The 144,179-nt window shown below is 38.3% G+C and overlaps 1 pseudogene; it reads right to left on the bottom strand.

Moving 5' to 3' along the window:
- Positions 1-99,088: 99,088 nt before the first annotated feature.
- Positions 99,089-138,505, bottom strand: LOC127121337 (UDP-glycosyltransferase 89A2-like; annotated as a pseudogene).
- Positions 138,506-144,179: the final 5,674 nt, after the last annotated feature.

Genomic DNA, 144,179 nt, shown 5'->3' with positions numbered 1-144,179 from the left:
TTTGTATACTTTTCATTGGTCAATATAACTCATTCAAATGTCTTTTTGTGGTTTCAATGGCCACTTTCTTGATCAAGTCTTTCATAACCCTTAGCTATTAGGTTTGAGTTATCCTTGAGGTAGATGTAATACTCACCTATATCCTTAGTGATGGACAATGAGTCTTCCATGCTTATTATAGGTTTAACCCCTCACTAGCATGTTGAAGTTATCCTCACATGGTGGATTTGTGGTTTTAGGTTGAGTTTTCTCCCTTGGATAACAAAAGACCTTAAGGCTTTTGGACCAATCAATTCACCAACTCATTTTGAGATTTTTACCCCGAACTACGATGTTTTGATCCTAATGTTTTTTAAGATGGTACGTAGGCAATGGGTTTATCCATCCAAACATAAAATGTAAGTAACTTGTATATTCTCTTCTCATCTCTTCAATCATGTTTACACAAATAAACTTTCACAAAATACCAACCTTACAACAAGTGTGAAAAGGGTTTCCTAGGAGTACCTAGGATGTTTTGGGTGCTTAAAACCTTCCCATTGCATAACCAACCCCCTTACCCAGATCTCTGACATTTTTACTAGTTTTTGATTTGATAAAACTTTTAGGTTTTTGTTCAATTTCTAACCATTCCTTTGGATAAATAGAAGTGCGGTGGCGACTCGACTTGTATGGTTTACCTTGGATTTAGTCAATATCTCTAATGGTAACGAATACCCTGCTACACAGAGCACTTGAGGCATTGGCTATCTAAATAATATTCATGTGAAATTCATGAATGCTCTTATCCTCCTTCATTATTAAGTTCTCAATTTGGTGGTAAGAAGTTGAAGTCTTGACATCTTCACCTTAGAGGCTCCTTCATGAGCAGTCTTCAAGATCTCCCAAGCATCTTTAGCAACAATACATTTATTTATCAGTCTGAAGATGTTCTTATCCACTCCATTAAATAGTGAATTCAATGCTTTGGAGTTTTCATGAGCTAATTTATCATCTTCATCATCTCAGTCTTCCTCATCCTTCAACACATTAGTAATCTTACCATCTTTATCTCTAGCCGTTGGTGGATCCCATCCCTTGACCATAGATTTCCAAGCCTTGTTGTCCATGGATTTAATAAAGGCCACCATACAAGTTTTCCAGTAGTCATAGTTGGTTCCATCAAGAATGGGTGGTATGTTCACAAATCCTCCTTCCTTGTCCATTGTACCAGAAAGCATCTTCCCTGAATCTCACCCAGACACAGAGCAAGATGTCTGCTCTGATACCAATTGAAATTCTGGTATGCAAATATCAGATGTCCTAAGAGATGTCGAGACACTGATATCTAATCAAATCACAATGACAATATAACATACAATTAAGAGTATAGAAAATAACAGAACATACAGGGTTGTTAACCCAGCTCGGTGTATAACAACACCTGCATTTGGGGGCTACCAAACCAAGGAGGAAATCCACTATGTAGTATCAGTTTGTAGACCTTAAGCAAATTATCTCCAGTTTACAATCTACTCCCTAATCACTACCCGTGTTTAACTTCTACCTAAGACACACTTCTACCTAAGACACACTTATGTATGATACCCTTCTCACTTCCCTTTCAATCACAATAGTGGTGAAACAATACAATATTGAAAGATTCAGAAGTTACACTTCAAAGGCACATAATCACTCAATGCTTAAAAGCTTAAGAGTGATTGATAGAACTTACAACTCAAGAAAAATAGTCCTACTCTTATATCAAGATGATTTTAGAGAGGCTCACGATTAACATGAACACACAAACCCTAACACCTCAGTAAAACAATATTTTATTCGTCCCCACATTAGGTTTTTTGCATTCTATTTATAACCATAGTCTGGACTGGATTTGAGCTTCAAAAACCCAGCAAGGCAGCTGCAGAATATTCTGCATAGAATTAGGTCTTCAATCAAGAGTTTCCTAAAATCTCTCAACATTTAGAAAAACACAATAACTTTAAATTCAAATAGAATCTCTGATTCCCATAATATTCAGTAATCTATTAATCAACTAACTGTTACCAAGAGTAGACCTGTATCACACAAGATGTCGGATCCACATGTTAGGACATCTTGTTCAACATGTTGTTGCTAAGTTAGTTTTACCAAAATTACTGTCAATCACGAATACAGAGAATTAACAAGAAAGAATGGAAATTAAAATGCAAAAAAGAAAAATATTTTTATAGTTTTTGAAAAGATTTCCATTTTCTGAAAAGAAAAATAATAAATGAACAAAAAGAAATGAACAAAATGCCTTTTATTTATAATAATGATATTTGAAAATAAAAGAGACCCTACAATACGATTCATTAGCCTTGGGTAGAGTTAAGGATTTGAAAACATAGGAAAACATAATTACTTTGACATGGGAAAAATTTATGGGATCTCAATTTCCTCCAAATTAGTCAAAGTTGTTTCGCATGCTATACCAAATTTGGCATTTCTTCCTCCATGGTGTTATCTTCAATGGAACTGACTCGATCTCTATGTACGTAACATATGATGAGGAACACCTCTTTGATTCTTCGTATGAGGTCCTTTTCAGGGACCATGGCTCCTCTCTTGGCGGGAGGCATGTTCCTAAAACCAAAACAATATTTCTTCTCGTTGATATCAATGACTTATCCCCAACCTTCAGGGTTTCCACTTTTGATTACTGATTTTGCACTCTTCAAAGAGGCAAAAGATGAACTGGCCTTCTCAATAAAGTCCTTTGTTTCCATAAATGTAGGATTGGCTATCTCAAGAGCCTGGAAAGAAGTTTCCAAGGCATCCCCATCAACCTCAATGTATCTGAAAGAGGGAAGTTGACTGACGATGAAATCATCTTTGTCTGAGATGATTATGAGATTGTTGTCGATGACAAACTTCATTTTCTGGTGCAGTAGAAGTCATTACCCCAACGAAATGTATCCATGGGCTTCCCAAAAGACAACTATAAGTAGGATTAATATCCATGACTTGAAAAGAGGTCATAAATACATGTGGGCCAATTTGGATCGATATCTCTACCTGTCCAATTACTGTCCTCCGGAATCCATCAAATGCTTTCTCCACTAGTGCACTGGGTCTCATAGTTGTCCTTTGATAAGAAAATTTAGCAAGTTCCCTTTTTGGAATGACATTGAGTGAAGACCCAGTGTCAACTAGTACTCCTGCTAGAGCATCCTCTTTGCATTTTATTTACACATGTAAGGCGCGATTGTGACTTTGTCCATCCTTATCCAACTCTTCACTATTGAAGCATAAAATGTCGCAAGATGTGATATTGGTGACTGCTCCATCGAATTTTCCAACTGTTATATCTTGAGTGACATGGGCTTGAGCAAGCACCTTTAGTAGAGTCTCCCTATGAGATTGGGAGTTCAATAGTAAGGACAAGATGGATATCTTTGATGGCGTTTGATGCAACTGGTCGACTATTTTGTAGTCGCTCTTCTTGATTATCTTTAAAATTTCAACAGTTTCATCATTTCGTACCACTTATGATTCCTTAGAAGGAACTGCAAATGTAGCTTCCTCCGTCGGTGCTTGAGAGGTCACATTGAATTTGGGAGTATAATTCCGACCATTGTGGGTCATTCTACCCGTTCCCCGCGATGTTTGTGACATTAACATCAACAACTTCCAAGCTTTTCTAACGTTCAACTTCTTCAAGATCCTTATCCACAACTGTTATGTCATACATCCAAGGCATAACCTTGGTGATCTCATATGGAAAAGGGACAGGCATATAGACAACCACGGGTGATGGATGGCTAGTTGATTGGATAATATCCCTTTTGTGATATGTTATTTCAACAGGCTCTAGAAAATGGAAACAAGGTTCAATTAGTGAAACTTCCTCATTCTTCGAAAGGCCACTGACTTCCATAACACCTTGATCTATCAAGTCTTGAATATCAGCTCATACCATCTTACATCCTGTAGCGGGAAATTCATGATCATCAAGCTATTGATAAGCTAGAGATCAAATAACAAGAGTCGCCACCGCGCTTTTATTGTTTCCAATGGAAAAGGGAAAAAGTACGAACAAAACCCAAAAAGTAAGAAGTTTTCAAATAAAAACTAATAAAAGTAAGAGATCACAGGTAAGGGGGTTGGTTACACAGAGGGAAGGTGTTAGCACCCAAAGAGTCCTAGGTACTCCAAGGGAGCCTTTTTTGTGTGCATATGTATTTTGTACAAAGTGATGTTTACAAATAAATAGAATGGGGGGATGAGAAAAGAATTTATTAATTCTATTTTTTTGAGTTTGACAAGACCTTCGGTCTTGTGCCTACGTACCAACATAAAAATGAGGGATCAAAACCTCGTAGTTCGTGATACAAATTTCAAAGTGGATGCATTGAGTTTAACAAAATTTAAATTTGAAAGGCACAAAGGTCTAAAATGGTTTGAATGAGTTAGTTCTTTTTGGCTTTTTAAAAGTTTAAGTCAAGTATAGTTAAGTTTATTTACAAGTTTGATTTAAGAAAAGAAGTTTGAAAATACAATGGCATAAGGCCAAAGTTTCTATCTTTTTTGCAAAAGTGGTCAAAGTTTAGAACAAAAGTAGTTCACACAAAGAAAATTTAAAAAAATGGAGGGAGAGATTTTAATATTAAAGAAATAGGGAGAAGATGAAGAGACTATCCTATGCATAAAATTAAAAGTTTAGAGTTGAAAAGATCTGACCAAACGGGTATCAATCCAGTAGACAAGAATATCAATAGAAACCCAGAATTCCCTTGGACTTTTATAATCAAGCGATATACAAATGCACAATTATATTATCTTGAAGATCAAGACATCAAATAAAGATGGCCTCATCCAAGCTTATCCATTCCATGATCTTCTTCTAAAATAAACCATGTAACAAATGAATTCCACAAGTCACAGGTTCAAAATAACATCTTCACAATGATCATGTTGCAGATGAACTTAGAGAGATCTTGAATGATGTATAAGATGAATTTCAAATTGCAAGCGCTTGGTTCTTCAACAAATTGGCATTGGCCAAGTTCATTAGCACAGGAAGGTTGCCTAGATTCTAAGTCCATTTGTCCAAGATCAAGCCAACAGTCCACTCAAAAGTTTTTTAGGGTTTTTGTTATTATTATGTACATTAATGGTCAAAGACCACACAAACAAGCAAAGTATACACAAATAAAATATATCACATAATATGGTCCAAATGGACAAAGTGAGAATTGCATTAACATAAACAATTAGAATGATATGAACAATGGCAAATGAAATAAAGTGCTAAAAGTAAATTGCATTAAAGTAAAAGCTTGAAATTAAAAGTTAGTAGTTAATAGGTTAAGAGTTAGTATTGTTTTGCTTTTGCTTTTCATTTCAAGACATTCTTTGGAGAACACTCAACCCACTTATTACAAGCATGGATCCTTGAACCAAAACATCTTCCAAAGGAAGGAAAGAAGGCCAAGTTTCCATACAATACCATGAAAGAGGGGAGACTTACAATCTCACTAACTAGAATGCTTATGCCTTTATGTCACAAATTTAGCGCTATGTTAAGCAATCATAATTGGACTTATGTAGAAGTCACAACTATTTGAGACCGGGCAATAGAATTTTGGTGTTAATGCATGTTAGAGACATAGTATAATGGACTATGCTCATGAAACATACCACACTCAAAAATAATATGCAAAAGATGTGGCATAATCTCATCCATACTCATGTCAATTTTTCAATTAACTAGCATTAGGACTTTGAGATATCATAGGCCAAATGGAGTGAATGAATGAAGAAAGGGAATAAGATGAAGTGGGAGGGGGATGAATGAAATCACAAATTGGTCAAAGGAGGACTTTTACCAAATTAATATCATTCATTCATTTTGGGAGATGGAATGTACATTCCATCAATCCCCTAAATCCAATGATATTAATTTGACGAAGTCAAATCAACCTTGACTAAGGCCCAACAACAAGAGTCAAACTTAAACAAAGTCATCACAATTGGTCAACAAATTTATTTGGCATTTATTCAATTAAAAATAATAAAATAGTGCATTTAAATTAAATATGGCTTGTCCAATTCCTAAAATCTCATCAAAACACCAAAGAAATGCCCATGAGATTTATCATAGGTCAAACAAGGTCAAAGGACCTTGGAAAAAAAATCATAATTTTTGGACATTTAAAAATATTTTTAAACAATTAAAAACAAATGAAAAATTAATTAATTCATGAAAAATATTAATAATGATCCAAAAAATAATTTTAATTCAGAATATGAAAGAGGAAAATTTTTGAATTTTTTTGGTGAAAGTCTCATATTTTTTGGATCAATATTGAATTTAATATGAATTATTGAAAGTAATGCAATTAAAATAAAAATTCAGAAAATCAAAAATACGTGGACCATTTGATCTCCCTCATTAATTGAGGTGGCAGATCAGATGGTCCCTAGCGCGCGTTCCATGTGGTCATTAGTCAACTGCGCTGCACATGTGGTAATTAAAACCAACGTCTAAGATTAAAACAAAATGAATGGATTATGTGGTTCAGAGACTTGCCAACGCATCGTCGGAGCCTGAGCTCAGGTGGTCCTCACCGGACTGGTCCATCATCAACCATCACCAAAATAAAAAACAAGGACGTGATCTTAAAGTAAAAATGGCACTGAGCTCGAATCTGGCCTCAATTCACTCTAATTCCATCTATATTGAGAGATACATGGAGTTTAAATTTGAGGTACATGAACTGAGTTACTTTGATTTGGCCTTAAAGCAACTCAATCATCTTGCCTACATTGGTAGGATTTTAGACAACCAAAGAATCAATAGAATTGAGCAAGAATTTAAGAGAATCGAAGAGTTCAAAATTTCTGGAAAATACCTTCAATGGAGGTCTCGATTAAACTGGTCTTGATCTTGCGCTTGCTTGGTCTCACTCCACTTGCTTGCAGAAGAAGGATTAGATGCTTGAAAGGCTATGGATTCCTGGAGATTTGAATTTTAAAACAATGGAAATTCAACCTCAAATTCAAGAGAATTTCTCAGGCTTATCCTTTGCAAAGTGAGGGTTTGAGATGGGGGATCAAAGTTGGTGCGAATGTGTCTTCATTTCTGAGCAATTGAAGCTCTATTTATAGCCAAAACAGTTGATAATTGCACACTTCAAATCACTTTCCAATTTTGGCAAATGGTGATGCAAGGGTGCATGGGCACGCAGAGGCCCATGAAATCATTACTTGAGGTCCACAAATGAATGTTGGATGGTCTGAATTAAGCTTGGATTGCAAGGCAAGTGTGCATTGATGTTTGAAGTTTGATCCTTGCCAAGTGATATCACCATGTTCATCCCATGTGCAGCCTATGCCTTCCTTGTCAAAAATGTATGAATTTGAGTTCTTTGGAAATGTGAGATCAAGAGGAACAACTTTAATGTTAAACACTTTTTCATTTGGAGCTTGGAACTTTGAGAAATTTGAGGTGGAAGTTTGGAAAATTTTGACATATCAAAATTTTGCTAAGTGTCAAGCCATATGTCTCAATATTCCACCTTGCTTAACATTTTATATGAGCTTCAAATGAGAAAAGTGTATTCATAAAAGTTGTATCTCTCTCAAAGAAATTCAAAATGGTCACCAATTTCATGTCATTTGGATTTTAAATGATAGAGTTATGCATTTTGGAAGTTTGGAAAAATCACTTGATCAATGGTATAGGTCAAAAGTGGCCTATAATGTAACCTCATATCACATGCTCAAAAAAGTTGAATTAGCTCCCACTCCAGACATCAAAGTTGAAGTAGACACATTTAATTTGATTGTGCAACTTGGAAATATTTCATCTCATAAAAATTAAGCAAGTTATGGCCTTGGGAAGTTGAGTTTCAAATTAGGGTTTAGACAAAATGACCTATAATGCTTCAACATAGAAAATGATTTTCAAAGCAAAACTAGCTCTAGGTTTCAACATGAAAGTTGTTTGTAATGTCATTTAGAGTAAGTTTTCTCTTGGGATAATTTTCATATGGTGAAAATTGTAGGATATAGGGTCTAGGGAGACCCAGTTTTGATCAGATGAATCCATCTGGCCAACCACTATCAACCAACTTTCTAACTTCCAATTCTCTTGACTTTTTTGGCTCATGGTAGACCATATATGAATAATATGATGAATTTTGAAGTTTCCCTTGAGAAATTTGATCAATTGGTGAGATAGATTGTTGGAGAAGTTACTCAATATACCCAGTCAAACTAGGGTTTCCAAGGCAAATCACCCTTAAACTCTTGAAGAAAACTTGATCAATATAATATTTAGATAACATTGGGACTCATATATGAAGTTAATAACCATTCTTGAATCAATTCTTGGTTGTGCTCTTTGTTCATGAGGGTCTCAAACCCTAGATGTGAACTTGATGAATCAATGAGATCATGCCCTTCCTACGAAAGAGTTAGACAAATGCAAAGACATATTTTTGGTATTTTGGTTAGTGAAATGATAAAATACAAGTATGATATAATCACAAAGTGCTTGGTGATCTCTCCCAAAACAAACACAATGAAAGAGGGGTAAGGAGGATGCCAAGACATGATCCCAATGTTAATGCTTATGATGGAATTGTATGAGGGATCTTAGGGTCAAAATTGGGGTCTTACACATCCTCTTGGATGAATGGCACATTGTTCATAATTATCATAGCAAGCACTAATTAGGATAGCTTCCACCAATCTTGCATGGAATCCTAGCAAAGGAGTTTTGATATCTTCAACATTTTTTATCACACAAACATCAGATATTTCTTCAATGGCATTAACAACACCATATAGGGGCAAATGGTTATTCTTTATGTTGGGCCCCACATCTATGAATGATAGAATCTTTATTCTTACCAACTCCTGAACCTTTCTCTTTAATGAAACATATATTTCTAGATCATGCCCGGGAGCTTCCTCATGGAAAGGGCAGTGAGCATTTGAATTGAACCATTGAGGTAGGGGATCAGGTGGAGGACCCACAGGTCTTGGAACCACTAGCCTTTTTTGTATCAAAGAATGTTATAGCTCGTTATACTTCATAGGAATTGGATCAAAGATGACCTTATTCCTTTATCCCCTATTTTGATTGGGAGGATTTTATGGACGTGGAGATTGAGCTCTCGACTGTTGATAAGCTGGTGCCATGGGAGCTTGTTGATATGTAGGCATAACCTAGGCATGCTGATATATTGGCATTTGTTGAACATACTGATAGACAGGTGCTTTTTGGTTGAATGTTGGTGTAAAGGTTGTCATGTATGGTTGTTTGACATACTGCACTGGATAAGTTGGTTGTTGGGAAAATTATTGTTATTGCTTCCTCCATGAGCGATTTCTTCCTCGAGCGGCCAACACAATGTTTGTTTCACCTTCTTTTTTCTTTTGAATACCTCTGCACAATTTCTTGTCATTGTTATTGTTAGAGGTTCCAACAGCTGTCATCATCCTGCCATTCTTCATCCCATGTTTAACCTTTATACCCATGGCGACTAGGTCATAAAAGTTCACTGATATGCTACTCACCATTCTTTCATAAAACATAAGTTGCACAGTGTCCATGAACTAATTCGTCAAATCCTTCTCAGCAATAGGTGGTTCAACTTGTGAGGCCACCTCTCACCACCATTGCCAATATTCATTTAAAGACTCGTTGTCTTTCTGAGACATGCTCAGTAACTTCCTCCTATCCGGGGCCATATCCATGTTATATTTGTAGTGCTTGACGAAAGCATCAGACAAGTCTTGAAAGCACCGGATGTGGCTTTGGTCAAGGCTTAGGTACCATTTAGAGGAGGCTCCCTTTAAGCTATCTTGAAAACAATGTATCATAAGTTTGTCATCCTCGATGTGTGCTGCCATTTTTCGATAGTACATAATGAGATTGCTTTGGGGGCATGAGTGACCCTCGGACTTATCGAAATCAGGGGTCTTGAATTTCACAGGGATCACAAGACCGGATACCAAGCACATTTCTCTGGAAGCAACACCAAAGACTTTGACGCCTTCCATAGCTCTCAATCTTTTCTTAATGACCTAATAACTTTCCTTTATGCCTTTAATATCCTCATGCCTTTCGTCCTCTTCATCAGAAGATTCAGGATAACGGTATATTTGATGATGATCTTCAAAATATGGTTGTACGTGTGCATGGACGATTGGCAGAACGACTGTATGAACCACGGGATGAGCCTTGTTGGCGATTGGTAAAGGTACCATTTGTTGGTTGAACAACATAACTCCCTAGGCTCTTTCAAATGGGGAGTGAAGTCGGGAGGTAAACCATAAGGAGGCCATTTGGTAGGCAAAGTTCTTGCAGGTTAGGGCTCAAAGGTAGGACTGGATATCTCTAAGATGGCTGTCACTTGAGGAGTGTCCAACTTGGCCTTTATGACTTGAAGCATTTCCATGATATGACCTACATTCCCTTTGAGGTCATCAAGTTCAGAAATCACCCTTGCTAATTCTTGTTCTTGACTAGCCATCCTTTGATGAGTGATGGCTCGAGTATTGTGGTGGTGTTGAGGACTCAGGGTGGAACTAAAGGAAGAAAACAGAATGAGTTTTTTATTCAAAGAATGTAAGAATGCATCTATGGATGTGTGTTTTATGAATTTTTTATGTTTGTTTTGTTTTACTTTTAGGGATTCTTATAAACTTGCAGTTGTTAGCATGCACTTTGAAAGTAATATGAACAGAACATGAGACAAATTCATAAGTTGATATAAAAGAGTCAACACCCATTCATTCAAATTAAGCAAAAGTTCTAAGTACAATAAGTGAGTACAATGGATTGAGTCAATACAAGAATCTGAATTAGCATAACAAAAGTACAAAGCAACAATCAAATGGTCTTCTTAGTTACTTGCTCTTTAAGGTATTTCAGCTCGTCTTTGAATCTTCATAGCATTCTCTCACAAAGCAAGACAAGGTGACGCACTTAAGGATAAGTATTATTCTCATCCATGTCCTCTAAAGTGTTATCCGGTCTCCATGGCATATCTATGGCTAAACTATTGCAAAACTCCATGAGGCTAGCAAAATTTGCATGGTATATAGTAATAGTTGGTTGCAAAAGGTTGATGGTGCTCTCATATGTGTCTAATAGCTCATTCAAATGTTACATCTCATTTAGCCAACCCATGCTTTGGCTCTTCAAAGACTCATATTATGCTTTCCAATGACGTGCTAGCTCCTTGTTAGTTTCAAGTTCATCACACTTCTCTCTCCAGGCCCTAGGACTAACTTAAGAGGCTCTTCATGCTTGATCCTTGAGGTGATGCTTGTGTTCCACTTCTACTTCAAAGTTTTAGAGAAGTTCTTCGAGATTTCAATTTTGATTCTCAAGTCTCTCTCTTACTTCCTTCTTCTATTGGGTTGCAAGTGTACACCAATGCTTCCACTCTTTCCCATCTCTCTTATATTTATCCAACTAATCATGGAGTGATCCTAATCCACTATCAGATTACTATAGGAATTCTTGGACTCTTTCTTTAAGATCCTGCTAAACCTTGTTCTTTTTTTGGCTTTTAGCCAACATTTCCTTCCTTTGGTCACTTTTTCTCTTGAGAACCATATTTTCCCTGGTTGCCTCGTTAAGGTTTGATTGAAGTTCTTCCTTTTGTTTTTCAAGTCTAGCCAATGTGGCTCTAAGCTCTTCCACTTCTTTAAGAGAGACGGGTACTGGTTCTGGGGAAATAGGCCTCGGAGGAATCTCTATGGAGAAAGGGAGTTTCATAATTTTGACTCTCTCCAGAACCCATTATTGGTAAGGTATTCCATACGTGTCATAAATCTTCCTTAGTTATATCCCTTTGGTGTGAACTTTCTCCCAAGATCGGATGATTTTATGGAGTAGGGTTGGATCACTAGTTCTATATCATTCAAAATCATCTCCTCCAATTCCTTATCATCGGGTTTCCCATGCATAGGGTATCTAAACTATCATAAAGCCAACATAGGGTTGTAACTTAGACAACCTTTAGATCCTATTAGAGGTAAGTTTGGGAAGCTACCACAACTGATGGTGATTTCTTTAATATTCAGTTTATTTCGGTAACAAGTGATATCCTTGCTAGATAAAGAAACCAAAGTTATGGCCCAAGCCTTATTAGTTATCTCATTGATATGGGCATTGGGTTTGAACATGTGTGAGACAAACCAAGTATAGAGTAATGGGAGAGAGCATGTCAACATGACATTCTTCTTCTCTTGGCGAGCATGCAAAGTGTGAAAGGTATCTGCTAAAAGCGGAGGGACTAGACTTTCTTTTTCTTTCCAAATGGCCCAAAAGATGTCGATGGAAACTGAATTTATAAAGCCTTCAAAGTTTGGGAACAATACTAACCCATATATGAGGAGAGCTAGTACATTTGCCAATGCGTCCCAATGTCATGCCCCAAATAACTTTTCAGCTTCTCCTTCCAGGTAAGCCTTCCAAAAACCGGAGAAGTTCTCCCTTTTCTTCCAATTATCCATTACACTAGAGATAGGAATTTGGAGTGCAAGAGCTAGTTCTTCTACTTTAGGTATTTGGCCAATTTTTGTGTATGGTGTCTTACCTTCATAAAGAATCCCAAGAGCCCTTCAAATTCCTCCAAGGTCAGAGTTAATTGAAAATCTTGGAATAGGAAACTTTGGAGTGTAGGATCATAAAATTGGGCTAAGGCAGTGATAGATGGTATTTGAACCTTAACTTTGGAGTTAATTAGAAGCCTTAGTATATTGATGGTGTCTGGAATCTTAGCCTTGAGTTGTAATACTTTCCTTCTACCTTAACTCATTGCAAGCTTTGATTGCTAACAACTGTGCGTACAAAGATTTTCTGAAAACAAAATTTGCATGAGTGTCATGATGTTTATACAAATGAACAGGAAGGCATGGTATTTGGGCATGTGATATCATAAGTAACTCATAACTCCCTACTTGGTAGGCTTTATAACATATAGTTCTAGGTCGGCTACCCATAAACCCACTCACAAGATAGTTTATATGTTGATGGATAAGGTTCCCAAAGTCACGGACCTTAATCGTATCAATGTCATGCAACATGCTAGCCACTTTATGACAAGAGTGACAAAAAGGTCTATTCTGAGCGGGATTTTTATGTTAGGCGCACAAGGAGTGGTCCTTAGAGTCAAAGACCCTTCAAGAATCAACTTTATGTGACGGGTTAGCCATCTTATAACGATATCTAGGAAAAGTTCTACTCTATGGGGAGTCTTCATGTTATACGCTCAAGGAGTGGTCCTTGGATACTAACACTACACAACATCCAATATAAATTATATGTTCTCTCTTCTTTTTCCAAAGCTAGGGTGTAGATATTTACTCATGACATAATTTCGAGATCCCAAGACAGTATGGTAATGAGCATATATAAAAGATAAAGCGCAAAGAAAACAAATAGTTAAACAAGCATAAAGAAAGCAATTAGAAAAGGAAACATTCATCGCAAAGGTAACTAAATTAGACTTGACTCTCTCTTGCTTGGAGCATGTTTCCCCAGTAGAGTCTCCAACTATCGTACCTCAAAAAATATAATCCTTTGTGAAACGCATCACTCGCTCGTGGAAAATGTGTTCGAACAGAGTCTCCTTTATACTTTATTTATTCCAGTGAAGGAATAGGATAATATTGATAAAACCTTTAAAAAAGAAAATGGTCGTCGCAACCAAATTCGGGTTCAGGAGTCAATTAGGTAAGGGGAATATATTAGCACCCCTCACGTCTATTATACTCAATGGGAACCTTTTAGTTAAACTTGCGATTGAATGTTAACTTATATTAATTATTTTCTTCGAGTTATCACAAAGGAAAAGAGAAAAAGAAAGGGGTCGCAAAAAAGGTTTTGATTAATGTGTCTGACAAGATTATGGGTCTTGCTTCTACGTATCTCCGGGTGTGATGCAGAACTCAAGGTTACATAATTATGGGTATAAAAATGTTTGTTTGTTGGTTGATTTTAGCTAAAGATGTTTTGTCTCAATCGAACAAAAAACATGACTTACCCAAAACAGGTGAGGAGCGGATGTTTTCATCACATTTAATGGATTTCTATATATTAACATTCACGGAACGTCACTTATCTCAACTCACATGATTATGAACGAAGCACTGTCTTGCATCATCTTGAGATTAAATATCTTTCTATTAAAAGGATTTGATTTGTTGAAGGTTTTATAAGTGAATGACGAACGCTCAATGAGAACGAGACATAAGCACCAAGATCAATCATTCGAGGTTCTACCAAAATGCTAGACTCTAATGGTCCTTTCTCATTCAAAGTATTTAAGAAAAATGGTTTGATGGACAATGAGCGCTCAATAATAACAAGACATATGTCTTGGAATCAATTGTTCAAGGGGTTGATCAGAGTGTTCAAGGGGTCCATCAGAGTGTTAAACTCCAACAGTCCTTTTCTGTCCTGGTCTAGTAAGTGTTTTAGGAACGAAATAAAGAATGACGACTAACCCAAGACGTGTGCCTCGAGACCAATCAGTCGAGGGTTCCATCGGAATGCTAGACTCCAACAGTCCTCTTCTTTCGCGTTTGTTTAAGAAAAAGGATTTAATATTACGTTTGATTTAGGAAAAGTCACTCGATGTTGATCGAAGTTTGATTTGGATGGATGAGACATGATTTGAGAATGGTGACATTTTGAAAACTAACTTGATGTTTGTCAAGTTTTGTTCTTGTTTGAAAGGTTAATTTTATATTTTGTTTTTGTCTATTATTTAATTAATTATTTTATCTAGCTAACGGAAAATAAAAACAATAAAGATAATTAAACAATTACAAACAAAAGATGAGGGATACACTTGACAATTAGAGAATATGATAAAATACAATAAAGAAAATAATAATAATAAATATAAAAGTTAGAAATTAAATAACCAAACATAAATGAATAGTAATCAAAATTAAAAAAAAAAAAATTTCAACATAAAGGTAAAAAAATATTACTATTTTTAAAGGAGAAATTATTATTATCACTTTTTTGAATTTTTTAGTCATTATTAGGATTTTTTATTTTTCTATTTATTTTGATTTTTTTTTAAACTAAATTAGTTTGATAAAAGATAAAAACAAGAAGAAAAAAAATCTAGTTAAATAAAAAAAGAAACTCTAAAAAAAGAAAATAAAAAATAAAAATATATTTTTCTATAAAAAAAACCTTTAGAGAAAGTTATTATTTTTATTACTATAACTTTTATTATTAAACAAAACAAACAAAATGAACAAGCAAAAAAAGAAAAATAAATAAATAAAATGGGCTTGGCTGGGGTTGAGGCGCCCCATGTGAGGTGTGAAAAAAAATGGGCCATGGGCTTATAGTCAAGGCCCACTCGGCCTCCTTCTAAAAAGAACTAAAGAGATGCACCAAAACCCCTAGCTTTAAATGGAGCAGCAACCCCTCTCCTTATTTCTAATAAACAACTAATTAATTTTTCTAATGATGATTTAATGAACTTTTGAAACAAGGAAAGAAGTAACAATGTTGGCTATCTCCAAGTCAACTCGATCACTCTCTCCTCAACAATTGACATCAATTAACGTTCTTAATAATAAAATCAAAATTAACGGGAAGGAGAAAAAAACTCAAAAGAAACTCAGACTTTCTCTCATACCATCCGAACACTTTCCATCTCTCTTTCATCTCTCTTTCTCACCTTCTATCTCGTTCATGTTCACTCAAAGCAAAGGAAAAAAACTTCTCACCAAAATCCAAACTAAATGAAACATGTTAAACCATCCCAAATCTCAATCGAGTCATCAAGCAAAAAAAACTACAAACCAACATTTACACAAACATGGAAACGAAAAAAGAAAAAAAACATTCATAACCCTAAGCCATGAAAACCTCTCGCTATTTCTACACGGATAGTAATTAAGGATGCAAAAAATAATGGAAGTTTCAGTCTTACAACAATATGTGAGCAAAAAGAAAAAAATAAGAAGTGAAGGATTCGAAAGCTACCTCAATCCAAGTGACACTTGCTTTGGCAAAAATGTCACGGTATGCTCTGTTTTCCTTCCTTCTTTTTTGTGTTCTGATGTCTTTTTCTGTTGTTCTCTTCTTAACAAGGCTTACTTATGAGTTGTTGTGTTGTGGTATATTACTAGGATTTTTTGTCAAAGGTATCAATATATGAAATGGTGACTATGGTTTTTTCAATGTCCTCATTCTCTTGTGAACACTGTACATTTTATAGTGGGAATTAGGGTGGGATTTTCGAATAAGATCAAGAGAGGCTAGTATTGTGCTGAGTTGTTAAATTAGTGGAATTGGGAGTGGAGTAGTGGGAGGCAGGACTGGGTTTCATCATTTCAAATCTACCTCCTAATTGATCATGGGTTATTTAAGGTACTTTGGATTGATGCATAAGTTTGTCCTAAGTATTAAGTATTGATTGATGTAATAGACCACTCTCTTAGCCTTTGTGCTTAATCCATCCTCTTTTCTTTTTTGTGTGGCATAGCTTTAGTAGAATGATTTAGATATCGTTTCTCTATCATGTATTAACACAAATATTATTATCGATCGGCCTCAGATAGTTGTGACTTCTACATAAGTCCAATTACAATTGCTTAAGATATCACTAAATTTGTCCTGAATCAGAAAATAAGTCATTTTCACAAGTGAGATTGTAAGTCTCCTACTCCCCATGATATTGTATGAAAAATATTGTTTCCTTTTCACCTAAGAGAGCTAGTGGTATACTTGTTGATTTTATCTCAGTTGGATCCCTTCTCATGGTGATGTAGAGGTCTATATTTTCATACTTATGGGTGAATAGTTTAGTGTTCTCCCAAAAATAATAAATTGTCTTTCTATTTTTTTATTACTAACACAACTTACTAACATATTATTGTATTAAATTTACTTTAATGTCATTTATCTAATGCTCTTTATTTTTTTTCCATTTATTTCTTGTTATTCACTTTATGCTTTTATTTTAGCATCTCATATCACATTGTTTGTGCTTATGCTACTGGCTCTTTGTCCACTTGGACCTTTGTCCATTTGGACTTCTTTTCCTTTTAAACACATTAATAAAGGAAAAAAACCTAAAAAATTGGTTCTCTTAATTCATGGACTTAAGGTTACTATCATTGGAATTGTTCTAGAGTTATGGACTTAGCACTACGATTTAGACCCTTGCTTTGGAAGTTTGTGATTTGAGACCTTGGGATTCATCTGATACCTTTGACTTTGAGCTTACTTTAGCGACTTGGCTTGGTTACTTTGGTTTCATCTGACACATGGATTATTCTTTACTTATTTGGCTTACTTGAGGTTTAATCCAAATGAGGGAATTCTTGTTTGACTCATGTCATACAACTTACTATGTCTTGGTTAGATCTTTCCTCCCTAGCTTTTACTTTATATGCTAGGATAGTCTCTTCATCTCCCCCCCTCCTTCTTTAATTTTTAAAATCTTATCTTTTTTTTTTCAAAAACCTTCTTGTTTTCAAACTTGAACCACTTTCTCAATAAACCTTGACTTTTGTTAAGTGATTTTCTTAATATATGTTATAGCGGTAAATTCATGACCATCAAGCTATGGATAAACTTGACATCAGTAAAACCAGAGTCGCCACCGCGCTTTTATTGTTTTGAAAGGAAAAGGGAAAAGTACAAACAAAACCCAAAGATAAGAAGTTTTCAAATCAAAACTAATAAAATGCCAGAGATTACAATTAAGGGGGGTTGGTTACACAGAGGGAAGGTGTTAGCACCCAAAGTGTCCTAGGTACTCCTAGGGAGCCTTTTTTGTGTGCATATGTTTTTGGTATAAATGATATATGATAAAATATAGAGTGTGAGGATGAGAAAAGAATTCATTAATTATATTTTTGTGTTTGACAAGACCTTCAATCTTATTCCTACGTACCAACATAGAAATGAGGGATCAAAACCCCACAGTTCATGATAAAAATTTCAAAGAAGTTGATGAATTGATTTTAACAAAACGCTTAAGTGGAAGGGAATAAAAAGTCAAGATTTGAATGGGGTTGTTAGTTATTTTTCTCTTTTTGAAATTTAAGTCAATATAGTTAAGTTTATTTACAAGTTTGATTTAAGAAAAAGTTTTAAAATTCAAGGCACGCGGCCAAAGTTTCTAATCCTTAAAACAGGTCTAAGTTAAAACATAAACAAAGAAAGTTTTTGAAAAGAGAGAGAGATTTTGAAACTAAATAAGTGGGAGGAGATTAAGAGACTACCCTATGCAAAAATTAAAAGTTAAGAGTTGAAATATCTGACCAATAGGAAGCAATCCAACAGACAAGAATGTCATATAGAAACCCATTTTCCTTTGGACTTTAATAAGCAATAAGCAATAAGAAATATCCAAACATCATGTGAAGATCAAGGCATCAAATAAAGATAGCCATAATATCCAAGCAAGCATTCCAATAGCTAGCAGTCTTCCATGTCTTCCAATGTAGTAGATGAAATATTCCTTGATCAACTCAGAACAAAACATCAGACATAGACAAGAATAACAATTATGCACAGAGACAGAGTATCAGATGAATCAAATAGATCCAAGGTCTTGCATCAGATGAAGGCACAGTCAAAGATAGCTTAGTCTCAGATGTTGGCATTGGCCAAGTCCTTTAGCACAAGGAATGTTGCCTAGTTTTAAATCCAAAAATTCAGATCAAATCCGAACAGTCCACCAAATGTTTTTCAGGGGTTTTGTTGTTATTAGGTATTTTAGGGTCCTAAGGCCATAAACATAACAAAAGGCAAACAAAAAAATATATACAATCACAAGATATTGCTCAAATGAACAAAGTGAAAAGGACTTGAAACATAAACAAGTTGCATGAAATATAAATGGCAATGAATGATAAAGGTACTTGAAATTTAAAGTGCATAAAGTAAATGACTTGAAAGTAAAGCAACATTAATAAGAGTTAGTCAATGGTTAGTCAAATGTTAGTTATGATTTTTAATTGATCAAGTCATTCTTTGGAGAACACTCAACCATTCATTCATAAGTATGAATCCTTAAACGAAGACATCTTCCATGAGAAGGGCTCCAACTTGGATCATTCAACAAGTATGCCATTAGCTCTCATAAAAGGAAAAAAATGCCAAGTTTCCACACAATGCCATGAAGAATGGGAGACTTACAATCTCACTTACTAGAATGTTATACTTTCTTGATCAAATTTAGCTCTATGTTAAGCAACCGTAATTGGACTTATGTAGAAGTCACAACTATCTGAGTCCGGGAAACAAAAATATAGGTGTTAATGTATGTTAGAGATTTGGTACAAAGAACCAAACTCCTAAAACATGCCACACACTAAAAGAAAAAAGGGAGGGACCTATCTCAGTCAGACTTGTGTTGATTCATCTGACACAAGGTCATTGATGAATCCGTTAGCATTTAGACATTAGAGAAATCATTGGTGAAATGAGGAAATGGGGAATAATAGGAATGAATATGGAGAGGGAAAGGGAAATAGATACACAAATTGATCATGAGAGGAATTTCATTTGATCAATACCATCCATTCATTTTGGGAAATGAAATGTACATTTCATCAATCCCCTAAATCCAATGGTTTTGATCAAACAAAAGTCAAATCAACCATGACCAATGCCCAAATAGAAAGTCAAACATCACAGATCATAAAAATGGCTCAATATAATTTTAAAACATTTAATCAATTAAAAATCAAATTAAAAGTGAATTAAAATGCATTTTAATTTAGTCAAAACCTCAAATCCCTTCAAAATACCAAATAAATGGCCAAGGGATTTATCCTAGGTCAAACAAGATCAAAGGACCTTAGACATAAAATTTCAAGATTTTTGGAAAGTCAGAAGTATTTTAGAACAATTTAAAATATACATAAAAACATTTAATTCATGAAAAATATCAAAATTAATCCAAAAAATAATTTTAATTCAAAATATGAAATAGAAAAATATTTAAAGATTTTTGGTGAAAGTCCCATATTTTTTGGATTAAAAAATGAAATTTCTATGAATTAAACAAAATAGAAGTAGTTAAAAGAAAATCAAAAAATACAAAAAAAAAACAAGGGCCATCAGATCTCCCTCATTAATTGAGGTGGCAGATTTGATGGCCAAGTGTGTGTTATCCACGATGCACATCAGTCAACGCGCCACACACATGGTAATCTGAACCAAAGGCTATGATTAAAACGTTTGAAACAAATCAAAAGGTTGGGAAGATGCCAACGTACCATTGGAGCCCTAACTCTGGTCTTCTTCTCCGGTGGACCTCACCAGATTGGTCCACCACCAACCTTCACTAAAATAAAAAAGTGTGGACATCAATTCGAAGGAAAAATTCTCGGGAGCTCAAATCTTGCCTCAATTTCACCCAATTCCAAGTATATTGAAAGATACGTGGACTTGAAGTTTGAGGTGCATGATCTGAGTTGCTTCGATTTGACCTCAAAGTAACTCAATCTTGTTGCCTACATTAGTAGGTCTTAAGACAACCAATAATCAATCAAAATAGTTGATAAATGAGGGAGAATCGAAGAAGAGAAGTTTGAGAAAAATCACCTTCGGGTAGCTTCAATTTGGCTTGATCTTGCTTCCAATTTGCCTTGGCTCGACTCTAGGTGCTTGTAGGAAGTAAAATGGATCAATGAAAGGCTTAGATTCTTGGAGTGTCAATCTCAAAAGAGAAGGAGAATTGAAACTCAATTTCAAGTGAAATCTTCAAGTTTATCCTTTAATGGAGGTTAGGGAGGCAATGGTTCAAAGCTTGGGCAAGAGGGGATCCTCATTTTGATCATAATGGTCATGTGTTTATAGGGTTTTGCATTGCTTTTCACATACTTAAAAATTTGTCCTAAAATAGTAACATTGATGCATGGATGCGTAGGCATTGATTTGGGCCCAAACCATGATGAAATGTCACTCTAATTTATGCACAATGAGAACTGAAATCATCACATGTAAGCATGCAAAAGGAAATGATCACTTGAATCCAAAACTTGCCAAAACAAACCCAACAAAGAAACCATGCACAAGTCCCTCAATTCTTGTCCAAATGAAGTGATCTTGGCTTTTTGTAAATGTGAAACCAATGGGAACAACTTTGATGTTTAACACTTTTTCATTTGGAGCTTGGATAATGATGCATTTTGAGGTGGAAGTTGGAGAAATCAAACATAGTTGAAAAATTTTTGCTATGAGTTCCAAATGAAAAATTTTTGCTATGAGTTCCAAATGAAAAATTTTTCTTCCACTTCTTCCACCTTGAATAATGTTTGCTATGAGTTCCAAATGAAAAATTTTTCTTCACCAAAGTTGTATCTCTTTCATACCTCTTTAATTTGGTCAAAAATTTGACATAATTTCTATTTGACATGAGGGAGTTATGCATTTTAGAAGTTGAGGAAAATTGTTTGTTCAATGATGAAAGCCCAAAATGACCTATAATGTTTCCTCTTGGCACATGCCCTTGCAAGTTGAATTTGAAATTTATCAAAGTATAAAAGTTGGAGAAGACATATTGAAGTTTATCATGAAACTTGTATGGCCTTCATCTCATAAACATTGAGCAAGTTATGGTCCTTGGAAGTTGACCGCCTAACTAGGTCACAGACAAAATGACCTTCTTTCACCATTGAAATTCTAGTTATCAGACTTTGGATGTCACACAGGTTGTTATGACATCCAATTCTGCACAGACAGGGATTATGCAGAACTTAATTATAAGTGCAGTAAATAACACAAGTAATTGTTCACCCAGTTCAGTCCAACATGACCTACATCTGGGGGCTACCAAGCCAGGGAGGAAATCCACTATTAGTAGTATCAATTCAAAGCTAAACTCACCCGTTTACAACTTATCACTTAATCCCTACCCAATGCAATTTCAATCTTAATCTAAGATCAGAGTTCCTACTCACTCCCCCTCAATCACCTCAGTGATATTAAAAACACTTTGAAGTCACACTTCAAAAACAACTCTTGGTTATGCTTCACAGCTTAAACCAAGATACACAGCACTCACGCTTAAAAGCTTTGAGTGACACAACACTTACAACTCAATGAACACCCTATGCCAAAGCAATCATCTATTTGATAATGACTTGGCTTACAAGATACGTCTAATCCTAGACTCACAAAAATACAGCAGTGAAGTAAGATGGACACACTAAATCTTCACGCCTCAAAATCCCTGAAACTGAATGGAGGAATGCCTTCCTTTTTATATTGCAGCACCTGGGCTTTTGCACCTGTATTTTCCTGAATTTTAGGTCACATACGTTCCCTCAAATTCAATATTTAGGTTGCTAACAAATAGGCTATTTGTTAGGTTCATTGAATGTAGCTTGGTTGTTGATTTCCTGGATTTTCTCTGAGCTGTTGACTTCCTAAAGAATAGCCTGAGAAAGCTGTAACAGAAAACTGAACAACCTACAATTTAGCATATGCTGTCAGGCATGAATGTCACGACATTCAGCTTGACATCAAGGTCCATATGCTGAGTCTGTTTTCCCAGAAAACAGACTGTACAAATCTGCTGACCTGTACATGATCAATATGACCATACTACAGTACCAGCTTACATTAGTAAATGTCAAAGTGTCCAACTTAACATTTACACAATTGGCCTTAAGTTAGTTCTGCTATTCTCTTGAATAACAAACTAAGTAAAGTGCTGAAGTATAGCAGAACACCACTCTGCCCAATCTTCAGTAGCTGCTGTCAATGATGAATGTCACAACATCCAGTTTGACATTCAATCAGTAGGCCTTATGCCAGGTCTGGTTCTTCCTTGATAACCAGACTGCAAGTGAATACTAAGTTCTAACAGAGCTTCTGTTCCTTAGTATCTGTTGACAGGTATGAATGTCACAGCATTCAATAATCCTGTGTTAGCTAGTCCTGCAATAACTACAATGTAGTTACATATACATGTCATGACATCAGTCAAGACATTTGTGTTTTACCATACAATGCAGCCAATTAAACACCTACAAACTCCCCCTTTGGCAAATTTTTGGCTAAAACACTTTGATCCCCATAACAGAGTTCATGGCAGCGGAATAAAACTAGCTAATACACTCAGAGTGGCAGCACACTCACACACATGGAAGTTAAATAAAACTTCACATAGCAGCACACATATATTCGAAGTTGCACCTAAACTTCAATATCAGCTGCAAGGGGGGAATGGAAGTTAAATAAAAACTTCACACACATATCAGCAAACACACAGAGGCATACAACAGTGTGCACACAGAAGTTAACTACACACTTCAACACACAGCAGCTGTAGTAGGGAAAACTTCAATCTGTTATGAAAGGGTACCTGTTTTAATACTAAAGTTTAACAATGTAAACTTCTGTTGTCCTGGGGTATCACTTGTCACTCCCCCTTTTTGTCAAAAATGTTGCCAAAGCAACACTTTAATATACAGACCCACAAAAGAAATATGAATTACACACATAACAGAAAAAAAACAGCAACAAAGGAATTAATCCTCTGCCTCATCATCAGCCTCCTCATCAGCCTCCTTTTCAGAGCTGGCCTCTTCCTCCCCCTCAGCCATTTGCCCTTCAGCTCCATCCGTGTCCTCAGCAGTAGACTCCAGCTGCAAGATGAGCTGTTCCAGTGCATTCTTTCTAGCTCCCAGCTCTTTGCAGGTCTCCTTGAGAACTGCAATGACATCAGCTTTGTCTGGTTGGTGGCTAGTTTTGGAAGTCTCTCCCGATGTCACGACTATGTCCGGGACATGCTTGCCCAGGAACAGCTTGTAGCTGAAAGCCAATGGACTTTCCCTTCTCCTCACAAAGTCATTCTCTGTCAGGATGTGTGGAAATTGATTCAGCACAACTCCACATATTAGAGAGGGGAAGGCAATGGGACCCTTTACACTGAAGCTCCCAGCATGCTTCATTGTCTGATAAAATATGTAGGCACCATAGTCCATCTTAGCTTTGGTTCCCACTGCATAGATGAACTTCCCTAATGCCATAGACACAGTTGACTTGTGGTTAGTGGGTACCCAGTTGGCTGATCCAACTTTGTGCAGCATTGCATACTTGACACTTAGTTGACTGGCTACTAGCTTCCCTTTGAGAGGCCATTTTCGGACTTGCTTTGCTGTAATGACTTGACAGATTGTATTGTCAGTCACTTCAAGCTCAGGTTGCTCTTCATCCGCTCTTCCCAGATACTGATTTATTACAGAGGGGGAAAAAGTCACACATTTGCCGCGCACATAGACCTTTCGAAATTCCTTGGATGTCCCATCGGCACACTCCTCTGACAGATTTACAATAAACTCCTTCACCAAGGTCTCATAGCACTTAGGAAGTTGTGACACTGTTCTCATCAGCCCTGCCTCCTTGATGAGATCCACAATCTCTTTACAGTCCATGGCATTCTGTGCCAGTTCTCTTTCCAATGCCAGCCTCTTGTGGTACACATACTTCCACCTGTTAACACTGGAGGCAAAGTGGAAGGACACATTGTCAATGGGAACTTCTGGGACACTGGTTGCCAACCTACTGGAAGTGGGCTTCTTCCTGGACATGGATGTTGTGACATCACATGGGGCATCAGATTCAGATTCCGCCACCACAGCTTTGGTTTTCACCTTCTTAGGCACCTCTTTGCTCCAAGCTTTTGTAGGTCCATAGCTTTTCCTCTTGTGTGTGCTTTCTGACTCTGGTTGCTTGTGAGGGTTTGGTGCACCAACTTCCTTAGAGGGGGACTTCAACTCCACGGCCTTTTTCTCCCTTCTGGTCCTGACTCTCTTGGCTATCCTAGGAACAACTGTAGCCAGAAGATCATTGTCTGAGAGTTCTTCCACGTTAATCGTCTCAGCCCTAGACTTGTCCTCAACATTTTGAGTAACCTTGGCCTTCTCACTTCTCACCTTGCCTGAGGGTTTTTCAACCTTTGATCCCTCATGAGCATTTGGTTGCTCAACATTGTCAGTGACATTTTTGCTCAACACAACAGCTTTCTCTTGACATGCAGCAATGTCAGGAATGATTGTGTTCAAGGGAACAGAAACCCCAGGAACATCTCGATTGCCAGATAGTATCTGAGTGACGATAGTTGCAATGGAGTTATGTACATACCTTGACCCTTCCCTTGTGTGTTCATCAAGAGCGATTTCTGATGAAAACCCAGTGACCGTTTCCTTAGGTCTTCTTGCATGGGACGAAGTTGCTGCGTCCACAACTGGTTCCTCCCGGGTAGGGTGGTGAGACTCGGTGCTGTGAGAATCAGACATGGTGGTGTACGAGGAGGTGTCGGATTGACGAGCCATGCTGAAAATTGGAGAGGGAAGATGAATCGTTTCTTTGGACGAGGGTTTGCACGAGTGGAGAATGAAACGACTGAATGTGAAACGCTTTGTGCAGGAGAAAGGTCTATTAGATTTTGACCACTCAGCGCTCACCAGATGTCTAATAATTTGACTTATTAAACAGTAGCTAACTAACTCCATTAGTTGCTATAACTTTTCAGATGCACACCTTCCCTTTTTGTCCTCACTGTACAATGTCATGACATTCTGTGTGACATTGTACTCTGTCTGCATCAGGTTAGACGTCAATAACATGCACCTCTGTCTATCCCTCGCTGTCATATCAGTTATATGATGGCCAAAGGTATCCAAGGGCTCATTACTTTTGAGCAGACACTTTCCATAGTATGTCCTTTTATCTAAGGACAGATATGAGGCTCTTCTCATAGTTCCCTTGGAAATGCTCTTCTTCACTCCTTTTACCTGAGGTGCATCAAGTTTTCCATGTCCCACCTTCCCTTCCTGATCTCCCTTGGTCAAAGGACACTTGGGGGGGTTGATAGAGTCTTTAGATTTCCATAGATAGCAATTATCTTTGGATCTATCTCCTCTCATCACTTCTTGATTGACCCCATTCAACACCACACATCCTCCCTTGGTAAATTCCACCTTATATCCTTGGTCACACAGCTGGCTTATGCTTATGAGGTTCACAGTTAGTCCTTTTACTAACAATACCTCACTCAATTTTGGAGCTTCTGGACAGTCCAGCTTCCCAACACCCATGACTTCTCTTTTAGTTCCATCACCTAATGTCACAGACTTGGTGTGAGAGGGATGTAGATTCACCACTAGGTAGTTCATCCCAGTCATATGCCTTGAGCAGCCACTATCAAGGTACCAATCTTGTTTGGTATGTCCTCTTGAAGAAGTGTGAGCAAGGTTAGCAACACACTGTTGATTCTCAGGAGAGAAGTGCATCTTAGATGCCAGCTGCTTAGGATTGACCTGAGGTGTCTGCTTAGCCGCCCATGTTGGTTTCTTAATGGGAGCATTATGAGTAGACACCTTTTTCTTGGGCCTACCTTGAGGGGTCTGGTTTGGGTAACCATGCAGCCTGTAGCAGAATGGTTTTATGTGACCGAATCTACCACAGTAATGACATTTCCATCTCTTGAATTTCTTCTTCTGATGGTTGTTCATTCTGGTTCCTCGATGTTGTGACTTTGAATGAGACATCCCTTTGGACTTCTGAACTTTAGCCTTTGGGCGTTTGCGTTCAGTTGAGGATCTTTTCCCAAAGCCTAGACCAGATGTGTTTCCAGACTTCTGTCCTGTCTTCAGGATTTCTTCCAAGATGTCAGATCCCTTATTCAACATTTTGATGGATTTGGTCATTTGGTCTAGCTTAGAGATTAACAACGAAATCTCACTCTTCAGACCCTCTATGACTTTCAGCTGCTCTAGTTTCTCAGCTTCTAGTTCTTTGATGAGTTTCTTATGCTTTTCTCCTTGGATGCAAACTTCTGCACTTTTAACACATAATTCTTTATATGAAACAGCAAGCTCATCCAATGTGAGTTCATCTCCACTTGAGTTATCCTCTGAGGCACAAACACTAGTCAGAGCATTGACTTGTTTGGCCGATTCTCCTTCAGATTCACTCTCAGAGCCTTCTTCTGACCAGGTGACAGATAACCCTCTCCTTTGCCTCATGAGAAGGGTAGGGCAGTCAGCCTTACTATGACCACATCCTTCACATCCATGGCACTGGATTCCCTTGCCTTGGTTGGCCTTTTCTTTATGAGTTGATCGTTTCTTTATGTCAGATGGGATGTTCGTAACATTAGATTTACCCTGTTGATCAACTTTCTTTATGAGCTTGTTGAACTGTCTCCCAAGCATGGCTAAGGCTTCTGATATACTTTCATCACCTCCAGTATATCCTTCTCCTATAAGGACTATGCTTTTCTTCTTCTCAGCATACTCACCTAAGCCCATTTCAAAGGTTTGGAGAGAACCAATGAGCTCATCTACCTTCATATTGCTGATGTCCTGAGCCTCCTCTATGGCAGTGACCTTCATAGCAAACCTCTTAGGCAAGGACCTGAGAATCTTTCTTACGAGTTTCTCTTCAGTCATTTTCTCACCTAGTCCACCAGAGGTGTTTGCAATTTCAAGAATATTCATGTGAAAGTCATGAATAGTCTCATCCTCTTTCATCCTCAGATTTTCAAACTTGGTTGTCAACATCTGAAGTTTTGACATCTTCACCTTGGAAGTACCTTCATGAGTTACCTTGAGGGTATCCCAAACTTCCTTAGCTAGTTCACAATGGTGCACCAGCCTGAAGATGTTCTTAGTGATTCCATTGAACAGTGCATTCAAGGCTTTGGAATTTCCAAGAGCTAATGCCTCTTGTTCCTTGTCCCAATCTTCTTCAGGAATCTGCACACTGGCTCCATCTTCACCTGTCCTCATTGGATGTTCCCATCCTTTGTTGACAGCTCTCCAGACTTTGCTGTCTAGAGACCTTAAGAAGGCTATCATACGAGGCTTCCAGTCATCATAATTAGAGCCATCCAACATGGGTGGTCTATTTGAGTGTCCTAAATCCTTGTCCATGGTACTAGAAAGTAACTTCCCTAGATCTCACCCAGAACTTCACAGGCAGGGTGCCTGCTCTGATGCCAATTGAAATTCTAGTTATCAGACTTTGGATGTCACACAGGTTGTTATGACATCCAATTCTGCACAGACAGGGATTATGCAGAACTTAATTATAAGTGCAGTAAATAACACAAGTAATTGTTCACCCAGTTCAGTCCAACATGACCTACATCTGGGGGCTACCAAGCCAGGGAGGAAATCCACTATTAGTAGTATCAATTCAAAGCTAAACTCACCTGTTTACAACTTATCACTTAATCCCTACCCAATGCAATTTCAATCTTAATCTAAGATCAGAGTTCCTACTCACTCCCCCTCAATCACCTCAGTGATATTAAAAACACTTTGAAGTCACACTTCAAAAACAACTCTTGGTTATGCTTCACAGCTTAAACCAAGATACACAGCACTCACGCTTAAAAGCTTTGAGTGACACAACACTTACAACTCAATGAACACCCTATGCCAAAGCAATCATCTATTTGATAATGACTTGGCTTACAAGATACGTCTAATCCTAGACTCACAAAAATACAGCAGTGAAGTAAGATGGACACACTAAATCTTCACGCCTCAAAATCCCTGAAACTGAATGGAGGAATGCCTTCCTTTTTATATTGCAGCACCTGGGCTTTTGCACCTGTATTTTCCTGAATTTTAGGTCACATACGTTCCCTCAAATTCAATATTTAGGTTGCTAACAAATAGGCTATTTGTTAGGTTCATTGAATGTAGCTTGGTTGTTGATTTCCTGGATTTTCTCTGAGCTGTTGACTTCCTAAAGAATAGCCTGAGAAAGCTGTAACAGAAAACTGAACAACCTACAATTTAGCATATGCTGTCAGGCATGAATGTCACGACATTCAGCTTGACATCAAGGTCCATATGCTGAGTCTGTTTTCCCAGAAAACAGACTGTACAAATCTGCTGACCTATACATGATCAATATGACCATACTACAGTACCAGCTTACATTAGTAAATGTCAAAGTGTCCAACTTAACATTTACACAATTGGCCTTAAGTTAGTTCTGCTATTCTCTTGAATAACAAACTAAGTAAAGTGCTGAAGTATAGCAGAACACCACTCTGCCCAATCTTCAGTAGCTGTTGTCAATGATGAATGTCACAACATCCAGTTTGACATTCAATCAGTAGGCCTTATGCCAGGTCTGGTTCTTCCTTGATAACCAGACTGCAAGTGAATACTAAGTTCTAACAGAGCTTCTGTTCCTTAGTATCTGTTGACAGGTATGAATGTCACAGCATTCAATAATCCTGTGTTAGCTAGTCCTGCAATAACTACAATGTAGTTACATATACATGTCATGACATCAGTCAAGACATTTGTGTTTTACCATACAATGCAGCCAATTAAACACCTACAACCATAAAAAATGACTTTCCAAGCAAAACTAGCATTTGATGTAAAAATGAAAATTGTTTGGAATGTCATAAATAGTAAATCTTATATTGTAATAATTTTTATATGACAAAAATTGTAGGAGATAGGGTCTAGGGAACCCCAGTTTTGACCAATTGACTTTCTCTAGTAAACCTCTTTGAACCAACTTGCAAACTTGAAGTTACATTGATCTTTGGGACTCATGGAGGATCATATATGCATAATATGATTTATAATGAAGTATTCCTTTATATATTTTACCAATTTTTGAAGAAAATTGTTGAGGAAGTCACACAAGATACCTAGATAAATTAGGGCTTTCAAGGCAAACAAGTTTCAAACTCTTGATGAATTCTTGATCAAAATGATAAATTAGGGTCATGGGGATCTATATATGATGTTTAGAAGCAATATGGACCAATGTTGGATTGATATCTTGTCATGAGGGTCTCAAACCCTAGTTGTGAGCTTGATAGGGCACATGTGGATGCACACACTACATACAAAAGAATCAAAGCTATACATGGACATATTTTTGGTATTTTGGTTAGTAAACAAAAATAAAGTATGATACTATCAAATGTGCTTGGTGATCTCTCCCAATGCAAACCCAATGAATGAGGGGTAAGGAGGATGCCAAGGTGTGATCCCCAAGCCAATGCAAATGATGAGATAACATGAGGGATCTTAGGGTCAAAGTTGGGGTCTTACAAATGCTAATACATCTTAAGCATATTCAAACCATTTTCAAAATACTTAAAAAATACATAAATCATTCAAAATGTTTTGTGCCCTTTGTGCATTTTTTCTTTTAAAACTTTTTCTCAAAGCTTATACATGAGTCATTTCCATATTTGAGATGTAACTCTCCTATCCCCATAGTATTGATGATAATTATTTTCCACCTAAGAGAGCTAGTGGAATACTTGTTGATCTTTATCCAAGTTGGAGCCCTTATCTGTGATGATGCAAAGTTCCCATACTTGTGGGTGGCTAGTTGAGTGTTCTCCTTAAAATGACAAAATGTCTTTTTATTAAAAATGAATCAAAACAAACATCTATGTTATTTTTACCATGAACTACGAGGTTTTGATCCTCCATTTCACTTTGTGGGTACGTAGGCACGATGCTCTGGAAGTCTTGGCAAACACAAAAATTATAAAAAAAACATTTCTCTTATCATCTCCCCAATCTTTTGCAAACAACACTGTTTTAAGCCAAAATGCACAGATTCTCAAAGAGGTTCCTATAGAGTACTATAGATGTTTAGGGTGCTAGTATCTTCCCTTTGCATAACCAACCCCCAAACCCTTATCTATGTTTTTATTAGTTTTGTTTTAAAACTTCTTTGGGTTTTATTTGTTCTTTTTCCCTTTCATTTGGACATAACAAAAGCGCAGTGGCGAATCTTTCTTTGTGAGTTAAGTTAATCAATAACTTAATCTAAAAATGTTTACCGCTACACAAAAGTGGCAACTCTGCTAGGGAGTAGTCCTTAGTGGGTTTAGCCTATCTTTGTTTATCTGTGTATATTATGTTTGATGCTGTTTGTTATTATTTGTTCTGTCTGGGTGCTTTGTGATCTTTGTGTGGGGAGATAAGTCCTATACCCAGACTTGAGTGCTCTTATGATAGGAGAGTGGTATAGTCTTGTTTGGATAACGTGGAGTTAATCCTTAATGAGCTAACTTGAGATCCCCCGCTCAATGGAGGCCCCTTTGGGGTTACTGATGTCTTATGAATAGTCATAATTGGCATTACTTTTTCTGAGTTGGGAGCCCGAGGACCTGAGGACCTTAGAACCCTTAACCCATCTTGGCCTTCTAGGATGTAGTGTGGTGGCTATTCAGGTGTAGACTTTAATTAGTTATTACACAATACTACACTCAGACGAGTTTCTCTTGAGAATATTATTGGTTATTGAGTAGTCTTTTAAGCCAGTAATATCCAAAAGACGGAATTATGACTCTGGGAACTTTTTTAGAACCTTGTTCTACGGGTGATTATACCCTTAGTACATACCTTGTGGGTTGGTTCTTACCCTTGGCTCCATGCTCGTGACTTCGAACCTTTGGACCTTGTTTGTGTTCCTTGTGCGATCTTATTTATGGTTGTTGCATCATGCATTCATTGCATTCATGAGCATTTTTCTCTGCTTTCAAGGAACTTAGATATTCTTTTTGAAAACATCACAGATATTTTGACCATGGATGTTGGAAGAAGGAAAACTCAGAAATACAGTTTCAGACATCTTGATCTTAAGGAATTGAGAAAGCTAACTTCTTTTGTGGATGATCCTAAGGATTTCAGAGACCGTTTTGAAATACTTTTGTATGTTCTATCTATTGATGTTGAAGATGGTCTTCTTGTACTCTAGTTCAGTTCTACAATCCCGTCAACCGGTGCTTCACTTTCCCTGATTATCAATTGTTTCCTACCATGGAGGAGTATGCTTATATTTCGGGTATACTAGTTTGTGATAGGGTTCCTTTTTGTGGTTTGGAAGGGATTCTAGAGTCTCAAGTTATTGCTGGAGCTATTCACCTGAAGAAATCTAACATAGATGATAATCTCACTGTCAAAGGAGGTATTAGAGGGTTGACTTCAAAATTTCTGATTGAGAGAGCCTCTTCTTTTGCTAATGTTGATAGCATGGTGGCCTTTGAAGCTATTCTTGCCTTACCCATCTATGGTTTGGTCTTGTTTCCCAACATTGACAATTTTATTGATGTTAATGCTATTAGGATCTTTTTGGTTGAAAATCATGTTCCAACTTTGCTTGGTGAGACCTATTTCTCCATTCATCATAGGACTTCTAAGGGAAACATAATTATTGTCTGTCGTGCACAGTCTCCTATCTTCAAAGAAAACAAAGGGTTGTTTAAGGTGGTATCAAAGACTTATGTCTCTCACCAATGATGCCATCACTTGGTATTCTTCTATTTACGATAATGTCAAGATTATTAATAGTTGTGGGGAGTTCTCTAATGCGCCTCTTCTTGGTACACAAGTAGGAATCAACTACAATCCGGCTTTGGCAAGACGTCAACTTGGGTTTGCTATGAAGGACAAACCTAATAACACTTTGTTAGAAGGTTTATTTTTCCAAGAAGGGAAAGACACTCGAGGATTGAAGGCTAGGATGGTGTATGCTTGGCACAATATTCATAGGAAAGGAAAAAGTGAGCTTGGATTGAAGAATTGTGTAGCTTTGGAGCCTTACACTAGTTGGGTGAAGAGGAGAGAAAAGGGATTTAAGATGCCTTACACTTATGAGAGTCATATGTCTTTAGTAGTGGACAAACCATCCAGTATTCATATTAAACACATGGAGGAGTTGAGAGAAGCTTTTGATAGGATGAAGCAAGAGAATGATGCTTGGGAAGACAAGTTTCACGCTTAAAACCTTGAGAAGATATAATTGAAAAAAGAACTGAAGGAAAAGGATGACTTAATAGAGTTGCTTAAGCAACGTGCTATGAAGAGGTCAAGGAACCAAAAGGATTTATTTTCCTCTAACATTTCATCATCTTCTCATCTTCCTACTTCCAGTGTTTGGAAAGGCATTGTAGATCAGCTCGTGATAGAGAAGGATGCAATGAAGAGAATTTATGAAAGGGAGATCAAAAGTCTTTGCAAGAAGTATCAGCTTGGAGTTAGCTCATCATCAGATATGATTCCATAGACCTAAGATCTTCCCTCTTATGTTTTAGGATTGTTGAGATTGTATTTCAGATTGTAATCCTTCCCATTATTAATAAAATGAGATTTTTAGTATTTCAAAATGTGTTATTTCCTTTATGATGTTTGTAGTTTTCTTTATATCTTGAAGTTCCTTGAAAACTTTGCATTAACATTGGCATATTAAGCATCATGTTGCATCTTAGTCTTGCTTTGTGTGAGTTTACCAGGTATCTTGTTTCTTCCTTTTCTTGGTCTTCGTTTAGACAAGTTTTCTCACTAATACAACACTCGTGTTAATCAACAAAAGAAGATGGATCGGTTCAAGCAAAAGAATCTTGAACTCCATGAGGAAATGACTACTTTGATGGATAGTATGAAAAGGATCTCTACTATGATGGAAGCTCTGGTGGCTGCTTAAAATCATGCTCCTCCTCCTCAGACTCTGCTTCAAAGGATGTGATTTCTAAAATCACTATTACGGCCCTTTCTGTGACTCCGATCAGTGCTCCGCAACACCAAATTCCCATGGTTTCCGTTGGGGTATGCCTCCTAAATTTGTGCCAGAAGGATATCAACCAGCTATTGAAGATCTCGTTGCTCAACATGTTATCTCTGTACCACCTCCCATGGTCCATGCTACTTCTTATATGGAAGAATCTGTTTTCCATGCTGATCAGAGTTAAAGTGTTGGTGTCAATGAAAGGATAAATGAATTTCAAGATCAGTTTCAAGCAATGGAATAGGAGATTAAAGCTCTGATGGGAAAAGATTTGTTTGGAAAGAACACTCATGATCTTTGCTTAGTTCCTAATGTAAAGATCCCGCATAAGTTCAAAGTGCTAGATTTTGAGAAATATAAGGGCAACTCTTGTCCTTTGAGTCACTTGGTGATGTATGCTCGCAAGCTGTCAACTCAAATTGATAACCATCAACTGTTGATTAATTACTTTTAGGATAGTTTGACAGGTGATGCTTTTAAGTGGTACATGGGACTTGATAGCACCCAGATCCGTACTTTCAACGATCTAGGAGAAGATTTTGTTCTTCAATACAAGTATAATGTTGACATGGCGCTGGACTGAGATTAACTTCGTGCTATGTCCCAAAAGGATAAGGAAACTTTCAAATAGTATGCGCAAAGATGGCACGAGTCGCGCAAGTCAGTCCTCCATTAGAAGAGAAAGAGATGATAAAGTTTATCTTGAAGACTTTGAGTTTCTTTTACTATGAAGGAATGATTGCAAGTGCTCCCAGTGATTTTACCGAGATGGTTAACATGGGGATGAGACTAGAAGGGGGCGTCTATGAGGGACGATTGGTGAAAGAGAGTGTTTCATCTGGAAGTTCCAAGAAATATGGGAATGGTTTGTCCAAAAAGAAGGAACATGATGCTATGTTATTTCGCAAGAAAAACATAGGAGATCTCCGAGAAGCAATCAATGTCATTAGCATGTGGCGTCAGTTACCCCGGTTATTAATCCTACTCTAGTTGTTCAAGTAGCACTAAATTACCAACCACGTTTTCAACAACGTACCCATCAACAGAATCATCAACAGAAACATGTCCAAAGACAAGCACAATTTGATCCAATTACGATGTCTTATGCGGAATTATATCCTACTTTGATACAAAATAATTTGGTACAGACTAGGACTCCACCAACTATTCCAAAGGCACTTCCATGGTGGTATAAATCTGATCATCATTGTGCATCCCATCAAGGTGCACCCGATCATGACATTGAAAATTGTCTTACTTTGAAAGCTGAGGTGAAAATACTAGTGCAAAGAGGTATTTTGTCTTTTGAAGACTCTGGTTCTAATGTGCAAGCCAATCCATTGCCTAAACATGGTGGTGCAACTGTGGATATGGTTGAGGGATGTCCTATAAAGTACGGTGTCTGATGTCAATCTGATTAGAAGATCCTTGGTTGAGATGCAGGCAACTTTGTGTGAGCTGAGTTATTACGAGCATGATCATGTTTCTTGTCGTATATGTTCAAGAAACCCTCGAGGGTGCGTTGTGGTAAAGAGAGATTTATAACAGATGCTAGATAAAAATCTTATTTAGATTACCAGAGATATGGATGAAGATGAGCATGGTGTGAATGTCATAGTTCCCCATTTCAATATCCCCTAACCAGTTATGATTTCCTACAATAGTCAAAAGTATGTCGTTTCTCCTTTAGTTATTTATCTGGCGAGTGCTACACCTTATGAATTTGATAGATATATTCCTTACATATACAATACTACAATGTTGGAAGATGGAAACGAAGTCCTCATCCCTTCCCTTTCTTCTATTGTGAATATTGCTGATGTAAGCGGTGTAACCCGAAGTGGCCGAGTATTTTCTTATGTTCCCCCTAAAATAATTGAAGATACTTCGGTGGTTAAGCAAGTTTAGGTGGAAAATCTTGTTGTGCAGTTGGCCAGTCCAGCGATGTAAGCCAGATATCTGATCATGATGGAGTACTAAAGTTGATTAAGAGAAGCGAATATAATGTGGTTAATCAACTATTGCATACCCCATCCAAAATATTTGTCTTATCTTTGGTGATGGATTCGGAAGTGTCATACCCCAATTTTGTCCGGGCATTTTAAAAAATTTCATGCATTCGATTTTATTTTCAGTTTGCATCAGCAGTATAGCATGACATGAATTTCATCATAAATCATACTTAAAATGTTAACCAAAATAAATTCTCGAACATACATACAGACCGGTTGAATAATTTCTCAAGCAAATGCAAAATCAATGGGTAAAACGTTTCAAAATCAAGCTTGCAGACGTCAGTATTATTGATCTATAGTTTGTGTAGTTTAATCTGGTGTGCTCGTTTTATTTTTTCGACGACTTTTCAGTTGCATTTTGATCTGTCTGAGCCTTTTAACCGGTCAGAATTTATTTCAAAATTAAATCAAACGCTGTATTTTTCCGAGAGGTTTATTTCGCGCTGATCATTTTAATACATTCAGTTTATTTTATCGAGCATATTCGCGCCCAATTTTTATTCATTATTATTTTATTTTTAATTTTTTTTATTAAAGACTATCATTTGAATCTATTAGAATTCAATAATAAATTAGTTTAAATTTATTAAAGATAATAGATTTTATTTTAATTACTAACATTCAAAATAACAATGGGATAAGAGTGTGCAACCACTCCATGCTTGACAGCTCATAAATCTCTCTCACTAGTTGGCGTGGAATAACGAATAAGAAGAAGAAATAATATCTTCTCATTGCCAACCACTGATGGCCACACGTCCTTCCATGGCTCTCCCTCCCACTTAAACACCAATATGCTGAAAAGAAAAGGAGGGGGGATGAAAACAACACTTCGACTCACCTTGCTCTCACTGGATTTGGATAGAAAAAAACAAAATACTCTCTTTGTACGTGGCTGAAGAGAGATCCTTTCCTCTTCCTCCAAAAGTTAGAAAACCTCTTCTTCATAAGGCTGCTCTTCTTCCTTTCAACCGCCGTAAATACCACTCCATAAACCTCATTTTCTAGCGACACTGCCATCCTCTTCATATTCATCAAACCCCATTCAACTCTCTTTCGTTGTACTCCCTCCAAACAAAAACTATGTAAACACTATCAGAACACAACCGGCATCACCTCTCTATCCTTCATCGTAAACCGCTTTACCGCGACGACAACCTCCAACCTCCATCTCTGCCGCGATTCCTCGTCGAATCTACCATCACCGAACACTTCTCAAAACTCAACCCATACATCCTTCAAGCTTGACTTCAGATTCATTCCCCTCTCACTCACCAATCAACTTCGTCGGACCCTTAATAGAATCACCACCTCTGTTCGCGCTCCACCCTCCATTTTGACGACGAAGCTTTCGATAACTTGATTCCTTCATCGATTTCATACGCGCCACAACTTCAGATCCTGATATCACCATACCTATCTATTTGTTCCCCTTCAAGTGAAGAAAAGAAGACACTTCGTACCACAACCTCCAAACGCCATCTCACGGTGCACCACATCGGTCGATTTCGAGAGATAAAGAAAGTCGGCATCAATATCAAATTGATTTGGTTGGTAAAACTATATTTAAACTTGTTTATTGTAATGAGTGCACTATTATGGCATATTCTCGATTCAAATTTGTTGCATTTTTGTCATATTTTTGCTTATATTCTTAACTGTTAGAAACTAGTATCCATGTAAATATTATTGAATCAATGCTGTTGTAATTTGGTGTTTGGATTTAGTGTAGACATCACATTGTGGAAGCATTTTAGTTTGAAAATTTGGTTTCACAGAGTAGAGTCTGTAGTTAACTTTATGTGTCGATTTCGGTTATGCCGTGTTGGTGCATAGTTGAATTCCTATGCACAAGTATACCAAACAAACAGAGCATCAAACCTTTTATGCACGTTAACAATATAACGGCATTGCGATAACGATTTACTTGTCATAATTATATTATATTGATGGTTAATTCAGTGTATGAGTTTATATGATTTCGTTTAGATCCAGCGATGTTGTTGCTTGTTTCCTTCTCCGTTATTGTCAGTTTAAATCTATGTCTACGAGTTGACATTGCTATTTTGTTTGGTATGTAAACCTTGTGATGTTTTGCATTTTGGGAAATATTTATGCATGGTTACTGTTAGTCTCTGATCATACTTTATTTGGTTTTGGACTGTGATATACATTGTAACTAAATCATGCACGCTATACTGTTTCGTCCCGAAAACAAAACGCATCACATGAGGTTTTTTGTCTACAGTAGAAAATGTTACAAGTTACATGTTGTTTTATAAGTTACAATGTAGTAATGGCTTCAATGCAAGTTAATTGTTTATTTTAAAATATATGCGAATCCTATGGCTGAAGTGATCAACATAAATAATTTTGTTAGTTTTTCAATTACTAATTGCTTATATATATTTTATCGTTATTTGAGATTTGTAACATGCTAAGAGCAATATTGTAATTAAATTGGATGCTACTATTGTATTTCATTGCATTTTGAATTGGATTAAATCCTCGAATTCAACCATTCGATGTCGTTATGCCACTAAATTCTTGATACGTCGATATGATATTTTCGCCGCGTTATGATTCTTGCATATGACATTCCACTCATGTTGTCATTATGCACAAACTGATTTGAGCATATTGTGACAAATTCACTCCGATCATTATTAAAATCGACATTGTCACTTATTTCTTTCTCTTTTAATTTAATTAATTAATTAATTAAACTTTGCTTAATTAGACAATTATGATAAATAAATTTTAATTTCCTGGATTATTTGATTCAATTAAATAAATTTGATAATTAATCTTAATTAACTTAATTAGTCGATTTAACTGGATTTCAATCAATTAATTTTGATCATTAGATGTTGAACGGTTTCATTCCACTATCACAATGTCATAATTATCTTCACATCATTTTCAAACTAGACCAATTCAATTTCATCATCAAATCAAAACCATTTTCACTAATGCAAGTACATGATCCAATGTCAAGTACTTCCTCCGTGCAATTCAAATCTTTTCTTAACAAACATGAAAGAAGAAGGTTCTTGGGGTCTCGCATTCCTCGAATCTTCGAATGAATGCTCCTGAGACACGCGTCTTGGGTTAGCTTTCATTCACTCTTTCGTTTCTAAACCACTTAATTCAAATACTTAACGAAAATAGGGACCATTGAAATCTAGCATTGTGGTGGAACCTTTTCAACAATCTTTTGGATGTTCATTGTCCATCCAACAAATTCATAAATACATTGAATGAAAAAGGTGTTGTTGGAATCTAGCATTCTGGTAATACCCCGATTAATTGGGTCCAAGGCTCACGTCTTGTTCTTACCAAACATTCGTCATTCTCCTAAAATCATTCAACAAAACTTTAACCTAATTTCTCGCCCCCATGCGTTCAACAACTTCTTCTATGAAGAACATTTTTCTCATCCTTTCTAACGCGTACAAACTTGTGCTTAAGCCTCCTCCGCGAGTAAGCAAGCCATGCTTTACCGTTAGAATGTGATCTATACACGTGTTCAATCCTAACAAACTTTAATCAATCAACTTCTTTTCAAAAGAACATTTCTTAATCCTTTCTAATGCATATACAAACTAGCGCTTAAGTCTCCTCCACGAGCATGCAAGCCAGTGTTTAACCGTTAGAATTTGATCTAAGCATTTGTTCATTAAAACACATTAAATTTATCAAACCTCTTTCCTCGCCCTCGTGCGACCGAAACTCTTTTCAAAAAGAACACTGTTTAATCCCTTCTAACGCGCATAACAGACTAATGCTTAACCCTCCGTCGAGAGTAGACAAGCCAATGTTTAGCCTTTATAATGCGATCTAAATAGTTCTTGACTAAAAAACACCAACCAACCGGAGTTCCCCGAACTACGAATTCTCTGATTTCCTTATTGCACCATAAGGATACATAGGCACGAGATTGTGAGATCTTGGCGAGCACACTAATAAAAAACCATCCTTTTCCCCCTTTTGAGGTTTCCATCAATATCTTTTCAATATTTTTATCACTCGAAGAAAATAAACAACATAAGCTAACATTCAAATCACAAGTTTAACTAAAAGGTTCCCGTTGAGTACAACGGGCGTGAGGGGTGCTAATACCTTCCCCTTGCGTAATCGACTCCCGAGTCCAAATATGGTTGCGGACCATCATTCTATTTTTAAAGCTTTTATCGATATTTTCCTATTCCTTCATTGGATTAAATAAAGTTTGGTGGCGACTCTATTCGAACTATTTTTCCACGACCATGGCGAGGGATCGTATTTTTCGAGATGCGACAGTTGGAGACTCTGCTGGGGACTATGCTTCAAGAAAGAGAGAGTCAAGCCTAACTTAGTTAACCTTATGATAAATGTTGGTTTTGGTTAATTGTTTTCTTTATGCTTGCTTTCTTATTTGTTTTTTTCTACTTTCTCTTATCATATTATATGTTTATCATCTTGTTTATCTGTGGGATCTGGGATGACATCATAAGTAAATCTCTACGCCCACACTTTGGAAAAAGAAGATAGAACACATAATTTAGAATTGGAGGTTGTGTAGTGTTAGTCTCCAAGGACCACTCCTTGTGTACCTAGAATGGAGACTTCCCCTAGAGTAGACCTTTTTGTAGATCTCGTTGTAAGATAGCTAGCCTGTCGCATAACTTGATTCATGAAGGGTCCATGACTCTGGGAACCACTCTTAGAACTAGTTTTTGCTTTGGTGGTTGTGTAGTGTTAGACTCCAAGGACCTCTCCTTGTGTGCCTAACATGAAGACCCTACCCAAGATAGACCTTTTCATCACTCTTGTTATAAAACAGCCAGCCTGTTACAGGACATTGTTACAATTAGAGTCCATGACCTTGGGAACCTTATCCATCAACCTAGAAATTACCCTGTGAATGGATTGTGGGTAGAAATCCTAGAACTATCCCATCATAGGGATACCTCCATCTTAGGATTCTTCTGTGATACTCATGACTTTTCCGTACAAACCACACATGGAATTTTATTACATCCATGCGTCATGTGACATTGCATGTTTTTTATATCAAACAAAAAAAATCATGCATCTGTATTTATCATACATTTCATTCCCAAAGCCAAAAAAACTTATGCACCTTCCATCCTTTCGTTCATAAAAACTGACTACTCGACACCGGTATGAGACACGCCGCAACTACAGGATGACACTCAAACAAGTTGAGGCAAACCAGGTTACAATGAGAATAAACATTGAATCTATGGAGGCGAAGATGGATCGTTTGCTTGAGACTATGTTACTCTTAGCCCAAAAGGAAAAAAATGCTGAAACTAATGCCGAAGCCAAAAGAGTTGCTGCTCAGTTTGGTTCGTGTCGCTTAGCATCTTTGGAGTAACTAACGTCGATAGTAGTCTTATTCATCCTAAAGGAGGCCCTATCCTTATTCCTATTCCTATTCCGGCGGTCAATGTAGACCCCCTTGAACATTCTGCTGCATCTGCTTGGCATGGATCTGTGACTGATGATGCAGATCAATATGATGCTTTCTTCATGCCACAACCCATAAAACCTGTTGTTGGAGGTCTCCCAGACCCATCTGTTGAGAGACTCCATGCTCTAGAGGAGAAATTCAAGTCCTTGGAGGTTCACACTACTCCCGGCTTGGATACTGTTGATATGTGCCTGGGGCCAGGTCTAGCGATTCCCTGAAAATTAAAAGTTCCGGATTTTGACAAGTACAAAGGGATTAGCATCCATAGAACTCACCTTAGAGCTTATTGTCGCAAGATGGAGGCCCACATCAGTAATGATCAACTCTTGATTCATTATTTCCAAGATAGCCTCAATGGGGCATCCTTGGAGTGGTACATGCAGCTAGAGAGAGGTCAAGTCCAATCATGGAGAGATCTCACGGAAGCCTTTCTTAGGAATTATCAATACAACACTGACCTGGCTCATAATTGCACCCAACTGCAAGACATGAGTCAACGCACCAATGAGCCATTCAAGGAATATGCCCAGGGGTGGAGAGAGCTTGTAGGTCGTGTCCAACCTCCTCTCCTTGATAAAGAACTAATTGATATGTTAATGGGGACCCTTCATGCCCAATATATGGAGAAAATGGTAGGATCCAACTTCCAAACTTTCGCCGAGTTTGTTTCTGTTGGGGAACGAATTGAGTGCCAGGTGAAGAAAGGAAAGTCGCCATGCGTTGCCAATGCCTCAAGTGGAGTGAAGAAATCATATTCTAACCTCCCGAAGAATCTATAAGGTCAGACCAATGCCATAATGGAAGGAGGGGGGAATAGAGCACAACCATATGTTCCCATGCCTTAGCATCAGGTTGCTGCCATCGTGCCCGTACCATATCAACAACCATTTTAGCAACATCAGCCATATCAACAGCCAACTTACCATCAACAGCAACACCGAAATCAACAACAACGTATTCCACAACAACGTCAACCTAACTAGTAGAGGGTAAGGAGGTCAAAAAGACACTTTGATCCTTTGCCAGTACCATATAGCCAGATCCTTCCTTACCTTCTAAAAGGTGGATCGGTTACCTTGAAAGAGATAACACCTGCGATTCCTCCTTATCCACCGTGTTATGATGCCAATGCTCATTGTGAGTATCATATGGGTGCCCTAGGGCACATAGTGGAGAATTGTAAGGCTTTGAAACACAAAGTTCAAGACCTAATTGACTGTAATGCAATTTCTTTCACGCCAGTTAGCCCAAATGTTGCGACAAACCCCATGTTGGCGCGTGTAGGGTCGTAAGTGAATTCCGTTAAAGGGATTGCCGAAGATAAGCTTCATACCGGCCTGAACAAGAAGAACAATCTCCAACGAAGCTAGTCCAATAAAAAATCAAGGAAAGGTCAGTTCCTCAATGAAGGAAATCATTATGCCATATTACCATTTTGCATTCTTGTAATTTGTTCTCGATTGTCTAAAGTATTGTTTGCTTTAAGCATTGTTATTTGTATTTGGTCTTATTAATGAAATGATTATGCATGTTTTGAATCAATCTTTTCGTATTCACTCATTTATTGTAAAGCACAAACACATACTTTTACACTTCACTTTCTTTATCATACTATTGTTAGGAAATATTGGAAGGAGGATGACTAAAACAAAATACCCATATTTGTTGACTGTATGCTTTCAGATAAAATCCTGCTGATGATATACAAGCATTGTTTCAAATCCCCAAAACACTGGAGAGATAAGGAGTTAATCCCTAGTTAACCACTTCGAGCCTAGAAGTAGGTGTTTCTTTCGGATATACAAACCCTTATGTTTAACCCGAGGTAGGGTAGTCTTCAGTTAATCTAACTTCACATTTGTATTGCAAGGGAATATATCCCAATTGGAGATCAAATGCATGCTATTCTTCGTAAACATCCTGAAGTGTCGAAGGAACCATGCAAAATCCAAAAGTTCTTCAATAATCAATGACTTGGCAGTCACAACCCTTCATAAAAAAGAGAAGAAGAAAATAAAGCTTGCTAAGTCGAACACCCAAAGAAACAACTTATGCAAAATTAGGGTAATCTCGGTGGACTTAAAGCTTCAAAAAGCAATTTGGGCAAAAGTTATGGATCAAGACAAAAAATAAAAAGAGGTCACGAAAAACCTCAACAAAACAAAACAAGATTCAGTGACCACCATACCAAAATCAAAGGGTCACTGACATCCGAAAAGCAAAATAAGGTGACCTTCATTTCAAGAAAATATTGAATCTTCATCTTCAATCTTACATCGTCAAACTCTCTTAAGAAGACGAATGTGTGTGTTGAATCAACTGAACATAGGACTAGAGATCATCATGAAGAAGGGGTGAGTTAAAACAAATTTGAGCCTTATATCCTTTGATTCAAAAACCATGAACCAAGCCACGTTACAACCCTCAAAAGACCTAATTGAAGTAGGGTTTATTCTGAAAGAATACTACAACAAGGTTGCATAAACTGACTCCTAGAGATTTTCTAATCTTTTATTCTCATTGTATCATTCACACGCTAGCTAAATCAACACCGCATTTGGACTCGTGGTCCACTTGTCACACACTACCACATCATTCCAATAAATGAACTTTTATTGGTAGTCTTATTTTCCAACGGGTTTTCTTACTATCATCCTTTTGATGGAAGTCCCTTAATCAATAATATTAATCATCACCCTTTTGATGTTGGTCGTCATGCTTTTGGTGATGTTAATCTCAGAATTTATTGTGGCTTGTTGTCATCCTTTTGGTGGTAACAAGTTTTGTTGTTCGATCTTACCGTCATCCTTTTGGTGATGGAGATCTTTGTCATTATGGTTTAACCATCATCCTTTTGTTGATGGTGATCTTTGTTATTGTGTCTAATCATCATCCTTTTGGTGATGGCATCTAATTTGATCTAACCGTCATCCTTTTGGGTGATAGCAATTGTTTAGTTTCGTTTAAACTATCATCCTTTTGGTGATTGCGACGTTTTGCAAGTTTAATCTTACCGTCATCCTTTTGGTGTCGGTGATCTTTGCGGTTATGATCCTACCATTGTCCTTTTGTTAATGGAGATATTTGCAAGTTATGGTCTTACTCTCATCCTTTTGGTGATGACAAGCTTTGAGATTGATCTTACTATTATCCTTTTGGTGATAGGAAACTTCGTTGTTGATCTTACTGTCATCCTTTTGGTGTAAGTGATCTTTGCAGTTATGATCTTACCATTGTCCTTTTTTCAATGGCGATATTTGCAAGTTATTATGGCTTACTATCATCCTTTTGGTGGTAACAAGTTTTGTTATTGATCTTACCTTCATCCTTTTGGTGATGGTGATCATTGAAGTTGTATGCTTACTATCATCCTTTTGGTGGTAACAAGTTTTGTTGGTTAATCTTACAATCAACCTTTTGATATCAGCGATCATTAAATTCATTGTGAATTAATCGTCATCCTTTTGGAGATGTTCATCATCCTTTTGGTGATGGAAAATCTTTTCCAGTTGTGATCTTACCGTCATCCTTTTGGTGTTGGCGACCATTGAAGTTTTGGTCTAACCATCATCCTTTTGGTGATGGGCAATCTCTAAAATTATTATGGCTTAGTATCATCCTTTTAATGATTACAAGTTTCATTATTGATATTACCTTCATCCTTTTGGTGACAGTGATCGTTGAAGTTGATGAGTTAACTATCATCCTTTTGGTGATAGTCTTACTGTTATCCTTTCGATAATGGAAAGCTTTATTAGGATAACCATCATCCTTTTGGTGACGGCCATCGTCCTTTTGGTGATGTAAATCTTTGAGTTTATTGCTATAACCATCATGCTTTGGTGATGATAATTGTGGTTATTGTGATGACCATCATCCTTTTGGTGGTAGCAAGTTTTATTGTTGATCTTACCACCATACTTTTGGTGATGGTGATCCTTGTCATTGTTATTATAACCATCATCCTTTTGGTGATGGCGATCGTTGAAGTTTGGTTTAACCATCATCTTTTGGTGGCGACGATATTTGGAATCGTTGTGAACTACTATCATCTTTTTGGTGTTAGCAATTTTTATTAATTCTACCGTCATCCTTTTAGTGTCGGGAACCTTTATAGTGTTGGTCCCACCATCGTCCTTATGTCAAAAGCGACCTTTGCAAGATATTAAGTGTCCACTCAAGGGTTGATATTGATTTGATATCCTACCCCCAATATCTTGGTGCTCTTAGAACTCGTTACATTTACTTTCTCCTTAGACAAATTTGGGGTCTTTTCGTATCTAATTGACTTCTACCTTTAAAGTATGAACATTGAGGTAGTTCATATTATTAGGTTTAAGGCAATTTGATAGGGGCAACTGTCATACCCCAAGTTTGTCCGGGAATTTTAAAAAATTTCATGCATTTGATTTTATTTTCAGTTTGCATCAACAGTATAGCATGACATGCATTTCATCATAAATAACGCCTAAAATGTTAACCAAAATAAATTCTCAAACATACAGACAGACCGGTTGAATAATATCTCAACTAAATGCAAAATCAGCAGGTAAAAATTTTTGAAATCAAGCTTGCAAACGTTAGTATTATTGATCTACAGTTTGTGTATTTTAATCTGGTGTGTTCGTTTTATTTTTTCGACGAATTTTTCAGTTGCATTTTGATCTGTCTGAACCTTTTAACCGGTCAGAATTTATTTCAAAATTAAATCAAATGTTGTATTTTTCTGAGAGGTTTATTTCGCGCTGATCATTTTAATGCATTCAGTTTATTTTATCGAGCATATTCGCGCCCAACTTTTATTCATTGTTAGTTTATTTTTAATTTTTTTATCAAAAAGTAGCATTTGAATCTATTATAATTAAATAATAAATTAGTATAAATTTATTAAAGATAATAGATTTTATTTTGATTACTAACATTCAAAATAACAAGGGGATAAGAGTGTGCAACCACTCCATGCGTGACAGCTCATAAATCTCTCTCACTAGCTGGCGGGGAATAACGGATAAGAAGAAGAAATAATATCTTCTCATTTCCAACCACTGATGGCCACGCGTCCTTCCATGGCTCTCCCTCCCACTTAAAAACCACTATGCTGAAAAGAAAAGGAGGGGGTGAAGGAGAATTGCGATACAAAACACAACGGAAATTAAAAAAATTCTCCTTTAGTGATCCTTATGAATGGGCATGATCAGTGATAGAATCGTTACCTCTTGTGGCGATTGAAACCTTTGATGCAGGTCTAAGGAGTGATCATGAACGTTGAATGGTGACAACGCCTCTACTTAGTCCACACGAACAGATTACTTCAATCTCAGTGTTAGCTGCTACGAATGAAGGCTTTGAGTGAGTGAGAGAGAGAGAGAGAAACGAAATTTCAACTGCACAAATGCTTCTGCACAAGGGTTCTATTTATAGAACCACTTGTGTGGGCTGTAAGCTAAAAAGTCCACCTAAGTGTATGGGGCCCATATCTTATGATATACCAAAATCACTTAAGCATGTGGTACCTTACCATATTTCGTATTCTACTTATGTGCATCGTACCTTACGGTGTTCTATAATTCACTTAAGTGCATCATACCTTATGGTGTTCCTTATTTACTTTACATCTCATCAGTCCGTCCTCTTGTGCGTGACCCTATAGGTCCTCTTGTGCGTGACCCTATAGGTTCTCCCGATAGCACAATTATTATCACAATATAGATCAATGGGATCCACAATGCTAGGAACTATGCTAAGTTCACTAGTGAACTTTTTGATCCAAACAACTTCCTTCACTGCACTTGAGGTAGCAATATACTCGGCCTCGGTTGTAGAATCAGCAATTGTATCTTGCTTTGAACTTTTCTAGCTCACAACGCCACCGATTAAGCAAAGCACATAACCAAATTGCGATCTAAAGTCATCCTTATTTGTCTGGAAGCTAGCATTGGTGTATCCAAATATGGAAAGCTCTTCCTAAGCTCCATATATCAAGAATGACTCCTTAGTCCTTCTCAAATACTTAAGGATATTCTTGACAGCTACCCAATGAGCATCACCGGGATCATATTGGTACCTGTCGCATCCGCGAAAAACAACCGGCGGGCTAAAACAAAACAAACAGAGCTGCCACCGTGCGTTATTTATCCCAAAGAGGGAAAGGAAACGCTCGAAGTAAACCTGGAAAAGACATGGTCTCGCGACCAAAGAGAGATGGGATCGGGAGTCGGTTATGCGAAGGGTAGGTATTAGCACCCCTATGCATCCATCGTACTCGACGGGATCCACGCTCAAAAAGGAAGAATAAGGTTGCTAAAACTGCTCACAAACATCACACACTCACACTGGAAACAACACAGGTGGAAAGAGAGGAACGGGCTCGCTAGGATATCGCATCCTATGCCTACGTATCTCATCTGGAATGAGAATCAGAGCTGCCGTAGTTCGGCTCACGCACGCCAAACAAAACACATGCACAGACGCTGAGAAGTCAAAACAAACACACAAATAGGCAAACATGGAAATCGAATGCCAATCGCTGGACTTACATCAGACTCCGAACCAACAAACACACACAGGAAACCAACTGCCAATCGCTGGACTTATGTCAGACTCCACGCAACAAACACCAATAGGATACGGAATGCCAATTGCTGATCTTATATCCATCTCCTAACACATAAGAAGGATAACATACAAACAAGTTACTAAGGAGTCTGGCACTCGAGCCTAGCAACTGTCAAGCAAACACACACAAAAAGGAAAAAAGGGTGCCCGGAGAGATCTCGTACGACCTCCTGCCTACGTACCTCATCTGGTATGAGGATCAGGGAAACGTAGTTCCCCTTAACAGGGGAGAAACTTTCTCCTAACCAGAGACTGGGAAATGACAAACTAGAAGGGAGACTGACTCGAGCCTAATAGTTATCATGCATTCCATAATGGTCCTAGGTTGAGGTTGCTATCTAACTTGCACAGGCAGCAAGCTATCCTAAACAGGCAAAGCAAAGTAAACATACACACAATTAGCACACACTATATACAAACAAAGTGGGCTCACACAAGGTTAGGCTGTGAAACACAAGCCAATTGGAATCGGGTGATGTTAGCTCTTAACCCTAACATTGAGAGTTAGGGTGAAGCAGATGAAATGGGAAGTGAGGGTAAGACCTCACAGCTCTTATCCCTGGTCTGGGAGAGCTTCAGACAAATGAAAGTGGGAGTTCAGAAAGTTGGAACTCTTCTCCACATATGACTGACACAACAAAGATCTTGGGTTAATATCCACAATGCATCAACATGTAATGTGAGCAAAGGGATGACACACTGAATAGCAGGAGATGGGTTGCACATCTCTTTTATCTGCCAATTGCCTTATCAAAGGACTTTTCCTGCTTGGCACAAAAGTAAACAAACACAAGCATTGCCTCTTAAGGAGGACTTCAGACAGGTGCCTGCCCAAGTAACAGGACAGGTCTTCCAGACTACATGAAGTCAGAGAAATTATACCTCAGTGCTTAAGGAACCAAGCAAAGCAAAAGCAAGTTCAAAAGAACTTAAGCAACTAATGTACCTGAAAAAAATCTAACTCAATCAGTATAACAAGCAATGCAACAATGTGCAAGGCACAAGCTCAAACTTAAATGAGCTAACCATCAACCTACAAAACAAGTCAAGATTAGTCAACATCAACCAAATAATCCAACTCAAGCAAGTGAATCAATTCCATCATGACCATGTACTTCTTAACCTGAAAACAAAGCTCAAACATAAGCAACAAACCACTAGGGCAAGGCCTAGGGTCAAAGATGGAGAAATAATCCAAAACAGAACATGAAAATTGACATGAATCAACTTCAATCAATTAAAAACATCATCCAAAAAATCCCACATCAATATCAATTACCAATTCCATTTCATGAACAAAATATGGCAAGGTATGCAAGTTGTGATCATATTGAGACAACAAAATGAACAAATGCACATTAATTCCAAAATGGTTCAATTAATCTCAATAAAAATCATGGCTAAATAGAACACACAACATGATCAACACACCAAAAATCAAAGCATTTGGACAAGTCTAAGCATGGCAAAGAAATTCTGTAAGGCAAGGTAAGCACAAACAAGCTCAAATAGGAAACCAAATGCTACATCAACTTAGCACAAGCCTAAAACAGAATTGGAATATGATAAACACTTAAAACCAAAGCCAAAACAAACTTCAATATGTCTAGAAACAATGTGCAAAATTTCACATCCATATGATAAACAACCATCATTTCACAAATCATTGAAGTTCAAGACTATTCAAAAGCTCACAAATGGCAATCCAGAAAGAAAAATCTCAATCAAATCAGAAATCAATCCAAAAACTCCACAAAAAATCATGAGCATTCACAACATTCATATCAAGCACCATACAAAAAATCAGAACATTTAGTATTCATTTGGCATGGCAAATCAATTAATCAAATTGAGAAAGCAAAGGTGTGACACACATTATCACACCTAACTTAGAAAAATCATAACTCAGCAATGGAAATTGATAAAAATTCAAACTCAACACCAAAATGTCCAGCAAGATGTCTAGTTTCTACATGTAAAATTTCATGAGCATTGGATTAAAATTGAGCATTTCACAATTGATGAACCAAGGCAATGTCAAAATATGATACATGTACACAAACCCTAGGCCAAACAATTTTACAACCAAGCACAACTTCTGGAAAAATAATAAAACAAAACTAGACACAAAATGTGACCTAATGCAAAAACAACCATATTTTTTGGATCAATATTTAATTTGTTTTGATTTTTTAAAGTTGAAGAAAAATTAAAAAATGCATGAAGAACATATATGGAATGGCATGGAAAAACATGAAGTGAGCATTTGAAAAACATACACAGCCTGGGATCAAACTCGGTCCCGTTTTAAATAGGGGAGAAGGCGCGCTGCATGGGGATTCCATGCAGCCAATGAGCATCCAGCGCCAGCGAACATTAGGCCACGCTTTAGAAGCACACAAAACCGTTGCCTAAAGTATAGCTTCAGCGCGTGCCTAAGGCCACGCTTTGAAACCGCCAAAAATCGTTGCCTAAAGTATAACTTCATCTTCTCCAGAATACACACACGCGATGAACAGTAGAATCTCAACATCACTCAAGAACATTTTTCTCAGTTATGGAAATTGGACATATGAACGTGTAGATCTTTCATAGTACATCAAGAATCAATTAACATTTCATCAATTAACACACAAACAAACACGAATCGAAAGAGATAAGTTTCATGAGTGAAACTTTAATTGCATGTAACTTCATGGATATTACACCAAATCACTCGATTCAAATTGCAGAATTATCACCATTAAAAGATCTACAAGAATCACACAACAATTGCAAGAAATAAGAGAATCGAATTTTTGACCTCTTGAAGTGCAGCTTTGTAATTCGTGTGTTCCAGGCCGTGCAATGCTTAAATCTTCCTCCAGCAAGCTTGTGGAGTTGATTGGAAGAGGTCTTGATGTTCAATTGGCCTTGATTCAACAGAATTTGAAATTCACCATTGATGAACAAGCTTCATGTATGCTTCCAAACTGCACGAATTGGCTTGGTTCCAGCTTCAATCTTGCTCCATAATGCTTAATAATGATGAATTAATCAAGAAAAATGCATAAGATGTGAAGAAATTTTGAGAAAAAATGAGAGAGAATTTTGAGAGACTTTGAGAATTTCTAGATCTAGAATTGGAAAGTGTGAAAATTCTGTTATGATTTGTGTTATATATGCTTCACTAATCATGATTAATTAACCTCTAATCAAATGCTAATGACAAATGGTTAATTTTGGAGGTGTTTTGCAAAAATTGGGATTTCACCCTTATGCATGGGATGCATGTGAATAGTGCACGAATTTGCATTCATTTTCTCTCAAAATATTATTTTAAGGCCAATGGAATTGATAGAATGTGTAAACAATGCCTTATTTTTAAATTTTAATTTTCCCTCCAAAAATGCATTGAATTTTCAAATATTTATGTGAATGGAATGCATGCCATGTAATGCCAATTTTGGAAACTAGAAGTTAAAACAAGAATGTTGCAAAAAGAGCCACATGATTTGGACTTATGGTTTGAAAGTTATGCTCCTTTGAAGTTCAATGTTCACTTGACCAAGATTGATCCATATCTCTTCAACCACACATGAGAAATCCATGATCTTGGACTTTTTGGAAATGGGAGAACAAGACCTACAACTTTCATGTTCAACAAAATTTCATTTGAAGCTTTCTTGATGATGTAATCTTGAGGAGAAAACCATTCCATTTTTGGCAATTTTGAATTACAAGTCACTTTCTATTTTTGGAAAGTTTTGTCCTGACTTTATTTTCTTCATTGTTGATGTTTGAAATGTCAAATGAGACTTGTTTGAACATGAATGAAGTATTTCTAACCCTCTTCCACCTCCAAATCCAATAGTTGACTTTTGGTTGACTTTTTCAGTTGATAGATGACTTGGTCATGCACAGATGAATTTGAGCCTCAATCTCTTGATGAAATGGCTCCCTGATGAAACCCTAGCTTTCACAAGCTCATCAAAACCATATAATGATCCCCATCTCCATGAAAGACCCCATCTCCTTGACAAACCCTGATTAGTATAATTCAACTGATTAGGGTTGACCAGAGGTCAAAACCCTAATCCCAAGGAACTGATCAGGCACAATGAACCTCTTGGTGATGATAAGACCATGATGATGGTGATGTGCCATTTCAACCAAGATAGTAATTAATCTCCTTGAAGATACAAGAAACCCTAATTGAAGCACAAACCCTCAAATGATTAGTGATCAATTCATGAGACCCTCAAGCTTGAATCTTTTAACCTCTTTATCTTCTGAGCAAGACTTAGGAGGATGACTTGCTTATTGTTTCCACATGATATGCAAATATGCAATGACTAATGTCCTACAAAAATGAAATGTAATATGCTAAGCTAGTCCCAAGAGAGGAGGGCAAATTTTGAGGTGTTACAGTACCTACTCGTTGCACTTAAATCATATGAGACATCTGGTCGAGTACATAACACGGCATACATGATAGATCCTATTGAAGATGCATATGGAATCTTATTCATGGGATCCCTTTCTTCCTTAGTTGAAGGGGATTATGTTTTTGATAGACACATGCCATGTTGCATAGGTATGAATCCTTTCTTGGAATCATGCATATTAAAGCGTCTCAGCACTTTGTCTATGTATGTACTCTGACTTAGGCCAAGCAGTTTTTATGATCTATCTCTATAGATCCTGATTCCTAATATATAGGCTTCTTCACCTAGGTCCTTCATAGAAAAGCATTTCCCCAACCAAGACTTTACTTGTTGCAGGGTAGGGACATTGTTTCCCATGAGTAATATGTCATCTACATATAATACCAGGAAGACGATCATGCTCCCACTAACCTTTTTTGTAGACACAAGGCTCATCTTCATTCTTGATGAATCCATACTGTTTTACTGTTTCATCAAAGCGAAGATTCCAGCTTCTGGAAGCTTTCTTCGATCCATAGATTGATCTTTGTAACTTACATATCTTTTGGGCTTCTTCTGGTATATCAAATCCTTCAGCATGTGTCATGTACACATCCTCAAGAAGATTCCCATTAAGGAAAGCATTTTTGACATCCATCTGCCATATTTCATAATCATGATATGCAGCGATAGCAAGTAAAATCCGAACAGATTTAAGCATTGCAACTGGTGAAAAGGTTTCATCATAGTCAATCCCATGAATTTGTTTATATCCTTTAGCAACCAGTCTTTCCTTATAGGTATGTATCTTACCATCCATGTCAGTCTTCTTTTTGAAGACCCATTTGCATCCTATTGGGTTAACTCTTACAGGAGGCTCTACCAAGGTCCAAACCTGGTTTGTGTACATGGAATCCATTTCAGATTTCATGGCTTCTAGCCACTTCTCAGACTCGGGCCCAATTATGGCCTCTTGGTAGGTCATAGGCTCATCTTGATCCATGAGTAATACATCACCTTGATCAGTTATGAGATATCCATATATCTCAGGTAGGTGACGTATCCTGCTTGACCTACGTTGGTCTTGTTCTACTTGAGCAGGTTGCTCTTCAACAACTACTTGTGTTTCCTACTCTAATTCCTCCATAGATGTATCAATGCTTTGTGATTCTTGAGTTTCTTCAAGCTCTACTTTCCTCCCACTGATTCCTTTGGAAATAAAATCCTTTTCTAGGAAAACTCCAGTTGGAGCAACAAACCCTTTTCCCTCGGAAGGATTGTAGAAGTAATACCCTCTTGTTTCTTTAGGATACCCCACAAATAAGCATTTGTCAGATTTGGGCTCAATCTTAGTTGAAATTTGTTGTTTCACATAAACATCGCAACCCTGAATCTTCATGTAAGACATATGTGGTTTCTTACCACTCCATATCTCATATGGTGTCTTCTCAACCTTTTTGGATGGAACACGGTTAAGTGTGTAAGCTGTTGTCAATAGTGCATGTCTCCAAAAGGAGTTTAGAAGATCGGCGTGACTCATCATGGATAAGACCATGTCTAATAAGGTTCGATTTCTTCTCTCAGATACACCGTTCCATTGGGGTGTTCTAGGAGGAGTAAGTTGGGATAGAATCCCACACTCTTTCAGATGGTCATCAAACTCTAGGCTTAAATACTTACCACCTCCATCTGATCGAAGAGTTTTAATATTCTTACATATTTGGTTTTGTACTTCATTCTTGAATTCCTTGAACTTTTCAAAGGACTCTGATTTGTGTTTCATTAAATACACATAACCATATCTACTGAAATCATCAGTAAATGTAATGAAGTACTGAAAACCTCCTCTGGCTGGTATGTTCAATGGTCCACATACATCAGTATGTATGAGGGCCAAAAGATCATTAGCTCTTTGACCTTTTCCTGTGAATGGAGACTTTGTCATCTTTCCAATTAAACAAGATATGCATGTCTCATATGATTCATAATCAAAAGAGTCCAAGAGTCCAAGAGCCCATCTTTATGGAGTTTGGAAATGTGTTTCTCATTTATGTGGCCTAATCGACAATGCCAAAAGTAAGTTGGATTTAACTCATTAGGCTTCATCATTTTAGTATTAATGTTATAAATAGGCATTTCAAGATCAAGGATATATAGTCCATTGTTCATTTATGCAGTAGCATAGAATATATCATTCAAATAAATGGAGCAACAATTATTCTTTATTATAAATGAAAAACCAAACTTGTCCATACAAGAAACAGAAATAATATTCCTGCTAATTGCAGGTACATAATAACAGTTCTCTAACGGAATTATTAAACCATTAGGTAAAGTCAATACATAAGTTTATGCGGCTAAAGCAACAACCTTTGATCCATTGCCAACTCGTAGGTCAACTTCACCTTTTGCAAAATCTCTACTCCTTTTTAGCCCATACACATTGGTACAAATGTGAGAACCGCATCCAGTATATAATACCCATGATGCAAAAGTAGATAAATTAATTCCTATAACAAAAATACCTAAAGTTGAAGTTTCTACTCCATTCTTATCTTCCAGGTACTTTGGGCAGTTTCTCTTCTAGTGTCCGGTCTTACCACAATGGAAGTAGGTGCCTTCCTTTGATATGCCTCCAATAGGCTTCAAAGCAGGAGCAGTGGGTTTGGGTTTGGCAACTTCCTTGCCTTTCCCTTTATCACCCTGCTTGGCGGGTCTTTTGTTCTATCTCTTTCCATTTCCGATCATAAAAATGGACTTCCCTTTTGACTTCAGATTCTGCTCAGCAGTTCTTAACATGGCTACAGTTCAAGAAGAGATTTGTCCATATCATTCATATTGAAATTAAGGACAAATTGACTGAATCTATCTGGAAACGAATGCAAGATCAAATCGGTCGTAAGTTCCTTTCCGAGGGGAAAACCCAACCTCTCAAGATTCTCCATATAACCAATCATCTTGAGCACATGGGGACCTACAGGGGCTCCCTCAGCTAACTTTCCTTGAAAAAGGGCTTTTGAAACATCAAACCTTCCATGCCTTGCCTGCTCTTGATAGAGCATCTTCAGGTGTTCGATCATATCGAACGCTGCCACGTTCTCATTTTGCTTTTGCAACTCTGAGTTCATGGTAGCTAGCATGAGGCAAGCAGTTTCATTGGCATCATCGACATGCTTCTTATAAGCATCTCTTTCTGCCTTAGATGTAGAACTAGGAGGTTCTTTTTCAGGAACAGGTTTCTCCAAGACATATAGCTTTCTATCAGGTTTGAGGACAATCCTCAGATTTTGGTGTCAATCCAGAAAATTTGTCCTAGACAATTTTTCCTTATCAAGGATTGATCACAAAATGTTTTTAGAGGTGTTTGTTTTCATGGTAGTATACATAAAAATAATGAAAATATAAGTATCAATAACATATTTAATTAGGCTTTTAATTAAATATGCTCCCACTATTTTACTTAAAATAAAATGACCCTCACCATTTGATTCGGAAAATCCCGTTGGAAGATTTTCTAGTGGGTCGAGATCCACATTTCACTTTGTTTTAAGTCTGCGTAGGCGGATTACACAAAACTAGGTTACTTAGGTAGGAACTCCTTCCAATTGCATCTAATACAACTCTCGAATATTTTAGTTGGGTGAATAACTCCTTATTCCAATCCATCACATGGATCATTTCTAAGTCTTGCTTATAAACATATATAATCTTATTATAATTTGTTTAGTTATGTTTGACCCATTGTTTTAGCAACTGGATATTACAATTATCCCATCGCACCTTACTAATATAGAATATGAACCTCGCGTAGGCGAAACCTACATTATTCGATACTAGTCTTGATGAGTGCTAAAACTTGGAAAGCATAAACTTAATATTTAATTTAAGGGAATTTTCAATTATTCTGATCTCACCGGCTTATTTATCATATAAATCATCTCTCACATGCATCAACATACATACAAAATGAAACAGTTATGGCCCCTAGCGCAATTGTTCTCCCAAGCCAATGAGATAACCTAAGCTAACCTAATAACGATCTAAGCTTCTCCAAGAAATATCTTCAAGGTTTTCCTCCTTTGATATTGTATTCTTCTCTTTATTCATAACATTACATTACATAAAAGAAACTTGTTTTACATACGAGGGAGTGAGATCAGAAAAGAAGTTACATTAAGAGATTATAAGAGAGACACGACACGCATGTCGTATTTTAGAATCCCAAAACAAAATAAAGGAAAACTAAGGCCATAACCGATCACCACAAGACAATAATAATAAACACATTATTATTATTAATTTAAATTCTGTTAATTAAATAAACCATAATAAATTTCATCGATTTTCACATCAACACTTGATACTTTAAAGCACAAGTCTTGCACAATCACAATCCTAATCGCATAACTCTTTGACATCACAACCCTTGTACCTTCATGAACCCTAATGCACCAATATCATACCGTAAAACACACCTTGATTGTTAATTCAGTGTGATTGATCAACACATCATTGCTTCACCATACTTTCGTCGGATTCCGAAGCAAATGACCATTGATCGCTCAAAGGAAAACAACCATTAAGTGTTTGATTGAACGAAAGAGAAACAATATATCATATATACCGTATTTTGCATCAGAATTACTTATATCATATATATAACTTGATTGATATCAATTTTGTAACCTATGAACGATCGATGTATTGTTGCTTCACCATACTAACGTCGGATTCTGAAGCATAGAAAACATCAATCATCCAAATCGTACACACATGATGCCAAATTTAATTACTCGTTTATTCTTTGATTCATACCGTCTTTTAATCGTATTAATATATAAAATACAAAAAAAATACAGCTATCAGATGCATGGTTTCGTAAGTGGCTTTGATACCATTGAAGGAGAATAGCGATCCAAAATGCAACGGAAATTGAAAAATTTCTCCTTTTGTGATCCTTACGAATGGGTATGATCAGAGATAGAATCATTACCTCTTGTGGTGATTGAAACCTTTGATGCATATCGAAGGAGTGATCACGAAAGTTGAATGGTGGCAACGCCTCTACTCAGTCCACACGAACGGATTACTTCAATCTCAGTGCTAGCTACTACGAATGAAGGCTTTGAGTGAGAGATAGAGAGAGAGAGAGAGAGAGAGAAACGAAATTTCAACTGCACAAATGCTTATGCACAAGGTTTCTATTTATAGAACCACTTGTGTGGGTGGTAAGCTAAAAAGCCCATTTAAGTGTATGTGGCCCATATCTTATGATATACCAAAATCACTTAAGTGCACCGTACCTTACGGTGTTCCTTATTTACTCTATCTCTCATCAATCCTTCGTTTTATGTGTGACCCTGTAGGTTCTCGTGATATTGGTAATTATATTAAATCACGTATTTAACATAATAAATAGTGAGCGGTATCTAGCAACAAATCACTACTACCCAAGACACAAAAATGTCATGTGATTTGACAAATCCTTTTGTGATAATACTTATGTGTACAATTACCCTTTTTCCCTTATGTCTATATTGAACACAAGGCATAGATCGTGTCATCCTTGTCCAATTCAATATTGGGCCCTTAGACATTTATCCTGTTACGCAGGATGGGAAAATTCCATCTAGGTCACTCATGTCCCTCAGCATGCTTCTTGGAGTAGCCATCAACTGTCTTTATAGTCATCTAGTTACAGAGAACATTTGATCAGCAATAAGGCACTCGACTCTACATCTAGGGTCCATAGTGATTTCTTGTCGAAGGATGGTATACACCATTATCACCATGAGAATAACTTATGACATTTTGTATAATATTTTATATAGTATTCTCATAACGGGTCAATCCAATACAAATATTACTCTTAATATTCATACCTATGTTTAAGACTTGATAACTCCTTATTCATGATCCATGATATGTGATCATTAGTCTATATACATAACAGTCTTAATGCTTTAATGTTAACCCACTTTACAACAAAGCTCGACTATGGATACTTTAAGAATAGTGTCCTTATGTTTAATGGGATCTCATGATTAAGTCACACTTGATACATTAAACGGACTAGCTATTCTATGGACTTTATTAAACAAACATAATAAAGAAAAAGCCTTTTATTATTAATAAATAATTTGATACAAGTACCAAAAGTATTGGCCTCTAGGGCTTACACCAACAGGGGGATGAAAACAACTCCTTGACTCACCTTGCTCTCACTGGATTTGGATAGAAAAAAACAAAATTCTCTCTTTGCACGTGGATGAAGAGAGATCATTTCTTCTTCCTCCAAAAATTGGAAAACCTCTTTATCACAAGGTCGCCTTCTTCTTCCTTTCAACCGCCGCAAATACCACTCCACAAACCTCATTTTCCAGCGATGGTTCCATCCTCTTCATATTCATCAAACCCCCTTCAGCTCCCTTCCGTCGTACTCCCTCCAAACAATAACTATGTAAACACTATCGGAACATAACTGGAATCCCCTCTCTATCCTTCACCGTAAATCGCTTTACCGTGACGACAACCTCCAACCTCCATCTCCGCCGTGATTCCTCGTCAGATCTACCATCACCGAACACTTCTCAAAACTCAACCCATACATCCTTCAAGATTGACTTCGGATTCGTTCCCCTCTCACTCACCAATCAGTTTCGCCGGACCCTTAATAGAATCACCACCGTCCATTCTCGCTCCACTCTTCATTTCGACGATGAAGCTTTTGACAACTTGATTCCTTCATCGATTTCATAAGCGCAACAATTTCAGATCTTGATATCACCGGACGTATCTATTCATTCCCCTTCAAACGAAGAAACGAAGACATTTCCTACCACAACCTCCAAACGCCATCCCACGGTGTACCACATCGATCGATTTCGAGTGATAAAGCAAGTCGGTAGTAACATCAAATTAATTTGGTTGGTAGAACTATCTTTAAACTTGTTTATTGTGATGAGTGCAATGTTATGGCATACTCTCGATTCGAATCAGTTGTATTTTTTTCAGATTTTTGCTTATATTCTTAACTGTTAGAAACTAGTATTCATGTAAATATCATTTAATCACTGTTGCTGTAATTTGGTGTTTGGATTCAGTGTAGACATCACATTATGGAGACATTTTGGTTTGAAAATTCGGTTACACATAGTAGAGTCTGTAGTTAACTCTGTGTGTCGATTTCGGTTACGCCGTGTTGGTGCACAGTTGAATTCCTATGCACAGGTATACCAAACAAACATAGAATCAAACCTTTTATGTACGTTAACAATATAACGGAATTGCGATAATAATTTACTTGTCATAATTATATTATGTTGATGGTTGTTTCAGTGTATGAGTTTGTATGATTTCATTTAGATCCAGCTATGTTGTTGATTGTTTCCTTCTTCGTTATTGTCAGTTTTAATCTATGTCTACGAGTTGACATTGCAATTTTTATTTGGTATGTGAACCTTGTGATGTTCTTCATTTTGGGAAATATTTATGCGTGGTTACCGTTAGTCTTTGATCATACTTTATTTGGTTTTGGTCTGTGATATACATTGTAACTAAATCATGCACGCTAGACTGTTTCGCCCGGTAAACCAAACACATCACATGAGGTTTTTTGTCTATGGTAGAAAATGTTACAAGTTACGTGTTGTTTTATAAGTTACAATGTAGTAATGGCTTTAATGCAAGTTAGTAGTTTATTTTAAAATATATGTCAATCCAATGGCTGAAGTGATCAACATAAATAATTTTGTTAGTTTTTCAATTACTAATTTCTTATATATATTTTATCGTTATATGATATTTGTAACATGTTGAGAGCAATATTGTAAATAAATTAGATGCTACTATTGTATTTCATTGCATTTTGAATTAGATTAAATCCTCGAATTCGACCACTCGATGTCGTTATGCCACTAAATTCTTGATACATCGCTATGATATTTTCGCTGCGTTATGATTCTTGCATATGACATTCCACTCATGTTGTCATTATGCACAAATCGGTTTGAGCATATTCTGACCAATTCAATTCGATCATTATTAAAATCGACATTGTCACTTATTTCTTTCTCTTTTAATTTAATTAATTAATTAAATAAACTTTGCTTAATTAGACAATGTTGATTAATCAATTTTCATTAACTGGATTATTTGATTAAATTAAATGATTTTGATAATTAATCTTAATTAACTTAATTAGTTGATTTAACTGGATTTCAATCAATTAATTTTGATTATTAGATGTTGATCAATTTCATTCCACTATCACAATTTCATAATTATCTTCACATCATTTTCAAACTAGACCAATTTAATTTCTTCATCAAATCAAAACCATTTTCACTAATGCAAGTACGTGATCCAATGTCAAGTACTTCCTCCGTGTAATTCAAATCTTTTCTTAACAAACATGAAAGAAGAAGGTTTTTGGGGTCTCGTATTCCTTGAATCATCGAATGAATGCTTCTGAGACACACATCTTGGGTTAGCTTTCATTCACTCTTTCGTTTCTAAAACACTTAATTCAAATACATAATAAAAATAAGGGTCATTGAAATCTAGCATTCTGGTGGAACCTTTTGAACAATCTTTTGGATGTTCATTGTCCATCCAACAACTTCATAAATACATTAAATGATAAAGGTGTTGTTGGAATCTAGAATTTCGGTAATACCCCGATTAATTGGTTCCAAGGCTCACGTCTTATTCTTACAAAACATTCGTCATTCTCCTAAAACCATTCAACACAACTTCAACCTAATTTATCGCCCCCGTGCGATCAACAATTTCTTTTATGAAGAACATTTTTCTAATCCTTTCTAACACGTACAAACTTGTGCTTAAGCCTCCTCCGCGAGTAAGCAAGCCATGTTTTACCGTTAGAATGCGATCTAGACACGTGTTCAACCCTAACAAACTTTAATTAATCAACTTCTTTTCAAAATAACTTTCTTAATCCTTTCGAATGCGTATACAAACTAGCGCTTAAGTCTCCTCCACGAGCATGCAAGCAAACATTTAATTGTTAGAATGCAATCTAAGCACTTGTTCATTAAAACATATTAAACTTATCAAACCTCTTTCCTCGCCCCCGTGCGATCGAAACTCTTTTAAAAAAGAACATTGTTTAATCACTTCTATCGTGCATAACAAACTAATGCTTAAGCCTCCGCCGAGAGTAGACAAGCCAATGTTTAGCCTTTAGAATGTGATTTAAACATTTGTTCACTGAAAAACACCAACCAACCGTAGTTCCCTGAATTACGAATGATTTGATTTCCTTATTGCACTATGAGGATACGTAGGCACGAGATTACGAGATCTTGGCCAGCACACTAATAAGAAACTCCCTTTTCCCCCTTCTGAGGTTTCTATCAATCTCTTTTCAATAGTTTTATCACTCGATGAAACAAACAACATAAGCTAACAATCAAATCACAAATTTAACTAAAAGGTTCCCGTTGAGTACAACGGACGTGATGGGTGCTAATACCTTCCCCTTGCATAATCGACTCCCGAACCCGAATATGGTTGTGACGACCATCATTCTATTTTTAAAGGTTTTATCGATATTTTCTTATTCCTTCATTGGAATAAATAAAGTTCGGTGGCGAAACTGTTCGAACTATTTTTCCGCAACCATCGCGAGGGATCGTATTTCTCAAGATGCGACAGAAAGCTCCCAGAGAAGCTTTTTAGAAGGTCTTGGAGAAAGCATATGTAGATCATGATGTAAAAATTGGTCAATTCTATGGCATTCTGGCCAACATTACTGCGTGTAACGACCTAAGCTTTAGTGATGAAGAATTGCCAAAGCAAGCCATAATTTGGATTTGTACATTTCCATGAATTTCCAAGAAGATGCTTTGTCCAATTTGCTGGTTGACAATGGATTTTCTCTGAATGTTATGGTAAACTCTACTATGTTTACGCCTTCTTATCAAGGTGCTTCGATGAGGTTTAGTGGGGTTGTTGTGAAAGCCTTCGATGGCTCAAGGAAAATTGTGATTGGAGAAGTTGATATCTCGTTAAAGATAGGCATCTGCTCATTTTAGATTATGTTTCAAGTGATGGACATTCATCCCGCCTATAGTTGTCTCCTAGGTTGTCCATGGATTCACAAAGTTTGGGCAATGACATCAACCCTCCATCAGAAGTTAAAATTTGTGAAAAACAGAAAGTTAGTGATTGTGAGTGGAGAACAGGCCATGTTGGTATGTCATCTTTCTTCATTCTCTTATATTGATGTTGACGAAGCTTTGGGAACTCCGTTCCAAGCTATTCCTGTCTTTGATAATGTTGTTAAGAAGAACGGGGCATCCATGACTTCTTTGGAAGATTCCCAACAAGTTGTGGAGAATGGTCAATCTGTTAGATGGGGTCAAGTTGTTTAACTTGCTGAAAACAAAAACATATTTGGTTTAGGCTTCTTTCTTGGTTTAACTTGTGTTTGGACAAAAGATCGCCATAAAGCTTTTAACAACATCAAGGAGTATCTGCTTGAACCTTCTATCTTTTCTCCTCTAGTGGAAGGAAGACCATTGATCATGTACTTAACTGTGTTATAAGAGTCCATGGCTTGTGTACTTGGACAACAAGATGAAACTGGTAGAAAGGAGCATGCCATCTACTATCTGAGCAAGAAGTTTACAGATTGTTAGTCTCGGTACTCCATGCTTGAGAAGAATTGTTGTGCTTTAGCCTGGGCTGCCTAACATCTACGCCAGCATATGATCAATCATACCACATGGTTAATATCCAAAATGGATCTAATCAAGTATATTTTTTGGAAAAAATGCTTTGACTAGGAGGATTTCTCGTTGGCAGATGATATTGTCTGAATATTATATTGAGTACCATACTCAGAAGGCGGTTAAAGGAAGTATTCTTGCAGATCATCTGGCTCACCAGCCAATTGATGATTATCAATCCACTAGGTTTGACTTCCCTGAGAAAGATGTTATGTACTTAAAAGCTAAAGATTATGATGAACCATTTCCTGAAGAAGGACCAGAGCCTAGATCCCGGTGGGGTTTAGTTTTTGATGGAGTTGTTAATGCTTATGATAATGGAATTGGGGAAGTCATCATTACTCCTTAGGGTTCTCATATCCCTTTCACTACAAGATTGATGTTTGATTGCACGAACAACATGGCAGAATATGAACCTTGTATCATGGGTCTTGAAGAAGCCATTGATTTGAGAATTAAGATTCTTAATGTATATGGAGATTCAACCTTGGTGGTTAATCAGATTAAAGGAGAATGGGAGACTCGTCATATTGGTTTGATCCCTTACAAATATTATGCAAGGAGGTTGTTGACTTTCTTTAACAAAATTGAGTTTCATCATATACCTCGTGAAGAGAATTAGGTGGCAAATGCTTTGGCTACTTTGTCTTCTATGTATAAAGTAAATCATTGGAATAACACGCCTAAGATCATAATTATGTGCCTTGATAGGCTTGCTCATGTGTTTGCAGCAGAAGAAGTCACATATGATAAACCTTGGTATCATGATATCAAGTGTTTCCTTCAAAGTCAGGAGTACCCACTTGGGGTATCCAGAAAAGATAAGAAGACTTTGAGAAGTCTGGCTGGCAATTTATTTCGGAATAATGATGTGTTGTACAAGAGAAACTTTGATATGGTCTTGCTCAAATATGTGGATAGACACGAAGCAGACATGTTAATGTAAGAAGTTCATGAAGGATGCTTTGGTACTCATGCCAATGGACATGTAATGGCTAAAAAGATGTTAAGGGTAGGTAACTATTGGCTGAAAATGGAATTTAATTGTTGTAAATATGTGAAGAAGTTCCATAAGTGTCAGATTTATGCTGATAAGATTCATGTGCCTCTGACTCTTCTCAATATTATTTCATCCCCATGGTATTTCTCTATGTGGGGAATTGACATGATTGGTATGATTGAACCTAAAGCATCAAACAGACATCGTTTCATTCTGGTGGCTATTGATTACTTCACCAAATGGGTTGAAGCAACATCTTATGCTAATATGACCGAGCAGGTTGTGGTCAGATTTATCAAGAATCGGATTATTTTCCGATATGGTGTTCCAAGTAAGATCATCACTGATAATGGGTCGAACTTGAATAATAAGATGATGAAAGAGCTTTGTGACGACTTCAAGATTGAACATCATAACTCTTCTCCTTACAGACCTAAGATGAATGGGGTTATTGAAGTTACAAATAAGAATATTAAGAAGATTATCCAGAAAATGGTTGTGACATATAAGGATTTGCATGAGATGTTCCCTTTTGCTTTGCATGGGATCATACATTCGTTCGTACTTCAATAGGGGAAACCCATTTCTCTCTTGTGTATAGCATGGAAGTTGTGCTCCCCGTAGAGGTTAAGATCCCATCAATGTGAGTCTTGATGGAAGCCAAATTGTCTGAGGCAGAATGGTGTCAAAGCAGATATGATCAATTGAATTTGATTGAAGATAAGAGGATGATAACTTTGTATCATGACCAATTATATCAAAAAAGAATAAAAAAAGTATTTTATAAGAAGGCGACCTCGTGCTCAAAAAGATCTTGTCTTTCAACATTGATTCTAGGGGTAAGTGGACTCCTAATTATGAAGGTGCATATGTTGTTAAGAGAGCCTTCTCTGATGGTGTAATGACTCTTACGACTATGGGTGGTAATGAGATCCCTCATCTTGTGAATGTCGATGTGTCGCATCCGCGAAAAAACAACCGGCGAGCTGAAACAAAAACACAACACAGAGCCGCCACTGCGCGTTATTTATCCCAAGATAGGGAAAGGGAATGCTCAGAGAAACCTGGAAAGGGAATGGTCTCGCGACCAAAGAGAAAGGGTACGGGAGTCGGTTACGCAAGGGGAAGGTATTAGCACCCCTCACGTCCATCGTACTCGACGGGATCCACGTTCTAAGAAAAGAAAAGGTTGCTAAACATCATACACACACACTCACCGAAGACAACGCAGGTGGGGTCAGGAGGAAGAGAGCTCGCTAGGACATCGCATCCTATGCCTACATATCTCGTCTGGAACGAGAATCAGAGCTGCTGTAGTTCGGCTCACGCACGCCAAACAAGCAAACAAACACACAGGCAAACATGGAGCCCGACAGCCAATCACTGGGCTTACATCAGCATCCGAACCAAAACACACACAAAACGGCAAATATGGAGCCCGAAAGCCAATCACTGGACTTACATCGGCATCCGAACCAAAACACACACAAAACACTGGAACCCGAACGCCACTCGATGGACTTACATCAGCTTCCAAGCACACAACAACCAACAAGTTAATAGGGAGTCGGGAACTCGAGCCTATAACTGTCAAGCACACACACAAAAGAAAAAAAGGTTGCCCGGAGAGACCTCGCACGGTCTCCTGCCTACATACCTCGTCTGGAACAAGGATCAAGGCGATGTAGTTCCCCTGAAAGGGAAAGAAATCTAGCCAGAAACCAAGGGAAGACACACTACCAGGGAGCTGTACTCGAGCCTAGTGTTGTCATGCATCATTGCCCTACGTTCAGGTTTCTACCTACTTGCACAACTGCAAGCTAATCCTATCCAGGAAGAAAGCAAGCATACAAGCATACAAGCAAACAGAGCAAACAAATATTCACAAAGCACACACTATAACCATTCAAGTGAGGCTCAAACAATGGGTTTGACTGCCGAAGCAAGTCATCTGTACATGGGTAGTATTCGCTCTTAACCTTGCCATTGCGGGGCTAAGGTGAAGCAGATGAAAGGTGAGTGAAGATCAGACTTCACAGCTCTTATCCCTGACCAGGGAGAGCTTCAGACAAAGGAGCGTGGGTCCAGAATGGAGGGACCCTTCTACGCTCAAAGACTCTGACTCGATTGTGCAACAGCACAGGATCTTGGGTTTGTGTCCCAATGCATCAACACACAGCCGTGTGAGCAGAGGGACGACTCACAGAATAGTGGGGGATAGATTGCATATCCCGTTGATCCACCAATTGCCTCATAGAGGTCTTTACCTGCTTGGGCACAAATGTAAACAACCACAAACATCGCCTCTTAAGGAGGACTTCAGACAGTTGCCTGGCCAAGTAACAGGCCAGGTCTTCCAGACTACATGAAGAATAGAAGTCCTACCTCAAGTGGTTTAAAAACCAAGCAGCAGCAAGCAAGTTCTTAAAGAACTGTAAGCGACTAAATGTACCTGAAATCAATCAAGTATCATCAGTACTCAGACAGACAAACATTAAACAGCAAATGGTTAATCAGTTAATCTGTACAATGCAACACAAGTTAATGCACATAAGTGCAAGCTATAAGCCCAAGCTCAAGCTTCACAACCTACAAAACAAAGACATGTTAGTAGACAACATCAAACAAATTCAATTTTCACTTTTCAATTTCCTTCTTAAGCCTTTTGCACTTTTAACCTGAAAAGTCAAACCAAATGTGAGAAACTAGACCACTAGGCCAAGCCTAGGGTCCAAAGGGGATAAAAAATTCTAGACAGCAAGTGCAAGCCAACCAAAATCATATTCAAACAAATCAAAAGCAAATGCAATTGGTCCCATGCTCATACCATTCACCATTATCATTTCATGCACAATTTAACATCAATCATGCAATTTGCAACACCAAAAGACCAAACAGAACTATTTCACTCAAAAGCATACCAAAACCATTCAATTAATTCCACAACAATTCACACCAAAACAGGACATACTCAAGGTATAGCATGTCAATTTTCAGCTCAATTGGACAAAAGGAACTAGGTCAATAAAAATCAAGAAATCCAGACACAATTATTCAAGCCAATTCATAGCACCAACACATGCCTTCACTTCAAAAATTCACAAAACAGTTAGAACAATTAAGAAATGAATGGGACCAAAAGCATGATGTCCTACAATGTGTCTATAATCAGCATACCAAATTTCATCTTCATCCAAAGCCATATGAGAATTTCACAAAAGATATACCAACATGTGTCATACAAGATCACCAAATGAACACACAGTGAAGAAAATTATCAATCAAATGGAAAATGCCATAGAAAAATCCAGAAAAATTCACATGTTATCTTGACATATCAATGATCATCCATGCAAAATTTCAACTCAATCAAACAATCATAGGTCATGCAAATAAATTCATGAAGTTGACCTAGCTAGGTGTGACACAAATTGTCACACCTAGATTCAAAAATTCATATCTAATCAACCAAGCATCCAAAATTCAGAAACTTTACATGGAAATCACTATCAACATGTCCAGAATGAGCACAAAAATTTTCAATCATTTCTTTACAAGCATGAGCATTTCATGATGAATTTGGCAAAACATACAAAAAATGTACACATGAACAAAATCAATAGGCAAGGTCAACATTTCTCCATGCACAACTTATGTTACCATGCCTATAAAAAACTAGAGAGAATTTGGGATCTATCAAAAAAAGTCTCACTATTTTTGGACTAGTAATGAATTTTTTATGAATTTTATAAGTTAAATGAATTATGTGAAATAATTATTTGAATGTGTTATGTGAATTAAAATGATGGAATGGCATTTCAGTAATTATCTTCGCTGGTCCAAAACGACAGCGTGTCATTTTAATGCGTTGGCAGCTCGTGAGTGGCTCAGCGCGGCGGGAAACAGCTTTTCAAATTGCCAAGCCAGCGAAACGAATCAAACAGGAAAAAAAAGCTTCAGAAAATCGTCTTCCCCGCGCCATCATGCGTTCTTCCTCTTCAAATTCGGTTTCGATCATTCCTCAACCAAAATTCACAAACTCTATATGGTTGGAAAGGTCTAAGCATGAGGATTTCAAATATGTAACCAATTCATCCTAATTCTAATTGTAGCTCACGGATCGAGCGATTTAGGTTTTGACATCACAACAAAAAATCACGATATCTCATTCATTCATTAATCATTTCAAAAACTGAACACATCACAATCATCTACATGGAACACTCTACAGAACGCATATCGAAATTTAAAGAATCATGAGGTTCGAGATTTATGCACCTTGCAATGGCAGTGGTTGTTCTTGAGTTCTTTCACTCCAATTGCCAGAAACAGATGAAGGTGAAGCTTTAGGAAGATGCTTGGAGTGATTAGGTAAGCTCAAACACGCTCCAATTGTGAGAAATTGTAAAATGCCATGGTTGAGCTCCTTTGCAACAGTCACGAACCTTGAGTTTTTTGCCAATGAATTGATGAAACAGTTGAAGTTCTTGATCCAATGAAGATGAAGCAACAAGAATTTCGTGAATTGGTGAAGAAATGAGGAAGTTCCAATGAATTTTGTTGATGAAGCTTCTTGATGAATTTGGAGAATTGGAGGGAAAAGTTGTTAGAGTTTCTTGTGATTTGTGATTCTGATCAACATTCAGTTACAATTAAGGCTTTATACTCTTGCTTAATCACCTCTTAATCTCACATTAACAAAAATGAATTGTAATTAGCAAAAATGCAATTTTACAAAGCAAGGGCAAAAATGCCATTTCACAATAGGGCTCATGACAGCTGTGTGACAGCTCAGACATCTTCTAAATATCATTTGTGATGTGTTGGCTTTGGTTTCATAGCAATTGGCATTGTATTTCTCATTTTCCATATGCTATGCTAAAAAATGCATTTTAAGTGATAGTTCAAAAATGGCCTAGCCAAATATTGCACCTTGAACACTCATGACAATTCAAACCATTTCTAATTGGCATATGTGATGTGTTGCAAAAACTCCCATTCCAAAATTCCAAGTATTTCTCCATTTGGACCATTTTGCCCTTGGATTTTTAATTGTACACTTGAAAATTGACCTTTTGCATTGACCACTTTTGATGAATTCCAATTATGCACCATGAAAGTACATGTCAAATGGAGTTTGCACATAAAAAGATCACTCAATTTGGACACTCCATGTGGAAGTTATGCCACTTTGATTATGGGTCATTTTTGAAATTGAATGGACCATAACTTGCCAACCATACATGGGAATTTCAAGTTCTTGGACTTTTTGGAAAGGTGAGACCAAGATCTACAACTTTCATGTTGAACAAATCTTCATTTGAAGCTTCCTTGGACATGTAATTTTGAGGTCAAAAGCTTTCCATTTTTGGAAACTTCCATTACAAGTCACTTTCTATTTTTGGCATTTTTGTTCTGACTTTATTTTCTCCATTCTTGAGCTTTGACATGTGAAATAACACTTGTTCCAACATGAATGAAGTGTATCCAACTCTCTTCCACCTCCAAATCCATTAAATCATGCACAGTTGACCACAGTTGACTTTTTGACTGATAGATGAATTTGGCAATGCATTGATCAATCTGAGCCCCAATTCTCTGATGAAATGGCTTAAGGATGAACCCCTAGCCTCAATAAGCTCCATATAATCACATGATGATCCCCATCTCCATTGTAGACCCCATCTCCTAGCCATGCCCTGATTGGCCCAATGCAACTGATTAGGGTTGACTAGTGGTCAAAACCCTAATCTCAAGGAATATGCTTCAACACTTGATGATATCAAACCATGATGATGATGATGAATCATTTCAATCAAGATGAAGACCAATCTCCTTGAGAACCACAAAACCCTAAATTGGACCTCCACATCCTCAGATGATTAATGACCAGTCCAATGAAACCCTAGCTTGCACATCCACCTCTTCATTTTCTGATCAAGACTTAGGAGGATGGCTTGCACAATGTAACCACATGATATGCAATATGCAATGCCTAATGACCTAAAAATGATATGTAATATGTTATGCTAGTCCCAAGAGAGGAGGGAAAATTTTGAGGTGTTACAGCTGCCCCTATTCAATCCACTGTGAACCTGTCGATATGAACAGCCTCGGCTTTCAGATGATCAGGATGAAGAGTGATTGAATACCAAGAACAGACGAACAATTTGCACTCTGATGGGAAAATAATTAACAACGCCTGTCAGAATCGGCGAAGAACACAATCTTGAAGCAAGGATCCGTCTGGTACGGAGAAAGTTGGCCTGATCACCAGAGCAGCAATGTCGACCTGGATACCAAAATAAATGGTAACACAGGGATAACCATGGCCTGAACACCACATCCGCTGGGGATTATCATTTCTTTTCCTTTTCTTATTTTCTTGAACTTTCCTTCTCTTGGTCTGAAAACCACTTCGGTCTGAATACCGCCTCGGTCTGAATACCGGAAACTTGGCCTGATCGCCACTTCGGTCTGAACACCGGAAAACTGGCCTGAATACCATAAGTACATCGACCTGATCGTCGGAAACTTCTTCGATCTGAAGATCGGAAATTGGCCTGAATGCCACTTCGGTCTGGATACCGCCTCGGTCTGAATACCGGAAAACTGGCCTGAACACCACTTCGGTCTGAACACTGGAAAACTGGCCTGAATACCATAAGTACATCGACCTGATCTTCGGAAACTTCTTCGATCTGAAGATCGGAAATTGGCCTGAATACCACTTCGGTCTGAACACCGGAAACTTGGCCTGAACGCCACATCGGTCTGCTTACCGCCTCGGTCTGAATACCGGAAAAATTGATTTGGATACCATAAGTGCATCGACCCGATCGTCGGAAACTTCTTCGATCTGAAGATCGGAAATTGGCCTGAATGCCACTTCGGTCTGGATACCGCCTCGGTCTGAATACCGGAAACTTAGCCTGATCGCCACTTCGGTCTGAACACCGGAAAACTGGCCTGAATACCATAAGTACATCGACCTGATCGTCGGAAACTTCTTCGATCTGAAGATCGGAAATTGGCCTGAATACCACTTCGGTCTGAACACCGGAAAACTGGCCTGAATACCATAAGTACATCGACCTGATCGTCGGAAACTTCTTCGATCTAAAAAATCGGAAACTTGGCCTGAATGCCATAAGTACTTCGACCTGACCGTCGAAAACTTCTTCGATCTGAAAAATCGGAAACTTGGCCTGAACGCCACATCGGTCTGCTTACCGCCTCGGTCTGAATACCGCCTCGGTCTGAAAACCACTTCGGTCTGAAAACCACTTTGGTCTGAATACCGAAAACATTGGCCTGAACACCACTTCGGTCAGAGCACCGGAAAACTGGCCTGAATGCCACTTCGGTCTGAGCACCGGAAAACTGGCCTGAATGCCATAAGTACTTCGACCTAACCGTCGGAAACTTCTTCGATCTGAAAAATCGGAAACTTGGCCTGAACGCCACATCGGTCTGCTTACCGCCTCGGTCTGAATACCGCCTCGGTCTGAAAACCACTTCGGTCTGAATACCGAAAACATTGGCCTGAACACCACTTCGGTCAGAGCACCGGAAAACTGGCCTGAATGCCACTTCGGTCTGAGCACCGGAAAACTGGCCTGACTGCCATAAGTACTTCGACCTGACTGTCGGAAACTTCTTCGATCTGAAAAATCGGAAACTTGGCCTGAACGCCACATCGGTCTGCTTACCGCCTCGGTCTGAATACCGGAAAAATTGATCTGGATACCATAAGTGCATCGACCCGATCGTCGGAAACTTCTTCGATCTGAAGATCGGAAATTGGCCTGAATGCCACTTCGGTCTGAACCCCGGCTCGGTCTGAATACCGGAAAACTTTTGGATTATCGTTCCCATCTTCGCTCGACAGAAACTCTGATGCAACATCACCTCCCAAACGGTAACCACAGCTTGAGACTAGCTTGTGCCTGCAATATGATGCATGACTTTTTCTGCGTAATGCTCCATAATCATGGAAATGCTACGCGATTTATTATTTTTCTATGCAACATGCTATGCTATTTTTCATGATGAATGTATAAAAACATCCCCCTCAAGGGATTCCGCTGAGGAGCACGAGACACTCTGCTGAGGAACTCGTCAACACTCCGCTCTCCACCCCGCTGGGGAACAGCACTGATGTTGCTGGGAAAAGGTAACCCTTGCTGGGGAATAACACCGCTATTGGGAAAAGGCAACCCTTGCTGGGGAAGAACCTCCTTTGCACCCAATCCGCTCAGGAAACTGCTGGGGATAAGAACTACCAACACTCTGTGGGGATACAACAATCTTCGACTTGCTGAGGATATAAATCTCGACTCTGCTTCGAGAAACCCTCACAGATACCTGTTGACTTCACTGGGGAAATGCTCACAGATAGCTTTGCTGGGATATAACATCCGCCAGGACTAACGATTGGAGAAGCACCGATCTGACACCTGCTGGGGATAACCATCCTGACCCTGCTAGGGAAACGAATGCCACTCCGTTGGGGACAACCCATGCAATCCATAGATAGAATCAGCTCAGCTGGGGATGCAGATATCAGTCCGCTATGGAAACTCGTCCAATCCGCGGGTAGGATAAACACTGCTGGAGATATATTTCACTGAAACCCGCTCCACTCGGGGAATAGCAACCTTCAAACCTGGTTGCTGAGGAAACATCGTTTACCTGCCGAGGATAACCATCCTGACTCGGCTAGGGGATCCACAGACCTTAGATCTGCTGGGGAGTTGGTCCTCTAATTCTGCTTGGGGACCTAGCTGGGAACTGAGAAAAGTTGGTACAGAACACCCATCGACTCATCGAACCATGGTATCCACCTCCCAATCTCATATCAGCTTTCCACTTTTGAGAATTCCCAGACTCGTCTGGACCTTTTCTGCTCCATCATCTTGTATTCCCAATTGCTTCGCGCTCGACGGAAAGCGTACTCCTGGGAACTATACATACTTTTCAATTTTCCGACTTTGAAGAGCCTTCTTGATTAATTCCAAAGGTCGTCGGACGTCTCGACGTCTCTTCATCGTCCCTCGTCCCTGACTGGACCCTGTGGGGAATTTCTACAGACTTTCAAATCTTCCGACTTTGAAGAGTCTTCTTGATTAATTCCAAAGGTCGTCGGACGTCTCGACGTCTCTTCGCCGTTCTTTCATTCATTCGTCCCTGAGCGAACTCTCTGGGGATCTGTTACAAAGCTCCCACATCACAACCTGCAAGTGAGTGAAGAACATTTAACAGTACCTGCAAAACAGACCGTTAGATAAAACCGTGCCCTAGGCGTGTCAAGATTTCAACACTTGGGTCACTCAACCTTCCAAATAAGATTTCAAGTTTTCAATCTTATAAACATGCATTGGAAGGAACCTGTATGTCTTAAAATGCAAAGATTCTTTATCAAAAATAATCAGACGTTTTTGCAATCAAAGCGGTAATGAAAAACAAAAACAAAATTATTTGACTGAATATGCATTTTATTGATTGAAAAAGTGTGGCTCAAATGAGCAATACAAAAGGAAGCAATTCCTGAAAAGAGGTAATTGCGCACAAAAGGAAAAATATATCCTACAATGTGAAACCCGTGATCTCATCGAGTTCCAACTCGGTTACACCTCATATGTCCTCAGACTCTCCATGCTTTCTGCCTTCTGAACAAGACGTTTCTGATTGATCCCTACCGGGTATTATCCGTGATGCTTTAACCAAAGCGCAAACGATCATGTAGGACGCAGTCGTTCGTTTCAATCCCTCTTTTGCCTGGACCGCCCTCTCGGGTTTTCAGTCCACCGGGATACCCCTTTTTTGCCCAAGTCGCCCTTGTGGGGTTTTCGACTTGCCGGGTGTACATTTTCTTTTTATCCCTAATTTTTGTCCGAACCTTTCTTTCTGTTTTTTGGTTCGCCGGGATGCCCATTTTTGCCTGGACTATTTTATTCTTTTCGTCCAGCGGGTCAATTTATACAAAGTATTTTTTAACTGCGTCCGCATTCACAGGGGATGGAAAATCCTCGCCATCCATGGTCGTTAACAACAAGGCTCCACCAGAGAAAACCTTCTTGACCACGAATGGACCTTCATAATTCGGTGTCCATTTGCCCCTTCGATCATTTTGAGGAGGAAGGATCCTTTTCAGCACCATATCACCTACGCGATACACCCGAGGTCGCACCTTTTTATCAAAAGCACGCTTCATCCGCTGCTGGTATAGCTGCCCATGACAAATGGCTGCCAGCCTCTTTTCTTCAATCAGGCTCAACTCTTCGTACCGGGTCCTTACCCATTCGGCCTCTTGCAACTTCACGTCCATCAGGACTCTCAAAGAGGGAATCTGAACCTCAACAGGTAATACAGCCTCCATTCCATATACCAATGAGAAAGGAGTTGCCCCAGTAGATGTACGTACCGACGTTCGATACCCATGCAATGCAAATGGCAACATCTCGTGCCAATCCTTGTAGGTTACCACCATTTTCTGCACAATCTTCTTTATGTTCTTATTGGCTGCCTCAACCGCCCCATTCATCTTCGGACGATAAGGAGAAGAATTGTGATGTTCAATCTTGAATTCCCGGCACAGTTCTGCCATCATCTTATTGTTCAAATTAGAACCATTATCAGTAATGATTCTCTCGGGAACCCCATATCGGCAAATGATGTCTCTCTTGAGAAATCTGGCTACGACCTGCTTCGTCACATTCGTATAAGAGGCTGCTTCAACCCACTTGGTGAAGTAATCAATAGCCACTAATATGAACCTGTGCCCATTCGAAGCTGTAGGCTCTATCTTTCCTATCATATCAATGCCCCACATAGCAAACGGCCATGGAGACGACATTAAGCTCAACGGGTTTAGAGGCACGTGCACCTTATCAGCATAAATCTGGCATTTATGACACTTCCGCACGAAATTAAAACATTGGGCCTCCATTGTCATCCAATAATAACCTGCCCTCAGCAGCTTCTTCACCATTGCATTCCCACTGGCATGGGTACCGAACGATCCTTCATGAACCTCTTTCATCAATTGGCTTGCTTCTTTGTCATCAACACATCTGAGCAAGACCCAGTCAAAATTCCGCTTGTATAGAACCCCATCCTTATTCAGGTAGAACACCATGGCCAACCTCCGCAGAGTCTTTCGGTCCTTTTTAGATGCTCCCTCAGGATATTCTTGCGTCTCTAGATAGCGCTTGATATCATAATACCACGGCTTCTCATCATCAGACGCTGTATCAACAGCAAACACATAAGTCGGTCTATCCAGACGACCTACTTCCACACTGGGGAATTGATTCCACCACTGCACCTTAATCAAGGCGGCCAGAGTAGCCAAAGCATCTGCTAAAGGATTCTCCTCTCTGGGCACATGATGCAACTTCACCTTGGTGAAAAACGTCAACAGTCTCCTCGTATAATCTCGATACGGAACTAAATGAGATTGATGCGTATACCATTTCCCGTTAACCTGATTTATCACCAGAGCTGAATCTCCATATATGACAAGGTTCTTGATCCTCAAATCAATCGCCTCTTCAATCCCCAATATACAAGCTTCATACTCAGCTACATTGTTGGTGCATTCAAACGTTAGCCGGGCAGCAAAAGGAATGTGGGATCCTTTCGGCGTAACCAAAACAGCACCAACACCGCTTCCGTTCACGTTAACGGCCCCATCAAACATCAGAATCCATTCGGCTTCAGGGTCAGGCCCCTCCTCCGAGATTGGTTCCTCGCAATCTTTCGATTTGAGGAACATGATGTCCTCATCAGGGAATTCAAACTTCATCGGTTGATAATCCTCAATGGGTTGCTGGGCGAGGTAATCAGACAATACACTCCCCTTAATCGCCTTCTGAGAGGTATACTGTATATCATATTCAGTCAGAATCATTTGCCACCTCGCAACCCGTCCGGTCAATGCTGGCTTTTCAAAAATGTACTTGATTGGATCCATCTTGGAAATGAATAAAGTGGTATGAACCAGCATATACTGCCTTAGTCGGCGAGCAGCCCAGACCAAAGCACAACAAGTTTTCTCGAGCAGTGAATATCTTGTTTCACAATCGGCAAACTTTTTGCTAAGGTAGTATATGGCATGCTCTTTTCGACCAGACTCGTCATGCTGCCCCAATACACACCCCATAGACCCCTCGAGGACTGTCAGGTACAGAATTAACGGTCTTCCCTCCACAGGAGGCATCAGAATCGGAGGCTCCTGCAAATATTCTTTTATTTTTTCAAATGCCGCTTGGCAATCATCATTCCACCTGACCGTTTGATCTTTTCTTAACAACTTGAATATCGGTTCACACGTGGCCGTTAGATGAGATATGAACCGTGAAATGTAGTTCAATCTACCTAAGAAACCACAAACTTCCTTCTCCGTTCTCGGTTCAGGCATTTCTTTTATTGCTTTCACTTTTGCAGGATCAACCTCGATTCTTTTTTCACTTACAATGAACCCCAGCAATTTACCGGACCGCACTCCGAATGTGCACTTATTCGGATTCAACCTCAGTCGGAACTGTCTCAGCCGGTCAAACAACTTGGCCAGATCTACCAAATGCCCCTCTTCTGTTTGGGACTTTGCTATCATGTCATCAACATAGCATTCGATTTCATGATGAATCATATCATGAAACAAAGTCACCATGGCTCTCTGATAAGTAGCACCGGCGTTCTTGAGACCAAATGGCATCACCTTGTAACAAAAGGTGCCCCATGGTGTAATGAACGTTGTTTTCTCCATATCATCTGGCGACATTTTGATTTGATTATAGCCAGAAAAGCCATCCATGAAGGAAAACACCGAGAATTGAGCTGTATTATCTACCAACACATCAATGTGAGGTAATGGAAAATCATCTTTTGGACTAGCTCTATTCAGATCTCGGTAGTCCACACACATTCTCACCTTCCCATCCTTCTTCGGGACTGGCACAATGTTTGCGACCCACGGCGGATAATTCGTAACAGCAAGGAAGCCAGCATCCCACTACTTCTGCACTTCCTCTTTAATCTTCATCGCCATGTCAGGTCGAGTCCTGCGCAACTTCTGCTTCACTGGAGGACACTCAGATCTCAACGGTAGCTTGTGCACAACAATATCGGTATCCAATCCTGGCATATCTTGATAAGACCAGGCAAAGATGTCGACATACTCTTTCAACAATGCCACCATTCTGCTCTTGACACTTTCCTCCAAAGCAGCCCCGATTTTCACCTCTTTCTTAACCTCGTCGGTACCCAGATTCACCACCTCAATCTGTTCTTCATGCGGCTGAATCACCTTCTCCTCTTGTTTCAACAACCTGGCTGATTCCCCTGGCAGTTCACAATCTTCTTCGTCTTCTTCTTCAGCAAGATAGATCGGATTGTCGAAGTCATATGAGGGTGTAACAGGATTGTTATCAATGAGATCCGGAGAATGATCGCATCTGCATGAATGTTGATTCATGCATTGCTTTAGAACCGGTGTGAGAAATTAAAAAAGCGAAAAATGAAAACATTGCCATTTTTATTTTGTTTTTATTTTTAAACTGCAAAAATAAATGAAAAACAAGGAACACCGCTTTTGACTGAAAAACATCCTTTATTAATGATGCGAATTTGCAAATTTAAACATGAGGTGGCCCTTACAATGAACCATTACGTGTCGGGCAACACATAAGGCTTTCATGCATATAAACTGAAAACAAGAAAAATATTACTCTTCCAGCAGAGTGACCCGGATGATCTCTTCAGCCTTCCAGTTCTGGATTCCCATCCCGGGTGTGCACGGCTTTATCCATTGGTCCATGTCGCAGTCGCTATCAGCATCTTCACCCATCATGCATATGTGATCCGGATCCAGCATTCCGGCGCTTGTGAAAGTTACCGACGTACGACGTCCTCTGCCTTGCCCAGACGAGCCTCCACCAGGCTGATACCCAACTCCAAATCGGTCTTTCTTCGCGGGGACATCCATCATTCTGCCCCAACCAGGAGCCTCTCCATTCTTAACCACCTCGGCGGCCTGCTTATATGAAGATATGGACGGTTTCTCTTCCTCCTGCTTAGCAAACAGAGCATTCTCCACCTTAACGGTTTCAAATGCCTGGCTGGGCATTTCCCATATTTCCCCATCCATCTCCACGTATTTGAAAGAGGGCAAGTGGCTGACAAATATGTCCTCCTCTCCACAAACAGTGACAACTTGACCTTCCCAGATGTACTTTAGTTTCTGGTGCAAAGTCGAGGTAACTGCCCCAGCAGCATGAATCCACGGCCTACCCAACAGGCAGCTGTATGCCGGCTGAATATCCATGACATAGAATGTCGACTTGAACACCTCCGGTCCAATCTTCACTGGCAGCTCCACTTCCCCGAATACGGCCCGCTTTGACCCATCAAAAGCCCGTACTATCAAATCAGTAGGGGTCAGAATCAGCCCATCACAATTAAGCTTTGCCAAGGCCTTCTTCGGCAACACATTTAAGGAGGAGCCGGTATCAACCAGCACATGCGAAAGCACGGCCCCTTTGCATTCCATAGCAATGTGTAGCGCCCTGTTATGATTCCTTCCATCCACTGTCAGGTCCATGTCCGTGAAACCCAGCCCATGGCTGGCATGAACATTAGACACCACAGTTTCCAATTGATTAATAGTGATCTCTTGAGGAACATAGGCCTTCTTCAATATTTTCAACAAAGCCTCCCTGTGCCCCTCAGAGCTCAACAGCAACGATAGAATCGAGATTTTGGAAGGGGTCTGCTGCAGATGGTCCACCAATTTATACTCTGACTTTTTGATGATTCTTAAAAATTCTTCAGCATCATCATCAAGTTTGCCTTCCGACCCTGCAGGCGTCGGCGTCACCACAGGAGTACTATCATTCAACACAGCCTTCCCTTTCGCCCTGGCTAAAGCCTCGGCCTTTTCTTTTTTCTCTTTTTCTCCTTCTCCCCTCCTCAACGCATCAGGAGCAAATAACCTTCCACTGCGAGTGAAACCGCTGGGACCGGCATTATCCACCTTTAGCACAGTGGTTTCACTTGCAAATTGCTCTTCTATCTTTTCCCCGTTACAGTACACTTCCCCACCATAATGCCACGACACGGCATCATCTTTGTCGTAAGGAATTGGTCCAGGTACCGTGATGGTAACTGGAGCCGCTTCAACAAGGTTTGACAAATCCACCGGATCAAAGTATATAGTTATGGTGGAGACTTCCTCTTTTTCTTTATCAGCCCTCTCAATCAAGATACTCCCCTCGTCCATCAGACCCTGGACATTCTTCCTCAGAAGCTCACACCCATTGATAGAGACAATGCACTCAGCACACTCATGGCCACATCCCGGATAAACCCCACTTTTCAACAACAAACCCTTGACCTCCTCCAACGGAGTCTTCAACTGGTCCATAGTAGACAGCCCAAACCTACTCTCTGCAGAAATGGCATTCACTCCCCCTTGACCATGCGCGGGCATGGGGTTGGCATTGACATTGGGAGATGGTGCAAAGTTGATCGCTTTCGAATCCACCAGGTCTTGGACTACGTGCTTAAAAGCTTTGCAGTCCTCTACGTTGTGTCCGGGAGCACCCGAATGGAATTCGCATTTCACGTTCTCATTATAACTAGCTGGCCTTTGATCAGGTCTCAAAGGTGCCAGCGTTCTCAACTGTACCAGCCCTAGGTCTTGCAATTTCTTCAGCAAAAAGGAATAAGTCACCGGAGGCCTGTCAAACTGCCTATCATTCATCCGGCCCCTGACCTGGTACCCGGCCCTCTGTGGCCTCTGTTGAAAAGGTTGTCTTTGTTGTTGTTGTTGCTGTTGCGATTGTGCAGGCTGAGACTCAGCGAGAATGGTTACCGCAGCATTGTGCTGGAAATAACGGTCCCTACTGGGTCCTCGTTGTGAGTACACAGCACTGGTATCCCCTTCCTTCTTCCTCTGCCCACCATTACCGAATGGCTTCTTTGACCCCGAAGAAGAAGAAGACGCAGTACCCTGGATTTTCCCCAATTTCAGCCAACTTTCTATCCGTTCCCCAGCCACCACAATATCTGAGAAGTTGGTGACAGGACATCCGACCATCCTCTCAGCAAAGGCCCCCTGCAGGGTCCCCATGAACAGATCCGACATTTCCCTATCAACCAGAGGAGGTTGCACTCTTGCAGCCAATTCCCTCCACCGTTGGGCATACTCCTTAAACCCTTCATTGTTCTTCTGAGACATATCCTGCAGCTGGGTACGGCTCGGAGCCATGTCAGCATTAAACTGATATTGCTTGAAGAAAGCATCCCCAAGATCCTGCCAATTTTTAATGTCCGAGGATTTCAACTTGGTATACCATTCCAGGGAACCTCCGGACAGGCTGTCCTGGAAAAAATACATCCACAGTTTCTGATCCATTGTATATGCAGAAATTTTGCGGACAAAGGCCTGAAGATGCGTCTCCGGGCAAGAACTCCCATTATATCTATCAAATGTTGGCGCCTTAAACTTCTGTGGGATCACGATCCCCTCAACAAGCCCCATATTAGACATATTGACCACCCCGGGAGTGGCATAGCTCTCCAATACCTTAATCTTTTCAGCCAACAGCTGAATCTCCTTGTTCTGAGGCGGAGCACTGTAGGGAACAAACGGTTCATTCTGCATTGAAAACTGGTCAGCCTCCCTGTCTTCCTCCCTATCTTCATCAAACCCATAGAACGGAGGCAACATATTGTCCTTCAAATTCTGCCCCTGTTGGCCACCAGCACCAGTATTATTCACCACACCAATAGTTGTCCTCTTTCCGCCGTCACGAGACCCCAGCCCCTGGTTGGAGACTCCATCCAGGTTAACCCCGCTGTTTGCTGCAGAAGCCCGCTCGAGCTTTTCAACTTTGTCTGCCAACGCCTTCTGACCAACTGCAAAGCCTTGCATGATGTTGATCAGCTCGTTCATTTTATCCTTCAGCTCGAGAATATCTGTGTTGGGAAGATCCATGAGTCTGGGAGTATTGCGTCTGGTATAGTATCTGTGAGGGCGTGTTGAGTGCAAAGGTACAGTTCTGCGAGCACGAGCAATGATTCCTGAAACAATCAAGCACGTTAGCAACAGATACCTGCAAAATAAAACACAAGTTATTATGATCAATGCATGGATGCAGTGTCTATCCATATGAAGGACACTTTGTCTCTTGATCCTGGCATCATTGAGACAAATAATCTGGCATCAATATTCTGATATTCAGCATTGGATTCCATCGTGCAGATCGGAGATATGTGATTTTAGCGTGATACCCCCCAACCATGTGTGTGCTTGTGTGAGTACATACAGTAAAGCAAATAAATCTTGAAAACCAATCACTGAATGAAAAGCCGCCATCACATAACAAAGTGCACAAACAAGTGCCATAGTCATACATCAAACCAGATAAAATTCACATACAATCCTCCGGAATCAGAAAAGAAATACAAGGAAGTAGATTCCGTCAACAAGCCTGACGGTAATCCACAACAAATGAAAGCTAGTCGGATGAGGGTCCCACAGATGGCCCTATCTCATCTTCCATCTTCGCGAACTCTACGGCGAACCTGAGCTCGGTGTTCTCCTGCTGTAATCTCCCCACTTCCTTCTGATGAATCTTCATCTGTCTGAAGTAGTGATCTCTCTCTGCCATGTAGTGATCTCTCTCTGCCATGTAGTGATCTCTCTCGGCGATGATCTTCATACTCTCTGCTTCCTTGACCTTCAACTTTGCCTCCCACTCAGCACTAAGAACCCGGACTCTGTCGTCCCTCTGATCCTTCACCAAGATTTGCCTTCTCTTCTCATCTTCAATAACCTTTGCAGCTCTAGCCAATCTTTCTTTGGTGATGACATGCTCCCTGTTGGACGATGCTAAGGCTTGGCTGATCTTCCCATAGTAGGCTGTATCCATCTCAAAGCGCTTGGCTTCCAAGGCATGTCGCTTGTCTTGATCTTCCATCTTCACTTTGATCTCTTGGTTAGCTGTCTGAAACCGAGCAACAGTCATCTCCAATTCCGCTTTCTCGGCATGCAACTGATCTCTGGCCCTCTTCATCTCAAGGAATTCTTCCATGCTGACAGAAGAACTTGGACCCTCAATCCTAGGACACACAGGATCACCTCCAGGAAATGGTAGAAATGTAACCTCAATTCTCTTCCGCAACCAATCATCAAATAGAGGAAAATACCGGCAGTTGACTTTGCCAAACGGAACCTTACCCTTTCTCTGGATATTACGCCACTCATCCAATACCTGCCTCAGCTTGGCCTGGTTACCATCAATCGGGAAGTAAAAGGACTCCTGGATCTCTCGCCCGAGAGGAGGACCCTCTACAGCAAACCCCATCTGTCTCCTGAGAAGCACCGGGTTGTAATTGATGCAACCCTGAACTCCCACCAAAGGCACGTTGGGTAGACTCCCGCAACTGTATATAAAATCCTGACCAGCCAAACCATTATGAGTCCAAGCAATATCATCAGCCCGCAAACCCATCAACCTGAACGACCACTTGACAGTGGGATCAATACGAGCAAAAGCACCTCGAGAAGGCAAATACCCCATAAACCACCTGAACAGCAACTGAGAACAGCACCTGACCAAACCCCCACGCCGCTTCTCATTCCTATTATGAACCGAATAGTAAACATCTCCAATCAGAGTAGGGATAGGGTTTCTCTGCAGGAACAACCTGATAGCATTATGGTCCACAAAGTTCTTCTGATTAGGAAACAGAACTATCCCATAAATGCTCACAGCAACCAGAGCGCAAACCGTCTTCCAATTACCCATAGCAGCATGTTCCTTGGCACTAGCCTCCAAGAAACTCAAATGAAACCCGGATAATTTTCCTTTCTCCTTCAAACCCTCCTTGACCATTTCCGGACTCAAATAAAGAGCACGTGAAATTCCAAGGACATCTGGCTCCGCCCTAGCGACATGGAAAGGAATCTGATCTCGGATCTGCATACCCAGAATACTAGCATAGTCCTCCATCAGAGGTCCCAACAGATAGTCTGGAAATACGAAACATCTCAGCCCCGGGTCATAGAACTGAAGAAGAGTATGAATGGCACTTCTCTCACTGTCGGTGAGTCTGAAAACCATCTTCAGGATACTACCATATGACTCTCTGAACATCCCCACATGGTCGGGTGTAATCAATGCTACCATATCCTTCAGCACACCAATCTCTGGATCAAAGAAACTGTAGGCCACATCGTGCTTCAAATCGGTTCTCATGTCTGAGCAGAAAGTCTCTCAATCAGGATCTCGATCAAAAGTGTCCCTGCATATGGGTAAACATGTGTTAGATGCAGGTAAATGCAAAATGTAATGATGCTGATGAATGAATGCAATGCTTTGCCATCCTCCGAGTCATCTGATCATCTGCACTGAAGCTGGTTTCTGGACCGATCATAATCATCTGAGGAATATGCAACCACCAATCCGACCCACAGGTTCCGAAATAAACGGAAAACATATACATCATCATCATCATACAGTCTCTGAGCAGACACCCACAACCATCTGAATCGGCCCAGGGAATCCTGAAGTAAACGGATCCCCGCTGATAAATAACTCGGCCCGGGGAATCCTGAAATAAACGGATCCCCACTGATAAATACCACGGACAGCACTCCGGCGTCTCAGCAATAAATGACCATAAATCTGACTCATAAATAGGACTCCAATCCACGGAACCAAAAGTCACCATCTGAGTCACCATCTGAACACGCATCTGAAAGAATCACCCTCCCCTCACAGGTAAATTCTAAACAGGTCATCCTAAGGCGGATAATAGTCTCGACAATCGGGCAGAGATACTCAATGGGTTTGCCCTTTCGGGTGTGCCATTGTAGCTCCCTTAAGACCGTCTAAACCAAAGATCCGGGAAATGATCGGTCACCAGGGTCAATAGTTCAAATGAAGTAACTAAGCCAAAGTGGAGTACCCCACAGAGGAAAGCACTATCAAATGAACCTCGTCCGGCTTTTGGTACATCACGCCGCCAGGCACATGTTGACCTAACATGAAGAAGGCGACATGAGACCACACTAATCCTAGGTGTATACTCGGGCCTGGGTTTTAGCCCCACTCAGAACACCCACCCCAAAACAGAGGAACCACCTGCACAGAGGACGGCAACATGATAGTATGATGCATGCAAATATTTATGCAAATATATATACTGTCAGAATAATAAATGCAATAAATCAAGCAAAACAAGCAACCTAAACTATCCTAAAACGCTAGGAAAGACTCGCTTAGGGAAGATGGACCAGCACAGGTCTACATCTTTGACTTCCCCAACAGAGTCGCCAGCTGTCGCATCCGCGAAAAAAAAACCGGCGAGCTGTAACAAAAACACAACACAGAGCCGCCACTGCGCGTTATTTATCCCAAGATAGGGAAAGGGAACGCTCAGAGAAACCTGGAAAGGGAATGGTCTCGCGACCAAAGAGAAAGGGTACGGGAGTCGGTTACGCAAGGGGAAGGTATTAGCACCCCTCACGTCCGTCGTACTCGACGGGATCCACGTTCTAAGAAAAGAAAAGGTTGCTAAACATCATACACACACACTCACCGAAGACAACGCAGGTGGGGTCAGGAGGAAGAGAGCTCGCTAGGACATCGCATCCTATGCCTACATATCTCGTCTGGAACGAGAATCAGAGCTGCTGTAGTTCGGCTCACGCACGCCAAACAAGCAAACAAACACACAGGCAAACATGGAGCCCGACAGCCAATCACTGGGCTTACATCAGCATCCGAACCAAAACACACACAAAACGGCAAATATGGAGCCCGAAAGCCAATCACTGGACTTACATCGGCATCCGAACCAAAACACACACAAAACACTGGAACCCGAACGCCACTCGATGGACTTACATCAGCTTCCAAGCACACAACAACCAACAAGTTAATAGGGAGTCGGGAACTCGAGCCTATAACTGTCAAGCACACACACAAAAGAAAAAAAGGTTGCCCGGAGAGACCTCGCACGGTCTCCTGCCTACATACCTCGTCTGGAACAAGGATCAGGGCGATGTAGTTCCCCTGAAAGGGAAAGAAATCTAGCCAGAAACCAAGGGAAGACACACTACCAGGGAGCTGTACTCGAGCCTAGTGTTGTCATGCATCATTACCCTACGTTCAGGTTTCTACCTACTTGCACAACTGCAAGCTAATCCTATCCAGGAAGAAAGCAAGCATACAAGCATACAAGCAAACAGAGGAAACAAATATTCACAAAGCACACACTATAACCATTCAAGTGAGGCTCAAACAATGGGTTTGACTGCCGAAGCAAGTCATCTGTACATGGGTAGTATTCGCTCTTAACCTTGCCATTGCGGGGCTAAGGTGAAGCAGATGAAAGGTGAGTGAAGATCAGACTTCACAGCTCTTATCCCTGACCAGGGAGAGCTTCAGACAAAGGAGCGTGGGTCCAGAATGGAGGGACCCTTCTACGCTCAAAGACTCTGACTCGATTGTGCAACAGCACAGGATCTTGGGTTTGTGTCCCAATGCATCAACACACAGCCGTGTGAGCAGAGGGACGACTCACAGAATAGTGGGGGATAGATTGCATATCCCTTTGATCCACCAATTGCCTCATAAAGGTCTTTACCTGCTTGGGCACAAATGTAAACAACCACAAACATCGCCTCTTAAGGAGGACTTCAGACAGTTGCCTGGCCAAGTAACAGGCCAGGTCTTCCAGACTACATGAAGAATAGAAGTCCTACTTCAAGTGGTTTAAAAACCAAGCAGCAGCAAGCAAGTTCTTAAAGAACTGTAAGCGACTAAATGTACCTGAAATCAATCAAGTATCATCAGTACTCAGACAGACAAACATTAAACAGCAAATGGTTAATCAGTTAATCTGTACAATGCAACACAAGTTAATGCACATAAGTGCAAGCTATAAGCCCAAGCTCAAGCTTCACAACCTACAAAACAAAGACATATTAGTAGACAACATCAAACAAATTCAATTTTCACTTTTCAATTTCCTTCTTAAGCCTTTTGCACTTTTAACCTGAAAAGTCAAACCAAATGTGAGAAACTAGACCACTAGGCCAAGCCTAGGGTCCAAAGGGGATAAAAAATTCTAAACAGCAAGTGCAAGCCAACCAAAATCATATTCAAACAAATCAAAAGCAAATGCAATTGGTCCCATGCTCATACCATTCACTATTATCATTTCATGCACAATTTAACATCAATCATGCAATTTGCAACACCAAAAGACCAAACAGAACTATTTCACTCAGAAGCATACACAAACCATTCAATTAATTCCACAAACATTCACACCAAAACAGGACATACTCAAGGTATAGCATGTCAATTTTCAGCTCAATTGGACAAAAGGAACTAGGTCAATAAAAATCAAGAAATCCAGACACAATTATTCAAGCCAATTCATAGCACCAACACATGCCTTCACTTCAAAAATTCACAAAACAGTCAGAACAATTAAGAAATGAATGGGACCAAAAGCATGATGTCCTACAATGTGTCTATAATCAGAATACCAAATTTCATCTTCATCCAAAGCCATATGAGAATTTCACAAAAGACATACCAACATGTGTCATACAAGATCACCAAATGAACACACAGTGAAGAAAATTATCAATCAAATGGAAAATGCCATAGAAAAATCCAAACAAATTCACATGTTATCTTGACATATCAATGATCATCCATGCAAAATTTCAACTCAATCAAACAATCATAGGTCATGCAAATAAATTCATGAAGTTGACCTAACTAGGTGTGACACAAATTGTCACACCTAGATTCAAAAATTCATATCTAATCAACCAAGCATCCAAAATTCAGAAACTTTACATGGAAATCACCATCAACATGTCCAGAATGAGCACAAAAATTTTCAATCATTTCTTTACAAGCATGAGCATTTCATGATGAATTTGGCAAAACATACAAAAAATGTACACATGAACAAAATCAATAGGAAAGGTCAACATTTCTCCATGCACAACTTATGTTACCATGCCTATAAAAAACTAGAGAGAATTTGGGATCTATCAAAAAAATTCTCACTATTTTTGGACTAGTAATGAATTTTTTATGAATTTTATAAGTTAAATGAATTATGTGAAATAATTATTTGAATGTGTTATGTGAATTAAAATGATGGAATGGCATTTCAGTAATTATCTTCGCTGGTCCAAAACGACAGCATGTCATTTTAATGCGTTGGCAGCTCGTGAGTGGCTCAGCGCGGCGGGAAACAGCTTTTCAAATTGCCAAGCCAGCGAAACGAATCAAACAGGAAAAAAAAGCTTCAGAAAATCGTCTTCCCCGCGCCATCATGCGTTCTTCCTCTTCAAATTCGGTTTCGATCATTCCTCAACCAAAATTCACAAACTCTATATGGTTGGAAAGGTCTAAGCATGAGGATTTCAAATATGTAACCAATTCATCCTAATTCTAACTATAGCTCACGGATCGAGCAATTTAGGTTTTGACATCACAACAAAAAATCACGATATCTCATTCATTCATTAATCATTTCAAAATCTGAACACATCACAATCATCTACATGGAACACTCTACAGAACGCATATGGAAATTTAAAGAATCATGAGGTTCGAGATTTATGCACCTTGCAATGGCAGTGGTTGTTCTTGAGTTCTTTCACTCCAATTGCCAGAAACAGATGAAGGTGAAGCTTTAGGAAGATGCTTGGAGTGATTAGGTAAGCTCAAACACGCTCCAATTGTGAGAAATTGTAAAATGCCATGGTTGAGCTCCTTTGCAACAGTCACGAACCTTGAGTTTTTTGCCACTGAATTGATGAAACAGTTGAAGTTCTTGATCCAATGAAGATGAAGCAACAAGAATTTCGTGAATTGGTGAAGAAATGAGGAAGTTCCAATGAATTTTGTTGATGAAGCTTCTTGATGAATTTGGAGAATTGGAGGGAAAAGTTGTTAGAGTTTCTTGTGATTTGTGATTCTAATCAACATTCAGTTACAATTAAGGCTTTATACTCTTGCTTAATCACCTCTTAATCTCACATTAACAAAAATGAATTGTAATTAGCAAAAATGCAATTTTACAAAGCAAGGGCAAAAATGCCATTTCACAATAGGGCTCATGACAGCTGTGTGACAGCTCAGACATCTTCTAAATATCATTTGTGATGTGTTGGCTTTGGTTTCATAGCAATTGGCATTGTATTTCTCATTTTCCATATGCTATGCTAAAAAATGCATTTTAAGTGATAGTTCAAAAATGGCCTAGCCAAATATTGCACCTTGAACACTCATGAAAATTCAAACCATTTCTAATTGGCATATGTGATGTGTTGCAAAAACTCCCATTCCAAAATTCCAAGTATTTCTCCATTTGGACCATTTTGCCCTTGGATTTTTAATTGTACACTTGAAAATTGACCTTTTGCATTGACCACTTTTAATGAATTCCAATTATGCACCATGAAAGTACATGTCAAATGGAGTTTGCACATAAAAAGATCACTCAATTTGGACACTCCATGTGGAAGTTATGCCACTTTGATTATGGGTCATTTTTGAAATTGAATGGACCATAACTTGCCAACCATATATGGGAATTTCAAGTTCTTGGACTTTTTGGAAAGGTGAGACCAAGATCTACAACTTTCATGTTGAACAAATCTTCATTTGAAGCTTACTTGGACATGTAATTTTAAGGTCAAAAACTTTCTATTTTTGGAAACTTCCATTACAAGTCACTTTCTATTTTTGGCAATTTTTGTTCTGACTTTATTTTCTCTATTCTTGAGCTTTGAAATGTCAAATAACACTTGTTCCAACATGAATGAAGTGTATCCAACTCTCTTCCACCTCCAAATCCATTAAATCATGCACAGTTGACTTTTTGACTGATAGATGAATTTGGCAATGCATTGATCAATCTGAGCCCCAATTCTCTGATGAAATGGCTCAAGGATGAACCCCTAGCCTCAATAAGCTCCATATAATCACATGATGATCCCCATCTCCATTGTAGACCCCATCTCCTAGCCATGCCCTGATTGGCCCAATGCAACTGATTAGGGTTGACCAGTGGTCAAAACCCTAATCTCAAGGAATATGCTTCAACACTTGATGATATCAAACCATGATGATGATGATGAATCATTTCAATCAAGATGAAGACCAATCTCCTTGAGAACCACAAAACCCTAAATTGGACCTCCACATCCTCAGATGATTAATGACCAGTCCAATGAAACCCTAGCTTGCACATCCACCTCTTCATTTTCTGATCAAGACTTAGGAGGATGGCTTGCACAATGTAACCACATGATATGCAATATGCAACACCTAATGACCTAAAAATGATATGTAATATGTTATGCTAGTCCCAAGAGAGGAGGGCAAATTTTGAGGTGTTACACGATGCAGTCAAGAAATACTTCGCCTAAAAAAATAAAAGAACAACTTGCTAAATTAAAAACCCCAAAGGGAAAATTAGGAAAAATTAGCGTCTCGGTGGATTGAAAACCCGAAAGGGCGGTCCAGGAAAAAATTAGAGACATAAATAGAGCAACATATTTTCTATAGAGCAACATATTTTCTCCATTCCCAAGTTTTTGAGATCACCAATCACTTCGCTATAAATAGAGAAACATATTTTATTCATTCCCATGTTTGTGAGATCCAAAAAACCTTTGTTCCACTCTCAAACTTTTCCAAAAAATTGAGCTATCCTGTTTTGATTTCTAGCTTGTTTCAATTCAATTTCTTGACTTTGTTAGAACCTTCGATCTTCTATGAAGCTTTTGCAACAATTCCCAAGCTCTAAGACCTTTTGAAGTGCCCTGACCATATCAAGCTTCCTCAACCTCCGACCATCATTTGGACAAGGTACTTCTGAGCATCATTTTAACTCAAACAAGTTACCACGATGTATTCCTTCACTCTCTAATGATTTCCCCTAACTAATTTGGTGTTGATTGATAATGTTCATTATTTAATTTTACTTTTTGTGACTTGCTTATTTATGAAACTTCTCTGAAGTTCTCCATGCTCAGTTTAGATAAATGAATTTTGAGCATGAGGTTGAATTCGTGATGAGGAGACAATCACATTGGTGGTAATCCCATATTCTTACTTTGCCAAACAATGAAGCTCCGATGAGGGATCACCGGAGAAGATGATCGGAGTTGTTTTAGGTCATCTGAGTTGGCTATCCACGTTGACATTTTGAAATGTTTTGATTGGTCCATTTTGAATATGATTTTATGTTTTATTCTAGTTATTTTCCACCATAAGCCCTAGCCTGATAGCTGTTGGATTTGCCACATCAATTAATGAGGTCAGATCCAACGCCTCTAACTTTACAGTTTTTTATTTCTTTTTATTTTTATTTTAAATTGAATTTTCTTTAAAAATTCATAGACAATTTATTTTTTATCAAAAAAATCCGAAAATAATTTATAAAATTTTCTTTTATTTTTCTTCATCTGATTTTCATTTTTTCATATTTTATTTTCTTCATTTTCTATTTTTCTTGGATTTCCTCTTTTTTCCTTTGTTTTAATTGGTTTAAAAATACTTTTATGCATTTAAAAATTCTGAAAAGTTTATTTTATGTTTCTTATTTTATCTCCAACCTTTCATATTTTCTTAGCAATTTATTTGGTGTTTTGAAGGGCTTTATGGATTTTCTCTTTTATTTCCCTTTAAAAATTCATTTTAAAAGTATTTTTGATGCATTTTATTTTCTTGCATTTTCTGCTTGTTTGACCTTTGTTGATTTCTATTGGCCTTGGATCTTGGCTATTTTGATTATAGGTCTCATCAAACTCAATGGATATTGGGTGTTGATGGGGTGAAAACTGTAATCCACCAAGATGGATGATTGATTTTGATGATGACTTGATTAATCCTTTGATCTAATTTGGGTTTGGTTTCTCTTGTCTTCTTCTTCTTCTTCTCTTTCTCTTCCTTTTTTGTCTTGATCAATTGGATGTTTTGTGTCCATCTTGTTCATGATGTACGGATTAGTACTTGATGAACTTTCATCATTTCAAATCTACCTCCTAATTGATCATGGATCATTTAAAGTACTTTGGATTGATGCATAATTTTTTCCTGAGTATCAGGAAGTATTGATTGATGTAATGGACCACTCTCCTAGCCTTTGTGCTTGATTCATCCTCTTTTCTTTTTTGTGTGGCATAGCTTTAGGAGAATGATTTACATAGCATTTTTCTAGCATGCATTAACACAAATATTATTATTATTGACAGACCTCAGATAGTTGTGACTTCTATATAAGTCCAATTACGATTGCTTAACATAGCGCTAAATTTGTCTCGAATCAAAAAGTAAGTCATTTTCATGAGTGAGATTGTAAGTCTCCTACTCCCCATGGTATTATGTGAAAAATATTATTTCCTTTTCACCTAAGAGAGCTACTGGCATACTTGTTAATTTTATCCAAGTTGGAGCCCTTCTCATGGTGATGTAGAGGTTCATATTTTCATACTTGTGGGTTAATAGTTGAGTGTTATCCCAAAAATGACAAATTGTCTTTCTATTTTGGATTACTAACACAACTTACTAACATATTATTGTATTAACATTACTTTAATGTCATTTATCTTATGCTCTTTATTATATTTTGCCACTTATTTCTTACTATTCACTTTATGCTTTTATTTTAACAACTCATATCATATTGTTTGTGGTTATGTTATTTGCTCTTTAACCATTTTTGGATTGATTCATAAGTTTGTCCTAAGTATCATGAAGTATTGATTGATGTAATGGACCACTCTCCTAGCATTTGTGATCGATCCATCGTCTTTTTTTTGTGGCATAGCTTTAGGAGAATGATTTACCTATTATTTCTCTAGCATGTATTAACACAAATATTATTATTGATCGACCTCAGATAGTTGTGACTTCTACATAAGTCTAATTACAATTGCTTAACATAGCACTAAATTTGTCCTAAATCGTAAAGTAAGTCATTTTCATAAGTGAGATTGTAAGTCTCATACTCCCCATGGTATTGTGTGAAAAACATTGTTTCCTTTTCACCTAAGAGAGCTAGTGATATACTTGTTGATTTTATCCAAGTTGGAGCCCTTCTCATGCTGATGTAGAGGTCCATATTTTCATACTTGTGGGTGGATAATTGAGTGTTCTCCCAAAAATGATCAATTGTCTTTCTATTTTTGATTACTAACACAACTTACTAACATATTATTCTATTAACTTTACTTTAATGCCATTTATCTTATACTCTTTATTTTTTTGTCATTTATTTCTTGCTATTCACTTTATGCTTTTATTTTAGCATCTCATATCATATTGTTTGTGCTTATGCTATTTGTTATTTGTCCACTTGGACCTTTGTTTATGTTTATGCTCTTGTTTCCTTTTTCCATTTGGACTTCTTTTTCTTTTAAAGACATTAATAAAGGAAATCCCTAAAAAAATGGTTCTCTTAATTCATGGACTTGAGGTCACTATCATTGGCATTGTTGAGGAGTTATGGACTTAAAACTAGGATCTTCACCCTAGCTTTTGGAGTTTGTGAATTAAGACCTTGAAATTCATTAGGTACCTTTGACTTTGGGCTTCTTTTGGAGACTTGGCTTGGTTACTTTGGTTTCATCTGACACGTTTATTATTCTTTGCTTATTTGGCTTGCTTGAGGTTTAATCCAATGGAGGAAATTCTTGCTTGACTCATGTCATAAAGCTTGCTATCTCTTGGTTAGATCTTTCCTCCCTAGATTTTACTTTATGTTCTAGGATAGTCTCTTCATCTCATCCCCTTCTTTAATTTTTAAAATCTTCTCTTTTTTTTTCAAAAGCCTTTAACTTTTATCAAGTGATTTTCAAAATCTTTTCTTAATAAGTGCTAATACATCTTAAGCATATTCAAACCAATTTCAAAATACTTAAAAAATATTTAACTCATTCAAACTATTTTGTGCCCTTTGTGCACTTTTTCTTTTAAAACTTTTTCTCAAAGTTTATACATGAGTTATTTCCATAGTTGAGATATAATTATCATATCCCCATAGTATTGATGATAATTCTTTTCCACCTAGTGGCATACTTATTGATCTTTATCCAAGTAGGAGCCCTTTTTTCGTGTGATGCAAAGTTCTCATACTTGTGGGTGGCTAGTTAAGTGTTCTCCTTAAAATGATAAAAAAAATTCATTAAAAATGAATCAAAATATACATCTATTATTTTTACCACGAACTACGAGGTTTTGATCCTCCATTTCACTTTGTGGGTACGTAGGCACGAGGCTTAGGAAGTCTTGGCAAACACAAAAGTTATAAAAATACATTTCTCTTCTCATCTCCCAAATCTTTTGTAAACAACACCATTTTTAAGTCAAAATACACAGATTTTCAAAGAGGTTCCTATAGAGTACTATAGGTGTTTAGGGTGTTAGTACCTTCCCTTTCATAACCAACCACGAGACCCTTATCTCTGTTTTTGTTAGTTTTATTTTAAAACTTCTTTGGGTTTTGTTCATTCTTTTTCCATTTCCTTTGGAAATAATAAAAGCGTGGTGGCGACTCTTACTTTGTGAGCTAAGTTAATCAATAGCTTAATCTTAATTTTTTTACCGCTACAGGAGGGAGTTAATATTGCAAGGAACAAAGAAAATAAAAATCAAATTACAATGCAATTAACCCAATTATTAAAATAAAATAAAAATTAAATGGCAAAATAAAAAAAGGACTAAAATGCAATTAACCTAATTATTCTATTAATAAAAATAAAAAATAATATTTCAAAAAAAATAGAATTAAAATTGAATTAAAAGGCAATTATCAAAATATTATAATACAGAATAAAAGTGAAAATAATTGCAAAATGCAAATAAAAAATTAAGAAATAAAAGCAATCGATGAAAATTATGAAATAAAATCAAGAGTTGAAAATAAAATAATAAATGTGGAAATAAAAGAAAATAGAATTAAAATGGAAAATAAAAATAAAACAAATAAGATAGAAAAAGAAAATATAAAAATAAAATCAAATGGGGGGTGTAAACTGAAATTAGGGCCCTCAAATAGCAAACAATGCAAGGCCCAACATGTTGGAGGCCCATTACTCAGCATGGTTGACCAAGGAAGTCAAACAAAAATTCTCATTTAGTCAGATCCATTGGATCTGATCCAAAAGCTATCACGTGTTGTCAAGAGGACTTATGGCATCCATCAGATCTGACTATTAAGGATGGTAATCACAATGTGTGGCCACGATCCAAGATGCATACATGCACATGAGTCAACCAGGAAAAGCTTTGATCAATATGCCATGTCATTTAAAATAGCCAATGGAAACGAGACAAGTGGATATTTGATTTAAATTTGAATGAAAATAAATGGAACAAGGGAAAACATTCAATGGAACATGAAAGAAGACGTCATATTCTTCCTCAAGACTCGAAAAAATGGTCCTCTGCACCTCAAGGTCTCATTGCACAAATGCGTACCCATTATGCTCAACCGGGGTCATGGAGGCATGTTACGTGCTCAAAGTTCATTAATTGAACCTGAGCATGTAGTCTTTTAGATCTCAAGTGAAGAATACGAAACCCTAAAGTAAAAATTAAATAACGAAGGTACAACAAAAAAAGATCAGAGTATGGGGTTAATGATCAACTCATCAAGACAAAAAAGTTGGTAACAAGTTTTAGTGGAAACAACCGTGTTTGCTACCATGCTGGAAAACAAGCTCAGGTGTGGATTCCAACATGGAAGAGAAACTCAGGTACGAATGTTTCAGTTGATTCTTTTGATTCCTTCTACTTCAATGATGTGTAACAATGTTGTTTGGCTATAAAATTGATGAGAATGTGAGGTATACGACTGAGAATGATAGCTCTATTTTGGAGTGTTTTTTTGGGGAATAAATTTTGCAGAGTGACTATGGCTTTTTCTCAACTTTCTTAATGTGTGATGAGAGTGCTTCATTTATAAGAATACTGAGGGTGTTAATACGTGTAAAATTATGAGAAAATCCGTGTGAGCACAAATGGAAAAATGGAAAATGGAAACTTGTTGCTTAAGGGTTGTGAGTTGGCAGTAAAATAATTTCAGTGTCATTCCACTCCAAAATAAGTGAGCAACCGTTAGTAATCAGTGGTGGTCCCCCTATATTCCAGAAGCTCTTTCATCCTTAATATTTTTGTCCTTTTCTGCATGTGTGTTGCATTTCATTTTTACTTTTGTTGCATTTTTGTTGTTATTGGACCTTTTTATTATTTTGTTGTGCTTTTGTTCGCTTGGGCCTGCATAATTGCTCTTTTCACATACATGATTGTCTTGGTATTCTTGACATGATGTTGGCGTGTAGTTTGGTTCCCACATTTTGCATATATAACCATTTACCTTGCTTGCTTTTGACTTCATGATAACTTGTTCATTTGTGAAGCTTTAAATTCATGACTTGATGTTGTTATTCAATTATGGCAACCTCATGATGTCTCCTAACTTTGGCTCATGGAAGATGATGGAATGCTTATGGAGAATGTTGAAACTGCATGGTCTACTTGCTGGTTTTGGCTTTAGCTCTCATGATGAATTCTTGTATTTCCATGACAATGGTTTTATGATGTAACCTAATGAACTTGTGCCCTACCCTTGTGAAGCTTGTATGAGTAACATATACCACATTTGTCTTTCAATCATGTTTGTTTGATGTAGTATTGACTAGGAATGAGTTAAAACCAAATTGATCATTGAAAATTGAACCATGATACATAACTTTAGTTTTTAGCACTTGATTAGAATGAATTCAAATCAATTACACAATGTCCATTAGGTGTAAATGAAATATGTTGTATCATGTTGGTGACGAGAATGAAACAATGCTTTCCCTTGAATCCAAAATACATATTATAGATCAATATGCTTGCTTTTTTTTCTTTAAAATTAACTTAGATTTGGGAAAGATAAATCTCGATTCCATCCTTGAATATCTCTAAGTCAATTTGGCATGAAGACTCTTGATTATGAACAAAGCCTCATGTATTTCTTGCTTTTTTTAGGAAACCATTTTTAAGCTTGGGCCAAATGAAATTGGCTCGTGCGTTTTAGGCCAAATTGAGGCCAAACAATCTTTTCCATGATCTTAATGAAGTGCAAAAGCAATTACGGCAAAAGGAGGTTTGTGGTGAAAATGGAATAGGTGTAAAGTAGTGGTCGTGACATGGTTTTGGGCCTGCCTAGGGAGCTTGACTTGTCTTGGCCAATTCAAACTTTGAGGTCTTTAGGTGTTGAATTTAGTTTGATTCTTGAAATAAAAATTTAGGGGGATTACATTTGTGACATTTGGGTTGAAGTAGATCTCCAAAAGGTTGAGAAATGAGAAATTTATGGGGTTTGGACCAAATGGTAGGCCAAACTTGGAAACTAGGCCAAACAACCATGCACTAACTTGTGTTCTTTGACATTTTCTTGAATCCTAAGGCACAATGATGACCATTTGAGGAAATCTTGATTGGACCTTGATTAACCATGAATATGTCTTGAAGTTTAAACGGTATGGCATGGAAATAAACTCATGAACCATGCTTGAACCAAAGTAGCAAATGGATCTTTCTTTGACCATGATGAAACCCTAATGCCATGATGAACAAGTCTTAATTATGATCCTTTGTTCCTCTTGCTTTTGACTTGAGACCAAGACCTTCTCAAGTCCATCTTGAACACTTTGATACAAAATAGAGAATCAAGAAACCCTAATTACCAATGCCTTGCATTCTATTCATGACCAACCATGCTTGAGAATCAAGAACCAAATGTTATGCTAATGAGATGATATGCTAGGATGAAAATGAGGGTATGACAACATCACCATTAGAAATTGATGATCGAGAAGTGAAACACTTGAGAGGTAAATATATCATGTATGTTAAGGTTGTACGGGGAGGACCTACGGTAGGGAGCGTGACGTGGGAGCTAGAGGTTCAGATGAGAGAGTCTTATCCAGAGTTATTTCGTTCAGGTAATTTTTTAGAGAGATAATTCTATAAGTGTGGGAGATTTGTAACACCCCGAATTCAATTAATTTACTTCATTGAATTTTTCTATTTTTGTTTAATTGTTTAAGTGATTTAAAATGGTTTTAAATTATTTATTTTAGTGATAGTATGTGATATGTGATCATTTGGAAAATTGTTAATGTTGTGGTGGGAGTGATTGAGAGTAGTATGAATTAATTAAATTTTAGTTAATTTTATTTGATAAAAATAATATAGGCTTAATTGCAATTTTGGTCCCTCTATTTTGTATTTTTTGGGGTTTTGATCCCCCCATTTTAAAAATCATGATTTTGGTCTATTTTTTAAGTTTTGGGTTGGATGTTGGTCCCTTTTTAGGGACTAAAATCCAACACAAAAACATAAAAATGGACCAAAAATATGGTTTTAAAAATAGGTGGACCAAAACTATAAAAAAAACAAAGTAAAGCGATCAAAGTTGCAATTAAGCCAATAAATAATAATAATAAAATTGGAGGATTAGTGATATTGAGGCAGAAATTAAAATTATTAGAAAAATAAGGGAAATTGATGAAAGTATAGATAAGTAAGGGGTAAACGTGTAAAAACAGGGTTAATTATATTTTAATTTAAAATAAATAGAATATGTGAGGGGAGCCTAACTTATCACTACGTAGAAATTATGCAATTGGGAAAAAGAGGTAAGAGTGAGAGAAGGAGAACAAGGGCTTGAGGGAGAAGAAAAAACATCATAACCTAACTTGATTAGCTGTTGGAAATTCAGGTAGGGGGGAGTACTCTAATATATGTGTTATTGCATGAAGGGTAGAGAGAAATCAATACCCTCCTCTAGGTTTTCCTCCATTGTTGTGTTTTATGAATTCTTGAATGCGATGATGTGTAATCCATGATAATTGCCATGTTTGATGTGTAAATTCGTGCTCTAAGTATTGCTGAATTTTATGTATAATAACTTAATATGAATCTAAATGTTACCACTACCATTGTTGTGTATTTGGTTTTATGAAGAAGTCTTGAATTCGTGATTAATTGATGAGTTTGAATGTTAATTGATGCATATGACAATTTGATTGTGATATAATATGTCTATTATTTTATGTGCGATCTGAGGTGTCATGGGTCAAAATCGGAGCTTCGGATGAGCTCCCATGGTGAAAACATGGATTATGGTTTCTGCAAAAGCGTGACGGGTTTTCCATCATTTGCCTAAGGCAGTTAACAGTCATCAACATGGTGATAGAGATAAAAAGGGGGATATAGTGAAATGTGAAAAGTATCAATACCTAGGGTCTCACATGTGCAAGGGTATTTATATTCGAATTAAAGGAGTTGTTGGACATTCATTTGAGGGTTAATGGGCCTCTTCTTGTTGTCCATTTGCCCGACCTAAAACAAATATGTTTATTAATGATATTCATTTGCATTTTATCTTTTAGGTTAATTATTATAAACTTTTCACTTTTGATTCAAATTATTCTTTCTTCATTCTTTGATGTTGTTTATAATAATATAATTTGTTCTCCCATGATATCATCAAAACTTGTTAACCGTGTTGAGCCTCAAATCAACCATTATATTTTGTAATCTCAAATTCTCATCTTAAATCTTTTTCCCTTAAGGACCTCATGATTGGAACTATATGTTGTCATACTTTTACCATTAGTTTGACTCATGATATTCAAGACACAAGACACATGAGTTGAATATCCGAACGGCATAATCCATGATCCAAATTATATCCAAGGAATTAGATTGTAGATAGATTTTTGAACTTAGTCTATAGAAAAACTAACTTCTCCATTAACATATTTACTAATTTCCAAAATTTATCCACTAATTCCAGATGAAGACTTCTTTAAATAGATAGATGGAGAAGAAGGAGAAAAGATCTAAAATGTACACACCTCCATATTTAATTTTGATATACCGTCAGATGAAGTAACCATCGTGTATTTCGACGAGAACGAGTAAAGAGTAACATAATATATAAAAAAAACAAAATAAATATTTGAGTGGAGGATAAAAAAACATGTGAAAATATTTTAATTAAGAAACCCATGATTCGTAAAACATCTTTAAGTAGAAGAGATTGGGAAGAATTGAGCAAAGAGTAACCAACATTTTAAGATATCCATGATCCATAAAACATTTTAAGTTCTTATTTGATTATCAACATCACATGTGGACTACGATGCTTCTTTAACACCAACCTGCTTCAAGGCTTCCACAAATTCAGCCAATTCTTTTGATGAAACACCATCTTTATGGACAGCACCAAGTGCTTCCTCTTTCATCAACTCAGTCCTTCTCTTTTGTGGACTATCCCCACTCATAACCCATAATATCATCCAACCTAACTGTTAGCTCAAATTTTCGACGCCCACTTCAAATTACCAAAATTGGAAAGCATGTACAGCTGGCTTCGACTAAGAGGTGATTCGACCAACTGAAGGTAGACTGGCTTAGTTGATTAAATAAAGATCAAGCTTATAGCTGAAATTTCGGAGCGGTTCCTTAAGGAGCGGTTAAAAATGGTTTTGATCAAAGATTTGAAATTTAAATAAATGAGGGAAGAGTATCTTCGGTAGAAACCACAAAGATACACGTGGAAGCAGAGTGAGCGGGCATACACATGCAGGACGCCACGTGTATCGACGTGATTGAAGCACCCCCATAGCGTTTATTTTGATCCAGTATAAATATAGGGTCTTAGAGTTAGAAAAGTTTGTGTCAAATTGTGTACAAAAACCTGCAAATTTACTAAGTATTCGTGTGAAGAAGAACTGTAAAATGCAGAATGTATGTTGTCTACACCATTGTTTAATCATTTCAAAGCATTACAAAGTTATCTTTACTTTCTTCAGAAATATCTTTCCTTGCTCTTTACTTTCAAACACTTTATTTCTTACTTCATTGTTTACAATTTTAAAGATCTTTAGTTCCTTTTGTTACTTTGAACTTTTACCTTACATTCTTAAAGATTCCAGCACTTACCTACCTTTTTAATTGCTTTTAATCCTTCTATAGTTCTCGTCATTTACTTCTTCTTTAATAGTTCTAAATACTGATTTAAGATTGTTCTTTTGTTCAAGTCACTCTTTTGTCTTTAATTTTTATTTAACGCTTCGATTCGACGTTTAGTTTGATTTTTTTATCAACTTTACGCTTACCAGAAATTTAGCACATGTCCTAGGATCAATCTGATCGATCTTGTAAGTGACCGAATTTAGAAATTTGGAAGATCAGCGATTGTTTACCATTTTTCATGGTAAACAGTTTGGCACGACCAGTGGGAGCAGTGCTAACGTTCTGTTTGATTGCTAAGTTTTTTTTAGAAAAGAATTATTGTATGCTTTTAAGAAGTGGTAAAATAGCCATAAACAACGAACGATGAGCAAGGAGAGAACTACAAACGAGGATGGCGAATATGAATCCACCAGAAACTCAAAATTCTCAAAACCCATCAACTAGCAGCATAGTGCCTCCCTCTTCTTCGATGGGGGAAAATACGGGCATGACACATGCGTCCGAAATAGTTTCGTTTATGGTGAGTTCGATGCCTACGTATTCAATCTCCCACTCTGAACCAATTCTTACATATGTTAGACCTAGGGGACCTCCCCATACTCCTTCACCGATTAGGGACATCCCAAACAGGCCGTTGGTACCCCATGGATTTTCAATACCATGTAGCAGTCGAGAACAGCCGTATGGATGCCAACTTCAATGATGGCTAATCTACAGAATGTGAGTTCAACTTTTTCGGAACCAGCAGCTAACATAAATTCACCAGTACAAGGGTCCGGGATAAACGTGGGTCGAACCAATCAGGCGTCAGGTTTAAGACACCCAATACAACTGCCCACTCTTACCAACAATTCTGCGGCAGCATGGAGGCAACAGATGGACGAAAGCAATCATGAAATGGTCCAGATACTGACTCAAACTTTGGCCACTGTGCTAAATCCTTTGATTCATAATACAACTCAGTCGAATCAATAGATGATAGCACAAGTGGATCGAATGTCTGAGTTTCTTGGTATACCTCAGCAGCAGCGTCCCCTGCCCAGGGATTGGGTAAGAGAGAATCAAGAGCCCACGCTTGAGGAAGACCTCACCATTAACCAGATCCCACAAAATCAAGGAGGAACAGTAGTACCTCCTAGGATCGAACCACACGTACACAGGGAACCAAAGGTGTTAATGGTAAATAGGAATCAGAATGCCGATGATATCATACGGCAAGTTCGACATGATGATGTCGCAGCAGATAATAATCTAGCCGCTATAGTCGAGAGAATTATGGTTCAAAATGGGGTGAATTTTGGTCTCAGAAGACCCAATTATACGTCGCATTTGGCAAAATATGTCTTACAGACAGATGCACCCCTGAGGACCAAAATCCCCAAATTCACCAAGTTTACTGAGGATACTACTGAGTCTATTATCGAACACGTGGCGAGATACCTAATTGAAGCTGGAGATATGTCAAATAACGAGAATCTTCGGATGAAATTTTTTCCAAGTTCTCTTACCAAGAATGCTTTTACATGGTTCACAACTTTGCCCCAGAATTCGATCCATTCATGGAACCAGCTCGAAAGAATGTTCCATGAACAGTTCTACATGGGGAAAATGAAGATAAGTTTGAAAGAGTTGGCTAGTGTTAGACGAAAATTCACTGAGCCAATTGACAACTACCTGAATAGATTTCAACTACTCAAAGCCAGGTGTTTTACGCAAGTGCCAGAATATGATTTGGTCGAATGGTCGCTGGGGGCCTTGATTACTCGATTAGAAAGAAGTTGGATACTCAATACCTAAGGGATATGGCCCAGTTTGTTGATAGAGTTCGACAGGTAGAACGTTTAAAAGAGGAAAAGGCTAGAACAAATAAAGGTAAAAGGGTAGCCTATGTCGATTTTAGGAAAGATCATGAAGATTCAGGCCTTGAAGTCCCAGACTTCGACGATACTGAGATCGATCTTGCTGAGTTGACACAGGGGCCAACATATGCGTGCAAAGTTTTGGCCCCTTCGAACGGGAGAAATCTTGTCGAACCTGAAAAGAATGACAAGTTTCCTAAGAAAACATATACTTTCGACGTTACAAAATGTGATGAAATCTTCGACTTACGGGTCAAAGACGGTCAAATGATAGTACCTCCAGGTGATAAATTACCGCCTTTAGAACAAAGAAAGAAAGGAGGGTTTTATAAATACCATAGTTTTTTGGGTCATAAAACGTCTTAATGTTTTCTTTTTAGGGATCTGGTGTAGAATGCAATCAAGGAGGGAAGACTCAAGTTCAGTGATAAGCCATGGAGCCAAATGAAAATCGACTCCGACCCTCTACAAATTACTGCTAATGATTTCTGTATGACCGAAGTTACTGAAGACTTCATCCATGAGCCTGTCATGGTTAAAATACATGAGCACTTCGAGGAGGCACCTCGTGATAGTTTAGTCTTAAGGGCTACAAAGGACATCAAGAAGGAAAATGTTGAAGCCTCATAGATTGAGGATGATAGAGACTCAAAGTTAGTAATGATTACTAAAGAGACTGCTGATACTTTCGTTCAGCTGGACAAGGCTATTGATGGCCTTCAAAAACAATTCCAAAAGCTGGCTATTATTGAGGATGTCCCCATGGAAGTTAATATGGTGGAGGTATCTCGAGAAGTTACAATGGAAGGAAATGATGAAGACAAACACGAGGAATATAATAAGGTCGCCTTTCCTTAGGAAGAAGAAACATTATCAGATTTCCTTCGAAGGTGCCAAAAGATGAAATCGGAGGTGATGATATGCCCCAGGTGCAGTGTTGTCTTCGACAAAAAGGCAGCTCAAAATCTAGAGGGGGTTAGGAGAGTGCACCACCAAAATGGCCATAAATCAATCCACAATAATCAAGTGGGTAAGCCAGAAAGGTTCTTCGACCATAGAAGATATCCTGATCCTAGGCGCCTTATGGTGAAGATGAACGAAACCAAACAAGTTGGGCGAAACTTCCAACCCATGACCTTTAAACCAAGCATCGAAGGGTCAAAGGGGAAGTGGGTCAAGCAGGCCGAGGGGAGAAAACATGGCCATGGCAAGTGGAAGAAGTTTGAGGTTGAAAGAGGTTCATCGTTGGCCTATCGCTAGGAATTCCGATCGGACAAAAGGACCGCACATGTGTCCGAAAACAATAAAGGAAAGAATCCCATGACGAGGTCCCAGTGGAGAAGAGAGCAGAGAAGGAGAAAAGGCAAAAGAGAAGCTAGAAAAATGAACCAGGATGAATCAAGTACCAATGTGATGGTGAAGAAAAAGGATGTCCCTAACCTCACCAAAAGAGATGCCAAGATTTCAAAAAAGACGGCCGGAGAAAATCAGATGGTTGCCGAAGACGAGTTGTTAACCGACAACTTCGACTCTGGTTCGGAGGATTCCTTAGACATTCTAGTCAGAGTGGTATCCGTGATGCCCAAAGAATTCGATCGGATCACTGAAGTCGATGATAATGACAGTATCACCGAAAGGGAAATGGCCGCCCACAAACCGGTCTGTTACTATATAATGAACAATGGTTGTGTCGAAAAGCATAATATCTTTTTCGAAAGACCTAGTGACACCATGAAGAGCCATTTGAAACCCCTTTTCATCACCGGAAAAGTCGAAAACATCCCAATTAACAAAATACTGGTAGATTGTGGGGCGACTGTGAATATGATGCCCCATCGCATGTTGGCAAAAATTGGCAAATATGACACTGATGCCAAACCTCATAACATGGTATTGACCAATTATGAAGGCAAAGTGGGCTCCACTCTGGGGGCTATCCAAGTTGAATTGACTGTAGGAACGGTTACTAGGTCCACAATGTTTATGACTGTGGAAACTAAGGCAAACTACAACATGTTGCTGGGAATAGAATGGATTCATGGAGTCGGAGCAGCCCGTCTTCGATGCACCAGAGGATTATAATTTGGCGTCCATATGGCATTGTCGAAAATATAGAGGCAGACCAGAGATATTTCAAAACCCCTATTAATCATGTCAACAGGCGCCAATTCGACAAGCACTTAGCTATTATAGCCCCTTGTGATTCAGCTGAGTTTTCGTTCACCCCTAATGACAACGCCTTTTGTTCCTTATCGCTCCACCCCCACTATGGTTTCCGGTGGGACAGAGAAGTAGTGGAAGAAGATAACTTCTGATATTTAGGAGTATCTAGAATTGAACCCATAGGGTGGGGAAGTGAATTCAGTGATAATGGATGAGCTCGCCGTGTTAAAGAGGATTTTGGCCTACATAGCCGAAAACAAGCAGCAATTGGCCTTAGAGGCTGAAATAAAAAACATGGTTGTCGAAGCCAGTGAAGTTTCTCCACCAGAGGATCCTGGAAAAGAATTTGACCCAAGACCACCTGACGAAGGTCAAGAAGATCGAGACTAGAGGCTTGACGCGATCTATGATGACGAGCCTTTAGGTTTCGAGAAGGACCCGCTAGCAACCAATGTTAAGATGATGGCTCAAGATCCACTCAAATAAGTAGACTTGGGAGAGGGGGTAATAAAAAGGCCAACTTACATCAGTGCCAACATCCATCCTCACCTCAAGATCGAAGTGGTCCAGTTGCTGAGAGAGTTTAAAGATTGTTTCGCATGGGACTATAACGAAATGCATGGTTTAAGCAGGGAGTTGGTCGAATTAAAACTACCGATAAAGCCCGAGAAGAAGCCAGTGAAGCAAAATCCAAGACGATTTTCCCCAGCAATATTTTCGAAAATCAAGGAGGAAGTTGAAAGACTTCTCCATTGTAACTTCATTCGTACTGACAGGTATGTCGAATGGTTAGCTAACATTGTGTCAGTCGTAAAAAAGAATGGTACGTTAAGGGTTTGCATAGATTTTAGAGATTTGAATACTGCAACCCCAAAAGATGAGTATTTAATGCCAGTGGCGGAAATGTTGGTTGATTCTGCCGCAGGTTATGAATATTTAAGCATGCTCGACGGGTATTCTGGGTACAATCAGATATTCATTGTTGAAGAAGATGTCCTAAAAACGGCATTTCGTTACCCTGGAGCCTTAGGTACCTACGAATGGGTAGTGATGTCTTTTGGTTTGAAAAATGCATGGGCAACTTACCAAAGGGGGATGAATTCGATCTTCCATGATTTCATAGAAACTTTTATGCAAATCTATATAGACGATATTGTTGTTAAGTCTATTTTGGGGGAAAGTCATATAAAACACCTTCAAATATCTTTTGAACGAATGAGAAAATATGGTTTGAAAATGAACCCTCTAAAATGTGCTTTTTGTGTGCAGGCCGGGGATTTTTTAGGTTTTGTGGTCCATAAAAAAGGGATCGAAATAAACTAGAATAAAACCAAAGCCATCATGGAAGCGAAAGCGCCATCAACAAAGAAAGGTTTGCAGTCACTGCTGGGCAAAATCAATTTCCATCGGAGATTTATCTCAAACATTAGTGGGAAGACGCAAGCATTTTCGCCTTTGCTTCGACTCAACATGGAAATGTTCGAATGGGGGCAAGTTCAGCATGTGGCGTTCGATAAGATCAAAACGTACTTGAGCCACCCACCAATTTTGACGCCACCTTGTAGAAATAAAAGTATGAGATTGTACATTTCTGCATCTGATAAAACCTTAGGGAGCATGTTAGCACAAGAGGATGATAATGGTGTCGAAAGAGCTATTTATTACCTCAGCAAGGTTTTAAATGATGCAAAAACTAGGTATAGCATGATCGAAAAGTTATGTTTATGCTTATATTTCTCTTGTACAAAATTAAAGCATTATATCAAACCTATTGACGTGTATGTTTCATCTCATTTTGATATTATTAAACATATGTTATCTAAACCAATTTTGCATAATCGAATTGGGAAATGGCATTGGCATTGACTGAATTTTCCTTAACATATATGCCATTAAAAGTTGTGAAAGGCCAAGTAGTAGCAGACTTTATAGTCGATCACTCAATTGATGCCTCCGCTTTGAACTATGTTGAATTAGGGCCGTGGAAGTTATACTTCGACGGGTCTAGCCATAAAAAAGGCACATGTATGGGAGTCGTAATTATTTCTCCAAATAAAATTCCAACGACACTCCAATATAAAGTAGAAGGTATTTGTTCAAATAACAAAGTTGAATACGAAGCCCTCATAGCAGGACTTGAAATGTTGTTGGAATTGGGGGAAACTCGGGTCGAGATAATGGGAGACTCAGAACTAGTCATAAAATAGATCACGAAAGAATATAGGTGTGTTAAGGAGAATCTGATCATGTATTTCATAATCGCCAGTCGATTGTTGAAAAAGTTCGAAATGGTTTATATTCGACATATACCACGAATAGAGAACATGATAGCTAATGACTTGGCCCAAATTGCATCTGGGTATAAAATTTTGAGAGAAAAATTGGAGAAAGTCATAGAAGTCAAAGGAAAGGTAGTGGCAACCAGGTTAATTCCCCTAGATTTAGAACATACAAGATTAGGATGTGCTGATGAAGGAAATTTCGAAGTATTGGCGATAGACAGCTTGGCAGATGAAGACTGGAGAAAACCAATAGTAGTATACCTACAGAATCCCACAACCTCTACTGATCGAAAAACCAGGTATCAAGCATTAAGTTATGTTCTTTTGGGTTCAGAGTTGTTTAAGAAATCTCCGGAAAGAATTTTGCTGAAATGCCTTAGTGAGTCAGAGGCATACTTTGCCCTTTCAACTGTACATAGTGGAACATGTGGGGCACACCAAGTCGGTCATAAGATAAAATGGCTTTTATTTAGACAAGGAGTGTATTGGCCTACTATGTTGAAAGATTGCGTTGAATTCACGAAGGGATGTCAAGAGATCCAGGTGCATGCAGGCATATAACATGTCCTGCAAAGGAATTACATTCTATCATCAAACCATGGCCATTTAGAGGTTGGGCTTTGGACTTGATCGGAGAAATTCGACCTCCCTCATCAAAAAGTCAAAGATACATATTGGTAGGAGTTGATTATTTCATAAAATGGATTGAAGCCATACCTTTGCCAAATGTGAGCCAAGAGGATGTGATCGAGTTCATTCAAAAGTATATTATTTATAAGTTTAGAATTCCAGAAACAATCACAATGAATCAAGGATCAATATTTACTGGTCGAAAGATGCAGGAGTTCTCCACGGACATGGGTTTCAAATTGGTAACATCGACACCCTATTATGCTCAGGCTAATGGACAAGTCGAAGTTGCCAACAAGGTGATCATTGGTTTGTGTCGCACCTCGAAAAATGGGGATACGACTTTAAGCAAAGCGCAATCACACGCTCGCAATGATGGACTGAACAGAGTCGCCACCGAACTTTATTTATTCCTAAAAAGGAAAGGGGAAATATCGATAAAACCCAAGACAAAACGACAATGATTATGGTCGTCACAACCAATATCAGGGTTCGAGAGTCGGTTACGCAAGGGGAAGGTATTAGCACCCCTTATGTCCGTTGTATTCAACGGGAACCGTTTAGTTAGTTTCATTTTGAATGTTAGCTTATGTTAGTCTTCTCAAGTTATAATGAGGGAAAGAAAGAATGGAAGAGAGAAGAAATGTTTTTGGATTTTGACGAAGGACTAAACCTAAGTTTTTTATTAGTGGGCCTGACAAGATTTACAAATCCTGCTCCTACGTATCTAAAAAGAGAAATCAAGGCTTACGTAGTTTTGGGTAGAAAAATGTTTGTTTGTTGGTCGATTTTAGCGAAAGCTATATTGTATTAATCGGCGAAAACATTGTTTTACCCAAAACAGATGAGGAGCGGACGTACACCACACATCGAACGGATTTATAAATCTACATTCGGAAAAGCGTCACTTATCTCGACTCAACAATCGTGGCCGAAACATTGTTTTGCATCACCTTAAGACAATATATCTTTCGTTTATGAAAAAGGTATTTTGATTAATTGCACGGCGGCGACAAAAGAGTTTGATTGGTTGGATGTATTTTGAGTGATGGCGAGAACTTGGCTGAGCGAGATATCCATCTTGAATCCTAGTCTCAGGAGTGCATGGTATACACCATGTTCCATTTCCATCTTTATTGGCAAAAGTGTTTAATAAAGATTAAGTATTTTTAGGTTTGATTGAGAAAGGGTTTGAAGAAACCGCATTGGCAATTTTAGACGATGGCGAGAGCTAAGATAGGCAAGGCATCCACCTTGAATCTTAATCTCAGGAGTGCACGGTATACACCATGTTCCATTTCCATCTTTATTGAAAAAAAGTGGTGAGGTAGGAATTAAGTATTTTGAGCTTGAAAGACGAATATTTGATGAGAACTAGACATGAGCCCTAAGATCAATAATTCAGGGTTCCACCGGAATGCAAGATTCCAATGGTCCTCTTTCATTCGAATTATTTAAGAAAAATATTTAATGGACAACGAACACTTGATAAGAATCAAATGTTCAAAGGGTTACGCCAGAATGCTTGATCCCAACGGCCTTTATTTTGTCCAAGTTGATCATTAGGTGTTTTAAGAATTTAGGAAAAGAATGGATAGTTAATCCAAAACCTGAGGCTCAGGAATGATTATTCGAGGGTTCCCACCAGAATGCAAGATTCGAATGGTCCTTTTCTCTCGTGTTTTTTTTAAAGGAATTTAATCGAGTTGTAAAGATAGTTTAAAAAAAATTATAGGGATAAAATTAATTTTACAATTTTATATATATATATCGAATTAATTTTATATATATAATTGAGTTCCCACCAGAATGCTAGATTCTAATGGGAGGAAATTAAATTAAATGTCGAAACCATGAAAAGTTAGTGAAATTTAAATCGAAAATTTAGCGAATTTGAATGTGATTATTTACATGTATAAAAGTATGAACGTGGATACCAATAACTTAATTAAATTAACTAACACACAAAAATCGACTAATCGAATAAAACTCAATATCAGAAGGTTAACCATTAATTAAATCTAAAAGGTAAACATTTAAAAAATCCAAACAACTAAATAACGATTAAATTAAATTGATAAAAATATAAAAGTAAAATAAATAGCAAGAAATTATAAAAATTTAAATGAAATAGAAAGCATAAAAATAAAAATATGGAGATATGCTACTCCCAAGTATCGAACCCATTCCACTAAAGCAAGTGAAACTGCTCTCTCTCCACTAGGACACTTATGGTCATTTGTTATCTTAATAATAACTTGAATATATGAACCAAAATAGATTAAAATAAAAAATAAAAATAAAAAAAACTAAAATGAGGTGGTCTGTTAATGGACAACTAATTAACGATGGAGGAATCCAAAAAGTAACCCTTGCCGCCTGGCTGTTGGGTTTCCAAAAGAGATTAATAGACACTAATTAAATACAAAGGTGCAAGGGAAGACTAAAAAATATTATTAAATGCTTGTTTTTTTTAAAAAATAAATAAAAGAAAGGAATGTGAGAGAAACGGTAACAGAATCATTCATCGTCCTCACTCCCTCGATCTCACTCCCTCAAACTCGTTCCATCGCTCAATTCCTCGCACTCCCTACTCATTCCATCTCTCAATCCCTCGTCATCTCTCAATCTCGACCTCATTCAATTTTTCAATACCCTACTCTCAAAGAACCAGCAAAGGATGTTTACCTTTGTTGCTGGTTTCCAAGAACTCCCACGGCAGCTTTTCGGTGGAGAATGTTGGTTTTTCGCTACAACTCCCTCTTCTCTTCTGGATTCTTCGCCGTCTCCAAGATTAGGTTTTTTCGTTTGGAAAATTAGGGTTTTCGTGGCCGCCAAGATTTAAGGTTTTTTTTGTCGTGGTTTTTCCTCCCACTACAGTACTCGTTTCGATCCTATTTATATCAACAACTTAGGGTTTCAGATTGGCTTATGGAGATCCAGAAGGGTATCTCTGCGAAATCCCTTTAGGGTGCTCAGATTTTGATTGCCTTATTTGATGTTTGGTCTGGAACGGTAATGCAAATCTACACTTTCTCGCTCTATTTCGTCTTGATTCTCTTTTGGGTTACTTTTTTGAATTTTTACAGCCTTGCTAATTACTTTGTTTTTACCGCAGTGAGGATTGCTGAAAACTCATGGGTAGTTGATGCTTTGAGGATTTTTGCGGAATTAGGCTTCCTACAGGTTATGTTGATGTGTTCTTTGGAGTGGTGGTTCATAATCGCGTTGCCTTGTTGATGTGTAGAGATGAGGCGTGCTGATGATTCGTGATGGAGAGCGTGAATTGGATTTCTTCCGGCTCGTTGGCTCCTGTTGATGATGAAGAGTAAAGCATTGGAAGCATGATGAGATTCGCAGTTGAAGCGGTGAATCGATTTCGACATAAACTACTCGTTGAAGGATTCGTGATGATGAATGACGAAGAGTGAAACCCTCTACTCTGAAACGCCGTGAGTCTCCGTTCTTATCCCTCTTTCAATACGCTTTCGATTTCCTCTTCTTCCTGTTTTTGATTATTTTCTTTTCTTCTTCAATTTCTTCTTTTCCTGTCGTGGCCCCTGTGTGAGTGCTGTTGTGATAACTGGTGTCTGTTGAAGGTTTGTTAGTTATTTGCTTGATTTGGTGCAGGTTGGTTACGTTCTGCAAGTGAGGCTAGGCAGGTGTTTCAAGCACGTTCTCACTTGGTTTTGAATTATTCTGCTTGCAGGTTTATTACAAGGTTGTTGTTATAGTCACATGCATTGATGCAGCTTGGATAATTGCTGTAAGTTTACATGGTTCTGCAGGTATGAATAATGACATTAGTGTGTTATAAGTCTCGTTCATTGCTTGGCCTATGTTCATGGTACACATTGCTTGATGGTGGTGAGCCTTGGTGTATGTGTGGTATGCTAATGAATTATCTTGGTTCATTGTTTGATAGGTGAGTCCTAGGTCTCATGTTGCAACAGATGTTCAATGCTGCAGAATTTTGGTATTGCAACTTGGTTTTTGGTTCTGGAATTTCCCTATTCATAGCGACTAATATCTGTGAAAACATTATATGGAAGGCATTTAGTCTTACCACCATTAATAGTGGACGTGGAGCTGAATTTGAGGGTGCTGTTATTGCTCTGCTTTCTGTTTGAGGCTTCTAATCTTGACTTAGTTTGTTCTACAACAGTTTTGCCTTATGAGTGAAATGATATGTCGCAGCTTGGTGCAGTCTAGTGTGTTATGTACTTCTTACTAGGTCCATTGCCCAGACTTGTATTGGTTTGTGTTGAGTGTAGGTTCGATGCTAGTCACAGAGTTGCAATGTATGGTCATAATTGAAAAGGTTACATGTAGGTTATGGTTTTGGATGTAATTTGGAATTTGGTTATGATGAAAACATTGTTTATAATGAACATGAATTTTGCAATGCTAAAATTAACTTTGGAAGATGGATGAAACTAAGTGGATTATGTGTTGAATAACACAACTTGTTAACATGTTTTTTTTCTTTGTAGGTACCTCTATGGAAGGAAAAGTAATTTGGGATAGAAGGAGATGATGATATGAAGCATGAAGATGGTGGATGTTAATGCTTAGGAATTAGATGTTAGAACCTTAGGTCATGAGCTTGTATTTTTGAATTTGATTCATGTGTAAGGTATTGACATGATTATGTACTTGAGCCTTGAATTTGAATGGAATGTTTGGATTTGTATATGGAAATGGGTTGTTGGTTTATGAAATTGTAAATATTATGTAAGTTTGGAATTCTTATAATTTTGGATTGGAATTGTAAAATGTATGTGAATAGGTGAATGTAACTTTGAGGTTTTGATGAAATAACATGTTGGAATTGAATTCAAAGGTTGAATTGAAAAGCAATTTGATGACTTGAATGCATGGGATCATGGTTAGGAATTTGTATAATTGGTTTATGGTTAAATTTGTAACTTTGAATGAAGATGTATGTATTTGTATGGTTTATATATGAAATGGAAGGTTTGGAAATTGGTTCAAACAATGGTTTCTCGGTTCAATTTTATATGTTGTGGATTGGAATGCTTGGAATGCAATCTTGTAACTTCAGATATTTTTTTTAATGTTTATGTTGACACATATGTGGTTGTGGTTTATAATTGGATGTAATTAGAATAGAAATGTGAATGTATTATGGTTGAATTGGAAATTTGATGGTTACAGGTTAATAAAAATGGAAAAGTGAATGTATGACTTATGTTGTAAATTTGAACTAATGGTTTAATACAACATTGTATGGTTTAAAGAGAAATTGAGTGGTCGATTACACATATTAAAATTGAATTGGTTCATGTATGGTATAGGATAAAAAATGGTTTAGAAGGTGAAAGAAGAATAGTGTCTAAAATTAAAATGAACAAAATAAAGAAATGGACTTTATAATGAACATGGTTAAAAGTGAACATGAACATGAGTTAGGACTTGGAAAGTGTCACTGGTCATATAGTTGACTTTGGTCAACATGGCAAAATTGTAGTTTTTTCTTCATGTATTGATACATTTGAATGCAATAATGGACTAAGGTTCCATGGATCTTAGATGCAAATGAACTTTAGGCCAAGTTCCAAATGAAAAATGAAAAATTTTCAGGACCAAAATCGGGGTATGACAGTTGCCCCTATTTAAACATCTTCCACCAGAGGAAAATGAAACAGCACTTTCATTGGATCGTAGTGGGGGATGGTGAAATACTATGGAGACCCAGATTTTGATCCTGAAAAATGAAAATGCTAGGATATGATATGCATGGATACAAGACTTTATTTTTTGTAATTTTTATCTGCTAGGGATATGGTGAACCCTTAACAGGAGATGCTACTAGGCAAACCAATCTGTGGGGAATGCTGATGGTCCACAGGGAGACAGACAAATGGTAAAAAACAACTTGCTGGGAAAAAAAATCCTGCTGGAGAGTCAGACACACATCGGGGAGTACTCAAAGTGAAATTTGATAAACGATACTTAGAATACAAGAGATTTCAGTAGTAAGTTCACATATGACTTACTAAACCCGAATATGAAGAATTTCTACAACAGGTTCATACATGATCTGACAACACTGAAACAATCATAGAGAAAGATTCTTCAAAACAGGTCCATACATGACCTGGTAATACTGGAATAAAGCTCAACAACAGGTTCATATATGACCTGACAATCCTGGGGAATATCAAGAATCTGGTAATACTGGAATGAAGATCAATAAGAGTTTCATATATGACCTGATAACACTGAAACAATCATAGGGAAAGACTTTTCTAAACAGGTTCATACATGACCTGACACTGGAATAAAGCTCAACAACAGGTTCATATATGACTTGACAATGCTCAACAACAGGTTCATATATGACTTGACAATGGAATAAAGCTCAACAACAGGTTCACATATGACCTGAATAAAGCTCAACAACAGGTTCATATATGACCTGACAATGGAATAAAGCTCAACAACAGGTTCATATATGACCTGAATAAAGCTCAACAACAGGTTCATATATGACCTGACAACGCAATAAAGCTCAACAACATGTTTATATATGACCTGAATAAAGCTCAACAACAGGTTCATATATGACCTGACAATGAAATAAAGCTCAACAACAGGTTCACATATGACCTGAATAAAGCTCAACAACAGGTTCATATATGACCTGACGATGGAATAAAGCTCAACAACAGGTTCATATATGACCTGAATAAAGCTCAACAACAGGTTCATATATGACCTGACAATGGAATAAAGCTCAACAACAGGTTCATATATGACCTGAATAAAACTCAACAACAATTGGACTTCTAACCGTAAGTAATGGATTATAACCAACTTTTAACGGATTTTGCCAACAACAATTGGACTTGAAAATGACCGCGAAAACCGGATGTTGGTTTAAGGGCACCAAAGACAAACTGGAATTAGAGGTCAAAGGATATAGGATCAACAGCGAGACCTATGTCAATGCAAAATGAGCACGAAGTACATTTCGGCCATGCATGATTTGGATTTTTTTATGCATGATATATGAATGATCATGATATGAGAATGCTGACACTTGAGTGGACTGGGAGTTGTAGAGGCTTTTTATGGATATCATGATTCCTTAACACCGAGAACTCAACCAAATATTTATTATAGATGTTGTCAAAGGAGAATTCTATCCAGCTTGGCAGCCACAACTTAACAAATGGGATCCTTTTGTAGGATTAACGAATCGTGCTAGCACAATTTACGGGCACTCGTCTTAAACTCAAAAGTTGTTGACGTATGGCAGAATTTGTTTGAGTATTTCAAAAGCATGAAGAAAGAGGTTTTGCCCCTCTGTGGCTCATCTTGCCCTAGCCTGTTGGGTCTTTGGAAATGAAAGTGAGTTTGGAAACAACTTGCCATGAGACTACCTCGAGATGGCTTGCCCCAAGTGTTTGAAACTTGCAACGGTCCGAACTTGACTAACCAAATGTTGGAATGGTAGACTCTTAATTGACTTTCCTTGGATAGTTGGACTTACTGAGCTCTGAGGTGGCTTGCCCCGGTCTGAGTCTTGAAGCAAATTACTCTTGGCGAGATGACCCTTAGGGTGATTAGCTCGAATTAACTGATGCTCACAGTAATTTTCCCCTGACTAGACTTCTTTCACTTTATCAAGTTCCTCAACTGTATATTGTTGGAATTTCTTTGATGCTAAGTGTTGACTTGCAAATAAGATTGTTCATTCAAAAATGGTAATTTTAATGCAGTGCTTATGCAAAAAATTTGAAATCAAAGTTTATTGATATGAATGGGTGAAATACAGTGAACGAGTCATTGAGAAAAACACAATGGTGATCAAGTCATTCACAGTATGCAAGTTGGTGCCATCAAATGATTAACAAAAATCGTTTGGAGTTAGGTTAACACAACCTTGTTATAGTATGCTTTCAGAATAAACCCTGCCTCAATTAGGTCTTTTAAGGGTTGTAATGTGGTCTGGTTCACGGGTCTTAATACAAAAGGATATAAGGCTGAAAATTTAATTTTTACCCACCCTTTCTTCTTGATGATCTCCAATTCCTATGTTCAGTTAATTCAATACATGCATTCGACTTCGAAGGTGCGGAAGTGAAAATGAGGATTCAAGGTGAAATTTCTTGAAGTGGCAGTCACCTTATTTTGTTTTTGTTGAGGATTTAATGACCTCTTTTTTTGTTTTTCTTTACCCCTAATTTTGCCTGGACCACTTCTTTGAAGCCTTCAGTCCATCGTATGCCCTAACTTTTGCCTAAGTCAATTTGTAGTATTTGACTTAGCGGGCTTTTTTTCTTATTTTTTTGAAATGTGTTGACTGCCACATTATTGGTGGATGAGGATCAACCAACACTAATTTTAGCTTTTATTAACTTCTTCGACACTTAAACATGTGCGCGAAGGATAACATGTGGTTGAAACTAATTGGAGGGTGTACATATGGATGATTTTTTTGCATGACCAAACTATCTGAACACAACTACCCTGCCCCAGGTTAAGATTAAGGGTTTTAGATCCAAAATAAACACCAACTTCTAGGCTCAAAGTGGTTGACTAGGGATTAACTCCTTATCTCTTAAGTGTTTGGGGATTTGAAACAATGCCTTACATCATCGACAAGGTTTTACTCAAAAGCATACCACAACAATTTCAGGTGTTTCATTTTCATCCTCCTCCTTCCAATCTTTGTTAACACAACAGTATGATAAGCAAAAGTGAATGAGAGGAGTATTTTTGTTCTTAACATGAATGAAAAACGAGTGAATACGAATGGATTAATTCAAAAGATGCATAAACATTTCATTAATCTTACCAATTCGAAGAAAACAACAATGCTTAAAAGCAATTAACAATCAACATGCAAGGAAAATCCAAAAGAGATGTTGAAACAACCAAATGAGTGCCATCTTCAGGGAATGACTTTTTCAAACTTGATCCATTAACTTCAGGGGGACACCCCTTGAGATCTTCACACTTATCCGGCCGATGGGTTAACGTTTACCACCAAGCTTCCTCCTTTCACTTCTCCTTTTCTTTCATTGGTATGGGTCGTGACATTGGAAATCCAAGGCGGTATCTCAATGCTCTTACCAGGAAATAATGATAGCTCATTTGCCACATCCCTGACATCTTCCTTGTGGAACAAAACCTTGAGGGGTTTCAAGGGTCCTTTCCCTTTCTCATTACTTGGCCCAGAAATCAAGGTATATGTACCTGAGCTTTCCTCCTTGAGTGTCGGTGACCTTATGTCAACCAATCTTTGCAGCTTGAGCTTAAAACTCTTGTATTCCTCGACGGAGTGCCCCACTGTTCCAGTATGGTATCCGCACTTGACCTTCGGGTGATCTTCTTCAAAGACTAAGCTCTTTTTGTTAATCAGTTCTCGTTCCAAGGCTTTCAACGCTAAGCAAGAATCTGAGTCATATCCCAATGCTCCTTTATGGAATTCACATGTTGCATTTGGATTGTACCATGGCAGGTATGGTGACGTAGGTGTGAGAGCTCGAGGGGTCACCAAAGCATTCTGGATCAGCTGTGGGTAGAGCTTGCTATATGGCACCGGAATTGGGTCATTGTGATTTTTGTTCCTCTTGTTCTGATTCTGATTTTTGTTTTGAACCTGACTTCGGTGATTTTGAGGAGGAATAGCCAGAGGATGTTGATGATGACGTCTTGAGGGAGGGCCATATGCCGGTAGATGAGGAGCTTCCACATGGAATTTCCCTTGACTTGAGGTAACACTAGATGGATGTGGAATAGTAGCTCTCTTTGTTGCAGCAATGTATATTGGGTGACCCTCTTTTCTCAACAAGACTTGCAGGGTTTCCAAGACCCATCTCATTTGGCTCTTCAAAAGATTAAGTTCCTCCTTCAGTGCTTCTTGGCTTTTCCTTAGCTCATCCATCATCTCCTGAGACATGGTTCTTTGTTCTAAACGCGTGTTGAGAATCACTTTGCTGATCATGGACAAAGGATAGATGAGTTTTTTTTTGGTATTTCGGAAAATGATATGCAATGTGTGATGAAGAATGCATATGCAATGGTATATGAATGGATGCAATGTATTTTTTTATGTTTTGGTATGCAAATAAAATGCAATCCAGGTAGTTAGAGTCTGGGATAACATGAGTAACTCAGAACACCCTACTAGGTAGGCTTCTTAACAGATAGTTCTAGGATTTCTACCCATAAACCTACTCACGGGATAGTTTCTACATTTTCCCAGAGTCATGGACCATAATCGTATCAACATCAAGCAACAGGCTAACCGTTTTATGACAAGAGTGATGCAAGGTCTCTTCTGAGCGGGGTTTTCATGTTAGGTGCAAAAAGGAGAGGCCCTTGGAGTCCATCATTACACAACCACCAAAGTAATAACTGGTTCTAAAAGGGGGTCCTAGAGTCATGGGCCCTTCATGAATCAACGTCATGCAACAGGCTAGCTGTCTTATAACGAGATCTACAAACAGGTCTACTCTAGGGGAGTCTTCATGCTAGACACGCAAGGAGTGGCCCTTGGGCACTAACACTACACAACTTCCAATTCTAAACATATGTGTTCTCTCTTCTTTTTCCAAAGCTCGGGTGTAGAGCTTTATTCATGATATCAAAATCCCAACACCCACACATAGATATATACAGATATAAAAATGCGATAAAACAGAGATAAAGAAAGCATATAACAAAGGAAGAAAAATAAAGAAAACAAAGCTAACACACACACGAAAACCTAACTGAACTAGGGTTGACTCACTTAGGGATCAACATTCCCCAGCAGAGTCGCCATCTGTCGCACCTCGAAAAATGGGGATACGACTTTAAGCAAAGCGCAATCGCACGCTCGCAATGATGGACTGAACAGAGTCGCCACCAAACTTTATTTATTCCTAAAAAGGAAAGGGGAAATATCGATACAACCCAAGACAAAACGACAATGATTATGGTCGTCGCAACCAATATCAGGGTTCGGGAGTCGGTTACGCAAGGGGAAGGTATTAGCACCCCTCACGTCCGTTGTATTCAACGGGAACCGTTTAGTTAGTTTCGTTTTGAATGTTAGCTTATGTTAGTCTTCTCAAGTTATAATGAGGGAAAGAAAAAATAGAAGAGAGAAGAAATGTTTTTGGATTTTGACGAAGGACTAAACCTAAGTTTTTTATTAGTGGGCCTGACAAGATTTACAAATCCTGCTCCTACGTATCTCAAAAGAGAAATCAAGGCTTACGTAGTTCTGGGTAGAAAAATGTTTGTTTGTTGGTCGATTTTAGCGAAAGCTATATTGTATTAATCGGCGAAAACATTGTTTTACCCAAAACAAATGAGGAGCGGACGTACACCACACATCGAACGGATTTATAAATCTACATTCGGAAAAGCGTCACTTATCTCGACTCAACAATCGTGGCCGAAACATTGTTTTGCATCACCTTAAGACAATATATCTTTCGTTTATGAAAAAGGTTTTTCGATAATTGCACGACGGAGAGAAAAGAGTTTGATTGGTTGGATGTATTTTGAGTGATGGCGAGAACTTGGATGAGCGAGATATCCATCTCGAATCCTAGTCTCAGGAGTGCACGGTATACACCATGTTCCATTTCCATCTTTATTGGCAAAAGTGTTTAATAAAGATTAAGTATTTTTAGGTTTGATTGAGAAAGGGTTTGAAGAAACCGCATTGGCAATTTTAGACGATGGCGAGAGCTAAGATAGGCAAGGCATCCACCTTGAATCTTAATCTCAGGAGTGCACGGTATACACCATGTTCCATTTTCATCTTTATTGAAAAAAAGTGTTGAGGTAGGAATTAAGTATTTTGAGCTTGAAAGACGAATATTTTATGAGAACTAGACATGAGCCCTAAGATCAATAATTCAGGGTTCCACCGGAATGCAAGATTCCAATGGTCCTCTTTCATTCGAATTATTTAAGAAAAGTATTTAATGGACAACGAACACTTGATAAGAATCAAATGTTCAAAGGGTTACGCCAGAATGCTTGATCCCAACGGCCTTTATTTTGTCCAAGTTAATCATTAGGTGTTTTAAGAATGAAGGAAAAGAATGGACGATTAATCCAAAACGTGAGGCTCAGGACGGATTAATCGAGGGTTCCCACCAGAATGCAAGATTCGAATGGTCCTCTTCTCTCGTGTTTTTTTTAAAGGAATTTAATCGAGTTGTAAAGATAGTTTAAAAAAAATTATAGGGATAAAATTAATTTTACAATTTTATATATATATCGAATTAATTTTATATATATAATTGAGCCCCCACCAGAATGCTAGATTCTAATGGGAGGAAATGAAATTAAATGTCGAAACCATGGAAAGTTAGTAAAATTTAAATCAAAAATTTAGCGAATTTGAATGTGATTATTTACATGTGTAAAAGTATGAACATGGATACCAATAAATTAATTAAATTAAGTAACACACAAAAATCGACTAATCGAATAAAACCCAATATCGGAAGGTCAACCATTAATTAAATCTAAAAGGTAAACATTTAAAAAATCCAAAAAACTAAATAACGATTAAATTAAATTGATAAAAATATAAAAGTAAAATAAATAGCAAGAAATTATAAAAATTTAAATGAAATAGTAAGCATAAAAATAAAAATATGGAGATATGTTACTCGCAAGTATCAAACCCATTCCACTAAAGCAAGTGAAACTGCTATCTCTCCACTAGGCCACTTATGGTCATTTGTTATCTTAATAATAACTTAAATATATGAACCGGAATAGATTAAAATAAAAAATAAAAATAAAAAAAAAACTAAAATGAGGTGGTCTGTTAATTGACAACTAATTAACGATGGAGGAATCCAAAAAGTAACCCTAGCCGCCTGGCTGTTGGGTTTCCAAAAGAGATTAATAGACATTAATTAAATACAAAGGTGAAGGGGAAGACTAAACAATATTATTAAATGCTTGTTTTTTTTTAAAAATAAATAAAAGAAAGGAATGTGAGAGAAACTGTAACAGAATCATTCATCGTCCTCACTCCCTCGATCTCACTCCGTCAAACTCGTTCCATCTCTCAATCCCTCGCACTCTCTACTCATTCCATCTCTCAATCCCTCGTCATCTCTCAATCTCGACCTCATTCAATTTTTCAATACCCTACTCTCAAAGAACCAGCAAAGGATGTTTACCTTTGTTGTTGGCTTCCAAGAACTCCCACGACAACTTTTCGGTGGAGAATCTTGGTTTTTTGCTACAACTCCCTCTTCTCTTCTGGATTCTTCGCCGTATCCAAGATTAGGTTTTTTCGTTTGGAAAATTAGGGTTTTCGTGGCCGCCAAGATTTAAGGCTTTTTTGTCGTAGTTTTTCCTCCCCCTACAGTACTCGTTTCGATCCTATTTATGTCAACAACTTAGGGTTTCAGATTGGCTTATGGAGATCCAGAAGGGTATCTCTGTGAAATCCCTTTAGGGTGCTCAGATTTTGATTGCCCTATTTGATGTTTGGTCTGGAACGGTAATGCATATCTACACTTTCTCGCTCTATTTCGTCTTGATTCTCTTTTGGGTTACTTTTTTGAATTTTTACAGCCTTGCTAATTACTTTGTTTTTACCGCAGTGAAGATTGCTGAAAACTCATGGGTAGTTTGATGCTTTGCAGGATTTTTGCGGAATTAGGCTTCCTACAGGTTATGTTGATGCGTTCTTTGGAGTGGTGGTTCATAATCGCGTTTCCTTATTGATGCGTAGAGATGAGGCGTGCTGATGATTCATGATGGAGAGCGTGAATTGGATTTCTTCCGGCTCGTTGGCTTCTGTGGAAGATGAAGAGTAAAGCATTGGAAGCATGATGAGATTAGCGGTTGAAGCGGTGAATCGATTTCGACATAAACTACTCGTTGAAGGATTCGTGATGATGAATACGAAGAGTGAAGCCCTCTACTCTGAAATGCCGTGAGTCTCCGTTCTTATCCCTCTTTCAATATGCTTTCGATTTCCTCTTCTTCCTGTTTTTGATTCTTTTCTTTTCTTCTTCAATTTCTTCTTTTCCTATAGTGGCCCCTGTGTGAGTGCTGTTGTGATAACTGGTGTCTGTTGAAGGTTTGTTAGTTATTTGCTTGATTTGGTGCAGGTTGGTTACGTTCTGCAAGTGAGGCTAGGCAGGTGTTTCAAGCACGTTCTCACTTGGTTTTGAATTATTCTGCTTGCAGGTTTATTACAAGGTTGTTGTTATAGTCACATGTATTGATGCAGCTTGGATAATTGTTGTAAGTTTACATGGTTCTGCAGGTATGAATAATGACATTAGTGTGTTATAAGTCTCGGTCATTGCTTGGCCTATGTTCATGGTACGCATTGCTTGATGGTGGTGAGCCTTGGTGTATGTGTGGTATGCTAATGAATTATCTTGGTTCATTGTTTGATAGGTGAGTCGTAGGTCTCATGTTGCAACAGATGTTCAATGCTGCAGAATTTTGGTATTGCAACTTGGTTTTTGGTTCTGGAATTTCCCTATTCATAGCGACTAATATCTGTGAAAACATTATATGGAAGGCATTTAGTCTTACCACCATTAATAGTGGACGTGGAGCTGAATTTGAGGGTGCTGTTATTGCTCTGCTTTCTGTTTGAGGCTTCTAATCTTGACTTAGTTTGTTCTACAACAGTTTTGCCTTATGAGTGAAATGATATGTCGCAGCTTGGTGCAGTCTAGTGTGTTATGTACTTCTTACTAGGTCCATTGCCCAAACTTGTATTGGTTTGTGTTGAGTGCAGGTTCGATGCTAGTCACAGAGTTGCAATGTATGGTCATAATTGAAAAGGTTACATGTAGGTTATGGTTTTGGATGTAATTTGGAATTTGGTTATGATGAAAACATTGTTTATAATGAACATGAATTTTGCAATGCTAAAATTAACTTTGGAAGATGGATGAAACTAAGTGGATTATGTGTTGAATAACACAACTTGTTAACATGTTTTTTTTCTTTGTAGGTACCTCTATGGAAGGAAAAGTAATTTGGGATAGAAGGAGATGATGATATGAAGCATGAAGATGGTGGATGTTAATGCTTAGGAATTAGATGTTAGAACCTTAGGTCATGAGCTTGTATTTTTGAATTTGATTCATGTGTAAGGTATTGACATGATTATGTACTTGAGCCTTGAATTTGAATGGAATGTTTGGATTTGTATATGGAAATGGGTTGTTGGTTTATGAAATTGTAAATATTATGTAAGTTTGGAATTCTTATAATTTTGGATTGGAATTGTAAAATGTATGTGAATAGGTGAATGTAACTTTGAGGTTTTGATGAAATAACATGTTGGAATTGAATTCAAAGGTTGAATTGAAAAGAAATTTGATGACTTGAATGCATGGGATCATGGTTAGGAATTTGTATAATTGGTTTATGGTTAAATTTGTAACTTTGAATGAAGATGTATGTATTTGTATGGTTTATATATGAAATGGAAGGTTTGGAAATTGGTTCAAACAATGGTTTATCGGTTCAATTTTATATGTTGTGGATTGGAATGCTTGGAATGCAATCTTGTAACTTCAGATTTATTTTTTAATGTTTATGTTGACACATATGTGGTTGTGGTTTATAATTCGATGTAATTAGAATAGAAATGTGAATGTATTATGGTTGAATTGGAAATTTGATGGTTACAGGTTAATAAAAATGGAAAAATGAATGTATGACTTATGTTGTAAATTTGAACTAATGGTTTAATACAACATTGTATGGTTTAAAGAGAAATTGAGTGGTCGATTACACATATTAAAATTGAATTGGTTCATGTATGGTATAGGATAAAAAATGGTTTAGAAGGTGAAAGAAGAATAGGGTCTAAAATGAAAATGAAAAAAATTAAAGAAATGGACTTTATAATGAACATGGTTAAAAGTGAACATGAACATGAGTTAGGACTTGGAAAGTGTCAATGGTCATATAGTTGACTTTGGTCAACATGGAAAAATTGTAGTTTTTTCTTCACGTATTGATACATTTGAATGCAATAATGGACTAAGGTTCCATGGATCTTAGATGCAAATGAACTTTAGGCCAAGTGCCAAATGACAAATGAAAAATTTTCAGGACCAAAATCGGGGTATGACAGTTTGATTAAAAAACATGTAGGAAAAAAACCTAAGAATTAGCACAAGACTCTGGACCAAATTTTATGGGCATGTCGTACGTCCCCTAAAGAGGCTACTAAGTCGACCCCTTTTCGCCTAACTTTTGGCCATGATGTTGTCTTGCCAGTAGAAATCCACCTGCAATCACTAAGGATTGAGAGGCAGCATGAACTCCCCACAAAATCATATTGGAGCATGATGTTGGATGAATGGGTTGATTTAGACGAGGAAAGGTTAAGTGCTTTAGAATTTCTAAGGCAACAAAAGAAAAGGATAGAGGTCTCTTATAATAAGAAAGTTAAAGTTAAAAGCTTTACGCCTGGAGATTTGGTCTGGAAAGTGATCCTTCCAATGGATCGAAAAGATAGAGCCTTGGGGAAGTGGTCCCTAAAGTGGGAAGGACCTTTCCAAATTCTGTAGAGTTTTTCTAATGGTGCCTATGAGATCGAAGAGCTCAGCGAAGATAGGAGGATTCTAAGAATAAACGGGAAGTATTTGAAAAAATACCAACCGACAATCCAAGAGGTAAATGAAGGTGAGAAAAACAAGAAAGGGGGGTTTGAATTGTTTTGGAAAATAAGCGCTTTTTCAGACAAAGACCACACAAGGAATTTATACTGGTTCGCTTATAACACAAAGCTACTCCAGTCCACCCGGCCAAGGTGATTTCGCCTTCAATAAGGACTTAATCCACTAATCTTGAAATATTATTACAACCAACGTCTAAGAGAAAGATCTCTTAGTCCTCTCAAGTATACAGACTGCGCAGAGTCACTTGAGGAAATAAAGTAATAGATAAAAAAGACTTTGTAATCTAGAGTGCTTCTAGGATAAAGCAAATATTACAACAGTAAGAACAAAAGAATGTTTCACGTTCTAAGCAAAAGCTTCGTGAAAGATTGAGAGAGAGAGAAGAATGAGTTTATGCGTGTTGGTGTGTCTCTCAATGCTGATTGCTGTCCTTTATATAGAGGCGAAAGGACCGTTGACGTTGATGGCAGATAATTTAGTCTTGAATAGGAATTAATGCCATAACTTCTGTTGTTTCTTGCCAAAACAACTTTGTCTCCCTGAATAACTTCTTTCCAATAATAGTTCCTTTCCATTTAAATTCGAAGTTGACGTTACTCTTTCTGATTTAGGAAATCCATAATCAAGGTCTATGTGACTCTGTTAATTTGAGATCTTGTTATGTGGATTTGGAGCTTCTGATGTTTTGATCTCTTAGGGTTCTGATGATGTCTTTGGATGACGCTGAAAGCTTCTGGAATTTAGATATACCTTTGTTTAGAGTCAGAACTTCTAGAGCGAACTCCTTGTTCAGATGCCTCTGATGTTTTTGCTGTTTTGCTCAGAGTTAGAACATCTTGAGCGCGTTACTACTTCAGATGCTTCTGATAATTTGTATCTGATATGATTCTGTGTCTGATGACGTAATCAGATTCCTTACTTTTTGTTTAGATTCCTGCACACTTAGAAATTTTATGTTAGAGTGCCATTTTTGGTTTCGTCTTTTGTTATCATCAAAATCTTGGAATCTGTTGTAGAACAATTTTTGTTCTTACAATCTCCCCCTTTTTGATGATGACAAAACAAACTCAATTAGCAGATGAAACATTAAAAAATATCAGATCAGATAGAAGTGAGCTCCCCCTGAGATAGGCTAGGGAGTTCAGAAGTTCTTACCAGAGCTTCCAACCAATGAAGTTTCTTGATACCTTCTGCAATTCTTAAGTTCAGTGTTAGATGATTGTAATTTTAGAGAATAGTATGTTTGCAGAGTGCTTAAGGTATTAGGTAATTTTTCATCAGAGCTATATTTGATTTCTCCCCCTTTTTGTCAGAATCAAAAAGACGTAAACAAAATAATCAACAAAACATTGTATATATACAGATAACAGACATCAGAGATAAGGGCAAGAAAAACAAACAACAGAAACAAAGATAAGCAAGGCAACAAGCAAAAGATCCTAAGTGCCTAAGGGTTGGGAGGAGGAGGCATTCTCTGAAGCAGTTGAGTCAGCAGGTTCTGGATATTGTCGTTGACGGTGTCCTGTTTGTCCATTCTGGCTTTGAGTTCCATCTGGTCTTTCTGAAGTTCTTCAAGCGTCTTGAGAACCATAGGAATGACAGTAGAGGACTCCCCCTGAGTCAGAGCACTCTGTTCTTTAGCAGCTCTGGCTTCAGCTTCTGCAGTTGCCTTTGCTTCAGCTTCAGCAGCAGCAGCGTCAGCTAGAGCTTTGGCCTCAGCTTCCTTGGCCCTTTGGATTTCTGCTTGTCTGGCTTTTTCTTCTTCTTGCCTTCTGGCTTCTTCTTCAGCTTCTCTGGCCAGACGCTCCTGTAGTCTTGCCTCAGCATCTCTGATGAAGTCGTTTCTGACTTGCTCAAAGATGTGCTTCAGCTTGAAGGCCTCAGAAGTCATCCAGCCAATGACTCTATTCCAGTGTGTCCTTACAGAGTCAGGATCATCACTGATGCCAGAGTTTATGGTCAGAGACTTGACCTTTTATACTGAAGCCCCTGCGAACAGCATAATGGCTTCCTCTAGGGTAGGCAAGGAATGTTCAGGTTCAGATGTTTGAGGTGGAGAGGTTGGAGTCCATTTGGGTAAACAGGGCCATAGAGCCGTTGAAAGTAGTTTTCCCAACCTTGTTGACAGAGTTCTTTAGTTAGGTCTACTCCATTCCTCTTCATGTTGTTGAAATCCACAAGAGATTCACACAAAACTTCCAGTTTTTCAAAGGGAGTTGCAAGATTGATGTGAGTCTCACGGTCAAGAATATGAGGTTCCTTGTAAACTGGTGTTATGGTCACGCCTGTAACTGTTGGAGTAGGAGTGCTTGTGCTTTGAGCTGCGTTGCTGGAGTTCATTTGTTGAGAGTAGTTGAATACTGATTGTTGTTGTGAATCCATTGATGATGAAGAACAAGATGAAGATGAACTGCTTGCAGAAATGCCTGAGAGAACTGGTTTGAGAAAGTGAGTGAAAGTGAAATGTGTGCACAAAATGAGAGAAGTGTTTATATACTAAAACGAACTGCATGCAAAACGACACAATAATCTGAGTTTAGCACAAAAAACAAGTTAGCACGCTTAGAGGGAGAAATGATTAAGGCTCATTAATGAATGTCTAATCCCAACAGTATGCACACTACTCGAGGAGATCTCAAACGTCTGTCCTTTGAATTTCTTCTGGACAGCTGTCTAGAAGTTTCAAGGTTAGACGCAATTCACTCCACGTGTTGATGTATCTGATCTTTAGGAATACCAAAGGATTGGTTCCTGGAGATTTCTAACTCAGATATCTTCTTAACTTGGTAGAAGTATCAGAGTCAGAGGCAGAAGCTCATTTGTTTATGTCAGAGTCTCATTTTACATTTTCAGAGGCACAATTTATTCAGGACAATTTTGAATGTTCAGATTTTCTAGGATAAAAAGAAATCTATCTTCAGCTAAAGGCTTAGTAAAGATATCTGCCCATTGATGATCTGTATCAATGAACTTCAATGTTACTATCTCTTTCTGAACATAGTCTCTGATAAAATGATGTTTTATTTCAATGTGCTTAGCTCTGGAGTGTAAGATAGGATTCTTACTTAAACAAATGGCAGCAGTATTATCACAAAAGATAGGAATGTTACTCTCGAAGATTTGCAGATCTTCTAGCTGATTCTTCATCCAGAGCATCTGAGTAGTGCACAGTGATGCTGAGATATATTCTGCTTCTGCAGTTGATAGAGCGATAGTTGACTGTCTTTTGCTGGCCCAGGATATAAGATTGTTTCCTAGGAGCTGACAATTTCCAGATGTGCTTTTTCGTTCCAAACTATCTCCTGCGTAATCTACATCACAGTAACCCGAAAGTCTATACTCTGATGTTTCCTCATACATCAGGCCCAGGTTAGGAGTTCCTTTCAGATATTTGAAATTTCTCTTAACTGCTGTTAAGTGAGTTTCTCTAGGATCTGATTGGAATCTGGCACAGAGACAGACACTAAAGAGAATATCAGGTCGGGTAGGAGTCAGATAGAGAAGGAAGCCTATCATACCACGATAGAGCTTCTGACAAACCTTTTTACTGACTTCTTCCTTTTCAAGAATGCATGTTGGATGCATGGGGAGTCTTTGCAGAGTTGGATTCAGCCATGTCAAATTTCTTCAGAACATCTTTTATGTATTTGCTTTGATGAACGTACGTGACTTCTGAAGTTTGGTTAATTTGAATTCCTTCTTGTTGACTGTAACTTTGAGCTACCAGTCGAGCTTTGTTTCTGACGACTTCTCCTTTCTCATTCAGTTTGTTTCGGAAAACCCATCTGGTTCCAATAACGTGAGTGCTTCTGGGCTTGGGAACAAGATCCCAGACATCATTCTTTGTGAATTGATCTAACTCTTCTTGCATAGTTGAAACCCAATCGTTATCTTGAAGTGCTTCATCACAGGACGTAGGCTCGATCAGAGACACTAGTCCTAGAGGCGTCGCTTCAGAAGTCCTGAAGGTAGATCTGGTTCTGACAGGTTCGTCTTTGTTGCCCAGAATCAAATCTTCAGATACGTTGATGCGACTTTTAGCTTTCTTTGGAATTACTGGGGAATTGATTTCCTCAGAGTTCTTAGTGGCATTTGCTTCTGGAGCTTTATCAGATCCTGCAAGAGTGATTTCTAAATCTGCAAAATTTTCAACTAGCTTTGCTTTTCAGGGTCAAGCTTATCGTCAAATCTGACATGAATTGATTCTTCCACAATTTTGGTTTCTGTATTGTATACTCTGTAGCATTTAGAGCGTTCTGAGTATCCTAACATAATACCTTTCTGTGCTTTGGAATCAAACTTGTTCAGATGTTCTTTAGTGTTTAAAATAAAGCAAGAACATCCAAATGGATGGAAATATGAAATGTTTGGTTTTCTTCCTTTACACAGTTCATAGGGAGTCTTTTCTAGAATAGGTCTTATGGAGATTCTATTCTGAATATAACACGCTGTATTTACAGCTTCGGCCCAAAAGTGCTTAGCCACATTTGTTTCATTGATCATGGTTCTGGCCATCTCTTGGAGTGTCCTATTCTTCCTCTCTACAACTCCATTTTTTTGTGGAGTCCTAGTGCAGGAGAAATCATGGGATATTCCATTAGAGTCAAATAATTCCTCAAAATTTTTGTTTTCAAATTCCCCACCATGATCACTTCTGACTCTAATAATTTTAGAGTCAAGTTCTTTTTGCACTTTGGAGCAGAAACTAGTGAATACAGAGTGTGACTCACTCTTGTGCTTTAGGAATTTCACCCATGTTCAGCGACTGAAATCATCAACAATGACCAGTCCATACTTCTTTCCATTGACTGATGCTGTTTTCACAGGACCAAATAAATCAATGTGAAGAAGTTCCAGAGGCTTAGAGGTGGTAACAATAGTTTTCTTTTTGAAAGAGGTTTTTGAAAATTTTCCTTTCTGACATGCTTCACATAGAGCATCTGAAGAAAACTTCAGTTTAGGTAGGCTTCTGACTAACTCGAGTTTATTTAGCTGAGATAGTTTTCTCATGCTAATATGGCCCAAGCGTCTATGCCATACCCATTGCTTTTCGTGAACAGACATCAGACATTTCACATTTTGTTCTTTTAAATCAAAAAGATTAATTTTATAAATATTGTTTTTCCTCTTGCCTGTGAATAGGACAGAACCATTGTTTTGATTTATGGCTTTACATGTTTTTTGATTAAAGATCACGTCATAACCGTTATCACTTAATTGACTTATGGATAACAAATTATGCATTAATCCTTCCACGTAAAGGACATCAGATATAGAGGGAAGAGTACCATTACCAATAGTTCCGGAGCCTCTGATCCTTCCATTCTGATCTCCTCCGAAGCCTACGAATCCAGCGTCTTTAAGTTCCAGGCTTTGGAACATAGACTTTCTTCCCGTCATGTGTCGCGAGCATCCAGAGTCCAGGTACCATGACTGGTGTTTGAACTTTGCTGCATAGGATATCTGCAACATAAACAATCTTATCTTTTGGTACCCAGAGTCTCTTGGGTCCTTTCTGATTAGTTTTCCCAGAGTTTTTTATAACTTTGGGTTTTCTAGCATTTTCAAATTTTTGTTCTTGTGTGTGTGTGTAGTGATATGAAAATGGAGATTTGAGTTGGTCACTAGTAGAAGTTTTATCTTCCTTAGGATCATACCCAATTCCCTTTTTATTGTTTTGACTGACTCCATAAATCATGGATGCCATAACACTCCTTCCTATCCCATTTTTCAGAAATTCTTGAAAGGCTTCTTCGTATTTATAAATTATCGTATTTGAAGTCTGTGGAGCTTGAGATAACGCTTCTTCCAGTTTTATACGAATTTTATTTGCTGCATCTCTTTGTAATGTTAAAGATCTGATTTCATCTTCTCGTTTTAGAATTGTCATCTCAAGTTTGCCACATTCTTCAAATTTTTCTTCAAGACAGCCTTTTATTGCTTTAAACTTTTGTTTTAATTTCTGATATGAGTTAAGAGTTTCTGACAAGCATGATTCTAGATCAAATCGAGAGAGTTCAAAAAATACCTCTTCAGATTCTTCATCTGAACTGTTCCTGGATGTGGTAGCCATGAATGCCACATTGGCCTGTTCATCAGAGTCAGATTCTGATGAGTCAGATTCGCTATCATCCCAGGTAGCCATTAATCCTTTCTTTGTCCTGAAGGTATTTTTCTTGAAACTTTCTTTTCTGGAACTATCTTTCTTTAGCTTGGGGCATTCATTTCTGTAGTGACCTGTTTCTTTACATTCATAACAAGTAATATCTTAGTTAGTTTTACCTTTTGAGGTTGATTCTGATCGATCCCCTCTGGGTTTTGGTCTTCTGAAGTTGTTGTTCCTCTTTTTCCAGAGTTGTTTAACTCTTCTGGTCAGGAGAGACAACTCTTCTTCCTCATCAGAATCTTCTTGTTCAGAGTCATCTGCATCTTCTGTCTCGGCCTGGAGTGCTTTTGTTCTGTCAGATTTGCGTCTTTCAGATCTGGACTTTAATGCTACAGACTTGTTCTTCTTCTGAGGTTCGTCTTCCTCTAGTTCTATCTCATGGCTTCTGAGAGAACTGACAAGCTCTTCAAGACTGATATTGTTCAGATCCTTAGACAGCTTCAGAGCAGTGACCATGGGTCTCCACTTCTTTGGCAAGCTTCTGACTATCTTTTTGACGTGGTCTGCAGTTGTGTACCCTTTGTCTAGAACTTTGAGACCTGTAATAAGAGTTTGGAATCTGGAGAACATTACCTCTATGGCTTCGTCATCCTCCATTTTGAAGGCTTCATATTTCTGGATAAGCGCCAGAGCCTTTGTCTCTTTGACCTGAGAGTTTCCTTCATGAGTCATCCTCAGAGAGTCAAGTATGTCTTTGGCTGTTTCTCTGTTGGTGATCTTTTCATACTCGTTGTAAGATATAGCATTGAGAAGTATGGTTCTGGCCTTGTGATGATTTTTGAAAACTCGCTTCTGATCATCTGACATCATACTTCTGGGAACTTCACCTCCATCCTCTGTGACAGGAGGTTTGTATCCATCTGTGACAATGTCCCAGAGATCAGCATCATAGCCTAGAAAGAAGCTCTCAATCCTATCTTTCCAGAAGTCGAATTTTTCTCCATCAAAGACAGGAGGCTTAGCATTGTAACTGTCTCTTTCATTTGTGTGGGCCATGGTTTTTCTCGTTCTGGATCTCTCTACACTGTTAAGTGTTTGATTAGAAAATCAATAACAGAGCCGAAACTCTGATACCAATTGAAGGTGAGAAAAACAAGAAAGGGGGTTTTGAATTGTTTTGGAAAATAAGTCCTTTTTCAGACAAAGACCACACAAGGAATTTATACTGGTTCGCTTATAACACAAAGCTACTCCAGTCCACCCGGCCAAGGTGATTTCGCCTTCAATAAGGACTTAATCCACTAATCTTGAAATATTATTACAACCAACGTCTAAGAGAAAGATCTCTTAGTCCTCTCAAGTATACAGACTGCGCAGAGTCACTTGAGGAAATAAAGTAATAGATAAAAAAGACTTTGTAATCTAGAGTGCTTCTAGGATAAAGCAAATATTACAACAGTAAGAACAAAAGAATGTTTCACGTTCTAAGCAAAAGCTTCGTGAAAGATTGAGAGAGAGAGAAGAATGAGTTTATGCGTGTTGGTGTGTCTCTCAATGCTGATTGCTGTCCTTTATATAGAGGCGAAAGGACCGTTGACGTTGATGGCAGATAATTTAGTCTTGAATAGGAATTAATGCCATAACTTCTGTTGTTTCTTGCCAAAACAACTTTGTCTCCCTGAATAACTTCTTTCCAATAATAGTTCCTTTCCATTTAAATTCGAAGTTGACGTTACTCTTTCTGATTTAGGAAATCCATAATCAAGGTCTATGTGACTCTGTTAATTTGAGATCTTGTTATGTGGATTTGGAGCTTCTGATGTTTTGATCTCTTAGGGTTCTGATGATGTCTTTGGATGACGCTGAAAGCTTCTGGAATTTAGATATACCTTTGTTTAGAGTCAGAACTTCTAGAGCGAACTCCTTGTTCAGATGCCTCTGATGTTTTTGCTGTTTTGCTCAGAGTTAGAACATCTTGAGCGCGTTACTACTTCAGATGCTTCTGATAATTTGTATCTGATATGATTCTGTGTCTGATGACGTAATCAGATTCCTTACTTTTTGTTTAGATTCCTGCACACTTAGAAATTTTATGTTAGAGTGCCATTTTTGGTTTCGTCTTTTGTTATCATCAAAATCTTGGAATCTGTTGTAGAACAATTTTTGTTCTTACAGTAAAAATAAGAGACGAGTAACCGCGTAAATAAAGCAAAAGCCAAAATGGTAAAGATGCCAAAATGGTAATAATAAAGTCATAAGGCCAAAAGACCAATATTTATTACCAGGAGAAAATTTGTTACACCATCAGACAAATAAGAATAGCATTAAAAGGGAAGATTGGCTTTAATTTGAAGATACTTGGCTTTGAGGAGCTCTAACCGTTTTCACATAAAGATCTTTTTGAGCGAAGGAGTTTGACGTCAGATTCATGTTATCGAGCTTGTTTGACAAACTCCGTGCCAAGTGATAGATCTTGAGCCATCGAAGCATCATCAAATTCCAACAGTTGTTGCTTGTCCTTTTCAGCATCAGAGATTTTGGCCTGCAGTTCTGATATTTGTTGTCTCCAGGAAGCAATGTTACGATCATGAGCATCTACTTTCTCTTTATTCTTTTGTTTCGTTTGTTCCGACTCCATGGCCTTATTAGTATATTCGATAGCTGCATCCCAAGCTGCAGCCTCAGAACCAGATTTTTTCTCTATATCTCCCATAAGGTGAGGTAGCAACTTGTGATCAGCGACAACTTGGTCAATCATGGTCCCTATCTCTAGAATGACGTTCTCCACTTCAGAGGAAGCTTCTAGAAAGTTAACCTGGCTAAGAAGAGCTTTCAGAGTTAAAGGGGCAGAAGGATCAGCCAGCAGCAATAGAAACAAGTCATCCTTAAAGACTTTGTCCTTCATTTTAGAAAGGATTTCGCCCGCAGAAGTGCTCGAAGGCTGATCTTCTGACATTGAAGTGTTATAACTCTGATCAGAAGAACTCTCCCTGCAATTTAGCATCGCCTTTAAATACTCCAGTGGTTGACTTCGCTTTAAGATAGCCAACTTTTCTGCAGAAATGGCACCAATGCTACTTGACGAAACGCCAGCCGTTGGATTGTTGACCATTGCAGGGGTTTAAGTTTGAGCATCTTCTTCACCCATATTGGATCTTCCTTTTGTTTAGATCTCGATGTTATCAAGGTTAATTTCCATATTTCCTTCAGCCGCTTCCTCTACCACCATGTCTTCGACACCCCATCCCTTGCCCTGAGGCTCATTCATTTCTGCCGCTGTGTGTAGACCAGCCTCGAGGGTTTCTTCATCATCAGCTAGTTCATCCTCAGCCATAGGGATTGTAATACCTTGGGCCTCATTTTCCTCGCTCGAGTCAGTATCATGACCAGAGTCACTGGTATGATAATGTTGAGTGGTGGTTTTTGGTGGCGAAGCATCGAGGGTACCAGTTGGAGGTTGATTAATCTCGCTCACGGACCCCTTTTTAGAGGATGATCGATAGGTAGGTTCGCCAGCGCTGTTCAAAACCTCTGGTATAGAGGCAGGCTTGGAGGAGGCAACTTTCTTGGGAGGAATGATGGTACTCGAGTCACCCTAAAGTCAATACAAGCAGAAGGTGTAAATGACTAAAAGAAGCAAACAAGTTAAATAAAGTGAAGAGAAGTGGGGGGTACCTTATAACCTTCGACCCCAGGACTAGAATTGTCGCTCTCGCTTTAAGCCGATGTTACTCTTTCCATTTCTTCAGGAGTAGGTTCTTGGATAACAAGTGCAACGGGCCTTTTTCTTGAGAGTTTTGTGTTCGGTTGATTCGATGGGTCAATGGGTTTTGGTTGTGGCTTACTTTTCCTCGAAGTAAGATCCAAAACAGGCGACAGGTCATCTTCGTCAGAGTCCACTACGATGGGGGTAGCAGTGGGTTTTTGGATTCGTAGGGGACTTACCGAAGGTTTTTGAGCAACCTGAACCAAGCATTAAATGTTATATCATGAATGTATAACAAGGATAGAGGAACAAAGAAAGAAAGGTACCTTTGTAGGTTTGCTACTTCCTTCAACCTTCGAGTCGATAGGTCTTTTGTTGATGTGCTTCTTGGGGAGGATCCTGATAGCTAGACAAAAAAACAAGAAGAAACGGTCAGCGTTAGTTAAAAGCAAGTCAAAGGGAATCTACTTCAAGGGAAGTCCCCTGTATCACACCTTCACATATGTCCGATTCGATTCGGACATCTTCGATCCCTATATGAAGGTGCCCTTTGAAACTGCCTAAAGTGTGTTTAGTCGCAACCACCTGCTGAGCATTTTTCTGGGATTGTTATCGAAGGATTTTAATTGAATCTCCACAACTGATTCAATCTGGGAATGGGGGTACAAGAGCCACTCCGAAGTCAGCATTTGGCAGTGGAGGAAACTTTGGGGGAAATAATTTAAGAGCCATTTCATAGCATTTCTCACAGGGGACGTATGAGGGAATCTTTAAAGTTTCTAGTTTCTTTGAAAACTTCTCTTTGAGCGTAATAGCTGCTTCGCGGATGGTTCGACTAAGATCATCAGGTCGATAGGCAGTTTCAAAGTAGTTTTGAAAAGCTTGAATTTCTTTTATAAGCGTATAAGTACCTTTCTTGGTCCTTTCCTGCACAAGGAGAAAAGATTTGTCAAACAATTGAATAAAGGAGGTAACATTGCAGAATTCCTCGATGTAATATTTGGCCCACCACTTCCCAGATTCTCGACTACAAAGGAAGCTAGGCTCGAAATGAATGGAGTCAACTAGGTCCTGCTAGTATACTTGTCGTATAGGCATTTCGGGAAGACCTGGACCAACCCAAATTGTCGAGCAATAAGGTTGGACTGGTAAGTTATCAGCGTGACTTGGACTTTCGAATGGTTAAATCAAAGGGTAAGGATCCGAGGCGTCAAGAAGGCTTCCCAAATTAGCAAAGATTATGTCTCTTGCTTTTTAGATAAGGAAGGAAAAGTCCTGGTAAACCATCTAGGGACAACTTTCTTGAGAGCGAAGGGGGCCATACTCGAAGTAAAATTATGACTTTTAGCGAACATCATGATGTAACTCATGAAGGTTGATTGAAGAGCATGTCCTTCGTCCCTGGGGGTTAGTTGAGCTAACCTCGTTCCTTCGTCTCTCTTGTGCCTGATTTCTTCAATATCTTCGTCGACGAGACCCTTATTGGGTAGATTAGCGTCAAACGTGGCATTGAGCCAAAGTTGTAATAAACAAAAAGGGCCAGACAACAGAAGATTCCCTTTGTACCCCAAATTCTTTAGTTGAGGCACTCCGTTGCTCAAGGATTCGTACAGGCTGGCCAAAATCATCTCACTTAAGCAGATATCATGCCCCACATGAAGTTGACTAGCCAAGGTGGGATATTTTTTGGCCACTTGTAGTGATTTCGAGCAAAACATAGAGTGCGATAGCCACAAACCCAGGAAAGTTATATGCTTCATATCAGAGACAGTTTCAGTGTCTTTATCATGATAGTGGGTTATATGTGTTGAATATGCTGCCCTTGTAGTTGAAAAGGCAATGGTATCTATGGAGTCGACATCAGGATCATAAGTGTGGCCAGTGGGTTTCAGCCCTGTGATAGCGGCCATGTCGAAAAGTGTGGGGGTGACCATTCCACAAGGTAGGTGGAAGGTATAATGTGTGTTGTCCTAAAAGTACAATGAAGAAACTAACATAGGGTTACTATAATCCAGGTCCAATTTTGACAGCATAATAAGGTTGTATATCCCTATATCTTTCCAAGCCTGAGATTTTCGTTTCTCTATTTTTTTTAGCCAATTGGAGTAATCAGTGGGATCTTTGAAAGTTGGGGTGGCATGAAAGGCTCTAAAACCATTGTTCATAAACCTCAAATCTATAGAGTTTTCAGTTGGGGTATTTTCTGAAGAAGAAGTCCTAGGGTTTTTAGCTTGTCCTATGGGTTTGCATTTATGGTAAGACGAAAAAAACTCTCTAAGCTTGTTGGTATCAATGTCTAAATCTGCTAGAGGTCCAGATAAGGCATAAGTTTTATTAGAGACAGAAACGGGAATGAGTACCTAAGAAGCATAAATCTGGCGCACTTCCTCTGTCTGAGGTTCTGGTAGGTACTGACGATTACCAACAGCAAAGGGGGCGGATAAAGTAGCAAATGACGGGTGTTCAGAATTTTTCTTCGGAGCTTTGGACCTATTGGCAATAGTTTTGGAAGAAACTCCTGTTTCCTTGAGAGTTCTGTTTGAAGCATCCATCGTTAAGGTTTGAAAAAGCGAAAATCTGGGTTTCAGTTAGAAAGGATTGGGAGAAAAGAAGGCTGGAACGTTTGAAAATGCAGAGAATGTGAGGAAGTTCTGAAATGCGTAAATAATTGGGTTTTATAGACCTATCAGGAGACGTTTTAAATCAACATTAATGATAGACAAGTTAATGGGACACGTGTATCCCTTGGGCAGTGCAGTGAAAATGGCAATTAATGTTATAGCCATGATTTCCTAGAAGCTAGGAAACGTGCTGAGTGGAAAAGATTTTGTTGTAGGCTGAAAAGACGTGGGTAGGAAAAAACAATGATGACGCTGACGTCACCAGACAAATGGAAGAACTGAAAGGTTTTGCCAACATTGGGACACGTGGCAGTATCATGAGGCATCGAAGTAAGGTCTCAAAAAAGTCTTTCTCTCTTGTATGTCGAAAATGACATTTTTGGGGGGCAATCTGTTAGCTCAAATTTTCGTCGCCCACTTCAAATTACCAAAATTGGAAAGCATGTACAACTGACTTCGACTAAGAGGTGATTCGACCAGCTGAAGGTAGACTTGCTTAGCTGATTAAATAAAGATCAAGCTTATAGATGAAATTTCTGAGCGGTTCCTTAAGGAGCGGTTAAAAAATGTTTTCGATCAAAGATTTGAAATTTAAATAAATGAGGGAAGAGTTCTTCGGTAGAACCCGCAGAGATACACGTGGAAGTAGAGTGAGCGAGCATACACATGCAGGATGCCACGTGTATCGATGTGATTGAAGCACCCTCAGAGCGGTTATTTCGATCTAGTATAAATATAGGGTCTTAGAGTTAGAAAAGTGTGTGTCAAATTGTGTACAAAAACCTGCAAATTTACTAAGTATTCGTGTGAAGAAAAACTGTAAAACGCAGAATGTATGTTGTCTACACCATTGTTTAATCATTTTAAAGCATTACAAAGTTATCTTTACTTTCTTCAGAAATATCTTTCCTTGCTCTTTACTTTCAAACACTTTATTTCTTACTTCGTTGTTTACAATTTTAAAGATCTTTAGTTCCTTTTGTTACTTTGAACTTTTACCTTACATTCTTAAAGATTCCAGCACTTACCTACCTTTTTTATTGCTTTCAATCCTTCTATAATTCTTGTCATTTACTTCTTCTTTAACAGTTCTAAATATTGATTTAATATTGTTCTTTTGTTCAAGTCACTCTTTCGTCTTTAATTTTTATTTAACGCTTCGATTCGACATTTAGTTTGATTTTTTATCAGTGTTACGCTTACTAGAAATTTAGCACATGTCCTAGGATCAATCTGATCGATCCTGTAAGTGACCAAATTTAGAAATTTGGAAGATCAATGGTTGTTTACCATTTTTCAAGGTAAACACTAACTCATCCGGGTCGGGTATCAAATCCTCCCCCTCACAAACCCTCACTGCCACTCCCAAATCCTCCACCAACAGCTTTGCAATTACAAAGTGGTCAGCCTCCATTGGCCACCCAAGAATCCAAACCCCAGTCACCACTGCTTCCAATATCGAATTCCACCCGCAATAACTCAAGAACCCGCCCACGACACGATGACCCAATATAGCCATCTACAGAGCCTAACTCCTTACCAAAATCCCTCGACCCGAAACCCGTTCTTCAAACCCGTCCGGCACCAACCCATAACCTTGTTCTATTTGCTCAACCATTAATGGTGCCTTTATAACCCAAACGAATCGAATCCCGGATCTCTCCAACCCGGGTGCTAGCGCCTCCATTTGTTCCCTTTTCAGACACTTTTGACTCCCAAAACAAACGTACAACACCGAGCCATCCTCCTCCAACCGATCAAGCCATCATAACACGTCAGACCCACCATCTAGATTAGCATCAACCCGAATAGAATCCAATGGGCCAACAACGTAGACTCTACTATTACCGCATCGGGCTCGAAAATGATCCAAATAAGGACCATCAAAAGCTTCACAAGTATTTAGAACGAATCCCCAGCTTGCAGAGTTGGAAATGAAAATCTCCCTTACGAACTCAGATTCGGGGTCTGATTCTCTATAATGAAGGAGTATACTATAAAGGTGTTCATACTTAAATGACGGTGTTCTGGGTAATTCCGGGAACTGAACAACCTCCTCCGACTTTAAGAGCAGTGGGTTACTCCAATCGCAGTTCATAACAAATTTCGATAAAGCGCTAAGAGAGTAAAAAGCGACTCTTGGAATACTGAGTTCATTAGCGAGTTGTTGAGTCCAGCCAAGGAAGAAATCGGATATGAGAGCTAAAGGTGGATTAGGGTGGGTGTTAAACCATTGGGTAATTAGGTTATGGAGATTGGAAAGAGTGTTGATGAAAGAGTAGTTTCCGGAGTTGCCGACATCGCGGATGTTTTCTACACCTGGGGGAATTCTGGGGTGTGAAGGGAAGGGGAGAATGAGTGTGTTGATGGTGTTTTGGTGGGTTGATAAGAGTGGGTTTAGAACCGGTAAATTGTTGGGAGTGACGATGATGGTTATGGTGAATGTGTTTTGAAGTGCTAATTGATGAGTGAGATCGAGGAGTGGAATCATGTGGCCTTGTGCTGTGTATGGGAATACGAGAATGTAAGTATTCGAGTTCGACATGCTTGATTTGCTTGAGGAGTATGATGTGCTTGTTCAACTAGGTAGCTACATTTATAAGCCACAACAATAAAGAACCAAGAAGACTATTTTTTTATTTATGTCAACCATTATTATCAATGAATCCTCTCAAGCTATGAAATTTCGATAAAAAAATTTTCCAATTTTTTTCATTAAAATAAAAATTAATTATATAATATTTTTTTTATCATTTTAATAAACTATAAAATAATTTAATTTAATTTTTAATAATTACAAATAAAATATATTAGAAAATTTATTTTTTCAATTTTTAATATTTTATAAATTTAATTAAAAAATATTAAATAAAATGAATTATTAGAAATTTAAGGGTATTGTTTTGGGAGTGATCTTATATGTGAAATTTTGACCCAAATAACCTAATTTTTTAAAAAAAAAATTCAAAATAACCCAGTTTCAAATTATTTTTCAAAATACACCAATTTGAATAGGTGGCGCCAGATGATTTGGCGCCTGCTCTATAACTTAGAGAGGTGGCGCCAATTGGATTGGCTAGTGCACCTATTGTTTTCAATCCAATTGACGTCTGTGTGTTAATTTATAAAGGAGACTCCAATTAGTCTGGCACCTATGTGTGTTTCGTATTTTTTTTTAAAAAATATTATACATTTTAGATAAAAGTCAAAATCGGACTAATTGATATTAATATTAATACGCTTTTACACAAAAAGACTAATGTCATTGAACAGGATGACCTAACCGACCTCCGGTCCCACATCCCCTAGCTACCCGAACGCGTGACCCTAACCCATGTTGATGATTCACCCCATGTATTTGAGTATCTAAGGGTCCAGGAACATCACCACCATCTACAGGAGATTGCCTAAGATATTCGGACAAATTCGCGTAGTCTTCTGTATGCATTGAAGCGCTACCGTCATAGCTGAGTTCGTGACCCATGCCAGAGTAGTTGGGTTGTGTTTGAGTTATTGGAGGGCGACCAAGATGACTGAAGGGCGACATTGGTGTGAATGATGCATCGAGGGAAGGTTGAAATGATTGTTGTGGTGTTTGGTAGCCATATGGTTGTTGCATGTTTGAGCTTTGTGATGTTTGGGTTTCTTGGCTATAGTAAGAGGAGAGATGGTTGGTGTTAAATGATTGCTGAGTGTTTTGGCTAAGACGGCTATGGTAAGGTGATGTGTTGGGTGCATAGCGGTGCTGGATGTCTTGATGATGATTTACTTGTTGGTGTGGTACGAGGTATGCTCTTGGTATTGTGGTTGGGTGTTTGGCATGTTAGGGTTGTAGGTTGCGTTTGTGGATCGAAAATTTTGGTGGATAGGGGGTTGTGAGTTACCGGTTTGACAATGTTGTTGGGGCTTAAATGTTAAACCTTCTTGTGTGTAAGTTACTTGGCGTGAGTCGTATATGTACATATCCTCGGCAATGAACTCAAACCCAACCGATCTGTACCAAGCCATATAATTACGAGTTGGTTTTTCTTCGGTTGGCATCACAACGTCAGTTAAGACATGGTCTTGTCGGTGCTTCCATTTTTGACACTTAGATTTAGTGAAGCTCTGCCAAGGGTTAAAGTTCCATTGGTCGTTAACTTTTCATATATGCCATTCTCCGAGATTTGTCGGGGGATCTGGGATGTGTTGAAGCATATCGAACTGCAATTTAACCCGATCACTATGGTACATCTACATAGTGGTGAATCTTATGATCAGTGTGCATGCAGTCCAAACGGTTGCGTCTTGTACATTGATTTCATGGTCATGATCCAAGTTTAGATATGGAGTCCAAATAAACTGAAATGTGAACATATATTAGATTATAATTTTTTTTAAAGAAATTAATAAATTATTACGAATTAATTAGGTTAATGGAAATACATCTGTTGGTCGAAGGTGATCCAAGAGATTATGATACTGGGTAATACAGTGTCTAGGACATATGTTGTAACTCATACCACGTGCCAACCATCTGCACCATAAAAGTAAATATATTATTTAGATATAATAATCGGTAAAGTAAGTAAATATAGTCCATTTTTAAGAACTTACTTTTGTGCGTACAGGAATGTGAACGGGTTGTGGTTGACGGGCTCTAGGGACGGTAGTTTGGACCAACCCATGCTTTCCGCAAAACAGCACATCCAGAAAATGTAGATGTGTCTTTGTATGCATTTTTACACAAAGAGCTATAAAGATAAGGCAAACAAGCGGACCCCCAACTGTAACTTCTTATTATATTTACTTGTCTTAGTAAAGGTAAATACATAACATACATACTAGAACCACTACCTTCGGGAAATAAAGAAAAACCCAATTAAAAGCATAATATAACACCTATTTTTTATTATTCAAGCGTCTTCGGTAGAATTTTCATCTGACTGTAAGTTGTTGTAATATGCCTTAAGGCGTGAAAGGATTATACCTTGACCTCTCGAGTTATCATCTAACAAGTCACCATCCAAGAGGTCCATGCAAATTGAATTCACATAGTTGGTTTTACCATTTACCGCCTTACCCTCGATAAGCAAATCCCAATAACATGTAGACATCTTCTAACGTCACAGTACATTCACCGGTTGGAAACCAGAATGTGTGTGTCTCGGGACGCCATCTTTCACGTAATGTAAGAACAAATTTAGTATCAACCGACCAAGACATTATTTTTCTTACATGTCCAAAGCCGTCGAGTTCGACATAAGGTTGAATAATCGTGTCAATGTAAATTTTACCCGCTAAAGGTACGGGACGATGAAGATTTTGAATATACGTTTGTTAGTCACGAACATTCTAGTTGGAACTCTATTGAGTTATATATTACTCTTCAACAAAGTATACCATCTCAACAATCTCAGATAACTAATCAAGTTGAATCTGATAAATTTGATTCAGAAGACTCAGATGAAGTCGACCTAGAAGTAGAAGTAGAAGTCAACGTCGTTGATGAAGAAGAAGAAGAAATTGAGACACGTGTCGATCATATGTTGAACAACAACATTGAAGATGACGATTATCCAACGCCATTACCTCTAATTCATGTATATAATCCGCCTCAACATATGACAAACATGGATTTGCATGACGATGAAACATCCAACAATGTTTGTTATAACCCGTATCCACGATCAGAGGGTGAGTTAACAGTGGGAGACACATTCCGCACTAAAGAAGAATGTGTGCGAGCTATCAAAATATTTCACATGAATAACTCTGCTGATTTCAATGTGAAACACACTAACTAGAGAAGGTATGTCATCAAATGTCATAACATCCTTTGCAAGTTTCGATTGGTTGTGTCTCACAAGAAGAGAAGCGATTCTTGGGAGATAGCTTCGATAGACCCACCTCATAGTTTCATTGCCACTAGTGTTGTACAAGATCACTGTAAATTAAGCCTTGAATTGATATGTCAAGACATTTTTCCGCTTGTTAATAAATACCCATCAGTGAAGGTGAGTATAATAATATCTCATATCGTCACAAGATATAATTATACTCCATCTTACAAGAAAGAGTGGATTGCAAGCACAAAGACTTTTGAACAAGTATTCGGCAATTGGGAGGATTCATATAAAGAATTCGCATGGTTTTTATAGGCACTTAAAACATACGCACCAGGAACTGTTGCAATTTTGGAGACATTGCCAGCATTTGCGCCAGACGGAACTTGTGTTGCTGGAAATAGAATTTTTCACCACCTCATTTGGGCGTTTCAACCTGTAGCACCTCAAATTTGCACCTCCCATTCATGCATTCATCTCATTTTCATTTTTAGGTCATTGACATCACATTAATAATACATTATCATTGCATAGTACCTTGCATTTTATCAGTCAAGGCTGGCATCAAGGAGATTCATTTGTGCAAAGAGACCAAGCATTTCATTGAGATGGAGACCACATGAGTATTCTAGAGAGCTTACAATGAACCAAGGATCATTTTGAAGTAACTTGACCAAGTGTTAGATGCTCAAAGTCATCAGTGCACTGCCAAGTCATCTGGGGCCCATAAAAGTCAACTGAAAGTCAACTGAGGGCTAGGAGGTGGAGAATTGGTTTGAGACACATCATTCATGTCCAAAAGAGGTATATTCATCATGTCAAACATTTATCTTGAAGGATTTGAAGCCAGATCAAAAGTTTCCAAAAATGGAAAATGACCTGTAATTTCAAGTTTCCAAAAATGACAAGTTTTTGGACCAACTTCAACTCAACTTTCCAACATCAAATAAGCTTCAAATGAAATTTTGTCCAACATGAAAGTTAAAGATCTTTCTCTCCTATTTCCAAAACGTCCAAGATCATGAATTTATAATGAATGGTTAAGGAGTTATGATCAAATCATTGCCAAGTGTGCTTGAAACTTCAAATTGCCATATCTTTTGAACCAAGACTCCAATTTGGGTGCCTCTTTTTGCATTGTGCTCCTCATGAAATATATTTTCCAAATCATTCATTACATGGCATGAAATTCATTCACACAACCATTTGCCCATGCATGCTATTTTTGAAGGGAAATTGCCAAAATCAAAATTGGTTAATCACATGAATATAATTCCATTACCAATGTGTGCATGGGCTGATTTTGAGTGAATTTGGGCCTTCATTGTGCACTGTTCACGTAGGATTTTCATGCATGAGGTGAAATGGTAATTTGTGCATACACCTCTTTTCTTCCTAATCTCCATTAGCCTTGGCCTAATGATGTTTTCAAATTAATTAACAGGAGGTATATAAGGTTAATTGCAACTGTTTTGCTCATTACATAAGTTTTCAGATCTAGAAATCCATCTTCACTCTCAATTTTCTCTTCATTGATTTTTTAAAATTTTACACATAAACCTGGAATTTTCTTGCATAATCATGAACATGGAGTGATGTTGAGCAAGATTCAACGTGTGTTTGGTGGATTTTACCTCAAATTCATGCATACTCCAAGCAAGAACACAAGTATGGAAGGTCAGAATTGAGCTGGATCTAGGACGTGCCAAGCCTCAATTATTGCACAAAGCTTCAAGTTAGCATCTCAGGAGTTGATTTGGATCATTCGAAGCTTTGAATCGTGCGTTTCCAGAAGCTGCTCTTCAAGAGGTTAATTTTTCGAATCTCATAATCCTTTAATCCATTGACATGTTAGTGTAGATCTTGGAATGCTGATTCTGCTGATGCTTTTAGAATTGAAAATGATGAATTATTGAGAAAGAGATATATGTGATTGAAGTTTTGAATGACAAACTTTTTTTGCTTCGATTTGCATGATTGGTGATGAATTAACATGAATTGATGCTTGATCTGTAATGTCCATGTTATAACCATTCCGTTGATGTGTTCATTTTAAAATTCTGGATTTTTTTGGTTGTGTGCACTGTTCACTCACCGTCTTCGCAAGGAAGACGGTGTTTTCCTCCCTGAACCGCCTTGCCTTGCCGCGCCATGAACAGTGCCAAGTGGCTCTGGTTTTTTGCTAGGGTTTGTACTTTACATGTGCCACGTGAGGGCCTTGCAAGCGAAACCATTGGCCAGCGTCCTTTTGACTTGCCACGCATACGCGTTTGACTACTGCGCTGGAAGCCAACGCATTAGTTGAAACTCGGCGTTTCATAGTCCCTCACTTCGATTCCTGGTGGTGTGATTTTGGTTCATCGTGCCTCATTTAATTTGTACCTGCTTCGATTC

The sequence above is a fragment of the Lathyrus oleraceus genome, chromosome 2 (genome assembly GCF_024323335.1).
Source record: "Lathyrus oleraceus cultivar Zhongwan6 chromosome 2, CAAS_Psat_ZW6_1.0, whole genome shotgun sequence".
NCBI lineage: Eukaryota > Viridiplantae > Streptophyta > Magnoliopsida > Fabales > Fabaceae > Lathyrus > Lathyrus oleraceus.
Note: the sequence above shows the minus strand (reverse complement) of the source record. Positions and strands in the feature narration are given on the sequence as shown.